We start from the raw sequence: 134,089 nt of genomic DNA on the forward strand, positions 1-134,089 counted from the left end.
GTGGATTCAGATTTCTGAAAAAAGGCACTTGGAACATTTTACTGGAAACATTTATGTGTAAGCTGGATGCAGATAAATATCATTGAAGAATGAAAATGAGATATCAGAGGAATTAGAACCACACCACGTGGTCTCTGTGTTGTTCCCCAGCTGTGGTTTTGCAAGGAGGACCCGAGGCTGAAGCTGGTGGTCAGAAGCCCAGGGCTGATCAGTCCCCTCCCTCAGCCTCTCTCCTTTGGGGGTAGAAACTGAATAATACCAAAAAGAGAAACAGAAACATGCCAATGTTAGGATATGGAATAAAAAGCACACATAACTGTAAAAATAAATATATCATAATAACAATATTGGTAACCATTCACTGAGTATTACTTGTGTGCCATGCTTCGTTTGCTAAGTGCAATTTTATTTAAACCTCACAATAAGCCTATGAGGTATAGAGTCAGTGAGGACTCTCTGAGGCACCAAGTGACAGAAAATTCACTTCAAGCTGACTCATAATATAAAAGAATTTTTTACTGGGTATGTCCATTAAAAATCCAGATTTAGTTCTGGCTTCATGTGAGACTTGATCCAGCAACTGTAAAAGATATCCCCAATGACTCAGATTTTCTCCTTCTCCTCCCTGCTTTTTTATTGGCTTTCTCTTTGGGATTCATGCAGTCAACCTAGAAGTTCCAGGATTTCCCATGATGGCAAAATGAGAGATCAAAAATACAGTAACAGAAATGAAGAATCCCTCTGATGGGATCATTTAGTAGACTGGACATGACTGAGGAAAGACTCTTTGAGCTGGAGGATATGTCAACAGAAACTTCTAAAACTGAAAATTAGAGAGAAAAAAGACCAGGGAAAAAAAAGGAACAGAATAACCAGAACTGTGGGACAACTACAAAATGTGTAGTATACATATAATGGAAGCACCAAAAGAAGGAAAGACGGAGAGAAAGGAACAGAAGAAAAATTTAAAGTAATAATGACTGAGAAATTGCCCCAAGTTAATGTCAGACACTCAACCACAGATCCAGGAAGCTCAGAGAACACCAAGAAGGAAAAATGCCAAAAGAAAGAAAGAGAGGAAGGAAGCGAGGGAGGGAGGGAGGGAGGGAGGGAGGGAGGGAGGGAGGAAGGAAGGAAGGAAGGAAGGAAGGAAGGAAGGAAGGAAGGAAGGAAGTGAAAGAGAGAATGAGTCCCCCGGGAGCAGGCTATGGTGTGGAGACATCCAGGGCTTACCTGTACACTGACTTGATCAGTTCAATAAAGTGTACACCTTAAGGAAAAGAAAAAAGAAAAAAAGATAAAAGAAACCATACATCTAGGCATATTGTATTCAAACTGCAGAAAATCAAAGATAAAGAAGTAGATGAATCCAGTATCAGAGTTGGAGACTTCAACACTCCTCCATTAGAAATGGACGGGTCCAGCAGGCTACATCCAGCAGGATGTAGCTGAACTCCACAGCACCAAGAAGCCATTTCCAAAAGCTAACAATAGGAGACACAGACAATAGCAGGCAGAATGTTCCATGAGTGGGCCCCAGGTCTGCCCCCTGAAAGGGGCTCCCCAAACATTGTTTTTTGGGATCTTGGCCCCATGCTCTGGGGGATGCTTCCTTCCCCGTTGTCCTCCTTGGCCATATCTAGGTTGGCCATTGCTGGCTCTGCCTTCCCTGGGGCTGCACTAGGACACAAACCCTGTGCCACCTCCCAGATTCTCTTGATGGTGTCCTTCCCCCATGGTTCCAGGAATCCACCCTGAAAACATCCTTCCAAAGCACAAAACAACATATACACAAGGCCATTCATTGCAGCCCTATTTGTAATAGCAACTCAACTGGAAACAACTCAAATGTTTGTCAGTAGGGGTCTGGTTGAATAAATTACATCCATGCAATGAAATTCTGATGCAGCTGTAAAAAGAATGAGGAAGTTCTCTGTGCAATGGAGTGATCTCTACAATATATTGTTAAGTGAAAAAAGCAAGAGGTGGAACAATGCATATAGTATGCCAATTCTGGTGTAAGAAAAAGGGGAAAATAAATACATGTGCTTATTTTTGCCAGAAGGAACACTGAAAAACGGGGTAAAGACTGTCGGGAGGGAAATGAGATTTCTCTAAGGATACCTTTTAATACTGTCTTGACTTGGAACTGCACAAATGTTTAACATATTCAAAAATAGTTACATCAGAAAGGAAAAAATGCAAACCCCCAAACTGAAGGCAGAGCTCTGAGGATTCAGTGATCATTAGGAGTTGGTGAGCAAGGGAAAAAGGAAAGCCTTCAACTGATAGGGGGTGACGTGGCAGGAGCAGATCTAGGGGGATCAAGATTCAGTCTGGGACACGCTAAAGTCGAGGTGCAATTAGACATCTAAATGGAAATGTTGAATGGGCAGGTCGGTGAGTCTGGGGACCAGAAAGGAGATATAAAATGAGCATCGTTGGCACGTAGTGGGCGTTTAAAGCCATGAGACAGTATGAGATCGCCGAGGGGATGCAGATAAGAGAGAGGAAAGGCCTGGAGCCTGAATCCCAGGGCCCTAGGTTGTCAGCAGTCAGGGAAGCGAGGATGCCCCAGCCAGCGAGGCAGAAGTGGATTCCAAGTGAGGGGAGGGGGTTCCTGAAAGACAAAGGGGCCACATGTGCGAATCAGGTGAGACCCAGCGAGACCACCTGCCTTAGCAATGGACCTGGCCAAGAGCAGTTTCCAAGGAGGGGTTAAAGGGGAATGGAAGCAAACATGTCAGGGACAGTGAGTATAGTTATCTTTTTTTTTTTTTTTTTTTTTTTTTTTGGCTGCATTGGGTCTTCGTTGCTGCCCAAGGACTTTCTCTAGTTGTGGCAAGCGGGGGCTACTCTTCATTGCAGTGTGTGTGCTTCTCATTGCGGTGGCTTCTCTTGTTGCAGAGCATGGGCTCTAGGCGTGCGGGCTTCAGTAGTTGTGGCGCACAGGCTTAGCTGCTCTGCGGCATGTGGGATCTTCCCGGACCAGGGATCAAACCCGTGTCCCCTGCATTGGCAGGCGGATTCTTAACCACTGTGCCACCAGGGAAGTCCCAGTTATCTCTTTTTTAAAGTGTTCTCTAAAGAGGAATAGAGAAACGGGGGGAAGATGCGGAATCCGAGAGCTTCATGTTTTGACGCAGGAGCAGTATCAGCACCCAGATGGTGATGGTCCAGCAGTGAGGGGAAAACAAGATTGCCAGAGAGAAGGTGTAATTATATAACCTCTACAAGGAGGGAAATGACGCTTCAGGAGGCAGTCAGCAAGGGCTGGGATGGTGACTTGCCAAGGTCGCTGGGCAGAACGTGACCCCCACCACGAACTCCGTCGTGTTACGCAGTGAGGACCAGCCTCTGCTCTGCCCATAAATGGCCACAGACCTGGAGCAGCTCTTGCCTCCCAGGGACAATCAAAGCAAAACCACCTCCAACAATCAGCACCCAGATTAGATATGAACGGCTGAGGCCTTGCCAACCAGCTCCAGGTCTGACAGCTGCCTGGGAAGATCGGGAGACTCTTACGCCCCAGCACGCCTCTGAGAGCTTCCACCAAGCCTCTGTGAGAGCAGCCACGTTGCTCACACACAGCCGTCCAAGGTCAGAGGACAGGGGACCCCATGGAACCCACCACAACTGGCAGGCAGAGCATCACAGCCAGGACCTATACAAAACTCAGAGATGGGATGGCCCAGGGATAAAAGTTCTCCCTCTCTCCTTACAGCTGCAGGATCTGCATGCTGGCCTATGGTGATACTGCACTTAAAAAAAAAAAGGGGGGAGCACAGTTACCCATACCCCCTTGCAATATGACTTTGCAACACTTCTCATTAAAGTGGAGCCTGTGTTCCCAGCCCATCAATCAGGCTGGCCCGGTGACTTGCTTTGACCAACAGAATGTAGTGGAAGCGATGGCGTGCAGGGTGGGAGCCTGGGCCTCAAGGTCTGCGGGCTCTTACCTGCTCCCAGCTCCCTGCTATGCTGCCCGTGAACAAGCACACGCTCCCTGCTAGACTCGGGCTGACGACGCAGCAGAGACCAGGCACCCTGGCCCCTGCACCAGCCAGTCTCAGCGGACACAGAGTTGACTCTGGGTGCATGAGTGAGCCCAGCTGAGATGGGAAGAATGCCCAGCGGATCCAGCCCAAAGGGCTACCCTGCAGAGTTATGAGCTTGATAAGTGGGGCTGCTTTAAGCAGCAAACATTAACTGATACATCCAACCGATGTCCACAGGTGACCAGGAAGAATTCAGTCACCACTGGTTGACAACACATCTTTGGTGAAGGATTATTCAATAAGACTTTAAACCTCAATTCTTGGCACAAGAGAGTGTGGGCTGAGGTCAAGCGTGGGAATGGAAGGCAAAGCCCCGAGGGAAGGACCAGCAAGGGTGGGGTGGGCCCAGAGGTGCACATGCAGGACGGCACGCCTGGGCAGCCCTCCGAACCACACCCCGTATCAGGCCTGCGACCCCACGCCTCTGCCCACCAGCCCGACACACACAGGCAGTTGCTCCCTGGAGCTCACATCACCAGTGCAACCTCAGATGACCGCTTCTCAAGAAGTCACAGGCCCCCTGTTCACCAGAGTCTGGACGCCATGGTCCTGCAGTCTGGAAGCTACGATGAGGAACAAGGTGGACCTTCAGGCCAGTCATCCAAGGGGCATGGGGAAAAACACCCCCTCCCCCACCTCCCACTGCCGACACAAGCTGGAGAAAGCTGCAGGGGAATCAGAGTCACAAGACAAGAGTAAGGGTTTCACTTAAATCAAGAAAGCAAAAGGAGACTTCAGAGCAGAGATGGAGGATATCGGTGACTTTGCTAACGATTTAGCGTAAATTTGAGAGGGCCCAGTGGAAGGTCTGGAATCATTAAGTTCAGGGTTCAAATCCTGCCTCCTGGATTACTGGCCTACAGCTTCTTGACGTCCATGGTGACCCAGTTTCCTCACCTCTGCCTGTTCACGAAAGTTGAAGAAAATAAGGCATGCACAGTGCAGAGTGTAAAGTGAGTCAGCCAGGGCCAATTTGTTTCCATCCTACTGTTCTGACATCTGAAGTTTCAACCACCGCTTCGGATGATCAAAAATGTTTCAGGGCTTCCCTGGTAGCGCAGTGGTTGAGAGTCTGCCTGATGATGCAGAGGACGCGGGTTTGTGCCCCGGTCTGGGAAGATCCCACATGCCGCGGAGCGGCTGGGCCCGTAAGCCATGGCCGCTGAGCCTGCACGTCCGGAGCCTGTGCTCCGCAACAGGAGAGGCCACAACACTGAGAGGCCCACGTACCGCAAAAAAAAAAAAAAAAGTTTCAACGACCATCTTATCTGCTCTTTCTGTCTCCTGAGTGCACTCTCTCTCCCCTCCCTCCCCACCCCATCTCTGGTTATGCAGTGCTAGCAGATTCCATTACTCCCAAGGAAAGAACCCAACTGTATATCATCCACCACAAGACCATGGGGCTCCTGACATTTTCTGATTCTTGCACATTTTCTTGCTCAAGCTTCTATCCTTGTCACGGCTCAATAAAGCCCAGTTTCACCTTTTAAAACAACTAAAGGTAAAACCCTAATGAGTCAAATGGGACAGCAACACCTACACCCCTGGGAGGGCTTGAACGAGTCAGTGGGTCCTGAGTCCCTCATGCTGTGAGAAGATGTTCCATAAATGCTCACTTCCTCTTTCTCCGTCCTCCCTCTTTAAAGGGGAGTAGTGAGCTCTGTGGGTGCCCTGAAGTGAATCTAACATTAGCTATCAGCGTGTGTAAAAGAGGAGAAGGCAAATAGTCTTGTAAGAGCAGAAGGAGGGAGAGAAGGAGGGAGAACGAAACAGAGAGGCAATCAAAGGGAAAGACATCAGCCCTGCCCACTTCCATGGGATGCAGAGGTGGCCCTTTCACTCAGGGACACACCTGTCAGGCAAACAGATCTAGACAAATGCAAAGGGAAACTCATTCCAGCCATGAGGGCAACCTACCTTGTCCTTTGATGGTCAACCAAGGACTGCCAGCCACCAGGAACCCCACCAACAGAAAGAAAAACATTCACAAACAGTACAACTAGACCCAAAGAAAATAGAGCTGTAGGATAAAGAAGGAAAAAAAAAATTTTTTTAATTCTAATTAGTATTTTCAGAGAGATTTAAGAGTAAGTTTCATTAGAAGACTACTTCAGTTAAAAAAATTAATACTGAATTTATTAACATCACAAATGTAGAACCTTATTTAAGTTCAGCTTATTAATCTCATTATTGTAATTATAAATCTACCAAATTTCAAGCAATTATTTTCAGAACGTTTTTATAACTTCATTAAATTCTCTTTATATTTGAAATTGCTACATTAATACATTTATCATACTTTATCTTATTTATAAGCATTTCATGCATTCACCTGACTCCAAAAACCTTCCAAGTACTTAAGTATTTCCTTATTTAACCAAGGTTGATAAATCTAACTGATAAAACTTAAAATAATATGTATCTTCTATGTTAAATATTCTAATGTGGTTTATAAACTTAATAAGGTTTCAGCTTAAAATCACAAATCTAAATCAATTCTTCAATTATAACTTTTAAAATGAATCCAAGGCTAATTTATTAGCTAATTCAGTATGCCAAGTTACCTTAAAAATTCAAATAACCTGGGACTTCCCTGGTGGCACAGTGGTTAAGAATCCGCCTGTTAATGCAGGGGACACAGGTTCGATCCCTGGTCTGGGAAGATCCCACATGCCCTGGAGCAGCTAAGCCCGTGTGCCACAACTACTGAGCCTGTGCTTTAGAGCCCACGAGCCCACTGAAGCCTGCGCGCCTAGAGCCCGTGCTCTGCAGCAAGAGAAGCCACCACAATGGAAAGCCCGTGCACCACAACGAAGAGTAGCTCCTGCTCACCGCAACTAGAGAAAGCCCGCGTGCGGCAATGAAGACCCAATGCAGCCAAAATTAAATAAATCTATTTACTTATTTAAAAAAAAATACAAATAACCCCAAAATATTAGGACCATCAACTTGCTTCACTTCGACATTTACATTCAATTCTAAATTCAGAATCATCCTAGAGAATGATCATGTCCTTCTAAACAATTTTTGGCCAAGCCTGAGTGTTGAATTAACCTGTGCGAGATTTGGTTTCTCCTAAATTTGTGGGTGTCCGATAGGGTGAAAATCTCAGCGTAGAGATTGTGCGAGCAGGTGTTCAGATGCTGCAGGGGACTTGGCGGGCTGTGGCTCTTTCTCGGCCGGAGTCCTGCTTCCCTGAGAGCCCAGGGTGTTTTTGGCATCTGACCCTCAGGCCCAGCCCCCAGCTCCAGAATAGACCTCCCCCAGGGCTGCTCGCTGGGAAAGACACCTGACTTCTCAAACCTGAAGACATGGAGGGTCCTGGTGCCTCTACCCCTTCTCTGCTGAGGATCTACCCCCTATCCAGGCTGGGCCCCTAGACTGGCCAGAGGCCTCTCAGTGCCTTCACTGGTCCTGGGAGCAGCCTCCCACACACTGCCAGTTTGGACCTAGGAGTAACTGACTTAACTGTATGAAAGAACAATTGGGGCCAGAGGAAACATATATTAGAATCAGAAGACAAGTCCAGGGCAAAGAAAGAGAACAGAAATAATCAAGCCACCAGGGGCAGCCCAGCTGCTCAGATTCTCTGCAGTTGAAGCCTTGGAATCTGTATTTTAAAAGCTCCTTGGGCCATTCTAGTTTTAAGAGTTATGAAACGTGGGACCTAAATTTGGCAGCAAGCTTCCACGTGGCCAAAGCAAAAAGGGAAACGTTACATGATACATAAAATAGTTCTTGTTGCCCAAAAGAGAAAATATACTGAAACTTTCCCCGGCACTTGTCTGTAAAATAGATTTCTTACATATTGGTGACTCGTAAAATAGGTGTAAAGAACATATAATCATTGATTCCCTGAAGTTCTTTCTTATGGTGGCCTTTGGGTAAAGCCTAAGGCACAGTCTGAAACACAGATGAGCAAAAGCAGTTCTGCAGGGACCAAGGAAACATGGGCTAAGCATGCTCTTCCTATTGGTCTGAATACATCCAAAGAAACTTTTTAAAAGCCTTTTGACGGCAGAATCTTTTTCAAACAAAACCTAATGTAAAACCTCAATATATAAAACAAATAAAAGTCAAGCAGCTCTAAGTGGAAAGGAGGCCCAAAACCCTGCGTTTTTGTCCCGCCCCTGCTCCTACTGGGTTCCCTGATGCACCTCCGTCAGGGAAACTTACAGTTGTGATGGCAAACAGGTCTGATACGCTGTATGAACTCAACTGATTGGTAGTGGCCGTACTGAGTTGATAAGTATTTTGATAAATTGTTCGCATTAAGGGCCCCAAATCTTCACACCCTCACTGCAGTCACACCCTTATAAAGTGACTTTTTGAATCCTCCTTTCAAGAGATGGTGTGATTTTCCCCATCCCTTAATGCTGAGTTTGGCTTAAGTTGTGATATAAGCAGAAGCTTCCCAAAGGGCCTGCAGGTTGCCATTTCTGCTCTTGCATCTGTACCTTTGTTACCAACCAGGGTCCTTGGACTCATTTAATCAGTAGAAATTGATGAGGCCAGATGAGAATTTCAGGCAAGGCTCTATTGGGACTCGTTTTGCAGCATAAGGGAGCGAAAGCAAGTAATAAGTTGCCCTTGCTCACAAGGGGGGCTGGCCCCTTAAATAGGGTGAGGGTAGGGGCAGACTGGCGGGCTGGGCCGGAGGGGTGGCTTAGGTGATCTGCTCATCCTCTCGGTGGCACTGTGCGCAGGGGGCAGGTGCAAGTACCCTGCTTTTGCTCCCGGCACTTCAGAAGGGGCAGTTGGGTTTTGGTCTTTCTGTATCACATTGTTCATAGTTTGTCCCAGCTGCTCATGCACACAGTTTTTTTTAGTCCCTTATAGTTTCTTGTATTCTGTTGCTCCAGGAGCGTTTGTCCAGGTACAAGAACTGCAGCACAGGGTCCCAGGTCCCAGCCCATCTCAGATCCCTGGCATGGTGAGTAAATGGCCAAGCCAGGACTCGAAGCCTGGCAGGCTGGCCCCAGAGCCTGTACTCATAGCCAGCATGCAATGTCACCTCCCCAAGAGATTAGGGGAAATTAAGCTCTTTGGACAGATTCTTTCTCTGGGCCTAAACTAATCTTCAAATCCAACATGGCTCAATCCCAAAAGAAAACACAGTAGGAGTGAAAACAGGGAAGGTCGGGGACTTCCCTGGTGGTCCAGTGGTTAACACTCCCTGCTTCCAATGCAGGGGACGTGGGTTTGATCCCTGGTCAGGGAACTAGATCCTGCATGCTGCACAGTAGGGCCCCCGCCCCTCAAAAAAAAGAAAGAAAAAGAAAACAGGGAAGCGATTCTTTCCAGTTGTACTCATTTCTGCTGGTGTATCCTGATCAGTTGTGATGTGTTACAAGTAACTGGTTCCTTAAAATATTAATATTTGTAACTAACTGACTTATAAAGCAAATTAAACAAAGTCCAGGTTCTGCCCATAATTCGGTTCCTCTTGTTCCCTTGTGTTCCCACATGCCTCCTCAAGAGAGAAAGAAGTCTTTAAAAATTTTCCCACTCTTAAAAAATTTTTTTGTTTTTAATTACAAAGAAGGTACTGGTACATTTTCTCTTCTTTCTTAATTCACTTGTCCATCCATTCATTCATTTATATTCGATACATGCTTATTGTGTGCTTACTACATATGCTAGGTCGTAAGGACACAACCATGGACAAGACATAATTTGCCTGGCCTCTTGGAGCTTTCATTCTAGTACAAAGAAAACAACAATTTTTACTGAGGGTAGGCAATACTTGATGCCATAAAAAAAACTAAAGGAGGATGTGGAAGAGATTGGGCGGAGGTGACCAGGGAAGACCATTATGACCACTATTGTGAATTAACTGTATATGCTTCTAGTTTATATTTATTAAAAATATGTGTATCTGGGCTTCCCTGGTGGTACAGTGGATCCGCCTGCCAATGCAGGGGACATGGGTTTGAGCCCTGGTCCAGGAAGATCCCACATACCATGGAGCAACTAAGCCCGAGCGCCATGGCTGCTGAGCCTGGGCTCTGGAGCCTGCGAGCCACAGCACCTGAGCCCACGTGCCACAACTACTGAGCCTGCACTCTAGAGCCCGCGAGCCACGACTACTGAAGTCCACATGCCTAAAGTGCGTGCTCCGCAACGAGAAGCCACCGCAATGAGAAGCCCGCGCACCACAACCAAGAGTAGCCCCCGCTCGCCTCAACTAGAGAAGGCCCACGCCCAGCAACAAAGATCTAAATCAGCCAAAAATAAATAACTAAATTAATTAATTAAAAAAGTGTGTATCTGGAACAATATGCAATAAATATATACTAAATATAATCACATTGCATAGGAGACCTGCTTCTGGGAGGCTGGGGTAGACATACTTCTCCCTAGTCCTCCCAAGTACAACTGAAAACCCTGGACACTGTATATAAAACAAACCTAAGAAGACTCTGAAAGGTGGAGAGGAGGAGGCAGACTGGCCAGGACGCTTGGGACCTGAGGAGTGACATGCCATGAGTTCCCGAGGCTTTCTCTGCCTCATATACAGCAGACTTGGACCTGAAGAAACTGGCTACCTGGAAACCGGTAGCAAAGAACCAGGAAAGGGGCAGCCTAGCAAGACACAAAGCTTTTAGACAACCATGGCTCCACTCCAGCCATACACCAAAAGAAACCTCCAGCAAAAAACAATGTGACCCCCCCTCCCAACCCTGTCAGCAAAGGCCCAGTGGGGAGCCTAGACCTCTAACAACTGCCAAGCTATAAGGAAGGACCCAAAACTCATGCAGGGTGATGTCAGAGAAGGTTGAGCAGGAAGCAGGGACTTTCATCCCTGGTGGGTAGCAATGAGACCTCCCAATCCCACCCATCCCCATGATGTCAGTGGAGACCATATGGGAAGCCTGGACTTCCACCCCCACCAGCAGCAACTAGGTCCCCTCCCCTTTCCTGCTGGGGTAGAGGGAGAGGAGGCCCAGGGGAGAGTGGACTTTCACTACCACCCAAAGGTAAAGAGGTCTCCCTCCCTACCACCCCTCCCATGGTTCAGTGGAGGTCTAGTGGGCAACTGTTAACTCTACATCCCCACCCAGCAGTGATGAGGAGACCCTCTCCACCTTGGGTGTCAATGAAGGCCTAGTAGAGAATCTGGATTTCTATCCCATCCTTTATTGGACAAAGACTTTAAAGCAGCCAGCATACATATTCTTCAATGAGCATTACAAACATGCTTGAAATAAAAGAAAACAAGGTCTCACCAAAGAAGCAGAATATCTCTGCAAAGAAATGGAAGATATAAAGACCCAAGTGGGAATTTTAGAACTGAAAAATACAATGACTGAAATTAAAGACTCAATGGACAGGTTCAACAGCAGAATGGAGGGGACAGAGAAAAGAGTCAGTGAACTTGAAAACAGAACAAGAGAAATTACTCAATCTGAACAACAGAGAGAAATTAGACTGGAGGAAAAAAAACGAACAGAGCCTCAGGGACTTGTGGGACTATAACAAAGGATCTAACATGTCATTGGAGTCCCAGAAGGAGAGCAGGGAGAGGAGAAAGAGGGTAGAGCTAAAAAAAATACTCAAAGAAATAATGACTGGGACTTCCCTGGTGGTCCAGTGGTTAAGAATCCGTCCTCCAATGCAGGTGACGTGGGTTCAATCCCTGGTCGGGGAACTAAGATCCCACATGCTGCGGAGCAACTAAGTCCGCATGCCACAACTACTGAGCCCATGTGCCACAACTACGGAGCCCACACACCACAACTAAAGAGAAGCCTGCACATCACAACTAGAGAGAAGCCAGCATGCCGTGACGAAGAGCCCACATACTGCAACTAAGACCCGACACAGCCATAAATAAATAAATAAATACTTTTAAAAAACCAAAAAAAAAAAAAAAGGAAAGAAATAATGGCTGAAAAGTTCCCAAATTTGGCAAAAGACATAAACCTGTAGACTCAAGGGCAAACCCTAAGATAAACCTAAAGAAATCCACACCAAGACACTACATAGTCAAACTTCTAAAAACTAAAGACATCACTTTATCCTGCAAAAATATTTTCTTTTGCATGTGTCAGTTTTCACTAAGTTATGCTACAGTAACAAACGATCCCCAAATCTCAGTGGCTTATAATAATAATAATTTCTCACTCTGTTACACGTCTGGTCAATGTGTCACTATCCCAGGGTCCAAGCTAAGGGAGAACCCATTAACTCAGTCTCATGGCAGTGATAAAGCAGCAATAGCTGAACTAAGCAAGGGCTCTTAAAACTGCTGCTCAGATGTGGCAAAGTCATGTCCACTCAAAACTCATTGACTAAAGTCACACAGCCAATCTCAGTGTTGGTGGAGAAATGTATTTCCACCCACTACAACAGTAGGTACTTCAAAGTCAGATAACGAAGTATGTGGATGCATAACCCAAATATAGGGAGGGAGAGAAGAATTGGAAACAACAATCCAATCTACCACAATCTGCTCACTGGGTCATAAGGATTCATTTCCTTCCTGGTTGCCCGTAAATTACATTAATTAATGCTCTCAAAGACTTCCCAAAAGTCTCACCCAATCATAGCATCAGACATAATGTCCAGGATCTCATGAGCCACACTGGATCCTGAGTTAACTTTTCTCGGAAACCTGGAATGAAAAAGACAAATGATATGTTCTACTCACTCCCAACACACAGTAGTGGAAAGAGAAATGACAGACATGGAAACACACTACACACTCCCCATTTAAAAGGGGAGGGCAGCCCAATCTGGGTGTGAGGTAAGCAAGAAGCAGCCTTCCTGCAGCAGGGGAATAAGCAATTGGAAAATTATAAGAGATGTACCCATAGCTGCATTTTAACTGCATTTAATCGTCAGAGTAAAATTTTAAACGGCCATATTGTTTACTAAGTGTCATATGTTCACACATGTTTGGCATTTGGACACTTCTGAAGAACGTAACAAACAACAAAGCCTGACTAAAGAGGATCCCAAAGGAAGGCACCAGGAAATTGTTATTATTACAATGGCCAGAGGATGGAAAGAATGTCGCGGCCTTGCCTGCACCCTCACCCGCCCCCGCACTGCCGCCACGGAGAGTATGCTTCAGGCATAGCTATTTCAATGCAGCTTTAACACTTTAACCAAATATGGGTGAAGCCCAGCTTTGAAACGTAGTGTTCTAAGAGTGTACTGACTCTGAATGCTCACCCGTGCGTCACATCTTTGGAATGTTTGGGGAAAGGGTGCCAGACAAACCTGGCACACAGTCTTCTGAAGTGTGTCCGTGTTTGGCAACCAAAGGCTGTTGAGAAAAAGACAGGTTGGTCCTGGATTGTTTTTTCCAGTGTGCTTACAATATGAATAGCAAGACCGTCATGGAGTACTGAATGAAAGTGACTAATTACACACAACCTAAATGTTCAACAGTAGAGAACATGGCGTTAAATGATGGAATATTGAGGGTAAAATATTAGGCAATTAAAAATGTTTTCACAAGGGGCTTCCCTGGTGGCGCAGTGGTTGAGAGTCCGCCTGCTGATGCAGGGGACACGGGTTCATGCCCCGGTCCGGGAAGATCCCACATGCCACGGAGCGGCTGGGCCCATAAGCCATGGCTGCTGAGCCTGCGCTCCGCAATGGGAGAGGCCACAACAGTGAGAGGCCCACGTACTGCAAAAAAAAAAAAAAAAAAAAAAAGTTTTCACAGAAATTTTAATGGGCCTTAATATAAACAGAATTATAAATGTAGTCATGTGTACACACACACACACACACACACACACACACACACACGGCCTATCCTTCTGTACATCCATTCACACATTAGAAAAATACTCAATAATTAAATGCATAAAAAAAAATATTGGGCTTCCCTGGTGGCACAGTGGTTGAGAGTCTGCCTGCCGATGTAGGGGACATGGGTTTGTGCCTCGGTCCGGGAAGATCCCACATGCCGCGGAGCGGCTGGGCCCGTGAGCCGTGGCCGCTGAGCCTGCGCGTCCGGAGCCTGTGCTCCGCAACAGGAGAGGCCACAACAGTGAGAGGCCCGCGTACCGCAAAAAAAAAAAAAAAAAAATCCAAATGCTTAGCTATTCAGCTCTCTTGACAAATAGTTCCTCATTATATTCACCCAGATACAACATAAATTCTTAACTAGTTTGAAATAGATTTCAATTTAGGAAAAAACACAATAAGCACATTTTATACAGTAAATAAACTTTATTTATCTGTTCTTCTGAGATGACATTGCCAACAGTCACAGATTTGCATACGATACAGTTATGTATTGACTATTTACAATTTACAGTAGTATTTTTTCCTCTGAAAAATATAAGTACAAAAGCTAAGTAAACAATGAGGTACTGCCATTTGGATTTATCATATGTCATAGCTTAAAGAACTAGTCTTTAGCAAATATTCAACAAATCAATCTGGATAAAATAGTCAATTAAATGCTCTAATATATCAGGAAAAAGTCCACTAAGTTCCACCTCAAAATGTATTGCACAAGTCTTTTAAAAAAATCACCCTAAAAATAAATAGGAAAGGCAAGCAGTTCTTTAAAAAGAGGGACAAAAAGAATGGAAGAAAGGAACATTAAATGAGCCCATAAATCAGGTTAAGTTATTCAAAGTATCTTTTAAACAACACAAAACTCTTCCCAACAGAAAAACTGAAGAATCCCCCCCAAAAAAACTATCACCGTTTCTCCACTGATATAATCTATTTTAAAGGCAGCCTGCAATCTTTCTGTGGCCAATGTCAGATTTTTCTTGGTCTTCTGGCTACATGAGGGGCCCTGAATAACAGCTTTGTTCTCTAAGAACAGCAAACGTGCACAGTTTTCCAGGCCTGCCCAGCATCACTCTCCCCACTTCTTCAAGATGAAGGCCGGAGCCATGACTGGAAAAGAAAAAGGGTTAGGATAAAGAAAGAAAGAAAATGACATATGTATACTACTATGTATAAAATAGATACCTAACAAGAACGTACTGTATACCACAGGGAGCTCTACTCAATGCTCTGTAGTGACCTAAATGGGAAGGAAATCTGAAAAAGAGGGGATATATGTATCTGTGTAACTGATTCACTTTGCTGTATACCTGAAACTAACACAACATTGTAAAGCAACTATACTCCAATAAAAATTTAAAAAGAAAGGAAGGAAGGAGGGAGGGAGGGAGGGAGAAAGGGAGGGAGAAAGAAAAACCTTTTAAAGCTAACTTTCGTGAGATTTATTTTTTCAAGTTAAAGTAAAATTATATCAAGATTATATTCTATGGTCTGAGGACTGAAGCAGAAATATTCTAAGTATTAAATCCTAAAGGAATCTTCTAAAAATTACTGTTCTTGGAATGACCTTTTAGTCAGCAGTCCTGGAAAGCAGTATTTTTAAGTGAAATCTGGAACTGCAACCTTTCAGCACATATTGAAGGCTACCAGGTCATGACTGCAGAAAGCCAGGAGTAAACGTGCTGACATGGCAGAATCTCACAAGAACGCAGACTGGATTTAAGAGGACAAAAGGTTCTTCCTTTTTCCCTAATGTAATGATTTTTCTACATATTGCAGTTCTCCCAGGATGCCAGGCATGGTGGCGGAGGATAACAGCATTTTGGTGTGAAAAAGCTATGTATGCCTCGTGAAATTAACAAACTTAATTTTAAAACCGTAATCTGCTATGAAACATGATGCTAAACCTTCCTAAAAAGGTTTCTCTAATTAAGATGCTAAAAGCCAGTGGTCAAATCAAGTATGAGGTTAAAAATGCATAAAAATAAAATACCAAAAAAGATTAAGTAATAGAGACAAACTTTTCAAATATATTTTAGTTCTAGAGAGAGTATCAAGGTCTTCTCAACTTGTAAATGAACAATATAATCCACCACTCGTGATCTATCTCCAAGAGTTTACTATTTATAAAACTTGTTCAACATTCATGTTAGTCCTAGAAACGTAGAGAAGATAAGAAAAAGATCTCCTATGACATTTAAAACCCTTTGTCAGTTATTACTTTCAAACGTTAGCTTGCACTGTTGCAGGAAAAGAAGTTCATGCATGATTCAATAATGCTGCACAATGTCAATGTCATGAGAGACCCAAAAAAGGCTGGGAGAACTTTTCTAGTTCAAAAGAAACCTGAAGAACATGACGACAAAATGCGATGTGCAATCTTTCAATGGATCCTGGAATTTTAAAAATTATGAGACATTATTTGGAAAAATGTGGATATTTACTATATATTAGATAAGAGCATTGTGTTAATATTAAATTTCCTGAGAGTCGTAACTGTATTGTATGTAGGAAAAGGCCCTTGTTCTTAAAGATACTTGGTAAAGTATTTAGTTTATGTTTGCAAGTAACTGTCAAATGCTTGCAAGCACCATGTTTGCAAGCAACTGTCAAACGTCACAGAGGGAAAAATATATATGGAGAGAAAGCAAGAGTGAGAGCAAGTGAGAAAATTTGGCAAAATGTTGATAACTGGTAAATGTAGGTGGAGGGTATATGGATGTTCATTGTACTATTTTTACAAATCTTGTTTGAAATTTTTCAAACTAAAAGCTGAGGAGACAATCAATCAACGGAAATGCTACAGAGTATACCTCTCAAGTGATAAATGATACTATTTAAATGCAATAACAAGCATGATACAGTATTTATAATATTATAAACAAAGGTAAATGTTAAGACTTATTGAATTAGATTTGGGATTTACAAGACTAATGACAGTTTTAGAAAATCACTAAGGCAACTGACATTAAAAATAAAAATGAGATTCAAATGTAGGCAGAAAGGATATTTAAAGCAAAAACGTTAAAAAATGCTATATATTAACATTTTAAAACTTGATACTGTTAGTTGAACACTAGCTTAATAATCAGAGAACCTTTAATTTAATTATAATTAAGTTCTATAGATTGTGATACAGCTTATTTGTCACTTGTGAAAATTCTTGCAAAGTTTGAGGTAAAGACGTACCCTAAATTTTTAGGGGTGCTAAATCACACTAACAGCATGGATAATATGTGGAGGTGATGGGAGGGGTGTTTAAATGTGAGGACAGCCAACTGTGTCCAAACTTTTTAGATGCCTCCCCCTCATTGTAATAATATGTTAATTAAAAACAGCCACATTCAATTAGAGCAGGCTGCCTAAGGGTCTCCTCCTCAGGACAAATGTGCTACTTCGTTATACTGCATGATCCCAGGAAGTAATAAAACTGCCATTTATTTTAAAATCAATTTTACTAGTGCTCATTATTTCAGATTAGCCTTGACTCTAAGAAGGCTTTACAATATTTTACATTCTGGATTCGCGAAATACAGCACCTTTATCTAGAAAATGATTTTTCATTTTTCTCTCATAATCTTTATTAACTTCAAAGACCATTCTTGAGAAATAAAAAACAAAAAGGAATATAAAATACATAAAGATTTTTTTGGATTCTTTAGCAAAATTTCAAAGACCAATTCTGAAACTTTCAACTACTGTTGAAAGAACTAAAATTTCCTAGAATTATGTAACATTTACTGGTGGTGATTATTAATCTATATATTATTAATCTATAAAGCAAAATTAACAGAAAATCCCTATATTAACCCATAGCAAAATCATATTTTCATTAAACAAAAGAGCAAAAGAACTCCAGCATAATGGTTAGTATCATGCAATACATTTAATTTTTGCAGAAAAGACAAAAGACATATTATTCTTCACTCACCACATGCTAACTAAGCACAGACTGACGGTTTACTCAGAAGATACCACTGCGAGGTGAAGTATACTACAAAGCCAGGAAGAAAAAAAGCTTATTGGATTAGTTTTAAGACAACATAACACAGAGATTATATGTGTATATGAACTTCAAAGGATTAAACAGAATGTACTTAAATTTTTCTCACACCTCCCCAAATCAAGGGAGGATAGGCTTAGGAATCTGTAATAGCTCCCTTCCATCCTAAGTAAATATAACACTACGTAGTGGAGATTTTACTTGGAACTTTAATTTAAAAGTTTAAACAACACAATTAAAGATGTACTTTACACCTTAAGTACATATTTATATGCTAGACATAATTAAGTCATGATTATTTGATTTATAAAAGGATTTCTTTCATAATTCCATTAAAGCACACATTACAATTTGATTTACATAATTTCAGTTTACCACCAAAAATCTGGGGGGAAATGTTGATGAATGTGAATACAGTGTGTCTATATGTTGAATCATCATTCCTAAAATATGTCAATTTTATCAATGAATAACTCTTGTATATCAACAGTATATACAACAGTATATACAACAGGAATGGTTTCAGGAATGATAACCCAAACCAAAGTTTCTATTCAAGGGGACCCAATCTCTGCAAACACACTTTTACTATAGCAACCTCCTTAAATAAATTCTATGTCCTATTTAACATGGTCATAAACCAAGATTATTAATTAGCTTCCTGATTTGCTTTAAAACAGCATCAGCAAAAACAGCTGTTTATAAAATCTGAGTCTATTCTTAGTGTAACCAACCTCAGAAGCATCATTTTATTTATCTTTTATATTTAATGTACAGTTAGTAAGGAACAGCAAGATCAAAAGACAAAGTAGAAAATATCTGCAACACACAACACAATAAGGCTAACATCCTATTGGAAAACTGGCAAAAGCATGTGAAATATATGTATGCTCCCTGTGTCTATGCTTGTTAAGTACTGAAAAACTGAAATAATCTAAGTGTCCATGGATAGGAAATTGATGAACTCAGCTGTAGGTCATCCATATAATCAACCAATCAAAGAATACGGTAAATCAGTTTGTAATGAGGTGGAATTATATAAAAATAAGTGAAAAAAGCAAGCCGTTGCATACTCTCATTTTTATAAAATAAAATACTTAAATGATAAAGGAATAATTACAAATACATAATTATAAAGCTGGGGGATGTTCACCACACCATTAGCAAACATGACCTTGGCAAGGTGGAGACAGCTGGGAGGCTGAAAATCATGAAGATCTCCCCTTCTATGTAATGTTTCTGAACTGTTTGCAATGTTTTTTCGCAATGATCACATATCATGTAATTCTAACAATATCAAGAGGTAAAACCACTTTTAAGATAACAAATATATGTTTTACACGTGCAGTGTTTTTCACTGTGCATCATTTTTATGTGCATTTGTTTCTTGAATCCACCTCGCATGCATCTACTGAGACCACGCAAACGGAAAGGTAAACCTCAACTAGAATGGAGAACTTTTATACCTAACGATGCTGAAAAGTTCTGACGATTTTATTAATCTGGAAGAGATTTTTAAAATTTCAGCCAAAAGGAGAGAAGTCAGAAACATTAACTTAAGTACAAGACTGGTCTAGGGTAAGGACTGGTCAAGAACTTGACACAACACAAAGGATCAGCATGAAAGCAAAGCAATAACAAAGTCAACAGAAGATCAATCTTTAAAAATGACTAGAGTGGATGAGAAATGAAAACATGCCTAATCTTTCTCATCAGAATAGAACAATTTTCTTTTAATGGAGTCATCAAGAAAATAGCCATCCAGTTTAAACGTGTCATTAAGTTTGCTAACACTCTAAAGAGAAAAGTATATTCCTAGAAACACATTTTAAAAGAGATTTCTATATAACAAAAGAACCTCTCAGTTCCAAGAGATGATTTAGCACCTGATTAAAATAAACTTTCTTACTGTAATTATCCTAAATAAATAACACTCTCTTTAAAAAAAAAAAGTTTGATGGTGTACTTCCAGGGCAGTCTTATTCAATTAGACAAGCTAAAGACTTCCGTATTGCGACTTCCCTGGTGGCGCGGTGGTTAAGAATCTGCCTGCCAATGCAGGAAACACGGGTTCGAGCCCTGTTCCAGGAAGATCCCACATGCCCCGGAGCAACTAAGCTCGTGCGCCACGACTACTGAGCCTGCGTTCTAGAGCCCGAGTGCCACAACTGCTGAGCCCACATGCCGCAACTACTGAAGCCTGTGTGCCTAGAGCTCGTGCTCCACAACAAAAGAAGCCACCGCAATGAGAAGCCCACGCACCGCAACGAAGAGTAGCCCCCTCCCCGCTCGCCAAAACCAGAGAAAGCCCGCGTGCAGCAACAAAGACCCCATATAGCCAAAAATAAATAAAATTAATTAATTAAAAAAAAAAGACTTCCGTATTCACTCTTGCTCCCACCCTGAAACTCAAACATCCAGCCTACTCTTGCCATTTACACTACCTAAACCATCACAAACCAGGCACAATAAGCTAAAAACTGAGAGGAGGGAAGAGGCTGCTCTAGGGAACACAAAGGTATGTGCATTTGGTATGTGCACTTTCTGTAACTTCTGCCTGCTGCATGTAAGACAATTTTTTCCCACTTGAATGAAATCTAAAACTTTAAAATTTACAACTAACTTAATACTTTAGAGGAAAAAAAACCTTAGAGATAGAATAATCCAACATACTTGTTTTAGCAATAAGGGCCAGAAAGATGCAAAAGGTTTGCTCAAAGTTACACAGGGGCTGAGCTGTTGAAGGCTAGCTCTCACCAAGCAAAGCTGCATGTGGTGGCACTCAGAGGTGCTGAAACTGGAGATGGGACATGTTTTGAGCTGGTTTCATTCCTATAAAGTGACCTGACTGTTGTAGTGAGGTCTTTCATGGTTTATCTTACACACATTATTGGTTTACCTTTCCAAGTCTCACCTTCTAGGAAAGACTCGTTCTACTCATCACTACATGTGGCTCAGGAACCACCACCACCAGCCCCACAGAGATCACAAAACCCCAATGCGGGCACTATACGTACTTTGGTTCTCCAACAATCCTAACAAGATAACGTTAGTTTTGTGAAGAAACAGAGGCTCTGAGACTTGTGTGTGCACTTTCTTTAACTTCCACCTGCTGCATAGAAGATAATTTTTTCCCAGTTGCAAGAAATCTAAAACTTTAAAATTTATAACTAATTTAATACTTTAGAGGAAAAGGAACCTTAGAGATAGAATAATCCAACATACGTTTGTGAAGAAACAGGCTCTGAGACTTGTCAAATGAAGGACTAGTATTCCTTCTCTACACATGTGACTCTCAAATAAACCAGACTTTACTTATGCTCTATAATTTACTCTTACTTGACAGATAATGGTTTCTCATCTATGAAATACATTCTTCAAATTAGGTTAAACTCTGAAACCACTTGTTAAATAATAACTGTTGTATTCTGTAGTGGGGTTTTTCAAATAAACAGTATAAAAGTCACTAAGGAGAGGGGAGATACGGTAAAGAGGGGACATACTGAAAAATATCTTACCAGCAGTCATGGACAGTTTTCGATCAATGCCACAAAGCAAACATATAATCATTAGGGTCATAAAGCAAAGTTTTTAGAAAGTATCCCTCCTCTCATACCTGTTAAATAACGTAAATGCTGACGTGGCTGCACACTCTCAGCAAAAAGTGCAATCCACACTCTCTCAAGCATCCCAAATACTAACGGACAGGGGAGGGAGCTCTGCAATATGACGGGGTTTGTTTGGTTTACTTATACCAGCTTTGTAGCCCCCAAACCTACAATAACAAAATAGTCAATACTGTTGATTTTTAATAGAGGGGAAACCGTAGCTGCGGTTACAACAAATTACAGAAATGGTCCATCTGGAACATATTTTTAAAACTAATGTGACTAAATAGCTTTTAAACAATTATTTAATAAAACCCTAAAAAGCTCTGCTTTCTACACATATAGGTATCTTTCTATTGGATACTTCCATAGAAAAAGAGAAGTCACTATTCTTAGCAGTGTTTTGCTCTAATCAGCTACAGTTCATTGGGGTATGAAACAAGTTATAATTTCTTTAGGAGGCTTGTTCAAAGACAATGATTCTTACCACTTATTTTATGAATGACAGCAATCTTAAGGCAAATGTGACTTATGTTTCAACTTTCTCAATCAACAGTAATCTTAATTTTCCATCAAATAAGGAAACAATCATGAGTCACTCTATCTTGTACCAAAAATCTCTTTATGCTGACAAAAGGTGACTCAAATTGATAAGTCATCTTTGGGATCTCCCTCACTTCATGCTCACCATAACTTAGTTCATCTTTCCTAAGCATCTATTTTTATTATTTGAATTACATTACTTAAGCATATCTTTTATTCATGTATGAATGAAGATGCTACCCCTTCCCCCTAAAATTAAAGGTTCCACAAGGGCAACAATCGTATCGTCCATGTCTTCAATTTTCCTACATTTGCCATAACAAGTAAGATGTTACAGAAAAAAACCAAACTTTTTGGCCAACCCAACAGAAGAGAAGTAGGTGACTGTCAACTGAACTCATTCATTAAGCAAAAGATAATGATGGATGAGACTCTGCTTAAAATAGTAGTAGAAAAAAAAAAAAAGTAGTGGAAAGAGTGGGACTTTCTTTCTGGGCAGGTCAGCCTCTGGGATAAGGAAGGATTATTTCAGGAAGTCAGTCACCACTTCATCCCTATCTAGAATGAATACCATTTTATTCACAAAAGAATAGTGTAAAGCTTTTCAAAGATTTCTTTTTAATTAAACTTAAGAGGGCTTCCCTGGTGGCGCAGTGGTTGAAAGTCCGCCTGCCGATGCAGGGGACATGGGTTTGTACCCGGGTCCGGGAAGATCCCGCATGCCGCGGAGCGGCTGGGCCCGTGAGCCATGGCCGCTGAGCCTGCGTGTCTGGAGCCTGTGCTCCGCAACGGGAGAGGCCACAACAGTGAGAGGCCCGCGTACCGCAAAAAAAAAAAACCTTAAGAAAGAAACTTTTCCATCCACCTTAAAAGGTTTTTAGATGGTTCACTATTTACATGTAATCAATTCGATTAGTTTCCTTCAAGACAAACCAATCTAAGGCTGTATGTGTGTGTGTGGGGTGAGGGGGAATGTTTCCTACCACATTTGCCAAAGCAGTGACTTAGGATGAGTCTATACTATATTCTAAATCCTGACAAAATGTAGCCCAACAGTAAGATGAGAGGTTGGTTATATCCCAACATCAAGATAAAAAAGAGGCTACAGGAGAATGAATAAAGATAATAAAAGCTTTCTATTTACATCCATCATTTTAAAATATTTTCTTAAACTGGACTATAATGAAAGAATTGTGTCAATGGGCTCAAACTGCATTGGAGATTTTTATTTTCACAAAGACACAGTTGTTTACTCAGTGAAGAGGAAAACCACTCTGAGTGGACTATAGATTATAGAATTGGATGTTTTGCTATAATTTAAAACATCATTCTCTCTACTGATGAAGGGCATACATTATAGTTACATACTTCTTTATCAAAAATATCTATAACCAGAAATAACTACAGAGGTATGACAATATTTTTCAGACCACTAGATACCATGGAGAAATGCTTCACCAAAAGAAACAAAGGCTAACCAAAATAACTGCAACTGTCCCAGAAAATATACAATAGGTAAATAATACAGTATACAATGGAGTATTGGGACAAAAGTCAGGGATGCTGGGATGACTTTAGAGGAAGCCAGAAAGAGGTCAGAACATGCAATGGGTCAAAGGAGAGGAACTTCATAGATGGCTGATAAGTGCTGGGGTTATTTAGCCTGGAAGGTAAAAGCCCTCCATCCAGGCCATCTGTGGGTTCTTGGTTGAGTTCCATGGGTTAGAACCAGAACAGATTGGTGACCACAACAGAAAGGGAGACTTGGGATCAAGATAAGCCAGAATTTTTGTAAGAAACACACAGTCTGTAGAGATAAGATAGGATTTTTTTTTTTTTTTTGCAGTACGCGGGCCTCTCACCGCTGTGGCCTCTCCCGTTGCGGAGCACAGGCTCCGGACGCACAGGCTCAGCGGCCACGGCTCACGGGCCCAGCCGCTCCACGGCATGTGGGATCCTCCCGGACCAGGGCACGAACCCATGTCCCCTGCATCGACAGGTGGACTTTCAACCACTGCGCTACCAGGGAAGCCCAAGATAGGATTCTTAAGAGTAATTACTTACTGACTTAGTCTTTCTTACTGGAGATACTCAGACATGGGCTAACCCATCACTAAGGAGTAGACCTTTGTTTGATTTAAATAGGAGAGTGAAAAAAACAGCAGTACTGGGATCATGAAATAGGTAAAGAAATTGGGGGAAAGATGTGGAAGAGCTACAGGCTATTAGCAAGACAAGAAAAGGAAGCAGAAAGAGACAGCTAAGGGCCAGACAGGAAAACAGCACAAATTTCATACTATGCTTAGAATGGATCTTCTTACTGTATTATTGGTTCAGCACAAAAAGAAGTTAGGCAAAGGGAATTTTGCATAATTTATGAAGTGTGTGTTTGTTTCATTTCAGTCACAGCTGACTTGACACAAAAGTTTCTAAGAATTCAGTTATCTACATTTCCCTTGCAGGGTATATGTCAAAAGCTCAAAAAATGCTTAAACTCTTATATCAGAATTATTGTATTTAGAAATCAAGTGAAATAGAATAAGGAATTGTAATCTACAAAACACCTAACACCATGATATCATTCGGTTTAAAAAATTATTACTGGATATACCAGAACAAATGCCTTTTCCATCCTTCCCATAAAGAGCCCAAGTTCCAGAAATCTCATATAGCACATACTGGTGTCAACCTCATATATACTATTAAATAAGACTGTTCTTTCCTTGAGAGCATCCATTCAGATCTGCCCTCAGTTTAATTTTCTTAATGTAGTTTCACTCTCATTTTTCAGGCTATAGTACAATAAAGATGAAAACTTTTAAATTTCTCTTACCAACTCAAAGTCTCTGTAAATGAGACAGAATGTAAACGGATGAGATAAAGTTGTCTTCTATCTGTAGCCTATTCTTTAAGCTTACCATGAGCCGAGCATCTTCTCTTTCCAAAATTTTCTGAGTCTGATCATCAGGGAACTTCAGTACAGTGGTTATAACCTTTGCCATGGTCTACAAAAAAGACAAGAGACGATCACTAGACAGTGGAGCAGATGGGTCTCACCCCATTCTGACATGTTCTGCTGGTGGAATTCTTTAGTGCTCTCAATGGAAGCCACGACCAAAGAAGTATGATGTGAAGGTACTGGTCAAGGAAATAACAGCCAATGCTAGAATATCAATTTGAAAGGATCCCTCACAAGGTCTGGGTTGATATTATTTTAAGAAGATGTATTTACAATAGCATGAAGCTATATACAGTTCTAATGCTCTTGGCCCTCTGTCTTATTAAAATGAAATGTTATTACTCATTCATTTTATAAGGCTTTTTATTTGTAGAAATCTACCTAGTAAGTGATGTATTGCCAAAACATATGCTCTAAACAATCAGATTTAGAGACTCCCAAGTTCAGCTTGAACTAAATCACATCATATATCTCATAAACACGGGCTACTGCATGAACATGAACATGCTTATAGGTATTTTTTAATACATGCAGCACATCAGCCTAATAGAAATACAAATTACATTTTAAATAAACACAAGATGTTTTGTTTGGTAGAAAACAGGATGAATCAAAACATTACACATGGTGGCTTGCAAACAAGATCATAAACTGTGCAGATCTCAATAAATATACCGTAAGTCAGACTGTCACCCATAAGCTCGTGGAAAATTCTCCTCAAAGGCTGAAATTCCCTATTTTGTATCAAGATGAGATGGTTTGAGGGAGACAGAGAGGAAAGAAGATACCACTTATGAAATAAGTAGGATAACAAGTTCAGTGCTTACATACAAATTCAGGTACTAGTGCTCTCCTGAGGATTAGTAGTAGTACTACTTACTGTAGTGCTACAGAGGATGGAAGGCTCACCAGAAAGCTGACTCTAACATTCTTTGTTCATAGTTACAAGACTGTGTGTGTGTATGGCAGGGCGGGGAAGAGTGTGTGACTACAGAAGGTCACTGAGCAAAAGATGACATAATAGAGTTAACTAAAATTTTAGGAACACACATCATTAGAAAAAAAGTATAATTATTTCCAGGAAGGAAAAGAACTAACATTTAAAAAAATTCTTATTATGTGCTAAGCCTAGGCAAGGCACTTTACATATTTCTAGTATTTATTTCAACTAGCAGATCAACTAATACTATTCCTCAACCACAAACCCCACAAAGAGCAAGATTTTAGTTTCAGCCCTCCTTCCTTCCTCATCCTTTAAATTGTATTGCCTAGATAGAACAGAATCTTCTGTGCTAAACTGAAGTCTAGAAACCAAGCATATATGTGGCATGAAATGGGAAGAGAAATATGAAGTAGCAACTATTTCAATATTCTTTTTATTAGCACTCTGGAAATTTTAAATGGTTTCTGGTATACTATCTATGAAGACTGTTTTTAGGAAGTACCAGAAATCTAAAATTCAGGGATTCACAATTATAGGGAACATTTCTTTAATTTCAATAGCTTAACAAGTTCAGAAACCCAAAATCCCATTTATATTCACTATGAAACTGCATAGTGCACATCAAGGCACAAACATGTCTGTCAAAACAAAAACAAAAACAAAAAAAACAAAAAATAAATCCAAATGTGGCTAGTTGCCTCTTCACACTTCTAGACAATGTTAAATGGGAAACCCACCTCTAAATTTATCACTGACGCAGCATTTGCAGTTGATTACCTAGTAAAGACTTAAAAGCTCTTCCCTGGCTTGTCAGAAAACACTTTAATGGAAAGCCCAGGCTCTCTGCTGAACCTTGGGAAAGAAATCAGACTGTCTACTCTACGTACAATATCCTTAGGTCCTGGGAAGTAAGGAAAAGTTCAAATGAGCCACCTGGTTTAGAAGTGGCCTCTCCTGCCATGTTTTCTTTAGGGAGAGTCAGTAAAGGGTAGAATGAGAAACACTTTCTATTGAAAAGGAGAACAGGCTGAATTTAAGCATCAAAAATAGCATGGAGGCTCAAAACCCAAGAAAAAGAAAGTGCAAGGACAGAAGAAAGAAGGGGAATTTACTTAACTTCGTACTATAAGGATGTGTATCACATATGTGGTCTTAAAAAAAAATCATCTGCCTCATCAAATAGGGAACACTGTGTGCAAAAGCAGATGAAGAAAGACAGGTGGGATGACATACAGATCCTACTGGACAAGAAACAACGGCAGATGGTGATCAAATCACAAAGGCCACAATATACTCTGGCTTGTTCTAAAACCACAACCTGGTCTCCATTTCAAATTCTTTGTGAATGTATGGAAATTAGGCAAATCAACAAATGTCTAAAAATAGCTCTGATTCTGTCAACCCCTGCTCAAAAAATTTCAGGGCTGCCCCCCAACAACCTACAGGTAAAACTCTGAGAACACTCCAGGCCCTCCACACCCTGCAGCCCTAAGCAGAGTCACTTCCACCTCATAGAGCTGGTATTTTAGTTGGAGCGGACTACGTGTCATTCCAAAGCCCACACTCAATTTCCTGTCTTGGACTTTGTCTGGGCTTTCCTCCTCTCTGAGCTCATCTATCAAAATCTCTGCCCCCTTGTAAAGGCCTGTATATACATCTCCTTCTCCATGATGTCCTTGACCTTCCCACAAGTAAACATGAGGACACTGTGCTATGGTCTGCATCATACTGTGCTTAGTAAACAGCTCCACTTTTTCACTATATGGTAAACACCTTAAAGTTAGGGATGGTGTAAATTTTCATCTCCTTATCCATCATGGTGATAAACAAAGGACCACATACAGTAAGTGCTCAATAAATATGAAGTAAATTAAACTGAATATCTACTGCCAATTTTCAATATTGACTTATAAAATGTGATGGCAGAATAAAAGACTACTCAGTCTTGGTAACCAGAAAAGCACACTGAATGCTGAAGATAAAGAGAGCCGCCTCAACACAGATTCCCAGCCATGTGTTAGCTGGGGCTGCCCATGCCTCAAGAGCGTCCCTTCTAGCTGTCTCCCAAGTCACAGCCTAGGAGGAAATGCAGAGCCCTGAGACCTGGCTGAACTGGTACCACTCCAGAATGTATCTCATGCTGGGCTGGGCCTTTCTCCAGGACTCAAACTCTGTAGGGATCTCACCCCACACAGGCTCACAACATCCAGAAGATACAGGCTGAGGCAGTCACACTCTCTTCATTTTGCAAATCGAGAAAAGACTAAATAATTTATTTAGCAACAACTCTGGGATGATAGCTTTAGATTCAACGAATAAACCAGAGTAGCTGAAGTTCCTGAAAGGCTACTGTTCATAAAGAAATGCTTTTCCCCCTTCCCTGCAATAACAAGGTAACTTTAAACTATCTACCCCACCTCAAATACAGGCTGCTATCCAATCAGGACATAGTAAGAGAAAGTTACATTTCATTGGCTTTGTTTTTTAAAGATAAGGAGAAAATGAGTTTTAGCTAGCCTCTGAATTAAAAAAAAAAAAAAAGTCCTTAAGAATAAAGGTACTGAATTACTGTGAATTAATATATCCCGCCTATGATTCATGTTCAGGATCACACTAGATATTACTTTAATTTGAACTATCTGATACAGTGAAATTAGACTTCTATAGTGTCAAGGATTCAAACGACTTCTAGCCCTATAGCTCCTGGTGTTTAGCTGAATCTACGATTCATAACAACCTCTTTTGTTTTTTAAATAAATTTATTTTATTTATTTATTTGGCTGTGTTGGGTCTATGTTGCTGCATGCGGGCTTCTCTCTAGTTGCGGCAAGTGGGGGCTACTCTTTGTTGTGGTGCGCGGGCTTCTCACTGTGGTGGCTTCTCTTGCTGCGGAGCATGGGCTCTAGGCGCGTGGGCTTCGGTAGTTGGGGCACATGGGCTCAGCAGTTGTGGCTCGTGGGCTCTAGAGCACAGGCTCAGTAGTTGTGGCGCATGGGCTTAGTTGCTCCGCGGCATGTGGGATCTTCCCGGACCAGGGCTCGAACCCATGTCCCTTGCATTGGCAGGTGGATTCTTAACCACTGCGCCACCAGGGAAGTCCCCATAACATTCTTAAGAGATTTTATGTCCTAATTTTTAGGTCTTAAATATATTTACCAAATCAATTCCTGAACTGGTTTAGCACTCAGTAACCCCCACAGACCCATAAATTAAAACACTGATAATTTCTTAGAAAACTCATTATCCCATTCTCAGCCAACATATAAGGACAATGTAAAAGTTCATGAAGGTAAAAAGTTGAAACAATATCAGAAACAGAAATTGCTTCAAATGAAAAACTTTGAGAAAAGGCTCATGAATTTCCCTAAATGCAGTCAATTCAATTAAAGATATATTTACAAAATGTCTGATATAAGGCTCTTTTAAAAACACTGCTGGGGATACAAATAACAGTAAGACAAGACTCTATACTCAAGGACCTTATAATAAATTTAACGTTCTAGAAAACAAATTAACCAAGCATTATTACTTACAGTGTGGTTATTTTTAAACGGTTAATATTCCATATGTGCAAGAGTAACTTTCTTACAGTGACTAAAGTAAAATATTTCTAAATATCCCTACATAGTCATTCTTAATTAGGACCATTTCCAATACTAGCCACGCTATCCTCACGTCTCCATGAAATAGTCTCCATCTATTCTCCTACCTTTAAGATTTGAAGTCAAAAGAACAGTCACATGCTTCACAAAGTATTAAGTTAATGAAATTTTTGTTTTTATTTTTTAGCATCATCCACCAGTATTTTCTAAATTAATATTTTATAAATGTAACAAATATAAGCAAGATCTGCCAATTCACTTTTGCAAACAAAGAGCAATAACACAATTACCTATTGCTTACTATCAGCATGTATGGTCTGCTAATAGTAAACATACAACATCAATATGTGTATTAAAAATGGGACATATTTCCTTTTAAATTAAACCACATGCCAAATCACCAGACATGATTTATACCTTAGTCTCACGACCCATCATATACTCAAAAAGCACTTTTCGCAAATACTCAAACTCAGTAGGTTCTCCAAAGAGCGAGACATCAGTATGGTACAAACTGCGACCTGTCAAATAAAAAAAAAAAACAGATCAAACTGTAAAGACAAAACCAGATAAGCGGGCTTCCCTGGTGGCGCAGTGGTTGAGAGTCCGCCTGCCGATGCAGGGGACGCGGGTTCGTGCCCCAGTCCGGGAGGATCCCACGTGCGGCGGAGCGGCTGGGCCCGTGAGCCATGGCCGCTGAGCCTGAACATCCGGGGCCTGTGCTCCGCAACGGGAGAGGCCGCAGCAGTGAGAGGCCCGCATACCGCAAAAAAAAAAAAAAAACCCAGATAAGCTACTTATTACTTAGAAAAAGACAAACTAAAAGACAATCAAAGGAACAAAGAGAGAGGCATCACTCTTGTATTAACTGTGTTACATTGTAAATATTGTACTGCATTACATTACATATACACTAAGCATTCCAGTTGGTATTTTTCCCTTGGAAGAGAAAACAAGAATTATTATAGCAATTTTATTTCTCACATTCCCCCATCCTCAAACTTCTTCTTCATCTTTCTGGCATGGCAATTTAAAAAGACTAGACCTATGGGCTTCCCTGGTGGCACAGTGGTTGAGAGTCCGCCTGCCGATGCAGGGGACACGGGTCCGTCCCCTGGTCCAGGAAGATCCCACATGCCGCAGAGCGGCTGGGCCCGTGAGCCATGGCCGCTGAGCCTGCGCTCCTCAACGGGAGAGGCCACAACAGTGAGAGGCCCGCATACCACCAAAAAAAAAAAATACTAGACCTAGGGAATACAAAGATTCCTCAGAACTGGTATTTCTTTCCTAAATATTATGTGGTTGGCTTCAGATATCCTACAATGACTAAAATGATCATTTTTATTTTGTTTAAGAGTTTAGTAACTCAGAATAGTATTCTAGATTTTCTAGTATTCCAAACCTGAAAGCAATGAAGTTTAAATCAAGTTTTCTAAACAGTTCTGAAACACAATGTAGATAAAATAACTTGAAAATGCATGAAATAATAATGCCAATATAGTGGTTTTCAGATACTTTGATTCAACATCTTAAAAAGACTGTCTCATAATTTACAGTTCATCTATTAATCAAGCTCCATTTCAATCTAAAACTAAAGAATAAATACAGTTCAGGTATATGAAGTCACACTGTGACAAACTTTAATTTGAATAAATTCAAAATTATGCATTATGTGAAGTCTATACTTGCATCCACTTCCAGAAGTATGGCACACTAGGTAATCTGAAAAGCCTTCTGCACCAAGAAACATCTAAAAGCATAGCAAGGAGATTAATGTGCCAATTCAAACAGACTGCTTGGATTGTTGACAGGATTAGATGAGTTGATAGACAAAATGTGTTTTATAACAGTGCCTGATACTTAGTATTATATATGTGTCAGTTATTTTAAAAACTGTACATATGTGTTCATTTTACAATTTAAAACTGAGAAAAAAGGAAAATTAAGTATGAAATTCTTAAGTTGAAACTAAAAAAAAAAAAAAAAAGAATCAATACTATTCCCTATGCATGGCTGGGCACTGATTTAGCAGTTCTATGCTAAGAATCACATATGTTGACTTAGCTATGGCAAACAGTCTTTGTAGCAGGAATTTTCTCTGCAATGAGCCATAGGAAACTCCCAAGTTGGTTTTCTCTTCTTTTTGAAGTGTGTTTTGGAAAGAATCTAAAGAAAGTCCTTGTTTAATTAAAAACTGTATAATGTCTTATGTTATTTCACAACAGTAAGAGCTTTCAAAAACACAAAAGAATGTGAAATGGTTTAGATTCATGCCCCAGTGCCTTCCATGAAAAAGCAGAAAGGTTTACAAAACATTTAGCAAAATAAAACTATTCTTAATGCAGTGAGGCAGTGAAACTGAGAATGGGAAATTGTTAGATTATTCAGAGATTATTTGAAGTCATGACTATTTCAAGGGAACAACTACATAAAGACTCAAGCTCATCTTTAGAATCCTTTGTAAGTGGCATACATAACTGAAGTCAACAGAGTAATACTTCCAAATCATCCTTCCCCACCTTGAAATAAATACTTTTATGAATTATTTTCTCCTTAAATCCTGGTTTAAAAATAGCAATTACAGCATTATTGTAATAGTAGAAAACAGAAGCATCTAAAATATGTAACTCTGAGTTTGTATGGGTATATATAGTGGATTACATAAACGTCTGGATACACACAGAAGAGTCTGGAAAAATATATGTAAATTGTAAACTAGGTTCAGCTGGAGAGTGGAGAATGAAGTGGAAACTTGCAGTTTCACTTAAAATGGCAGCATTTTTTTTTTACAACAAATATGCATTAATTTTTAGATTACTACCATTCTTTCCATAAAACTAGTTGTTACTGGTGAATTACAAAGGTAAAATACATTCCTTGTAAAGAATGAGATTAGCAAAGACAAAAATGAAAATCATCCAGAAGTCCACCAATACAAGATAATCATAGATAACATGATGAGAGATCATTCCTACCTTTGTAAGGTGTCCCCACAGTTGTTGCATATACATTCTTTTCATATTCCTTCAAACGATCTTCTAAATTGTGAATCTAAAAATAACAAATATTCCAATCATATCATAAGATTCATATGGAAATCATATGTAAAAAAAAAACTGCTGTAGCCACTAGATTTTCTTAATGCTGAATACAGGATATAGGCCAAAAAAAATTAATACATATGGTTTCTTAGATATGACACCAAAAGCAGAGACAACGAAAGAAAAAACATATAAAATGTTTGTGCCTCAAAGGACATTATCAAGAAAGTGAAAAGACAACCCACAGAATGGGAGAAAATATTTGCAAATCATATATCTAATGAGGGACTTATATCCAGAATATATAAAGTACATTTACAATTCAACAACAACAAAAAACAAATGACCCAACTTAAAAATGAGCAAAGGATATTGCTCCAAAGAAGATATACAAATAATAAGATGCTGAACATCATTAGTCACTAGGGAAGTACAAATTACAACCATAATGAGATATCACTTCATAGCAACTAGGATAGTTATAATCAAAACACTTGCTGGGGAAGATGTGGAGAAGTTGAAATTCTTATACTTTGTGGTCAGAATGTAAAATGGTGTCCACAATGTAAAACCGTTTGATGGGTCTTCAAAGAGCTAAACATATAGTTACCATATGATCTAGCAATTCCACTCCTGAGTACATAACCCAAAGAACGAAACAGGTATTCAAACAAAAACTTGTAAACAATGTTCCTAGCAGCACTATTCACAATAGGCAGAAGGTAGAAACAACTCAAACATACATCAACTGATGAATGAGTTAACAAAATGTGGTATACCTATACAATGAAATATTACTCTGCCATAAAAAGGAGAGGTACTGATATATGCTGCAACATGAATGAACCTTAAAAACATCATGCTAGGGCTTCCCTGGTGGCGCAGTGGTTGAGAGTCTGCCTGCCGATGCAGGCAACATGGGTTCTTGCCCCGGTCCGGGAAGATCCCACATGCCGCTGAGTGGCTAGGCCCGTGAGCCATGGCCGCTGAGCCTGCGTGCGTCCAGAGCCTGTGCTCCGCAACGGGAGAGGCCACAACAGTGAGAGGCCCGTGTACCGCAAAAAAAAAAAAAAATCATGCTAAGTGAAAGAAGTCAGATTAAAAAGTTCATGTATTGGGCTTCCCTGGTGGCGCAGTGGTTGAGAGTCCGCCTGCCGATGCAGGGGACAGGGGTTCGTGCCCTGGTCTGGGAAGATCCCACATGCCGCAGAGTGGCTAGGCCCGTGAGCCATGGCCGCTGAGCCTGTGCGTCTGGAGCCTGTGCTCCGCAACGGGAGATGCCACAACAGTGAGAGGCCCGCGTACCGCAAAAAAATAAATAAATAAATAAATAAAAAATAAAAAGCTCATGTATTAATATGATTCTAGTTATATAAAATACTCAGAATAGGTAAATCCACAGACACAAAAAGCAGATTTGTGGTTGTGAAAGGCTGGGGGGAGGAGGTAATAGGGAGTGACAGCTTAATGGGTATGGGGCTTCCTTTTGTGGGTGATGGAATGTTCTGGAACTAGATAATATGAATGCAAATGTTCTTGTTTAAATATATGTGATCACAAATTTATAAAGATATGCTCTAGCACCCTCAGGTTTGAGAATAAAATTTCCTGTGTAAGACAAGATTGCAAAGTCAATTAATAAATGAGTATTAAATCCGTTCTTTTTTAAAAACTAGCTAAATGAGTTCCAAGAACATACTAATAGAAATTAAGGAAGTCATCTCAAAATAAAAGGCACCAATTAGACCTGTACCTGTTCTCTGAACTCTTGCTCTTTCAACTTTGAATCACTGATTAGAGTAGTCTTCTGTGCTAGTTGTGTCTGAAAGAACAAGAAGTCAGATCTGAGATGCATATGGGTTTCATCATTGCCTGGACACATTTGTATACTGCTTGGTAAATTTCTCCTGAGAACAAGTCTCTTTATGTTTTAACCTAAAGTACAGAATGCTCCTGAAAATGGACTACCTTCACTCAAATTCAATGAAAAACTAGTCTTACCTGTAGCTCCATAATTGTTACCTAAAAATGGAAAAGAAAAAAAAATATTAGTGCATATAATAAAATCTACAAGAAATAATAAAATGGAGCAATATGAAATTACAAGGAAACAAAAATTTAGTGTTACAGTCTTAAGAGAGTGGTTAGATTTGAGATGAGACAACTTTAAATATTTGCTTTTAAACCTGGTCTATGCTGCTATACAAACTATTAAAATGTAAATATACATAAAGATAGGTAAACACACAAAAAAAATGACTGGAAAGTCACCTACCAAACTCCTAACAATGATTACCACTTGGGAAAAGGAGGTACCCACCAGGAAGGGTTTATCTATATACTTCTGTATTATCTGACTTTTTTTTTTAACAAGCATGTATTCATCTATTATTTGTGCAATTTCAAAAAATTAAACATATTAACATCTATTTATAGCATATGGGCCCTTTAAGGAAAATTCTGAAGGACCATTTCTGGGAATCCACTCTACACAATAATCACAAATTATTTTCCATTGAACTCAACACTGACATGTAGTTCAAGATATCCCAGAAGCACCAAAAGATGCTCAAAAAGGAAAAGAATAAAAATTCATAAAGAATAAAATAGAAAAATATTTTTTAGAGTAGAAATAAAAGTTAAGGATAGTTTCTCCTTTCTTATGCTACAAGGTAAAGGATTCAAAAGACCTCCTGAATATTAATTTCATAATGTTTCAATACTCTATGGCATCTTGACACAGGCCTCAGTGCCACTTTATGCAACATTAATACTTAATTTGATACTAAGGAAAAGAACATGTTACAGAGTAGAATACACTTATTTGGCTCATAGGAGGCAACATTTAATAGCACCAAGTATATTCATATTGTGACCAAATGGCAAAAAAAACCCACCTAAAATAATAGAACTAACTTAGTAGCTAGTAAAGAAAGAGAGAAAGAGTCAACTCAGCTTTGGTCGTTGCTAATAATCAAGATATATGTACCAAGCAGCACAGCATAGCAAAGCCTTTTATAAAGTCCTCTTCTCTCCATTTTGGAAAAGTGATCCATGTAATTGGTTGTCTATAAAATTGCTTTCTGGTCACTGACTTCTGTAATGAATCCTCTATAACTAAAGGATGAAGCCATGAATGTGTCCACCTTTCCCAAGACCCTTATGACAGAGCTATGAAGACCATACTGGAATGAGTGAGAACATTTTAGATGTACAACGGTACACTGCCCGGATTCTTGAATGGGGGCCCACAAGCCCTGTGGGTGTGCACTTGTTGGGGTGCCCAGCAGGACAGGAAGCCACAAGGTAAACATGGCCTTTCACAGCATCAGTTTTACTTAAAGATTGGGATTATTAAAAAAAGAAAAAAAAAAAAAAAAAAAAGCCTGGATATGGAGTGCCAGATCTCTTTGAATTCAGTGCAATTTTCCAAAATAATCGCATTGCATCTACAACTGGTCTGTTAACAAAGGAGAAAAGGAGACATTGTTTTTCTCAAAGGTATACAACTAAAAACATTTTTATGTAACTACAAATAAAGATATATTATAGAGCAGGGGTCCCCAACCCCCAGGCCGTGGAGCGGTCCACAGCCTCTTAGGAACCAGGCCGCATAGCAGGAGATGAGTGGTGGGCAAGCAAGCAAAGCTTCATCTGCCGCTCCCCATCGCTCACATTACCGCCTGAACCATCCTCCCCCCACCCCACCCCCTGGTCCGTGGAAAAATTGTCTTCCACAAAACCAGTCCCTGGTGCCAAAAAGGTTGGGGACTGCTGTTATAGAGAATGTAAAATTTATATGAATTCTTAGCACAAAATATAAAAATCTAAAATTATCATACTTTCTATGGACCATTTTTGGCTCTGCCCCAGGGCTATGAGGTTAACTCTCCTCTGCTGTTCTTTCCACAGGCAAGACTGAGAAGCACAGGCATCACAGAAACACCCTAGGCTCTGAAGTCTGGAAGATTGGTTTTATATTCTCAATAGAATATTTATTGTGTGAGCTTCAACATTTTATTTAACCTCTTTGAACCTCAGTTTCACTGTCTATAAAAGAGAGGCAGGAATCTCCCTCTTGAAAGTCTTTTGTTAGGATTAGATGAGGTAGGTAGGTATGTTAGTAGGCGAGCCAGTGAAAACGACAATGTTTTCAAGGAATGTATGGAGCCAAGTCCAGTTCCCCTCACTTTATCATTGCCAGGGTTCTCCTCCTGCTCTAGCCTTTGCTGGTATTTCTTCTGCAGCTCCTCAAGTTGAGTCTGTAGATCTATTACTTTTGCAGTCATTTCTTCTTCACGAGCCTTTAGAATAAAAAAAAATATTAACAAACATATCAAAAAGAATGCAGTAAAGAGGCAACATGATCTAGAGAAAACTACCTTTGTAGGAGAAACCAACACCTACACATTTTTGGAAACACAAACCACTGTTTTTACTGTAATTCATTACTGTGCTCTAAACACCTTCCTTCACGCCCCACTTTTAACTCCAAGCCCTTTTAAAAGCTGCTCACTCTTCCTAGGATGACTTTTCCCACCCTCAGTCCTCCTGCCCCCACCCCATAAAGCTCAGCAAGCTGTTTCTTTCCCCTTAAACTAGGGTTCCAAGGTTTAAGCAACACTTAGGTGTATAACAGCGTTGTGATAGAACTGTAAAACAGAATCTCTGTTTTAAGACTTTGGCCTTTTCTACACTAGGATTTGCTTTCTAGAAAATATCCAATATAAACTAGTTTTATGCACAGCACTGCTCAACCAGCTGGCAACTTACTGATCACAAGAAGTTGTGGAGGTTTTTTCTCAGCCCCTTGGGAAGGGCTGCACAAATCAAGATGGTTCTTTGCCCTAGTTACCAAACCTGTACGTTCCCTTCACATCTGCCTGCAAACCATACCAGCAGTTCTTTGGAGTAAAATGTTCAACTAAAATCTATTTTTGAAAAAAAATTACTGTCCAATGTATTGGTAACTAACGTAATGTATCCATTTGCCCTGAACTTTGCAGAAAACAGACAAGGCTGCAAAAGTAATACATGATTTACTGGTTCAAAAATGCTTTTTATAAAATTTGGCATACAAATCATTCTCTCTTCTGTTCTGACTGCCCTGGTAAAAGGCTGTTGCCCACCCTTAAATTTTTTCATTTGTCTTGATAATTGCCATCGTTTGCTGTACAAAGCAGTCCAGACCTCTCCTTGCTCTTATAAATCTTGCAATAACCTTTTAGCACAACCTCTGTGCTAAAAGAATATTTGACATTGGAATATTGATCAGATTTGAGTAATGAAGACAGGACAAGTGCTTGCTGACTAAAGAGACTAAACAGGAAAACAGCCACAAGCAGCTATCTGATTTAAGAACCAAGAAACATCATTCTCAAAAACAAAAACAGGCCCCAAGGCACAAAATAAAGCAACAAACCACAAGACACCTCGAAAATCTAACTTTAAATACCACTTGTCATGAAACTTAGACCAACTAAAAAAGAACGAACCCCTTCTCTCAACATAAGCAAAGCAGGGGTATCTTGTAAATAGCCTCCTTCAACATCTGCCCAAGGCACTCTAACCCAGCCTCCACCCCTAAAACACCACTGATCAGAAACTACTGTAAACCTGTAACTGCCTGCAATCCTGGTTTACTTACTGTTTTCATTCTACCATCACATATCCTGTGTGGATGTCTGTGTCAGTGTGGTCTAGTCTTGTTTGAAAGGATCACCTCTTACAGCTACTTATTCAGTTAGGTCCAGATTCTGATATGACAATCAGCTATGCCTGACATTGCCTTTGGCAGCTGGGAGATACCAATAGAAAGCAAGCCCTCTAAGAATTGGAAAAGAATCCTTGACGTGTTGTTTCTAATTTAAGAAACAGTTCTATAATTTCCTTTGTAAAAGCTTTCTGTCTTCTTGAAGGGGGAAAGAAAGCAATACTGCTTGCTCTGAAGTAAAAACAGTAAGAAAAACTAAACTGAATATTTATGCACATACATGGAAATTATGTTTTAAAGACTATTATGCCAAAACCAAATCACTAAAATACAATAAATGTCAAAAAGAAACCAGTTTTATATCTAATGTAGCTGTAAGAGCTACTCCCTCCCAGTGAGACTGCTCTGAGGTTGGGACGAAGGCAGTCAGCTCCCTTACTTGTGAGACTCAACTCCTTTCAGATGTCACCAGCCAATCTCCCCGAATGAATGCTCCCTTTGCCCTACCAGGTGTCACTTCCTTCAAATTTACCAAGTGTCGGGCTTCCCTGGTGGTGCAGTAGTTGAGAGTCCACCTGCCGATGCAGGAAACACGGGTTCGTGCCCCGGTCTGGGAGGATCCCACATGCCGCGGAGCGGCTGGGCACATGAGCCATGGCCACTGAGCCTGTGTGTCCGGAGCCTGTGCTCCGCAACGGGAGAGGCCACAACAGTGAGAGGCCCGCGTACCGCAAAAAAAAAAAAAAAAAAAATTTTACCAAGTGTCTAGTTAGTGTGTGCCAAGCATTTGGCTAGGTCCTCAAGACTAGAGATGAACAGCAAGATCCCTGCCTACAAGATGCTAATAGTCTAGAGGAGAGGACAGACACATTAATACATTCTTACACACATATGTATGTATGACAAAAGTAACATGTCGTAAGTGAAGTAATAAAGTACCAAAGGAAGACAGGTGCAATTAATTCTATTTTAAGGGGTTTCAAAAAAACTAAGTGAAAACAATATGATGCAGAAAAGCATATTCAAAAAGCTAACTCTGGGGTAGGACAGGGAAAAAACAAGAATATATTTCATTTTTTTTCTGTTTGCATAAGGAAACACAGGAATATTATTACATAAGAAACTAATGGTTACCTGTGGAGGGAGAAGGGGAACGGGGTGTAGAATACAGAGAAAAGTTTGGATGCAATTCTCATGATAGACCATTCTCCAAGTTTACCTTTTTTAAATATTATTTTGATCTTTAAACCATGGAATACATTTGATTCAAATGTTTTTTTTCTGAATACAAGATAAATTTAAAACTTTTAAAGAAAACTGCCGAAAGAGATGACAACAGCTGCACTAACTCATGAAGTGTGAGAATGTACTCTTGAAGCACCAGGAAAAGCGTGAGCAGAGGTGAAATACAGCGAAGAAGGAGCTAAAGCTGAGCTCAGCTAGACCACACACTGACCCGGAGGATGGGGTCACCAGGACAAGGGAAGCCACTGCAGGTGTTCAGGGGAAGGGATATGATCCCCTTTTGTTTCCAGACAGACAATAACTCTGACAGGAAGAGACGAATACTTTACGGGGAAAAAAAACAAGAGCAAGGAGACCAAGCAGGAAATTAATACAGTAGGCCAGACCAAATGGAATACGGCAGCCTAGACCATGGCAGAAGCAGTGGAGTTAAGAGGAGAGGAACAGGCAATGGGAGTCAATGAAACACTACAGTTGAGAGTCTGTTACATGTTGGAGAATGTGCTGGAGATCCACAATTAAAGGGAGAAAGGTGACTTCCCTACCTAGGAAATCAGGGAAGATAAGCAGATTTCATGTCCTAAAAAATGTGTGGATGTGGATGTGTGAGGGGCTGAGGAAGATGGGAGGCGTGAATCTAGGATGACAAAGTTCTCAGTTTCCTCCAAGCAATGGTAAGAATGTGAGCTAAGACAGTGAAAGCAAGAAAATGAAAATGTCTCTGTGCTCCACTGTGCTATTAACAAATCATGGAATTATTTTAATGGATGAGAAAAATATAGCATTCTACAATGTCATCATTAAGACAAATCATCAATCTGATAACAGCTTTTTCAGAGGGAAAAAAAAGTACTACATAATACATACAAATCCATATAAAACTCCAATTCTGGAAAACTTTAAATTGGAGAATGGTAAGAGAATATGTCTCAGAATCAAAGCAATATGGTGTTTACCTAGAATTGGTAATATCGCTTTTAGCAATATATGCTGTTTTAAAAAAAACTCTTCAAGACAGAGTATGTATTTGGATGGGGACTGCTGATTTAATCACTGGCCACCCTGTACTCTGGCTATAAGCACTTGAAATGTGACTAATCCAAACTGAGACAGGCTGCCAACGTGGAAGCACACTGAATCTCAGAGAATTAATACATATATCATTTTTATATTGACTACATCTTGCAATGATAATGTCTTGGATATAACGGGTCAGCTAACATTATTACCAAAATTAAAGTCAGCTGATTCTTTCTTTTGTATTTTTTAATGTGAATACCAGAAAATTTTTAATCCCGTTTGTGGCTTGCATTGTATTTCTAATGGGCAGTGCTGGTCTAAGGCGCAGGAAGGGGCCTGGGGAAGAGTCCACCTGAGTCCTCTGGCCCACCCTCCACTTCCTGCCCACTTGCTCTACTTACTCCAAGCCTGAAGCTGGGAGGACCATTTATTTTCTAATAAACAGCAGATCTTCCAGGAGGAACGATACCAGAGATTAACTGCTACCTGTCTCCCTGTTCACTCACCCCTCCACCTACAGAGGCTTGTTGTGACCTTGGAAAGTGTACTGTGTGCTACCTCCACACCCCCATACACACACATTCAGAGACAGAAGTAGTTCACAAAAGGGAACACTACAGCCGTGACACAGTTTATCCCCTGCGAATGAAGCTCCCTGACTTAACTATCCAAGTTCTTTCCTTAGGGAGAAGGCTTTATAAAATATATGAAGCTAATGAAGAATCAGTGCTCTACCACTCGCCATGTGTAGTTTTAGGGAAATCATTTGACTATGCTGAACTCACTCTCCTGCTTCTGCCACACAAAAAAAACACAAAAATAGAAGATGAACCTAAACTAGCTGTAATGTATCTTCCAATCCCAACATTCTCTAAGCATTCAAGAAACAACAGTAATTTTTAAAGCTTCACATAATATACCCTAGGTAAGTATAGGAAAATGTGAAATCATTCAAATTTTCTTTCACAGTGAGGTCTAAAGCTCAAAAATTACACGAAGGTAACATTTATATTCATGTATCAGGTAATTTCAGCTTTTTCAAATACATTTACAATAATTGGGACTCCCCTGGTGTTGCAGTGGTTAAGAATCCGCCTGCCAATGCAGGGGACATGGGTTCAGGCCCTGGTCCAGGAAGATCCCACATGCCACGGAGCAACTAAATCCATGTGCCACAACTACCGAGCCTGTGCTCTAGAGCCTGCACGCCACAACTACTGAAGCCCCCGCACCTAGAACCTGTGCTCTGCCACAAGAGAAGCCACCACAATGAGAAGCCCATGCACTGCAATGAAGAATAGCCCACGCACCCAATGAAGAGTAGCCCACGCACCGCAACGAAGAGTAGCCCCTGCTCACCGTAACTAGAGGAAGCCTGCACACAGCAACGAAGACCCAGTGCAGCCAAAAATAAATAAAACTTTAAAAATTAAAATAAAATAATTACTACTAGAATCTGTTCCTGGCTCAGAGTTCTACTGCTGCCATAGTCAGCTGAGGCATGATTCTCTAATTTATGCATTCCTAATCATCAAATGGTTTTTAGCACATAGTGAAATAAGGCTTGCAGTAACTAAGGAATCTGCTGGGCTTCCCTGGTGGTGCAGTGGTTAAGAATCCGCCTGCCAATGCAGGCGACATGGGTTCGAGCCCTGGTCCGGGAGGATCCCACATGCCGCGGAGCAACTAAGCCCATGCGCCACAACTACTGAGCCTGAGCTCTAGAGCCCACGAGCCACAACTACTGAAGTCCACATGCCACAACTACTGAAGTCCGAGCGCCTAGAGCCCGTGCTCTGCAACAAGAGAAGCCACCGCAATGAGAAGCCTGCACACTGCAATGAAGAGTAGCCCCTGCTCGTCGCAACTAGAGAAAGCCTGCGCACAGCAACGAAGACCCAACTCAGCCAAAAATAAATAAATAAATATATTTTTTTTAAAAAAGAATCTGCAATCCAGCAAAGAATAATTTACACTGCTTTACATTCAAAAATGTTCTGCAGTCCAAATACTCACTAGCATTCATGGCTTATCTTCATACACAAAAATGACAATATTAATCCACCACTAGAAGAATAAGTACACTGAATTTAGCCTCCAAACTACATATAAAAGATTTGGCTGATGTATTCTTTTTTTTTTTTTCTATCTTTTTTTTCTCCCTTGAGAGCAACAAAACCTATGCAAATTGGGTAGGGATTAAATACAGTTAACTGGCCCTCCTGGAAAGTTCCCAGCTAAAGCTCATACATACACTACCTGTCCCAAGCACAAGCTCTCAATTCTTAGTCTGGTGCTCTCACAATTTGGTCTGAATTTGGGAGAAAGACATAGAAGAGAATCCATTCTTCCCCTTACTAACTCACTGTTGCTTCAAGTGGCCTATATGCCTGGTTAGCAGCAACTGATCAGAAAATTACAATCCTAGCAGAAATCAATTAGACTCCTTATAAATCTGCAAACAGTAGAGAAATACTAATTTGAATAATATTGACTCCCCCCCCCCAAAAAAAACCTTCTACACTATAAAAAACAGGAAATCTGACAGCCTATCTTCTTTAGCACTACCATGAAATCTATTACAGTTAATTTTCAAGAGAGAAAATAAGGTACATCAAGGATTTCTTCATATCTTTTGGCTGTTCTTTTTAGATCATCTTCTTTCTCTACAATTTTTTTATATAACTGATTTGTCTCCTCTTGATGGCTTTCCAAAAGTTCAGCCTCCACTTCCTGGGCTTTATCTAATAAATAAAAAATGGACACATACAAGAAAACATATTAGGTAAGAATTAGTATCTGTACCCCAATTTATGTAAGAACCCTTGTTCCAAATTAAATTTGATTAAAATCAATTGATCAAATTGACCAAATGTACCCTTCTCACGGAGCAGAAGTGTCTTCGTTAGGTAATTAATCAGGTAATGCTTTCAGGTTCTTCCACCTGCTCCTCCCCTCTGACAGGCAAGCCACTTTCAGGCAGCACAGTTTCCCATCAGAGAACTTTCTTGGGCAAGAATCATTTTTTTCTCCAGTTTATAATTACTTTAAGCACTTAGCACAGTGTGAAAAGAATAAACTTAAATTATAAATAGTCTCTGCTGATTCTGATTTGTTTTTTAATTAAATTTAAAAGTTTACTTACCAATGGTCTCTTTTATGGTCAGTTCCAGCTCCTGTTCCTTTTGTGCCAGCTGTGTATGAAACTCCCTCACCAGCTGTTTTAGTGTGGAATTGTGCTTCAACTCAAGATCTTCCTGCTCCTGTCTGAGTACCAAAAATATGAAGAGCTAACTGCTGTCATACAACAAACAAGCTGTAAAGAGTTACCTGATCTTCACGACAGTGTATATAGTATGACCTCAGCAATATCAACCATTTTTAAGGGAGTGTGCATCCACACGCATGTGCGTGTGCGTGTGCGTGTGCGTCTCCAGGCACAGAAAACTTCTGGAAGGGTAAGTAAACTATGATTAACTCTAGGGAATGGTCCTGATGATTTGAGAATTTTTACTTTCGACTTAAAATTCTTCACCATACACATCTATATAATAAAAATATAAAAATGATTTTAAAAATAATTACTGGGATATGTACCTAATAACCATGATCTCATAGGCAAGAAAAGGGTTTTTTCCCCTTAAACTGACATGGAATAACACTGCCTCTTGCCTTAAATTGTTTTTAGTTCTCTTCGGTATTTAACTTATTATATTTATGTTCGATACTAACAAATTTAGGTTGTGAAACTTAACTGTATTAGACACAAAAAAGAGATTTCATTAAAGAGGATTGCCTTAAAAATATTCATACTGAAAAAAACTTACTTGATTTTCTCTTCCATTTCTTGTTCATACTCTTTCTTTATGATATCCAGTTCTTGCTGATGTTCCTTCCGCAACATTCGAAGATCTTTCTGCAGTTTAACCACCTCCTGGCTCAGCTTCTGCTTCTCCTGCTCCGTCCCTGCCAATTTAAACTCCAGGTCATTGTGCTCAGCCTCCGTGTTACTAAGCAAGCTGGGTTGGACCACATGAGATTTGGACTTTTCTTCAGCACTTTCTTCCAAAACTTCCATGGGTTTACTTTTTCCATCCATCTGTTGTTGTAGAGCCTGTAATCTTTCAAGTTTTGAGGTCAATGCTTCAATTTCAACTCTATGTCCTTCCCTCTCTCTCAATAAGCAGGAATCCAGCTCTTTTATCTTTTGCTCCAAGATCTGACAGGTCAAATCCTTCTCCTGGAGGGCTTTCTGGACACCATCAACCACATTCTCCAAGTTCTGCTTTGCCCCTATGTTATTTTTACCTCCCTCTTCTTCCACACGATGGGATACTAACAAGGAGTATTTGGTTTTTTCTTCAAGTTCTTCTTGAAGATGCTTTATCATCACTTGATCCTCGTGTTGCTTTGCTTCAGCCTGTTCTATCTTTATTAAGAGCTCCTGGTATTTGCACTGCATTTCAGAATGAGAAGAAATTGTGCCTTCTTTTTCCTGCTCTAGCCTCTGCAATAGCTTTTCCTTTTCAATTAAATTTCTTTGTAAAACACGGATTTTTTCTTCACATGCCTTCTGCACACAGTCTTGGGATTCTGCTTCTTCTTGCTCAGTACATGTTGCCTCATTTTCTGCCGATCTGGGTGCAACTGATGTTTCTGATTGTGGTGAACTTCCCACCGACTTAAGTTTTTCTTCCAAGACATGAATTTCTTTCTCTCTTTCCTGCAATTTTGTATTTAGTTCACTCAGATGGCTTTCTCTGTCTCTTCTATACTGCTGTTCTTTCTCTTCCATTTGAGATAACAACTGCTTCTTGATGGCAGCAATTTTTTGTTCAGCTTTTTTCTTCAGTTCCCCTAATTTTGCAGCACTTTCTAACTCAAGTCTATCTTCCAATGCCTTTAACTCCTCTTCTTTGCTTTTCACAATTGAATTCACACGTTCCAATTCTTTCTTCGTAGATTCAAGTTCAGATTTCATGGAAGATGCTTGCTTTTCAAGGCTTAAGACTTTTTCTTCAGCCTCTTTAACCCTGTTGTCCTTTTCTTCTCCTAACTCTTGAATGTGTTGAAGTTTCTGAATCATTTCTTTACGTTCGATATCCTTTTGTTGATTGTAATTTTTAAGAACTTCATTTAAGGACTCAATTTCAATTGTTTTCTGAGTAACGTGCTCCTCTAATTCCACAATTCTTGCTGTTTGAGTTTTTAACTCAGTCTGTAAATTACGTTCCTTTTTCTCCATCTTGCTCTTCTTATCTTCCACTTCTCCCTTTAAATATTCAAATCTCTTCTTTTGCTGATCAAGGTCCTCCTTCAATAAAGTTATCTGCTCATCCTTTTCACTGGTTTCCTTTGTTTTTAACTCAAGCTGCATCTGCAATTCTTTACTAGTATTTTGATATTGTGTAAATCTTGACTGTGCTTTCTTCTTCCATTCTGAGAATTTGTTGGCCTGTTCAAGAGCAGAAGTTTTCTCCTTACTCAGTGTTTCAACTTTCAAAGATAAATCTCGCACCTGATCCAGCAATTCCTGTTGCGCTTCATCATGTTGCTTACTTAGTGATGAAATGGCTGCTTCGTTTTCAGTTAGGCTGATGCTGTTCTGAAGTTGAGCACTCATATCAGTTAGCTGTTTACTAAGACTACTGATCTCAGCTTTTTTTTCTTTAAGCTCTTCTTTCATCGAAGTGACAGCGTTGATGTTTTCTGATAACTCCTTCTTCAACTGAGTGATGCAAGACTCCTTTTCTGAGGCAGCCTGTTGCTGATTTCCTCCTTCCTTCTGTAAGGCTTCTTTTTCTGTCACAAGACCTTCAATATCGGCCTTCATGCTCTTAATCTGACTTTCTTTTTCTTCCAACTGATGTGCAGCATGTTGTAAAGAACTATTTAGTGTGTACTGCTCTGCTGTTAGCTGTCTCAGTTGTGCTTCTAATTCAGAAACTTTGCAAGTTTTACTTAGTAGTGCCTCCTTAACTTTAGTTGTGTGGTGTTGACAATGGGAGACCCTAGAGAGAACGGCATTAATTTTACTGCTACTAATGTTGATGAGCTCACTTGTTTTAGCTTGTAATAAGGCTTCTGCTTTCTTGGAGTAAATGTCCAGCTGAACTGCTAGCTCCTCGGACAGTTTTTTGAATTCTAAGCTTTTGTCTTCTAGGCTTTTCTTATTTCTGTCATGTGAAGATTTCAAACTCTGGAATTCTTCATCTGTGGTTTTCAGCTTCTCCGTCAACTCAGAGACCTTAAGCTTATCTTTTTCTGCCAGCATCTTCAGTTCAACTACATGCTCTTGAAGAAAAGTATTTTCCTTCTGAGAGTGATTCAGGTCAACCTCCAGCTTTTCAAGTTCAGCTTTCAGTTTAGCTTCATTCTGTGAGGCAGAAACCATGTGAGCAGCCTTCTGGTTTAACTGTTCCTGTAATTCCTTCAACACTGTATCCTGCTTAGCACCCTCTTCCTTCAGCCATGCCATTTCCTTGTTCATCTCTTCTTTTTCACACCCAAGTATGAGGATCTTTTGCTTCAGTTCTGCTACCTCTTGTTCTTTTTCCTGTAACTGGATTTCATGTTTTTCCTGAAGTTCTTCAGCTCGCTGGTTAAGTTTCTGCTCCCAGACTGCTATGACATCATTGAGTTCTCTCCTGTGCACCTCAGTAAGACTTTCTATTTGCTCCTTTTGGTTTGTCTCCAATCTTGACACTGCATCATTGATTCCAGCTGAGTTAGCCTGTGCCATTTCCAAAATTTTGGCATTGAACTGTTTTTCTTTCTGACTGAGCTCCAGAGCAGTATTTTCGAGCTCTTTCTTAAGTTTGGCTTCCTGATCCAACAGTTTCTTCTTTAACGTTTCTTGCATCTCCTTTGCTTTCTGCTTAATTTTTTCTATCTTTTTCTCTTGACTTTTAAATTTGGTTTCATACTCCTCTTGCAAAACATGAATACTGTCCTCCTTGGCTGATAATTTCTGTTTGAGTATTTCAATTTCTTTGCTCTGTCCTTCTTTCATTTGTAAAATTACATTTTCCTTTTCCATTAAGAGTTGCTTTGTCTGTTCCTGCTCTATATTATCTTTAAGTTGGGACTCATAGTGTTGGGTTAAAGATTTTACTTTTTCTTCCATTTCACTATTCTGTTTTTCAAGTTGCTGCATTATGTCCTGTACCTTGATTTTGTGAGCATCTAACTCAGCACAAACATCTTTCTTTTGAGTGACAACTTCAGCTACCTGTTTGGTAAGAAGAATTCTTTCTGTTTCCGAATCCAACAACTTCTGCTGCAACTGGGCCAACTGCTCCTCATATGTTTCTACCTGCTCATGCAAGGTGCTCTGCAGTGACTGAAAGAGCTCCAGCTTAGCAGACGCCTGCTGGAGTTCCCCTTCAGACCTTTTAACATCTGCCTCTAAATTCTCCACATGAGCCTGATGCTCTTTTAAATGCTTGTCCTTTTCTTTCAGAAGAAGCCCAAGTTGGTTAATTTCATCTTTTAATGCCTTCTCAGTTCTCTGGATAGACATCTCTTGTTCTTTAATGATGCTGTCAACCTGTTGCTGGTGATGACTTTTCTGTTCATCCAGCTTGGCCTCTAATTCCTGCTTCACTCTATCTGCTTGATCCTTTAGTACAGAAAGTTCTTCTTCTAGCTTGTCACGGGCTTTTAATACTTCTGACAGTTCAGACGATAGTGATTCCAATTCTGTTTGCTTCACATCAAGCTTTTCTAAAGTCTTTTCATTCATCTCTTCTATGTGGGCCTGAAAGAGAACCTCTCTGTCATTCAACAGTGTTACTTTTTCTTGTTCATACTTTTCTCTAAGTTTTTCCATTTCAGTCTGATGCTGTTGCTTTAAGACTTGGAGTTTTTCAGTCCAAAGGTTATCCTGCTGATGCTGCAGACTTTCCAATTCTGTCTTGTGTTTTTCAACCGTGACTGTAATTTCTTTATTGTGCTTATTTTTTTCAGCTTCCAAATGAACAGTTAAATCTTCTGACTGATTTTTATTCTCTTGCAAGCGTTTTTCCAAACAACTTTCTAATTCAAGAATTCTCTGTTAATGAAAACAGATGTCTTTTTATTAAAGTACATTTGTTAGCAATGATATATATGACATGATGTCTACACCTACTTAAAGATTAAAATTTAGATAAACAACTTTACATATCTTACCAAACTCTAGAAAGGACAAAGAATCTGTGCTCAATTCCTAAACGAATCATATAACAAAGAAAAGATTCTATTTTTTACACAACTCAAAATTCCAGATTCTTTCTACCTATTTGGGTAACTATTTCAACTACCTGTTTTTTCAAGAAAATTCTGAATGGATAGTGAAAAAGAAATAAATCATAACGTAGATAATAGTAACTGCTGGTAGAAAGATGAGTATTTTTTTCTGTTTTGTTAAAAGGCCTATAATAGTATTCTATTACTTTCATAACTTAATTCTGGAAGAAAAATAACATATCTGGCTCTTACCCCAAAAATTATTACTTAGAAGATATTTTTCAAAAAGAAGGAACTTACATAAATTTTACCAAAGTAATTTACAAAAAGTAATAGTAAAATGATTATCTCATGAAAATATCAACCTTGACTGAAAGGAAAAGAGCTAAGGAATGTCAAGGCATTGTAAGGAATGTAAGGCAGAGCCAAGGGATGTCAAAGCTGGAAAGGTCTTAAGAAATTACCAAATATCAATCTCTTCAGGTGACAGGTAAGGAAATTAAGGTATAATTAATTCACAAAGCTAGTAAGTGAAAGATCTAGGCCTCCTGAGTACCCATTCCTCTCTACCATGCCACCTTACAGAAATGTTGGAAGTGGGAAAATAAAATACAGTTTAGAAATAGGGGTAAGAGGGCTTCCCTGGTGGCGCAGTGGTTGAGAGTCCACCTTCCGATGCAGGGGACACGGGTTCGTGCCCCGGTCCGGGAAGATCCCACATGCCGCGGAGCGGCTGGGCCTGTGAGCCATGGCCGCTGAGCCTGCGCGTCCGGAGCCTGTGCTCCACAGCGGGAGAGGCCGCAGCGGTGAAAGGTCCATGTACCACAAAAAAAAAAAAACAAAAAAACAAATCCCTTATAGAAATTGGGGTAAGAAGTGTGACTGTGTCACTGTCTAAATCAGAGCAAAAAGGCTAAAAAGTCTAAATAACATCAGTTTATTCAAAATAGGTCGAACATTTCATATACTGTTCAGGGGAAGGACAGAGGGATTTTAAAATGTGCACACGGAGATATATATACTAACATGCTCACCATAGGACTATTTATAATATGGGAAAATTGGGGAAGAGTGAAATGTCAAAGGAGAGCAATGGGGTAACTAAACTGTGATATAAACAGAGAATGAATTATGTCCAGGGCGTGGCACGAGATGAAGCTGAACAGGCAGGAAGGTGTCAGGGCAAGTGCTGCGTACAAAATGAGGCCACTTCCTAAAGATGAAAGGTGAGTAAGCAGTGGAGCTAAGATGCTGCACAGCCTGAGGGCAAAGAATCAGAACGAGTGGCTGACAGAAATACAGCCAGCTAAAGGCAGGTCAGGAGCACCATGTAGCAGACATCAAAACCACTCCCATGAACAGCTCTTACTACCTAATAATGAATGGAGTGCATGTATATGTAAATCTAAAACAAAAGCTTCTCTACAACCTTATATTGACTGCAGAGATAACAACAGTTTTCCTATACAAGCAGTTCCACAGCTGTGGAACCTGAAGAGTATTTAAACTTACAGTTCTGTAAGTCTCTGCTTCTTGCTGAAGGTCCCAAAGTTTGTTTTCGCTCTCTGTGAGGATTGCCTTCTTCTGCAGCTCTAACTCTTCCAAGGCCAAAGATTCTTGCTCTTCTTTTTCTTGAGTGATCTTCAAATATTCAGACTGACTTTTTTCCTGTGCCAAAAACAGTAACACCACCTTAGACCCACGTAGATCTTCAGCATTCCCAAAGCACTGCCACAGGAATCATTCATTTCATTTGATCCTCACACCAGCCCTGCGAGGCAGGCAGTATCATTACCTCTCTTCCCACACCCTGGTCTGCAGAAATAAGGCACTGCGGCTTTTTCCGTGTGATCTGGCCAATCTTTGTCACAATCACTATTGATATGAAAAATTTTCTTCCAGTAACCCCTACTACGTCTGCTATTTTTTCACTACTTAAAATGTTTTGCAAAATATCACTGAATGTGCAGGGTCACACAATTGTTACTACCTCTTCTCTGCATGCCAGTTTGGTATTTCAACTCTAGGCTGAGAAATTTATATGATTTATGAGAAATACCTCACTATAATAGGGAACCCCACACAGAAAAGCAAATCAAAATTAGAAGATTACATGTGAATATATGGATTAGATCAAGGAAATACTTATAAAAGCCTATATATCTCTTCAGATGGTCTGGCCCTGACAAGCTTCTTCTTTGACTGTCCTTAGTATACATCAGCATTCATATTAATACTGTTTACTGTTCTGAAAAGAGAAGCTCCAGAGAGCACTTTTGACATTTAGTGACTTTGGACTCCAATTAAGTATACTTCTCTATACCTATTGCTTAGGGTTCATGTGGCCAACAGTAATATTTTCAGTCCATTTCACTCTGGTGAAGCATATTGCCTTAAGTAAAGATTTTGTACCATATTATAAGTAGATTGATAAGAAAATATTAGTTTCTATAACATCAATTTAAAAACATCACTTAAAAATGTTATATTGTTTAATGTAAACTATATGTTAAATGCATCTCTATCTATGTCCATAAATATAAAAGAAGAAATTTTAATAGTCTGAAGAATTTTGATTCTCAACTCCAAGCTAACTCCTCTGAGAAACTAGGTAGGAAGGGGAGTGGAAAGGGGTGAGAGCATGTGCACATACGTGTTTTACGTGTGTCTGTGTCCTGTGCTCGCCAGTGGGAATATGTCTGAATATATCAGTTCCCGAACACAGTATTAACAAGGCCAATGTTCAAGGCTCAGTGCCCCCAATTACTCCAGCATGAAAACCCACAGCAGGTCTTTATGACTTGAATTTTTAGCATCATTCCCAGCTTCATTTAGGTCCTTAATGTCTCGCTTTGTTCCTTTATTTCCTTGTCCCTATTTTAAATGTATGCTATCGTGTTATAGTTTTTAAGTACTCTTGTAAACAACTTTAAATCCTTTTTGGACCAACAAAGAATACAAATATGTACCTGTACAGGTGTACATTTCACAACCACGGACTAAACCACTAACCTCAGCCAACAGCACTGTCAAACCATGTGCCTGTTGGCCCCACAGAGATTAGAGAACTCCCTGACTCAGTTCAAGGATCACAGCTGCTGGAAATCCTCAGAGCCCCAGTTCCAGCTGAGAGTGAAAAAAAAAATGTGTAAAAGAAAGGAGATTAAAGGGACTTCCCTGGTGGGCCAGTAGTAAAGAATCTGCTTTCCAATGCAGGGGACTCAGGTTCGATCCCTGGTAGGGGAATTAAGATCCCACATGCTGGGGGCAACTAAGCCCGCATGCCACAACTACTGAGCCCGCGCGCTACAACGAGAGAGCTCGTGTGCCGCCAACTACACAGCCCACAAGCGTTGGAGCCCACGCGCCAAAACCAGAGAGAGAAAACCCGCACGGCACAACTAGAGAGAAGGCCGCATGTCTCAACAAAGATCCTGTGTGCCACAACTAAGACATGATGCAGCCAAAAAAAAAAAAAAAAAGGAGATTAAAATTATAAAAACTATTTCTCATCCTTTCATACTAAAAGTATTTTTTAATTATACATATTATCTCATGGATAATAGCATCATATAAAAACAGTAAACTACATTTTCAGCATAATACTTCACAGTTCAAGAGAAAAAATTTTTTGCTCTAAACTCCAAATTATACTACTCCAACAAATCTTTCTATCTTTGCTTTTCTGGTTATTGTTTTAGTTAGTTCAGTCAGTTTTCTCATTTTACTTTATCTTTTTAAACATCATATGGATTGAAAATTACTGAAATTATTCTACTTAAAATGAAAACTACTTGGTCATTTTCATTTTGTCTTCTTTAAAATGCATTCAGGCAAACTCTCTGAACCTTAAGCTCTGATACATTCAGTCTGGTGAGTTTTTAGACATTCTTCCTAAGTTACGCAGTCGCTGCTTCAGTTACCCTATGTTCCCCTTTACTTCTCCCTAATCACAGCCTACAGCCAGGGTGAGAGGAAGGATAAACAAACTGATTAATGAAAGCTTGTTAGATGAGAAAATTTAATTTTCAGATAATACTAAATTAACAAGCTCTGACAGCCTCATTCCTGCCTACGGCCAACCCTCTCTGCATACTCAAATGTTAAGGCTGCCAGTAGCGTGACCTCAAGCTGGGAGGCAGGGGTGAGGGGCTGACAACTTTATAATGTGGCCAAAACAAAATAGGTACTTACAAGAGCTACTTTCATTTGCTCCTGAAATTCCCTTTCTTGGGTCTGAAACTTCTTAGTCAGTTCCTGCTCTTTGCTGGCCAGCTCCTCTTCATGAAGCTTCTGTAATTTTGCAATTTCTTCTGAGGATTTCTGAAACACAACCAAATAGTTAAAGTGAGACACCCAGAATAAAATATGTTAACTCTACAACTAAATAATTCTTCATTATAATCAAGTTAATAGCTTCTTAAGAGGAAAAATTGGAACATATTTCACCCATAAATCAAGAGTCACCGAACTCTTGAGAGTTAAAAAGAAAAACCAATAAAGTGTTGCTCCTCATTTAAGACAAAGAGAGCTGCAGCTGCAATGGTCAGTTCCTATGGGGTTGAAGCTCCAATTCCACATCATACAAAGATGTTCCCCACCAATCAGGATAGGGAAGCACAGTAGGAGGAATAAGGATGCTCTCAGAGAGGGCACGCCACCATGGTCAAGGTGTTCTGGCTACACCCATCTATTTATGCCTAGCTTTCCAGGCATGTACTACTACTTATTCAAAAGTATTGGGCTTCCCTGGTGGCGCAGTGGTTGAGAATCTGCCTGCTAATGCAGGGGACACGGGTTTGAGCCCTGGTCTGGGAAGATCCCACATGCCGCAGAGCAACTAGGCCCGTGAGCCACAACTACTGAGCCTGCGCGTCTGGAGCCTGTGCTCCACAACAAGAGAGGCCGCGATAGTGAGAGGCCTGCGTACCGCGACGAAGAGTGGCCCCCGCTTGCCACAACTAGAGAAAGCCCTTGCACAGAAACAAAGACCCAACACAGCCATAAACAAATAAATTTATTTATTAAAAAAAAAAGTATTGACCTTGTTCTTTCTTGAATAGGAGGACTCAATCTTATAAAAATGTCAAATCACCCTAAATAAATTCAAAAATTTAATATAATCAAATAAAACAAAATGAGGGAAGGCCCACTGGACAAAATAAACATGCAAGAATAGCTGATCTCTTCTGAAAAATAAGAATAACAAGGAGAGGCTACCATATAGTAGAACATTATAAAACTAAAACATATTATAAAACTGGTATTAGTGTAATACCAGCACATAGTCAGACAAAGCAGTGGATCAGCACAGAGAATCCAGAAGGCCCATACGTAGCACTACAATAATTTAGTATGTAATAAAGGTAGTACGGCATGTCAGAAGGGAAAACATGGGCTATTAAAGAAATGATTTGAAGGCTACTAGGTAGTCATTTGGAAAAAATTTAAGTTGGAGCCCTACCTCACTCCTCACACTAAATAAATTTCAGTTGGATCAAAGATTTAACCATAAAAAATGAAAACATAAAAGTGTTAGATGAGAGGGCTCCCCTGGTGGCACAGTGGTTAAGAATCCGCCTGCCAATGCAGGGGACACGGGTTCGAGCCCTGGTCTGGGAAGATCCCACATGCCGCAGAGCAACTAAGCCCGTGTACCACAACTACTGACCCTGGGCTCTAGAGCCCGTGAGCCACAAGTACAGAAGCCTGCACACCTAGAGCCCATGCTCTGCAACAAGAAAAGCCACCATAGTGAGAGGTCTGCGCACCACAACAAAGAGTAGCCCCCGCTCACCTCAACTGGAGAAAAGCCCGTGCACAGCAATGAAGACCCAACACAGCCAAACACAAATAAAATAAAATAAATTAATTAAAAGAAAAAAAAACCTTGGTGTGATGGAAGGCAAAGTTATCAGGTCTGGGGATGGAGAAATGGGAAGATGTTGGTCAAAGGATACAAAAGAAAACAAAAGTGTTAGATGAGAAAAATAAAAAAAAATTTTTCATCTCAACTGAGAATGTGTTTTTAAAGCAGAACAAAATCCAGATAGCATTTAAGGAAAAGAAAACTTTCTGCATAGCCAAAAAAAACCCCAAAACAAAAGCAAATCATAAACAAAGACAACAAATAACAAACTGAGAAAATTACTTGGATAAACGCACCTTATATCCAATGGCTAATTCTTACTATAGGTAAAAAGCTTCTACAAATCAGAAAAAGACCAACAGCCCAAGAGGAAAATGAATCAAGGATCTGATCGTGCGACTCAAAAAGGAAAACTATAAATTCCTGTAAACATACAAAAACATGTTTGTCATACTGGTAAGAGACAGGCATATTAAAACTACAGGACTTCCCTGGTGGTGCAGTGGTTAAGAATCCGCCTTCCAATGCAGGGGACATGGGTTCGAGCCCTGGTCCGGGAAGATTCCACACGCCACGGAGCAACTAAGCCCATGCGCCACAACTGTTGAGCCTGCACTCTAGAGCCCGTGAGCCACAACTACTGAGCCCACGTGCTACAAGTGCTGAAGCCCACGTGCCTAGAGCCCATGCTCCACAACAAGAGAAGCCACTGCAGTGAGAAGCCCACGCGCACCGCAATGAAGAGTAGCCCCTGCTCAACACAACTTGAGAAAAGCCCGCGCGCAGCAATGAAGACCCAATGCAGCCAAAAATAAATAAATAAATAATTTATTAAAAAAAAAAAACTGCAATGATGTCATTATTTTAACTTAGCTTGGAAAGACAAAAACATTCAGGTAATACCATCTTTGTGAGGGGGGGAACATATTCTAATACATTGCTCATGAGTATAAACTGTCCTCCATTGAGCTTGTAGCAACTATCCAATAATTATAAATACAGGTAATTTTTTCCTAGATTCCACTTCTAGGAATCTATTCTAAAGGAATACAGATGTGAGCAAATACGATAAGGATATTCACAATTTCCAACAGTAAAAACTGAAAGCCTAAATATCCATCAGCAGAAGACTGATTAAATTATGAGCTATTCATACAATGAAGTCCTGAGCAGTCTTTAAAACAAATGGGGCATCATTATCAACTCAATAATAAAGAACAACCTCCAAGACAGATTATTAAGTGGAAAAGCAAAATACAGATCAGTAAAAATAACATGCCATCTTTTGTGTTTAAAAAATAAATAAATAAAGAGACTCCCGCGGTGGTCCAGTGGTTAAGAATCCACCTTCCAATGCAGGGGATGTGGGTTTGATCCCTGGACAGGGAACTAAGATCCCATATGCTGCGGGGCAACTAAGCTCACGTGCCGCGACTACTGAGCCTGCGCGCTCGCGCACCACAACTAGAGAAAAGTCTGCGCCACGACAGAAGATCCCACACGCCACAATGAAGATCCCATGTGCTGCAAGTAAGACCCAATGTAGCCAAATAAATAACTTAGTTAATTAATTAAAGAGAGGATTAGAAAACATAAGAGAGAAATTATATGCAGAGACTATCTCTGGGAAGTATAGCCAAAAAGGTACACATTCATTTCTCTATCAAAGTGCTTTTTTCCTATAATCTAAACATCACGAAATGATCAAGGTCTCAAACAAAATACAAATTAACTCTTCTTTACTATCAAAGATGTAGGAAGAGCCTAAGACTTAAGTTTCAACACTGCTGTAGCCCATTTCAATCCAGAATTATTCTTACTTTCATTACATGAACAACTTCCTGTTTCACGTGGCCTAATTCTTGTTGAAGTCTGTTACGCTCCTCCTCACTTGTTTTTTCAATGGCTTTTATTTGCTCCTCCATTTCTGCTTTCATTTTTCTCCGTGCTTCTTCTGTTTTTTGAGCTGTACTCAAGGCTTTTTCAAGTTCCTCAAAAGCTATAATGAAAACAGCAGAAAACAAGTATCTCAAGAAATACTATCATTGAGCTAAAGTGTTTTACATTCAATTTATGGGAACTAAGAGCAGCAGTAGCAGAAGAGGTTAAAAAACTCATCACTGTTTTAAGCCAAGAGATATTTGAGTAGTTAAAAGCCACAGAAATGTCCAGTCACTGAAAGCAATTTGTCATTGAGTTCTGGATTCAGATCTTAAGATTGCTTATATGAACTTAAGCTCAGAAGTTAGAAAAAATATTAGAAAAAAAATTAAATTACTAAAGATTGCCCACTCTCCCCACAAGTGTCCTTATGGATAGCAAATTCAAAGAAATGAAGACTTGTACCTACTTCTGTAGTATATAATTCCAATTGCTTTTTTGTTTGTGATGCAGTTCTTATCTAATTATCTAATTATTATCAATTATCTAATAATTATCTAATTATTATCAATAATTAGGTAATACTATTATATACTCACTAGGACATTTTTAAGAATGAAAAAATTATTCTTTGACTAATCTTATTTTTAAAAACCTCTTAACCATATGATAACAGCAGGGTTTTTTTTTAATATTTACTGTCTGAATCACATATTTAAACAATGTATTTTGATATGAAACCTACTACTGTGTAAGTTTCGAATTAGTGTAGTTAACTAGAAAGAAATCTTTACCTGATTCAACATGTATAAAAAGGCACTACCAGCAGGGAGTTCTTGGGTGAAATAAGTAAGAATTCAGGCCCTTAATAAACAATCATCTAGGCTAGAGTAGTAAGATCTTTAAGGACAGCTCATCTAGTATCAAACAAAGTCATGTATGATGGGTGCAAGAGCTGGGTAACTTTACACCAAAATATGTATGTGTGTGTGTTTATATATATTTGTGTGTATATGCATGTGTGTGTATATATGTTTGTGTGCACTGTATATGTGTGCAAACATACACTTTCCCTCTCTCTCCCCTTCTTTCTCTCTCTACTGACAGAACAGTAGCCTGTGAAAATCCTACGGCTATTATCATCCTAGACTATTTCCTTTAGTCCTCACAGACTAGAAGACACCAGACTTCCCTTTACCAAAGAGATGAACTATAAATAAAACATCAGTTTTCAAGATGGGTTTTAATCCTTTTAAGAAACATATATCCAGAGGTGACAGTTCATTGACATGTGTAGTATTTTCACTCCCAGTGGTATAAGAAATGTGGAACTTCAACCTATGATATCTCATTTAAAAGCCCCTTTATTAACCACAATTTGACTTAACAGACAGTGGTTTGGGCAAAGGAATTGCATACCTGAAGCAAACACGTATTCTAAAGCATTTTCTTAATGATGAACTGTAGTAGGTACAGAAAAAGGCAAGAGAAAGGCTGAATTCTGGTAACAACCAAGAAACACAACTTGCTCACTACGTTAAAAAACAAAACAAAAACACTTCTCTGGCAACCATGTTTTTGATATTAAAAAAATCTACCCAATTTATTCATTTTATATGCACAAAGTATAAAACTATAGTTCAAATAAGGTCTAAATTTCAAAGGCATATTAATTAGCTGAAATTATTTTTAAAGATTCCTACTCCAACTTTATTGATATTTGCCTGCAAACACCAAGATGATAATCCTTAGACATAAATATGTTGGTAACTGAAGTATTTAAAGGGAAATGCTCTTTGTTTTAGTTAGATATTCTTTTCCTATAAATTCTGGTGTCGAGCATTAAGAAGCTCCTCTTGGTAGGAATAAGAAATTAGTTTCCTAATGGAGTAAACTGATCAATTACGGGAAAGAAATTCTGTAGCAGAGTGCTTACTGCTTAGTTTGAGCTGAACGTTTAAATCTGGGAAAGAAAAACATGGAAAAATGGAATGACGATATTTTAAAATGCTTATTAGATGTCATCACAATCTTTTCCTTACTGCTAGTATTTGGCATGTAAGATTGCACTTACATTAGCACTTCTAAGCATTTCACAGAAATATCTTAAATCAGGCTCTAGAGAACCTGAAAATAGTTTTGATATTCTTGCAGCAAGACAGTTTTAAATGAAAAACTTTTGTCAATTAAGCAAAATAAAACAAAACTGTACACAGTCAATACCAAGTGAATTTTCATTGTTTTCTTTAAATTCCAGAATCCGATATAGTATAAAAATAGATGTAGTGCTCTCACTTTCTCAAGTAACAAAAAAATCTATGCCACAAAGTTCCTATTTGGATATAATTTTCCAATAGTTAACTTTTCTAACCATACTCAGTAAATTTTAGTATATTCTCCTATATTATATTCTAATTTTAGTGTTTAATCCTCCAAAATAGCTTTCTTAAGTCACTTGATTATCCATCATATAATGATTAAGGTAGGACAGATCTGGTTCCAAAGTTCTTTTCATCTAAATTTAATCCTTTCTTCCTACCTTCTGCCACCTTGTCAGAGAACCATATAATTTTATACCTAAAAAGACACCTTTGAGATGTCCTCATTCAAATGTAACAACTGAGTCATCCAACTTTGCCTTCAGATGATAAATCAACTTAAATAGGATTTAAGGAACAATCCTTACCTTGCATTATTTTTTAAAACCAAGAATGCTGACATTGATCAAGCTCAGCTGAGCAATAATATACCTTACTAAACCAGAATTTCTGAACCAATCAATTACTGATGGCTTCTAACTCTCAACAAAATGCAGCATGTTATTATACCTCTGACAGACATACAAAAACTCACTGCTTTCCACCTCCATCTTGCTTTATGAAAATGTTAAGTCCCCCCAAAATAAAATAAAATTTTAAAGAGGCAATAAAACACATTCCTATATCCACATACAGAAAACTTATTTCAAACCCACTCTACACTCTACCACAAATGAAGCCACTTCCTTATAGGAAGTCTGCATCCAACGAGTTCCATTTCAATGTTGAAGGAGGATATACTGAGAGCTTACTTACTAACCAGAAACATCTCACCTTCTGATCTTGCAACCACTAGACATAGTAAAGTGGTGTCCTTAGCCTATAATATTCTCAAGTGAATTCCCCACTCTTTCCAAAATGAAACTATGCTAGGATTTTAATGTTGAGTACTAAAGAAGTATGTTCTGAATGTCTACATAATTTGTCTTCCAATTACCAACACAGGATAAGTGAGTGGGGAGAAAGAAAGCGTGCATCAGCCCCAGCTGACAAGTCTTCTGCCAACATGCAAGAGTGCACAGAGAAACCATGGTCACAGCACACACCAACAGGAAGGCTAAGCACGAACTGCCGCCAAATGTTGCAAGAACACGTTGTGTTCTTCCAAAGCAAAATTCAATGTATCTCAGGCAATTTTTGCTTTAAAAAAAAAAAAAACTTTGAAAATATTTCTAGAAAAAATTGAATGTACCTTAAGAATGGTCCTCTATCAGTTAAGAAAAAACACAGGGCAGACCTTTTATTGCTGGCTCATCACTTTCCCCTTCAGATGAGGTTTACTCACATCCATGGGAATTATGAAAATGGACAAATGCTCACTATATGAGTTACATGAGAAAGGTTGGCAATCTACAGCTCAATAATCCAACCATTCATTCATCATATATTTATTAGATGTTTGACATCTGCCAAGCATATGTTAGGCATTGGGTGATATAAAGAAAATATTTCACAAAAAGACAGTTGAAGTAATAAGGCAGGCGGGGGGGGGGGGGTGAGGTGTATAAAAGAACTAATCCTCGGGCTAAGCTAGGAAGAATTTGCTTTTGCCACTTCACTGTCTTTCCCCCTCCTCATCCTCGATGTCCTAACCAATCATAATAAATAACAAATGCCGGAATTCTGAGATTCTAGGCAGCATTACTGTTTTGTTGCACTGTCCCAGGGGACACTTTACTGTAAAAATAACAAGACCCACTCTACTCCCCCTGCAGGGAAGAAGCAAAGAGGCAGAAATGTGGAAAGGCTGCCACCTCTAGATTAACTAAGAAGCTGATTAATAACATCAAGAATGAATAAGTAAGCCAGTGCTTATTTCTTTATCCCAGCAAAAAAGCTGCTAAAATGCATGTGATATAAAACCAAAAAAACACAGCTAGTACTATGAAATGAATGAAATGCAAATTAACAGAAAAAAACAACACAAAGATTTATCAGAATTCCCATCCAATCATCAAGTGTCTTTTGTGAATAAAAGCAAAAGTCTAGAGCAGCAGTTTTCAAAGTGTGGTCCACAAATCCTAGGGTCATGAGACCCTTTCTGTGACCCTATCACAACAGATTGAATGTAGAAACAGGCATGAAAATACAGCTATCTTCTATTAAGCCAAACAATAAGATAAGCAAAAATGTAAAGCAATGCCATTCTTCACACTAAATTGTGTTTTGGGAAATATGGGTAATTTTCATAAAAGTATTCAATACTTACATGTAATAGGTTTATAATTGTTATTTTAAAATGAACTTTTAAAAAATTTCTTAGTTTTAATTTCTAACATAATAAATATCAATCCATATAACCCACACAAACAAATACTCTTTGGAAACCTCAGTAAGCTTTAAGAGTGTAAGGAGATCCCTGTGATTAAAAAGTTTGAAAACCACTGGTCTAGAGTTTACATAAATGAAAATAAAATAATGCTACCACCTAGTGGCATAAACCAGATATTGCAATACTTGGGGCCTTCAGAAATTTAATAGTTGGGGCCTTCAGAAATTAAATATCACATGTGCAATGGAAATCTACTTTTCAAGCCACTTCCCAAAATACATAACAGGATTCACTCTAAGGATTAACTATGCTTTGACCTTTAAAATTTTTACAGATCTATCCAAATTTCATGCACTCCTTACATTAACCATGCAAATTTACTATCAAATACTTTGAAAACATCAGGATGATCTTGAAAAATATTAGGCTAAAGCTAAGTAAATTTAATTAAATGGAAAATATGATTCTGTAGCAAAGAAATGTGTTCCTCTAGTTGCTGGTGCTTTCCAGTAACAGTGACATTGCCAGGGACATAAATAAGTGCAGGCTGATAATGACTTTCTAAAGGTATGTATGTACAGCTACTATTGTAGAAATGTATCAAGCACCTACAAATATATGACTATGAAATAAAAAACTTATATTAAATTAAAATCTAATTCCATTTAAAATAATAAAATTTTCCATCAGGTGTTCATTCAGTGCCAAAATGTGTACATACTACTCACCTAACATGGCATACTTAAATTCAACTTTAATTCATACTCTTTTGCCTGAGAAACATGGAATTTTCTTTGTAAAGCTTATTCAAAGTACCCATGATAAGAAAAAACAGCCCTTACCCCAGTCCTGTTCATACAAGGCTTGGGAAAGGCACCATGATTCACTTATTGGCATGTGTGGATGCACAAAAATAAGATGTTTTGTGAGACTTAAGACTCCAAGAAAACTCTGTTACATAAATTACCAACAACTAACAAAGCACTTAAATACACATGTGATTTTTGTGTTATACAAATATGCATAAATCTTATACATTATTTAAAAATAAACTCTATCTTAAAGGGTCCTTCAAATAAATGTTCCACTGAATGTCTTTGGTATATCAGGTTTATACTATACAAATGAAAAAGAAACTTATTTCCTGCACAAACACAACATGACAATAAAAAAGCAAAGAATGTTGTGAGTTACTCTACATTTTAAAATGCAGACAATCATAAAACACAGAACTTCAGCAAAGACAGGGTACATGAAACGGAAACAGGTTTTACAAAAGTCAGTGCGCTCTGGAAACTTTCCTAATCTGAGCAGAATATTTTATTCATTTTGCACAGTTGTAGGCAAGAACATTTTAAGGACGGGGTGTTAATACTATGATACGGGTTCTTTTTTGTAATGGCTATATTTAAATCTCTTAAAGGTAATTAACAAAAAAGACTAAAAGTCTATGGGGAAGACTTTATCCAAGAAAAAATTCAAGGATGGAATAAGCTGTATTACAAAGTTGTTACAGTATTATTCAGAATAGTGAAAGTAGAAAATAATCTAGGTGCTGATCAACAGGGAGATGGTTAATGATGTACATGCATTCTGACAAAGCCATTAAAATGTTAGTACTTTAGCAACATGTAAAACTACTCCTAATATAATGCTAAATAAAGAAAAAGGAGCATACAAAATTATATGGACAATTATGATTACAATCGTATAAAATAAGGATTGAGAAAAAACTGGAAGTGTATTGAAACAACAGCAACGTGCTTTCATTTTCTCTATTTTCCAATTTTTGGGTAATACACTACATTAATGATTAGCCAGCTACTCTACCTCCTATCCTAGGTAAAACATACACACACATGCACACAAAGAATACCCAAGATCTAGCGTGAACTTTAGCAGCATTAACATTCTGCACCGGTGCTGCATTGAAGAGGTAATATTCTAGACAATTAGTAATAGTACCTAGTACCTAAAAAAGTACCATCACATACTTAAGCTGAATCACCAGAATTCTCCAAATTTAAAATCTGGTTACTTGAAGATATGACCATCTGTTTTTAAGTAACACCTAGAAAGGAATACTATCAACAGTTGTAGTAAAATGGTTGTAACAAATATATTTATTTTTGGTTTTCTTTATTCACTGAAATAATTTTAACAAAAGTGCTATAGTATTGTACTTCAGAAAACATGCCTACCAGTTCCACTGTAGAGCAGAATAAGTACTACAAGCTGATACAGCATCAAGTAGGCAGGTTACCATATTCCCATAGTCTTGGTATTTTATGACAGTATTATTCTTTTTAAAATCAGAGACACTCAGATTTCCTTTGTCCTCCAACATATGAGAATCATCACAGTTTGTCTAGAAAAACTATGAGAAGCAGTGCAATAGACTGTTTTCTAAGAAAAGTAGTGAGGAATGTATTTGAGCCACATTTTGATCTCCAGAATAAGTGAGCCCCCAAAAGTAGCCATTTGTCTACTAATATCCACATGTCAAGAACTGCTAAATATATGAGTTAAATTTTTTACAATCAAAAATGCATTAGGAGAGTTCAGATCCTTTGATAATTATTTTATGTAGACACATTTACTTCTAAAAACCTTAACAACCACAAACTTTAATGTCAGTGTTTCCTTCACATGGCCAGCTCTTAGGTGTTTTTTAGCCTTTGAATTTTAAATCTAAGAAAGAGAAAGAAACATTTAACAGAGCAATTGAATTCTCCAAGAGCCAAATGATGTTTATAAAAATTTATGAAAACTCTATTTCCTTTACAAAGACCTTTTCTCACTTTTGTACCAAATTGGGACTTTTCTGTCAATTGGCAAATGCATTTTATATTTGAACTAAGAATCACATTATATTAGAACAATTCTGTTCAGACTCAACTAAAGCCATTAGATGAAATTCAGTTGATGCACAAAACTAACTTTCATTATAGATTTAAAGGGCAACATCTTCAATATGGAATCAGTCTGTTACAACTTTCTGTCATAAACCTCAATAATTATGACTACAAATATAATTTTGAAAATATCTATAAAAGCACTCATAACTGTGTTATCCAAAGACTTTCCAAAATAAATATATCTATTAAATAACTGTAAATCTTAATTCTCTCTTTAAGTATTTATTAACTTTAAATATTTTGACAGTATTATTAACAGATAAGTTTCTCAACTTATAGGCTATGAAATATTACAAAAATATAGTTTTATGAAAATCACATTTAAAGACAAAATACATAAGAGGTACAATCTACCACGCATAAAATAAATACGGTACAAAGATATATTGTACAGCACAAAAAATACAGCCAATGTTTTGTAATAACTATAAATGGAGTATAACCTTTAAAAATTGTGAATCACTATGTTGTACACCTGAAACTTATGTAATATTGTACATCAACTATACCTCAATTGTAGAAATAAATAAATAAAGACAAAATACATCTGTGCTTGGAGAAGCAAGAGAAGGAAGGCTGTATTACAAAAGAGTTGACTGGAACAGCAGCCTGGGAACTTTTATCCTACATATGAATTAACTGTATATTTTGTCTGCCTTTTCATCATGTGCCCCTTTTTACTTGTTATCCATGGGTTTCTACCTTCTCACAAGATGCATCTCAGTTTTAAAAGGAAATGTAATCCCTGACCGGCATTATTTTCTCTCAGCTGGCTACAAGAGTCAACAAAAGCAGTCCTAAAAATGAAAAGGCTTGACATGAGAAGCTGAGACTCTGCATTAGGTTTTCTGCTCACGGAAAGCAAACCTGTTTAACAGCGTCTCAAGAGTCTCCAGCTGCTTCAGCAAAGTCTTTAGAGATTATAATCTGAGAGATTCTACCCATTAATGCTCTCTGAAGGGAAATCTTAGGTTTTTCTAAATTTCCCAGCCACCTGTCAATAAAACAACTATAAGGAGATGAGGAGATATTTATGAGCACAACCAACTGCCTCTCTCATCCAGACCCATTCCTTTCCTTAAACCTTACAATCTGGTTTCTAAAATCATTTCTGAAACTGCATCCTGGGAATCAAATCCTCATGCAAATTAAAAGACATTTAAAAAAATCTTCATCCTACCTCCCCCACTTTTGGAAATGCCTCCTATATTCCCCCAGAAGCATAAGTAACCGCAATTCCTATGACTTCTCAGGTTACTTTTTTTGTTTTCATTTATGTCTCTTTGCCAAACTCAATATCTCTGTGTTAAGAGCATAGGCTCTGGATTCAAAATGCCCGGATTCAAATCCTGACTATACATTTACTCTCTGTGGGTGAATGTAAGCAAGTTACTTAGCTTCTATGTTCCTAGGTTTTCTTGTCTCCTTTCTTATTTGTGAAATGAGGATAATAGTAATACCCAAGTCATAGAAATTTTGAGGATTAAATACAAATACATACACAAGTGTATACGAGCAAAGCATTGATGACAGAGCCTTGCATAAAGTAAGTCTGGCTATTAGCAGCAGCAGCCGCTAAGGCTACCACCGCTTCTACTACCAGTAAAACAATCTTTCAGAGAAATCAGCCTCTTCTACAGATCGAACCATAGGCTTCAACCTTAGGCTAACGACTCCTAAAAGATGCTCCGATTTTTAATTTCCAAATTCCTACAGGTCAATTCCATCTGGAAACCTCATGATAGGCCCAAATTCAAAGAATCTAAGCAAATTCACCATTTCGTTCTATTCCTCAGTGTCCCCATTTAGACTTCCTATTCTGACTTCACCTGATTCATTCGGCCTCCTAATCTTAAAACTCTGGCGTCATCTTGGACTCCTACTTTTCTTCTGCCCCTCCAAGTTAACTGGATACCAAATTCTGCAAATTTGACTCTTCCTCTCCTTCCCAGACCCACCATCCTAGTCAAGGTGGCCAAAGCTCTCAGTTCCCAAAGCCTGGACTTCTACCCTTGCTTTTAAGTTTGACTTTCCACTTCATTTCTTTTCCACCTACAACACTGGTTTCCATCACATTATGCTTTCCTATTACTGGTTTCCTTGTTTACCAAAGTCTAAACTCAGCTACTCACTTTTACAGACTTTAACAGTCAGTTCCTTCACAATCCAACTTCATTTCCCACTTCAGCAAGAATGGTTTCCAGTTGACACACACCCCCCCTATGGTCACTGGGCCCGTTTATGATCTTAAATGTGAAATATGTGCTGCCCCCATCTCTCTGTTTAGGCCCATTCTATTCATTATCTGAGGCCCAAGTCAACTCACATCCTCACTAACCTGAAGGCACCAGTTCACCCTGCTCTCTCCTCTTTCTAGCATCTCTACTTTCTTTCCGAGCATTATTCAGTATCATACCTTGCTGAATACTGGTCTCTACACTTTACAGTCTAGCATTTATTGGGTCAAAACATAATGCAGTTACGTATAACACTGAATTATTCCATCAGTCTCTTAAAAAGCAGACTACATCTTATACTTTTTATTTACCCTAGAGCATCCAAAAGGTAGCAGTTATTTAATATGTACCATGCTGTGCCTACTTGGGGAGTTTCAAAGTTGTAAACCTGAATTTTGATAGTCTAAGGCAGTGGTCAGCAAACATTTTCTATAAGAGGCCAAATAATAAATACTTCAGGCTTTGCAGGGCTATACATAAACAGGCCAGGCATGGGCTGCATTTTACCCATAGGCCATAATTTACCAACCCCTGCCTCTTCCGAGGAACAGTCCACAGTGTCTTTAAAGAGTCTCTACAGTTAAACATTTTTATCCATATTTAACTAATTTTTCTAAATGTTGGCTGGTCAAGCACTTTACATGATTTTTGATTTCTAACATAAAACAAATAACCCCTGAGTTCTTACCAGCTCTTTCAGATTTTTCTTTCTGTTCCCGTAATTCCTCTCCCTGGCTAGTCATCTGCTTGATGTGACTACGAAGTTGGGCAATTTCTTCTTCTTTGATTTCCAGGGTTTCATGCATCTGACGTTTTGTCTCTGCTATTACCATCCCCTAAACAGAAGTGCAGACTCTAAAGTGTTTGCGTAACAAAACTGCATTATCAATAGCACATATCAAACTTACTTTAAAGGGCAGAAAACATAATGTCTCTTACTAAGTACAGCATACGAATTATTTTAGTATTTAGTTTATTTAGTATTTAGTCTGTGTCCTGTGTATATACTACACTATATACTACAATAACTTCAGTTACCTGGCATATCAGGGTATTCTTAATATAAAAAATTATTTTAATAATAACTTTAATATTTTAATTATTAACAACACATTTTAGTTAAAAGATTTATTTTATAATCTTTCTATAAATGTTTACTATAATTTTCCCTATCTTAGTAAACAGTTTATATTCAACAAAATATGACCTTTAGTACTTGGCTCAGAACCAATCATGAACTACTATTATTGAACTGCGCTGTAACATGGGGAAAGTCCCAGAGGCTGCTGAGAGTATAAGGTTACTGCTGCCACACTGGATGGACCAAGACTGCAGTACAGAGCTACCTGGTTTTTCTCTTTCCTCTTGTGACAGTCTCTGGTCCCAACACCACTCCTTATTACTGTCAGTGAGGCATTCCTCCAATTTGCTAATTGCTACTGTCTTCCCACTCTCTGGATAATCTACACAAGAAATGAAGGTCGCTAGGGGGAAAATATAATCAAATAGTATATATTAAATCAGTCACTTGCAACTAACAAAAAATGGGTGGTTCAACTTGTCTCTTGAAACGTAAGACTCTGTGACAGCTATTTTATATTAAGCAGAGCATTACCTTACTTCCAGGGTTTGTCAACCCTTGCTTTAGGGTATGACTCTTCCAGATGGCTAATATTAATGAACAGATTAAAAACCAGGTAAGTGGGGCATTATTATACAAAATTCCAAAAGAAAATTGTGGGCCTTCAGTTTCTTCAAAAACCAAAGCACAATGGAAAAGAGAGAGAGAGAGAGAGAGAGAGAGAGAGAGAGGTGGAATCTATAGATTAAAAGAAGTCTTAAGAGTCACATCAACCGACTGTAATGAAAGAACCTCATTTGGATCCTGATTCATAAAAATGGAAAAGAAATGTATGGGACAAAAGGGAAAATCTGAAACTGTCTAGGTAGTTGACTGTACTAAGGAATTGCTATTAAATTTTTAGATGTGATCATGATAATGTGGTTATATTTTCATTAAAAAAAGACCTTTATTTTAAATATCCATTAAAATACTTATAGAAGAAATAAGATTTCTTAGATTTGCTCTAAAACAATCCTGGGATGAGGGTACTGGGGGCTGGGAATGTACAGATGAAACAAAATTAGCCAGGAGATGTTAACTGCTGAAGTTGGGTGATGGGTTCACAGGAATTCCTTTTATTAATCTTTATACTTTTGTAAATGTTTTAAGTTTTTCATAATAAAAAGTTTTTTTGTTTTTTTTTTTTAAAGAGGGCCTTCATGAAGTTTATGGAATAGAATCCAGCAAAATGAATAGGATGAAAAAACTGCCAATACATTTCAATAGCAGAACAGCTCTAACATGTTCTTAATTACATGGCCACTTAAAATACTGCAGCTATAAAGTACCATATTAAAGAACACGGTGGATGATGTGGAACTAACTGGAAGCTACTTTTAAAAAAAGGACCCAAGAACCCGGTGCTGAAAGGCTTTGGTCAAAACTGTTTTGCCCATGAATTTTTTAGCTGTCTTTGCTGCCGTAGCTAAAGTTGCTGTTCCAACTCTAAACTGCCAATCTCACCTATACATTCTAAAGTTTATTTGAAGAAATTTCTGTTTATGCTAACATATACATTACCATTTCTTTACTTTTTAGGCAATTTATCTGTGAGATTAATCTGTTTCCATCATATCTGAAAGACAATACTTATATCATTCACATTTAGTAATGCCTTAACTGTAAATAATTTAACTTTTCTCTAAAAAGTAGTTATGTTCTGTAAACAAATTTCTTTTGCAACAGTATTCTAATCTATAAATCAAAATGCTGACTGGGATCAAGAAATCACAGATTCAGCTTCACATGATACAAAACTAATGCTAATGGTTATATAAATCTAGAAGTTAAAACAAAAAGATTTTTCATGGAAGCAGCTGTAATAATTTTGGAAAGCAGAAGTCTGCATGCTTCCAATTGCTTCCAAAAATGAACTGGGGTGCCCCTTGACAAATTTTAGTATCATAAGTTTTGTTGTTTTACCTTATCTTGTTCAAGCTGTTCAATTAAGTTCTTTGCATCACGCAACTGAGTGATAAGTTTAGTCTTCTCAGCCATATGAAGCTCCTAAAAAAATTTTAAAAATTCATTTCCATCTCTAATAAAGCTTCTCCTCATATGAGAACTCTAAACATTTTCTCTAATTTGAATACTCCTACAAGTCTAATAGGAGAAGAGAACACAGGATGTGTCAAAAGGATGGTAAATGCTATGAAGCCCAGGGCACTCAGGGGCCCTTTCCATGCTGTCTACGGAGGAACGGGGAAGGCTTTCCAGAGGAAGTGCAGGCCACGCTGGGGCCTGTGGATCTAGCATCACAGGGCTGCGTTAAACCACAATCATTTTCTCTTTTACCTTCATCTTTTCTAGTTCTTGAAGTCTTTCATCTAGTTGTTCTTGCAGGGCTTCTTTTTCACTGGTTAACAGCATACATTGTTCCTTATGCGACCGAATGGTTTCCTTACAGCGCTGCAGTAGATTCTCTTGACGCTTAACCCTTTGCTGAAGTATTTCCAGTGTTTTAGCAGAAGCTCCATCTCCCACTATTAATAAAGCAGCATAAGCAGGGGCAGTCAGTGAGGAATCTAAGGGCTCCCTGGGAACAGCTACTCTGTTAGTGCACAGGACTGTATTCTCATTCCAACACTCTGTTATACTCTGAGCCAGACTGAGAAGAGAGGGGTGCCCTTCCAAACCTCTACTCTGCCACTATTTGTGTGATCTGCAGCTGAAGAAGCTACGTAGTACATTCACCTCTTCTTCTGTGGTTCAACCCCAACCCAAATGGCACACAGCACTCAAGAGTTAACTAATGTTAACTGAATCCACCCTCCTTCAAAGACAGTTTGATGACCTCTTTTGCTCTTTACAAGTGCCTCCCATTTCTTAGCGCCAATCCCCAAAGGATCACTAACGTATTCCTTCCAAAGCATTCTAATCTCATCCAGAGAGGAGTTCTGGCAAGTACAGCTTTCTCCATCTCCTTACATTTATGACATAGCCCAGGGGTGTTTCAGGAGCCCTTACAGGTTGGTTGCTCAGATAAATGGCTGCTCAGCACCTTACTCCAGCACTGGCTGGACCAAAAGTTTATCACAAATCTCTTTGTGATAAAGCTAGTAAATAAAAAATGGGAAGTTTACTAAATAGGTACCATAAAGCCTCAAAGGGGGCTACAATTGGATTTTAAAACATAATTTAATTATTCCTTCTTTTACAATTACAAAGCAAATAACAGGGCAAATATTGGCATCTTTGATTGTAGAAATACGTAAGCAATAATACTTAAAAACTAAAAGAGACAAATAATGACAAAGAGTATAGTCCTTAATCTTGAACAGACTTAACATTTTTCTATGAAATCTAGCTACTGCTATCAGTAAAACAGTATAATATAATGAATTTCAATTACAATGAAAATGTGGTGCTACTCACAAACTTTCAAGTGTCAAAACAATTACTCACTTTCTCCTGGAAAACAATAAACAAAGAGCCCAAAAAAACATCAAAACTCTTGCATCTGCTAAAAACAGGTCCAAAATGGAGGCTTAAGCTAAGCCTCCCATCACCAAACGGAGACTTAATTACAGTTTCAGCCTCTCCCAGAAATGGAATCTGAAACCAGTGCATCAGAAATCACCTGGTCAACACTAGGGAGGTCACATGCCTGACAGACCCCTGCATCCCCTAAAGGAAAGGGACCTTGTCACAACCAATCTACTTTTTGCTACTATAACTTCCTTGTCCCACTCCCTTCTGTTTATGAAAGTCTTTCATTTTGTACAGCTCCCAGGAGCTCTTTTCTATCTGCTAGAAGGGGTACTGCCTGATTCATGAATGGTCTAATTAAGTCAATAAGATCTTTAAAATTGACTCAGTTGAATCTTTCTGGAAATATTAGGGTCAGGGACATTTTAGTTCTACCTCAGTCCATGTCTACTACTTCCTGCCCTAGAATCTCTCACCATCCTCCTCTAGTTTTTTTTTTTTTTTGCGGTATGCGGGCCTCTCACTGCCGTGGCCTCTCCCGTTGCGGAGCACAGGCTCCAGACGCGCAGGCTCAGCGGCCATGGCTCACGGGCCCAGCCGCTCCGCGGCATGTGGGATCTTCCCGGACCGGGGCACGAACCCGCATCCCCTGCCTCGGCAGGCGGACTCTCAACCACTGCGCCACCAGGGAAAACCCCCTCCTCTAGTTTTTAACCTACCTTCTGACAAGCTGAAGCTTACCTACTGGCTCTACATCACCATCTGTATTCTCTTTAGTGACACCTTCAGCCTCTGGTTCCATCTGCGAGAGTGGTTTTGGTAAATCAGCATTCATCGGGCCATTTCGTAACCGCTGTTTCAGCAAAGAAACCTAAAAAAAAAAATGTCCTTCATCAGAAAAAAACCAAGGGAAACTTTGGCAGTAGTGCTTTCCTTGAAACAGAGAAGGAATAGAGTAAAAGATACCCTTTTTGCTATAATGGAGGAGGGGGGGAAATCAAAATAAAAAATTTACTCCCAATGCTGCTGATTTTGATATTTGCTATTTTCAATGATACCTTAGCCAGAAAATACAATAAATCAAAAATTATCCTTAAAATTAATTGAGGAAAAGCAAAGAGTTTTAAAAATCAGCCATTTTGTGACTTCCCTGGTGGTCCAGTGGTTAAGAATCTGCCTTCTAATGCAGGGGATGCGGGTTCGATCCCTGGTAAGGGAACTAAGATCCCACGTGCCGCAGGGCAACTAAGCCCACAAGCTCTGGAGCCAACGAGCGCAACTAGAGAGAAGCTCGCACGTCACAACGAAAGATCCTGCGTGCTGCAATGAAGATCCTGCACGCCGCAACTAAGACTCGATGCAGCCAAATAAATTTTTTAAAAGTCCATTTTTTAAACATCTGGAACCTATCAGATATCCCATCAAAACCCTTTTATTTTTCTTTATCCAAAAATTCCACACTTCTTTTTTTACCTGAGTCTGAAGGACACTGATATACTGATCTTTTTCCTCTAAAGATGCATCGAACTCCTCTTGGAGATGTTTTTTTGCTTGCTGGTCCATTTGGAGCTCCTAAAATGTAAAGGACTCATAAGCAGTTTTCAGTATATAACAAAAAATACAAACCTGAAATTTTCAAAGTTTAAAAACTGATCAATCCAGATTTGCATTACTATTAAGGTAAGTTATCAGCAACAATAATTAAAGAATAATCAGCATTTAAAACATTAGTACTTACCCCAACAAATAATTCTGTTCCTTAAAGAATATGAAAATCCAAGAAGCAAAAGTATACTTATAGATCTGTAATCACTGCTGAATTGATAATTATGTAAAGAGGATTAAAAAAATTAGTTACTTAAGATGAAGGTAAAATTTTATCCTACTTTAAGACATCTTACTGTTTGTGCTATCTTATATTCACTTGATCTAAAACTGAATTGTTATATACTAAATAGATAATCAATAGAACCTTCCTCCTCCCAATACATGAAAGTGATCAATAGTCAAAATCAGAGGCCTCCTCAAATGAAAAGGCTGACCTAGTTGATCACCAAACAGTGAAATTTCAACTTCCTTACATGCTGCTTTCCTTAAGTCATTAATGAGCCTCCCTAACTAAATCCAATGGTCTTTACCTCTCCACTATACCAGTCACTAATAATCACCTCCTCAACTGAGGTACCTGCTTTCTGCGGCTTCAGGGCGCCTACCTATATTCCTGTCTCTCAGAGTTTCCACTGTGCCCTTCACTGATTCTCTTGGCAATTATCCCTCTGGGCTCAGTTCTGTGTCCTCAGGGCTTCTCCCTTACACTTGCTCCATTAGAATGTTGCAGAATAACACCTGGAACATAGTGGATATCCCATCAAAACCCCACAATTTTTCTGGGATTCCTACTTTTCTAATTCTCTAAGCTCAAAATATTCAAAGTCACATTTTACTTATCTTTTGTTGACCTCTGCATATAACCAAATTCTTTCATTACTTTCTCTACAATGTTTAGGTCCTTTTTCCACATCCAAAACCATAATCCCAATCTCTAATAATTTTGATGATTAATTTCCTTTAGTAGCCTTCTAGAGAGAATTCTTACCTCAAGTCTACCTCTGATTTAATCCATCCCTCACACAGTTGCTAGAAATCTTTCCTCAAACACTACTTTCAAGGACTTATAAGCAATGCCTTCTTGAATTGTTTCAAACTTACTAATTCTCAAAACACTGAGGTACTAACTGTCCTCTACTCTTCCCCACACCCACATGGCCCCAAGATCTCAGCACATTTACTATTCCTCTCACTACAGACTCCTGGCTTGACCTCCCCCAGCAGTAGGAGTCTCCAAATGCTGGCCTTCAGATCAAGACATGTTTTTCTTAGATCCAAATTTCTTTCATCTGAACAACTGTACTTTATTCTGAGACTGTGTCCTTCCTAACTTTTTTTTATTATTAAAAAAAAAACTTTCTTGTATGAAATAATGACAATAAAAGAATCTGGTTCTTTTTCTCAATGTCCTCACTTGAAAAAAATAAAAGTAGCCTTATGACAAGTCTCCTTTCCCCCATTTCTGGAAGGAACTGGAAGGTAATTAATTTCTCAGTCCCTGAAATCCAAAAGTCTGGAAAGCACTGTTCCCCCACCCATGACTCTGCACAGGCCAATTCTTTAGTAAGGACCAGTTGCACATCTCCTTAATAGCAATGCAGTCCTTTACTTTCTTTACAATTCATTTCTTCCAAATAATTTTCTACATTCTACCATACTAGACTCTGTTACATGGCATCCCTACCAGCCCACAAAAACTTCTCAATTTATATTATGATTTTCAGGTTTTGAACGTTTTCATCTCCTCATCTTAGGGTAAGAAGTCCTTGGATACAACAAAAGCATCTTTTATTTTTGGCCTTGCCTCATGACTTGCAGGACCTCAGTTCCCCAACCAGGAATTCAACCCAGGCCATGGCAGTGAGAGCACTGAATCCTAACCACTAGACCACCAGGGAATTCCCCAGAAACATCTTTTAATCATGTCCCCTTATCCCTCCTCCTGCTACATTAGACTATTCAACCAATAAGTACTCCATAAACAATAAAGACCACAGTTATAAAGGAACTTAAGAACTGTCAACTTATATCCTGACTACAGCCCACAGGCTGGCTAGCCAGCTGTCCAACACCACCATGATAGAGATCTCACTAGCTCCAGAACTAGACCCTAGTATCTGGGGTTACCTTCCACTTTCAGGAAGTTCTGATTAGACCCTTGGGGTCACTAAGAACAAATCTAGGGTGTGAAGAAAAGGGAACCCTCTTGCACTGCTGGTGGGAATGTAAATTGCTACAGCCACTATGGAAGACAGTATGGAGGGTCCTTAAAAAACTAAAAACAGAACTACCATATGACCCAGCAATCCCACTACTGGGCATATACCCTTAGAAAACCATAGTTCAAAAAGAATCATGTACCACAATGTTCACTGCAGCACTATTTACAATAGCCAGGACATGGAAGCAACCTAAGTGTCCATCAACAGATGAATGGATAAAGAAGATGTGGCATACACATATATACAATGGAATACTACTCAGCCATAAAAAGAAACGAAATTGAGTTATTTGTAGTGAGGTGGATGGACCTAGAGTCTGTCATACAGAGTGAAGTAAGTCAGAAAGAGAAAAACAAATACCGTATGCTAACATACATATGGAATCTAAAAAAAAAAAATGATTCTGATGAACCTAGGGGCAGGACAGGAATAAAGACACAGACATAGAGAATGGACTTGAGGACACGAGGAGGGGGAAGGGTAAGCTGGGATGAAGTAAGAGAGTAACATAGACATATATACACTATGTGTAAATGTAAAATAGATAGCTAGTGGGAAGCAGTTGCATGGCACAGGGAGATCAGCTCAGTGCTTTGCGACCACCTAGAGGGGTAGGATAGGGAGGGTGGGAGGGAGACGCAAGAGGGAGGAGATATGGGGATGTACGTATGCATATAGCTGATTCACTTTGTTATACAGCAGAAACTAACACAACACTGTAAAGCAATTATACACCAATAAAGATGTTAAAAAAAAACAACAACTAGGTCTGCCTGTAATTCCACCAACAGATGTCAGGAAAACCACACAAATAAAAACTATAAGAATTGATCCCTGTTCTTGTAGCTTGGACTGGTTAATTTTCGCTGTAACTAATGTAGTAGATATGAAACTACCCAAATACATACAATAGTTCTGATAAATATGAGAGATTTAGTTACTCTTCTCAAAGTACTAGTCACAACTTACCTCTCTTAACTCTCCAATCCTCCGAAGTGCTTTATCCTGACTCTGACTTAATATACCCTTTAATTTAAAAGGAAAAAGAAGCTGGTTCAAACAACCACATGACATAGTAGTGAAAAGCAAGTTCAAAAGATCACAAATCATTGAATTTTATTTCCAACACCCTTTACTTTTGCAACTATGCAACCCAAACTCTCTACTGCCACCTAGTGGTAGAATTATGTAATCTCGAAATAAAAATCCATAAGACAATTCATAGAAACACAAGCAAGGTACTCACAGAATTTAGGAATAAAATGACCTTTTGAGAATGAATTTATGGAATATTAATAGTACAATGGATTAAATGAGAACTACCCCCAATTTCTATAGACCACATGTCTAAGAAAATATTAAACTAAAAACTTTATTTGTAATAATCTAATTTTCACACTTGTTATGGACAATTAGAACACTGAATCAGCAATAAGTAACTGGTGTTATCATTCTCAGTTGATTATATTCCAGACCAAAGCCAGAAAATTTAATGTCATACTCAAAGGAGACTAATATTTATGGCAGATTCGGTATTTTAAAATAATGTACACGGGGAAATTAATTTTACCAAATCTCACTTTACAAATAACTTCCTGGTTCTATAATTAGTGCCTTCAGTCACCAGAAGAGCTATAATACCTTCTTATCTCCACACACTTAACCAAGGGCTTTACAAGCAGCAGCCTCAGGAAATAGAGAGGATGCTTATTTTTGGACCCTGATATAATAAGAAACAGAGATCTCTGCAGGTATTTAAAAAGTAGAAGGGAAAGCTTCGAAGTTGTACGTCTCTTTACCACTAAAACAAAGATGCACCCTGCACAGTGGCACACCAGGAATGATGCTTTGAAAGAGGCAAACATGCCTTAAATCCAAACCTCTTACACACTGCAGGGATCCAGAACTCAAGGAAGCCCATCCCTACCAGAGGTTAAATATCTGAGATTTCTCAATCATTCTCTTTATCAAAATCCCCAATGGTAAAACAGCTGAAATACTTTGGTCATATGAAGAATTATTAAAAGTGAGTGTTAGAACTGTCTTATTAAAAGATCCTTTCTATTTTTAAAATTATATATGAATCAATGTAACAGCCAACAAATCACTTACTTGTAGCTTTTTCTTCTCTCTCTGAAGAGTCTGATAAGCTGTAACAAGCTAAAATAAAGAAAAAGTCACTAATAACATCAGTCATTCCTACATAAATGCAATTAATTATTCTAAACTCTGCTAAAACATCTCATTATGAAAGTCAGAAAATAAATCAAAGCAATCCTTTTATAGACAATTCAAACTAATTAGATGTATATGCAGTTGAAACTAAATAACACAGGAAATGTATTTCTAAAATATAAACTGTAATGACTCTATAAAGAAAGATATTAAATCTCCATTTGATTTCACCTTACACACACACACACACACACACACACACACACACACACACACACCCCTCTTTAAATTTCAGTACCTAATTTATAGGTGGGGATTAGAGACAACTTGCTTAAAGGTTACTCAAACTGTGGTCACAGATCAATACCATTAGCAAAAGCATCACCTGGGAGCCTGCTAGAAACAGAAATTCTTGGGCCCCACCCCAAACTAACTGAATGAGCAGCAGAGGGAGGGCGGAGGCAACAATGTGTGTTTTGACTAGCTCCTCAGGTGATTTTTTGCTTTGGGCCATAATAGACCATGTAACTGATCTCTAAAAGTTTCTCTGGTGTAGGACCTGTGACTGTGGCTCTATGAAAATCTGAGGGAAGCAACTCACAACCAACAGAGGAAAACTGCTATGTCAGGTCCTAAAGAGATATTTAACCATTTAACCTAAAAATGATATTTAAACATTCTAGCAAAACTTGATGAAATTACAGAGTAATAAACTTTTACACCTATAAATTATATAGCATTTCTCATCGGAAGGCTAAGCACATGGCTCCACCGCATTATTTGGACCCACTTTAGAGGTGCTAGTGGGCTCTGAAGAGACAGGTTGCAGCTTCAGGAGAAAGCACTCCCGATTCTGGCCTTGCCATTTTCCTTGGAAGGCTGCTGTGTGCCCTTGAATGTGTCTACTGATGTCTTGAGTCAAGAGGCAGGCAGCAATGGAAGGCGAGTCCAGTGATAGGGATAAGGATGTAAAAAACCAAAATTCGGCCTTAAACCAGGATCTCCCCTTCTTATTACTTAAGACCAGTTAGGAAACCGGTACTCAAGGTGGGGGTGAGGGGTGGGGGGAGGAGTGGGAGTGGAAGAGTAACACAACAATCAGATGGCACTTACAGCACTACCATCCTAGGTACCTACACCCTTTAGCAAGGAAGGAGCAAGGAAAGGTGGAGACAAAGACGATGGGCTCTTTCCATCCCTAAAATGCCGCACAGCTTTACCTGAGGTAGTACAGAATAGCGGAAACAACCAGAAAGACCTAGAATCAATGCAGAGTCTGTCAACTGCTACCTGTGTGACTATAAGCAAGTTACTTAATCTCTATGAGTAACTCTCTATGAGTCCTTAATCTCTACTCTGCAAAACAGAGCTAATAAATAGCTACTTCACAGAGATGGTGCAAAATTTAATGGCACCATAAACATAAAATGCATAGTGTCTTGTACATTTAAATACTAACTATACAGCTGCCCAAGCTTCAAACTTAAAAGCCATGGGTTAGTGAGAATAACATAAATCTAAACAAACAAATTCAGGACCATTATTAACTTAGACAGAAATAAAAGATAAATTTTTTTTAAAAAATTTAAAGAAAAAAGTTGCCTGATTCCACATGTGCCTTATGAGATACATGGCCTTAATGCCCTGTGTACATCTCTGGGTTCCAGCTAGCCAACAGATTTTAACCTAATAATTCTTTCCTATTTTGTCAGCACTTTGTACTTTTTTTTTCTTATTAATACAGTATTCATTTGTCTTCCCTCTGTCAAACACTGAGCCAAAAAAAAATGGGGAGGTACAGGAAAAGGAACATACAGGGCAGACGAGACACGAGAGAAAGAACTATGGGAGGTGGAGACGGCTCCTTCACATGGCGAAGAGGATGAGAAAGGCCAACATCAGGCAAAAGAGCCCCATGGCTACCGAGAGTGCAGAAGCCCAGAATGGCGCAGAAGAAGAGCTGTTGCTTCAGAGAAGGGTTCCTGGCATAACCAATGATGAGGCTACCAAACACAGTCCCAATTCCAGCCCCAGAGCCAGCCACCTCTACTGTGGCAGCCCCAGCTCCAATAAATTTGGTTTCCGTGTCAATGTCCCTTGAAACGGCACTGGTTTGGAAGGTGTGGCTAGGAATAAGTGAGGTGGTCAGGGGACTCGGGGCTGCCAAGCTGCTGTGGCTCTCATCTGTCAGTGTCTCCTATTTCAACATCACTGTAGACAGTGATCAGCTCAGTAGTGCAGAGGTTCTCTTGATCAAGGAGGAGGTGGAGACGAACTTGGCACAAGCGTACGTTTTCAGATGAGAGGCCACGGCAGGAGAGCTGGACCCAGTGCAGAGAAGACAAAGAGGGAAGCACTTTGTACTTTTAAAAAGATATTTTATATATTTCATCTAGGAGTTTTTTTGGTTGTTTTTGGCTGCAGGGTAAAACTACCCATATTACAGCCAAATTGGAAATAGAAGTAATAGCTAACTTTATACTCTAACCTTGAACTTTATTATTCATTAATTAAAATTAACTACAATGCTGATTTATCAGCATTAAGACAATAAAACATTACGGGTTTTTTTTTTTAATTTTATTTATTTCTGGCTGTTGGGTCTTCGTTGCTGTGCTCGGGCTTTCTCTAGTTGCAGCAAGTGGGGGCTACTCTTCGTTGCGGTGCGCGGGCTTCTCATTGCGGTGGCTTCTCTTGTTGTGGAGCACGGGCTCTAGGCATGCGGGCTTCAGTAGTTGTAGCACGCGAGCTCAGTAGTTGTGGCTCGCAGGCTCTAGAGCACAGGCTCAGTAGCTGTGGTGCACGGGCCCAGCTGCTCCGCAGCACGTGGGATCTTCCCGGACCAGGGCTCAAACAACCATCCCCTGCACTGGCAGGAGGATTGTTAACCACTGCGCCACCAGAGAAGCCCACGGGGTTTTTTTGGTTTTTGTTTTTTTAAAAAAGGAAGCCACAGGCAACTTTGTCCAGAAAGGCTTTCCGGAGAAAGAACATTTTAACTGCACAGGACAGCGAGGGCAACTAATACAATCAGCCCAAAGGGAAGGCGCCATGTTTCTAAAGGAACGAAAGGAGCGAAGGAGCAGCACCACTTCCTTCCTCTTAGACCAAATATTGTCAAGGGGTCCAGCAGTTAAAAGATTCACTTGAGACAAATTGTAAATGTAGGTCCGATGAGAATGCACCAAATGTTCTCATATCTGGGGTCAGAAATAATGGAATCTGGTTGGCAGAAGAGGTCATTTTGGAGCCACAACACTTAAAAGATGAACAAGGGAAGGGATGTGAGGAGGCAAGACAATGAACTCTGGGTGTCCAAGCAACCCTGGAGAGAGGGGCACAGAATGTGAGAATCAAAAGGCTACGGGCAACAATCTGCTCCAAAATTTTACTAACAGTATTGTCAAAGGGCCTCAGTACCACTGAAGGTCTTTAATTAGATATTTCCACAAACTATCCCCCATCAGTATCCAGTGTAGCCAGGGAATTGACAGTTCAGCCAATGACAGGCATAAAGGCCAGAGAGTAATATGAATTAGAGAATACGGGGAGGAACTTTTCATACCAACAAAAAAGTCATGCTCCTACCTCAGAGCATTTTCCTTTGTAGCCATTCAACCTTCGTTCCATTCTTCGCAACCACTGGATCAAATGTTCTTTGCTGAGACTGTCTAAATTCCCTAGTGAATCTTCGGTCTCACTCTCCATATCAGAGGGTGGATCAAAGGTGGCAGCAGAAGAGTCCAGGTCAAGTCGATTCAGGGACTCTCTAGAAGACGTTCGTACCAAAGACTCTTTAGAGGAAGATCGGAATAGTGATTCCTTCATTGGACTCCGAAACAAAGACTCAACAGAAGGCACCCGGAGTTGGAGCTTCTGTGCAAAAGACTGCATGTCACCTGACTGCAACCAAAACGCATCAGAACATGTGGGTTAAAATACATATTTAGACTTCTATAATTCCCTAATCACCAGCAATAATCTATAGAAAGCTAACACATTTAATTTATATTCCTGACATTTTACACAATACACTGTTTTCTGAAAAACAAGAGACACCTGTTTATTTGTAAAAGGCGCTGGACCTAGAGTCAGAGGACTGGGGTGTAGGTCCCAGGTCTGTCACCGAGCAGTGGAATGACCTTCACTAAGTCACTTCCCTTCAGTTTGCACATCTGTAAAAAGAAGGAAGCCATACTTTCCCAGCCAACCTCACAGGTGTGCTGTGAGATCTCTCCACTAAACTGTAGGACCCTTGGAGGCAGTGGTCATCTATACCACCAGTATATACCCAGTGCCTAAAATGTGGGTATGTACTGTGAAGTGTGAAGTGTGTGGCTGCATCTGGAGTCTGCATGAAGGCCTGCGTAGATTCCTCATTACTCTTTTTGGGCAGAGGGTAATGTTTAGTGAACCCATTTTGCTCAATAACAGAATGCCAGGCAGAGCTGACTAGGGATATCTAACTCTGCTCTAATTACCACTGTCTACCGGCAATAAAAATAAGCATAAAAAAATCATGGAGGACCATTAAAAAGTCTGAGCTAGAGTCCCTCTACACGGATCAGTAAGTCTGATGTTAGAAACAGTGATAAGCAAGAGCTGTTCTCTTACTTAGAATATTAATATTAATAATGATGCATTATTTTGAACAATAGCAATGGAAAATAATATAATTCAATAACCTGCATTATTGTAAGCTGCATTTTTTTGTTCACATGACAGCAGTCAGTATTTCAGGTGTTTCCTAGAAACTCATTCTCATTAGTGCAACAGGGTCACTGCAAGATCTCAAAGATGCCAGGAATGAAATGCTCAGGGGAGACTGAGGTCATGTATAGGCAAAGATTACAGGAAAACAAAAAGATTCTCTTTAATATACAAGAAAAAAAAATCAGACCAGGAATACTTTACTCATAGATTTTAGAGATTTAATAATAGTATTTGGCAAGGTGGGAGTAAGAGGGGCCCACCCCCTGCATATGCACAGATTTATCACAGGACGTTCATGACAGTAAAAAGTGGTAACAACCCAAATGTTCACCACTAGAGGATACATTATATAAACACAATGTATGTAACAAGGTTCAAGACTTACTATTAATGGGAAAACTCAGGTTATAAAATAACACATACACTGTGAACTCATTTTGATTTAACATAGTTACATATACTTATGAATTTGCATGCATGTTTACATAAACACCCTTAGAATCAGGTTGTTAAAGGACAAACACCAAAAGTTAACAGTGAGTGAGTGGGTCTGGGTGGTAAGATTTTAGATGATTTTTATGTTCATTTTTCTATTTTCCTGTACTTCCCAATTTTTTTTTCAAAATGTGCAACTTTTACCTTTATACTGGGGTGGGGTAGAGAAAGTCTTAAGGGAGAGGAGGGACCCTCATGCTCAAAAACTTGAAGAACCATTTTACCGCTATTCCATTACCATCCGCTTCTGACCCATGCAAAAAGTGCTTTTCAGCTCTTATAGACAATTGCCTTAGGACAAACAAGTGAGTTAAGTTTGAATAACACTAGAAACAGTTGTTATTTTAGGGTGAGCCAGGAGGTAATGAACAATTTCAAAGACATGTATTTGCAGAAGCTCATAAACTGAGTAACTGTCACATCTACTCTGCTTGGGAGGTTTTTGGGGGTTTTTTTGCGGTAAGCGGGCCTATCACTGTTGTGGTCTCTCCCGTTGTGGAGCACAGGTTCCGGACGCGCAGGCCCAGCAGCCATGGCTCACGGGCCCAGTCGCTCCGCGGCATGTGGGATCTTCCCAGACCAGGGCACAAACCTGTGTCCCTTGCATCGGCAGGCAGACTCTCAACCACTGCGCCACCAGGGAAGCCCTGCTTGGGAGTTTGAGTGTTGTGATTCAGTCTGTGGGCTGCTGAGTAAGGCTGCCTAAGTTTAAATCCCAGCTCCACCACGATGTTCATGACACCGACCAAGTTACTTAACCTCACTAGTCTTGTTTCCCCCTCTCTAAAATGGGGGTGATAAAAATAATAATGATGGTAATAATAACACCACCCACCTCATATGGATGCCACAAGGACTGAATGAGTTAATATGTACATGCAAATTGCTTACAATGCAGCAACTACTCAATAAACATTAACAATTATCATTATTATTAAAGAAAGAAGACTAAAACAAAACAAAAGACAAACTTACAAATGAGAATGTTATACGCAAGCTTATGTGGCAGACTCTTCTGGTTATAAGATGCAGTAGCTAAGAGCACAGGCTCTGCAGCCAGGCTTCTTGGGCTCAAGTCTCCGGCAATATGACCTTGGGCAAGTTACACAGCCCCTCTGTGCCTCTGTTTCTTCATAAGTTAATTGGGGAAAACAACAGCACTCACCTCGTAGGGCCCTTGTGAGGAGTACTACATTAATACATGTGAAGCACTTAGCATCATGACTGGCTTGAGCTAAACAATCAATAGTATCTATCACCTGATACCCAATCCTCCCTTCTTCCTTTCCACCAGATGCCAGTTTCATGCAGGGTGACAATACAGCCAGGTTAAAACAGTCACCTTCTCAAATACAAATAAAAACCATAATGAGATACTACTACATATCCACCAGGATAGCTAAAATTAAAACTGTGGAAAATTCCAAGTATTGGTGAGGATGTGGAACACTCCATTTCAGAAAACTACCAGTATTTACTAAAACTAAACACACACGTACTCTCCAGACCAGCAATTTCACTACTAAGTATATACACAATAGAAATGTATACATATGTTCAACAAAAGATATACGCTAGAAAGTTTATAGCAGCACTGTTTAAAATAGCGCCAAACCTGAAACCACTGCTGATGCCTATCAATAACAGATGGGGTAAGTCAACTGTCATCTGCTCACTAAAAGAATACTAGACAGCAATGAGAATTAAAGATTTATAGCCACAAGCAAGAATACAGATGAATCTCACTAACATTAACAGAGTTATTAAGCAAAAGAAGCCAGACACAAAAGAATAACCACTAGTGATTCCATTTACATAAAGTCAGAAACAGGCAAAATTAATCTATAGAGTTAGAAGTCAGGATAGTGGTTACCCCTGGTAGGGGGAGGTGAGAGCAGAGAGCAGAAGGGAGCACAAGGGCTTCTGGGGTGCTGGTAATTTCTGTTTCTTGATTTTGGGTGCTGGTTACAAAGTTGTGTTTGGTTTGTGAAAATTCAGTAAATTGTACAAGGAATACATGATACTTTTCTGTATACATTATTACATTGTGATATTACATTTCAATTAAAGGATTTTTTTAAGTTAGCTTTTCCCAGACTCTGTTTCAGCCAGGAGGGGGCCCTGTGCCTAAGTTCAGCCAATAATGTAAACTGTAAGTGGGAATCTAAAGGATGGAACCTTCGGGAGTTCCCTGGTGGTCCAGGGGTTAGGACTCCGTGCTTTTCAGTGCTGGGGCCCGGGTTCAATCCCTGGTCGGGGAACTAAGATCCCACAAGCTGCGCGGTGTGGCCAAAAAAAAAATGGATGGAACCTTCTAGGAGAGATATTATTTTCCTGATAAAAAGGAATATATATGCCTTTTGTCCTGTCAACAATGGAGATGCAATTCCTGGAGGCCAAACTTGTAACTGTGAGGGTGAAAGGCAGTGGGAAGGATGAGAAGGTAAAGGAGGGGGGGACAAGAAGCCAAACAGAGAAGGGTCCTTAATGACTGACTGTCTCTAGCCCTTCTGCTATGTGAAAAACTAAACTCCCATTGGCTCCAACTATTGTCAGGTTTCTGGTACCAAAGACATTCACTGCTTTATAACTCATTTTTTAAAAAGCTGATGGGGGTTAGAGAAGGAGAAATGTATAAATGAAAATAAATGAACACAGAGTTACTTTTAGCTCCTTTCTGTCTCCCCCACTTTACATTGTTTGCATTCCTCCTTTTTATTTCCCCAACAGTGTCAGACTTTTATCCTCTACCAGCTGGATATCTGTAGCAGCCTTCTGTTCTCTTGCCTCAAATCTCTTACCTACCAATCTGCCCCTGCCACATGGTCACCAGGATTGTCTTTCTAAAACATAATTCAGATCATTTCATTCCAATTCCTAAACTGAACTCCCACTAAATCTAAAGTTCAAAATCCTTAGCTGATACTCAAGGTTCCCACTTCCCAAGACCCATTTCTCTGTAAAACCACCCCTTCATGTAACAAAAACTTGAGTTCCAACAGGTAACTTCCTGTTCCCTGAATAAATGCATCCTTGTGTGCCTCTGTACTATCACCCAAACTTTCTCTGCGCATGGAAACTCAGACATCCTTCAAAAGTGAGCTCAAGTTTCTGCTCTTCCAGGAAACCTCAGATTTCACCCATCAGAAACAACCCTTCTCAATGGCCTAAGCACTTTACCAGGACCACTACTGGAGCACATACTGCATTCCGACTCACCATTAGTTACTTACTTGCTGATATAACAACTAACTGAATTGTTTATGCCTTAGAACAACTACAGAGACAATACAGCACCGGGGTTAAGACTCAGACTCTGACCAAAACTCCATGATTTGAATCCCAGTTTTACCATTTATTAGCTTTAGGACCTCTTTGTTTCAATTTCCTCATCTATAAATCAACACTACTCTAGTAGGTTGCTATGAGGATTAAATGAGTAAAAGCATTTAAAATAGTGCCTCATATGCAGGAAGCACTAAATACATTTTCTTATCATTATATCTGCCAACACACCCTCATCCCAGACTTTATGCTCTTTTAGAACAGAATTCATATTCTCTATCTCTGTAGTCTTGCCTCAGTGCTTTCCACGAAGTAGGTAGTTATTACACATTTGTTCAGCTGAACCTTAACCTGGCAATATGCTAATGATGATCTAATGGGAGATCTTTAAATACTCAATGCTTGATCAAAATGATATGTATCACTTTTTACATATAGTATATCTTATTCTAGAATCATCAAAAAGCATTAATACATAATCAATAACACTCAAGAAGAAAAAAATGAAAACATACATCCACAGGATTTCTACAATAACATTCATGATAGTTTTATTCGTAATAGCAGAAAACTGGAAACAGCCCAGGTGTCCATCAATAGGTAAATAACTGCAGAATATTCATTCAAACGAATCCTACACAGCAATAGAAAGGAACAAACTACTGATAACCACAACATGGATGAAATTTCACAAACATAATGCTGAGTGAAAGAAGTCTTCCATAAAAGAGCACATACTTATAAGGTCACTTATATAAAGTTCTAAAATAAGCAAAACTAACGTGTTGTATGGTGGAAAAAAATTACAACACGTTGCCTCTGAGAGGGAAGACCATAAGGGAACTTTCTGGTGTGTTGATAATCTTCTATAACCTGTGCATGGGTTTGGCACATATATTTGTCAAATGTATGTGTCGATGTACAAATCAGTCAATGTACATTTGAGGTTTGTATATTTCATTTTATATAAAATTCACTTCAAAACAGAAATTACAAACACTGAACTCTAGATAATGATATACATACTAAAACATTAGTACTGTGGCCTGCGACTTACTCTGAAAGGCATCAGAAAAATAAAATGGATTGAGGGACGAATAGAGGAATGAATATATGGACAGATTTGTGATTAAAAAAAAAAAAAGTACAGGACTTCCCTGGTGGTCCCTAGTGGTTAAGACTCTGAGCTTCCACTGCAGGGGGCATGGGTTCAATCCCTGGTCAGGGAAGTTCCATGTGCCGTGTAGTGCAGCCAAAAAAAAAAAAGAAAAAAGAAAAGAAAAGTAAAATATCAATGATAGAATCTAGGTGGTAGGTATACACATGTTCACTTTATAAAGTTCTTTCAACTTTTCTGTATGATTGAAATTTATCATAACTGTTGAAAATAAAATTAAAAGCAGTATTCAAAAAATGGCAACAGAAATTTCAAAATTTAATTACACTACTATAATTTCTCTTTTTTAAAAAATTCATAGGGAGTTCCCTGGTGGTCTAGTGGTAAAGAATCCGCCTCCCAATGCAGGAGATGCAGGTTTGATCCCTGGTCGGGGAAGTAAGATCCTACATGCCGCGGGGCAACTAAGCTCGCGTGCCACAACTACTGAGCTCGTGTGCCTCAAGGAGACAGCCCATGTGCCGCAAACTACAGAGCCCACGTGCTCTGGAGCCCACGTGCCACAACTAGAGAGAGAAAAAACCCACACACCACAACTAGAGAGAAGTCTGCGTGCCACAACTAAGACCCGAAGCAGCCAAAAATTAAAATAAATAAATACATTTTAAAAATTGACAGAGGTTGACTTGCTTTTAAAAAAAAATCATAAATGATTTTCAAAACCAGACTTTTTCCTATAGTTAAAAAAAAATAATAGCATATGAGAATGGTCATTTAAATCCCTATGATTTGCTCTATTCAATTTAACAAAATTCTGTTGTTACTTTTTATTGTTTTTACTGAAGTATAGTTGACTTACAATGTTATGTTCATTTCAGGCATAAAACATAGTAATTCGATATTTTTATAGATTACACACCAAAGTTATTATAATATTACTATGTTCCCTGTGCTGTACATTACATCCCTGTAACTTATTTATTTTATAGCTGGAAGTCTGTACCTCTCAATCCCCTTCACCTATATCGCCATCCTCCCCACCCTCCTCAGCTCCGGCAACCACTAGTTTATTCCCATTTTGTTTTAACAGCATATAAACTTAAATGAGGCAATACATGGCAAAAAATTATAGTGGGGTAGACTAATGTTTTTGTCTATCTATGATAATCCCACTATCAATAACTAGCCACTGGTCTTTGGGCAAATAATTTAAAGTTTCATGCCTGATAGCTCATCTATACAATAAGAGGGTAATACTAGATCCTAGATTCATCCTAAACTGCTAAAACACTAAAACTATGATCCAATAAAACTATTTCACAGCTTCTCAGATAAGGATGAATGCTCATACATACCTGTTTTGCAAAATATAGTTTTCTCTATTACATGGTGGTATACACTAATTATTTTCAAATATCTGAGTTTTGTAAGTCTGTTTGAGGTAAAATGTCAACTACCTGCATTCCTTTGGAAATGAATGAATAATCATTTTGATTAGCTGAATTTTCTGTACTGCATTAAACAATTTAAGAGTTAACTATTTAACAGAAATTTTTCTGAGATAGGTATACTGCACTTTTCTGCCTTCTTAAATAAGGACAGTGAGTAACCCTTTTTAATGACATCCCCACCACAATCATTACATTGTGTGCCAAACTCTATTGGTTTACAGAGGATGTTCTACCCAGTAGTAAGGGGGTCACAGGCAGCTACACTTTATAAACTCTTGGGCTTGCTTTTCACCATCTCTTCAACCTTGGTGTCAACTCTGATTTCCTGCTGCCCAACCACAGTAAGCATTCTACCCACTTTGGGGATACCCCCTGTTCCTAATTTGCTAACAACAACCAACAACCAACTTGTCAGAAATTTGTATAAAAGTAAAAAACAGTCTCTGAGTGAAGGTGTCTCCTTGTTATGAGAATTAAATGAGATCATATACATAAAATGCTTAACACTGCCTGACACACAGTAAACTCAATAAACACAATTAACTTCCTGAATATCACCCATGTTTCATTCTTCACCTTAATTAAACTTAAATCTCTCCTGAATTTGATCATAAAGCTGGTTATCTAATTAATTCTAATTAACATTCCTTCAAGATCACTAGATCTGTCCAGTACCATTTAAATTGGTGCCTCCCAATATTTTACCCCTACCTCAAGGCACTAATAGAAAATGATTTATCTGTAGAGGACTTAGGGGATGCTGCTCAAAGCCCAGGGACGTGGACTATGCCCAGAGCCTGACCGGCCTCCCTGAAAAGAATGAGACTCTCAGCTCACAGGTAACCTTTTCATGGAGTTTGGAAAGTTAGACAATACTTTAGAATGTTTAATCTACATGATTTAGTTCAGAAATTGCCCATGTTCCTGCTCCAGGTTCACAGAATCAGAAATGTTATTGCTCTACACAGAGACTGTTGAGAACAGCCAGGTTAATGATAATAATAATCACTAAAGCCAAAGAAAATAAATGTTCATCTCAGACAATGCTATCATTAAGATTTTTTTTAATGAATTTCTTTCTTTCTTTCTTTTTTGGAAGGAGTCAAAAGGAAGTTACATGAGCCCCACTCTCCAAATAACTTTTTAAAATCAAAGATAAACTAAATTCTCTAGTAGTAAGATATTCTGCATTAGAACAAACTTTAAAAGAAATCCCATTTTCTTCACATCTCCCTTCTAGAATATGTAACTCAACATGTCTTTCAAAATGACTTACTCCATAATTTTTACTATAAAATCAGTCTTTTTTCCTGAAGTTTTCTCTTCAGTGCCATTAGTTTTTTAAATGAGTAATAATGGAATCTTACATGACTGGTATATATATACATGTATTGCTTTCATTTTAAACTTTTTCCAAGAAACCATCAACAAACCTGGATTTACCATAGACATTGTATCAATGTTCAGACATCACTGTTTCAATGTAAAGTCAAATGCTAATAATACTGATTGACTGACATCCTGAAATGACTTGCTATTTCTTTTAAGTAACATTAATAACAGACCTGAGGAGTTGTGGGTTCACTTCCATTAACACTGTCGGGAGATTTCATGGCTTGGATAGATGCATTCTAAGAAAAAGAAAGAAACATTGTAAAGAAAGGATCAGAAAACTAAAATTTTAAAACTGTTAAGAACAAAGAAAGGCCAAGTACCAAAACCTATTAGATACATTTATCTGTTAAACAAAATTAGTAATTGTTCACTTATTAGAATTTTTCATGCAAGGCAAAACTAGTATGGTAAGTATTTTAGAAAATTCATTTTGCTATTAATATCTGTAACCAAATAGCAAAGATTAGTATGCAGCCAAATTTATTTCAAGCTAATCACATACCTCTCCCCATTACAATCTCCCCAGCTTTTTCCCTCAATATGAAGTTAACATCAGGGATTCAATTAGCAAAACTCATTCAAGTAGAAAACTATCCAGAAAAAGTAACGTCAATTGTTCCTTACAGTAAAATAATATTTAAAGTTATTTGGGCTAAGCTCTGAAAAATATCTTGGCAGCAAGAAATGGAAATGCCTCATTCATTTGAAGCCAGCAGTCTAAATGAAATTGTTATGACAATTTTCAGAAAAACTTATAATTAAAAATAATTTCTTCTACATATGAAAGCTTTTTGTTTTCTTTTGTTGGTATGACAAACGCTCCAAGTTACACAACATTCTACTTGACTATACTATACCGGCATGAGTTCCATAATGGATGATATTCTTCAAGATTCAAAATTCTACATTGCATTCATAATATACTAAGTGTCTAACTAAAATTAAAGCTATAGAAGCAGCTCATGATAAAATAACTTCCATGTTTTAAACAAAAGCATTCAACGAAATACTAGCCACTATGTTTCAGTAACTTGAAAGTACATTTCCCCTGCAACTCTAGGGCTAACCAAGAAAGGGTCAAATATATGACTCTTCTTATTCTTAAATACAAGTGGAGAAGGCACTCAGCTTTGCAAAAGTGTTCTCAAATTTTTGAACTCTCATTAGGTATCTGATACTAAGAAATAATTTTAGGTGTGATAAATGTATTGTGGTTATATATTTTTAGCCTTTATCTTTTAGAAATATATACCAAAATACTTAGATAAGATATCTGAAATTTGCTTCAAATAATCCCACAGGAATGGGCAGAGGGTATCTGCATGTGTGGGGAGGGTGGGAGTGGTGTGGTTAGAGAGGTATGGGGGGATGGTAATAAGATGGCCATGACTTATTAATTGTTGACACTGGATAATGGATACTGGGGAAGGGGGAAGAAATCTTATGTGACTCATTACTATTTTCACTCTTGCAATACATTTGAATTTTTTCCTCATAAAAGTTTAAATACCTTCTCCCTCTGACATAAAAAGTTATCAAATTTTATCAGTCCAAAACACTTCCTTAAAGTTAAATAGGGGAGAACGGTTGGGGAAACATAGGAATTAACTTTTATCTTCCTGCTCTCTGCCATTTCAAAGAATTAGAAGTCGTATATATGGCATATTATTTGTGTAGCATCATAATTAATGCTTTCCAGCCCTAAAAATATCCTACACTACACACTATAAAATAAAAAAACATACTTCAGAGAAATCAGCAAGTCTCTCCGCCACGCAGTATACCGAAAAGTAAGTTACTGTTAAATTATGGAGAAAGCAAATGAAAGGGCTCCATAAAATATTTAGGTTAGGAAGAAGAGTGGCAAGAAAGTCCATATTCTATTTTAAGTAAATTACTTGACACATGATTGTGGTCCATACAAAAAAAGCTATTCTACAATTGTCTGCAATATCACCCTACCAAACAAACAGCATAACATCTTAAAACTTTTCATCTCTGCATCTATATTTCAATTTACTTGTTATACCATATACCTAAATAAATGCAAGCTAAGGAAAGTATTGGCCTCTGTTACCATGTAAATCTAAGTTAAGAATCTCTAGAAACAAAATTATAGATTTTATCACTACCTGTAATGCCTTCTCCATTTCTGCCCAGCAAATTCTTATTTGTCTTTCAACTTTCAAATGCCCCTTATTTTGTGAAGCTTCATATGGCTGGCCTGAGGGGCTAACACATTTCCTATGCCTGTATTTTCTTCTATGAAGACTTAATTCCTTTGCATTGTTAAGTGTATTCTGACATCTTTGTCTCCATACTAAACTATAAACGCTCGGAGGGCAGGAACCCTACATTTTGCCTGACTGTAGTAGAGGCTCAGTAATTGCTTGTTAAATCTTTATACAGTTACTTCCTTCAGTGTAAGGAGACTTCTGAAGGCCTTCCCCAAGAAAGAAGCCTAAAGAACTAGCTCAACACATGTCACTACTCAGTCACCAACACTTTCTCCTGGAGGCAATTCTTAGATAACAGGAAAACGTTTCTAAAGTGCATTTAACTTAAAAGCACACACAGGTTCCCTGCCAGATTTGTCTTCAATTATGGTGTTTTGTGTATGTGTGGGTTTATTTTTTTGTTTTTTGTTTGTTTGTTTTTAATTTTCGGCCACACTGCGTGGCTCACATGATCTTAGTTCCCCGACCAGGGACGGAACCCCGTGCCCACAGCAGTGAAAGCGCTGAGTCCTAACCACTGGACCGCCAGGGAATTCCCTTCAATTACGTTTTGTTCAGTCTTTCAACAACTACTTTTGACTACCGAGCACTAAGGATACAGCAACTTTTAGAATTTGGGGTAAAGAGAGGCATTTTTCCAAAAACTGAATTAAGGAAAAGTCAGCAATTGGTGAAATAAAATAATGAATTAGACGCTCACTAAATTTTTATTCTACTATAGGTTACGCTATGGTTTTATGTGAGGAGAAATAAGTTTTTATCTGAACAAAATTTAAATAAGATTAATGTAGACTTTCAGCCTACTTAAATTATTTTAAATAGTTCTAAAGCCTCCATTCTAAAATTCTTAGCATTTGTCACAGTAGGATAGGCACTCAATACAAATCATTTTATGTTCTAACGGAAGTGGGCCTGAGAGAAGCTCTTTTTTGTTGTGGTTTTTTAAGGCTCTATTACTACTACATGAAGTGTAATATCCTTTTATGTTTTTAAAATAAGTTGGTAAGTTATCTCTAACTGGGACTCCTGTCTCCCTCTCAAACCAGTATTGAAAACAGTGAGGTGTTAGAGACCACTATACCTGAGAGCCAAGCTAAGGCATTATGAGAACTCTGAGCTGCTTCCTTTTCTAAAACCAAGTTTAGAATGTAATATAAGACTGATACTGGCCATATGCAGAACAAGTCTTTACTGGCTGCATGGATAAATACAGAAGTGTTCTAACTTCATTACTAGCCACTTAATAAATTAAACCAATTCTCACTGTTTAAAAAAACCCCAATCCCATTTCAGTCGGTGTCCATTCTAACAACAAAAGCATCCTTACTAGGCAATCAAACATCTCTAAGTTTTAATTTGCTAAATTAAGAACTCAGATACTTTATGAAGTAAGTCTACCTTCCCCAAGTGAAATTATCAATATATACAAGATTCAAAATTGTATGAATTCACTCAGTTGAAAAACAAACAGGTAACTATTTCCTTTCAAATGTTTAATACACAGAAAACTGGTACTCTCCCAAAATAAGATGCAATTACTTGTTACAGTAGACTCCACCTGCCTACTCAATGTTGTTTAATTATGGATTTACATAAAATGCATTTTTCTTTCCTAAAAATGTGAGTCAAGTCTCAAAATATTCTTGGCCTCCTACCAACAGAGATTCCTAGCAATGCATACCTCTTTTAGTTAATGAGCAAACATTCCCTAGGGAGAAAACTTAAGCGTTTAGACCAAGTGAAAGTATTCTTCACTACATTAAGGAAAACAGTGTTATTTTGTTGCTGTTAAAAAGCTAGCAAAAAACACACCAGCCATCAGAATTCAGCAATTTACTCTCTGATTTTTTTAGAGGGAGGTTAGCAACAGGGCACTGAAGATGCTTTGAGAGATGGTAAGTGACAAGCAATGTGAGATGTGCTTCTAGAATTACCAAATTACTTTGCTTCCCCACAAAGGGAATGCAGAAAGCGGTGGAAGGACTCACCACACCGTCAGTCTGGGTTTTAGGCTGCTTGGAGGAATCCAAAGCAAAGATAGTATACTCAGAGAGAAAAGCAGGCTCTGCTATCATCCCGGCTAGGAGCTGTCTCATTCAGTGTAATGAGCAGAGGTATAAAAATAAAACAAAGGATGAAAGACAAATCATAAGGGAATGTTGCAAAGTGTTCTCACCGCACAGCACACACAACGCTATAATGGCCTTGTGCTACCACCACTGCTGCCACCCATCACTCCACCCATAGAAACAGTAAGTTGCTGGGAAAGGTCAGGAAGGGAGATGAGGTGAGCTGTTTTGGATCTCAAAACTCAACTTTAAACAACTTGCTTATTGGCATACAAATGATATATGCAACAGGCACCACAGCACACAGCACATCTGGCAATTCAGTATGACAACCTATACCAGTAAGAACAATACATGGTAAAGAACACAAAGCCTTAGTATAACAAATATTGAGCCACTCATTTTTATATATTCAAAAAGACAGCATGGAAATTTATGGGGAGTATAAACACATAAAACTTTAAATAATCATTTATTTCTACTTATATACAAATACAGTTTTCTCCAATACACACAGAAGAAACTTTTGAAACAAATTTATAATAAGTTTTAAGGATAAATTCTATTATACTAGGTCTTTTGATATATATTCTCTTCTGAGCTTCAATTTTCTTTCAGAAACTGTATACTATACACCAAAATACTAGCTATCATGAATTAGATGTATAAGAAATTATAATTAAAATGAACTTTTTCATGGTGGGGGTTACACAAACATACATATGTAATAAAACTGCATAAAACTACACACACACACACACACACACACATATAAAACAGGTGAAATTTGAATAAGCTCTGTGGATGTCACAGAGGTTACCAATGTCAATTTCCTTGTTTTTTTTTTTTTTTTTTGTGGTACGCGGGCCTCTCACTGTTGTGGCCTCTCCCGTTGCGGAGCACAGGCTCCGGACGCACAGGCTCAGCGGCCATGGCTCACGGGCCCAGCCGCTCCGCGGCATGTGGGATCTTCCCGGACCGGGGCACGAACCCGTGTCCCCTGCATCGGCAGGCGGACTCTCAACCACTGCGCCACCAGGGAAGCCCCAATTTCCTTGTTTTGATAGGGTACTATAGTCATATAAGATGTTACCTTTGGGAGAAACTGGATAAAGGGTACACAGAGCCTCCCTAAAAAGAAATTTTTTAACCTCCCATGAATCTGATTATTTCAAAATAAAAACTTTAAAAAACAGAAGTTTTGAAACATTAACTTAGCAGTTAATGTATGTTATTATATAATATATAACGAAGAATTATGTCATAAAATAAATGTCTGCAAAAGTTTAAAAACTTACACTTTTCATCTCAGTGCTCTAGAGTTATGGATGACTAGAGCCGTCACTAACTCTTCATCTGGTCCTACATTAGAGGCCACCTTACAGATGAGACAAAATTTTTTTTAAAGTCTTTTTTGGTTATGTTAATAACTGGTACTCTTTGGGTAGGATTCAAGAATTGATCTTACACTAAACCCTAAAATTTAGTGTCAGTAGTATACTAAAATACACTAGATGCCTGTTTGGCTCTAGGGTATCATATAAAGTTTCCACTCCTGCTGAAAATCTTACTCTCCCAGAAACTCAGAAAGGTCATCTTTTGAGTGGATGTTATCTTAAGTTAAATGCTATACAAATTCACTCTTCTTAGGTTTCCAAAGTTAATTTTTGAAATGAAGTCACTCTTCATATCACATAAGAAAATAATTTAAAATTTCACAGTTAAGAGTAGATTTGGGGCTTCCCTCATGGCGCAGTGGTTAAGAATCTGCCTGTCAATGCAGGGGACACGGGTTCGAGCCCTGGTCCGGGAAGATCCCATATGCCACGGAGCAACTAAGCCTGTGTGCCACAATTACTGAGCCTGCGCTCTAGAGCTTGCGAGTCAAAACTACTGAGCCCAAGTGCCACACTACTGAAGCCCGCATGCCTAGAGCCCATGCTCCACAACAAGAGAAGCCACCACAATGAGGAGCCCGCACACTGCAACGAAGAGTAGCCCCCACTCACCGCAACTAGAGAAAGCCTGCGCGCAGCAACAAAGACCCAACACAGACAAAAATAAAAATAAATAAAATAAATAAATCTATTTTTTTTAAAAAAAGTAGATTTGGAATTTTAAGAGAAAAACACAAAAGCTGTATAGAAACCAGTATAGAAACACATGCTGACCAAACATTTCAAAAGAAAGTGCTACCAAACAACGATTTACATTCCATGCCATAGCCCAAGTAAAAAAGCAAAGTATGTCCAAATTAGTTTCCGTTGACAGCTATTTCAAAGCCTAAGGAGGCTTCCTCCCCACTTGTGGTCCTTGTCATTTGCTTCTTATGCCTATCAAAGTCTCCCAAGATTCAGTTCTCAAATATCCTCAATAAGTCTGTCTCAACTCTTTCAAACTGTTGAAATTCTAATTCAAATCTGCTAAGAATTTAATTCGCCTCTTCTGTGTGGTCCCATCAGTTGAACTAACACTGACTAAAGTTTTATGTATCTCAACATTCATGACGACTACCTAAAACTCCGATCAGATATGTGTTGAAAGCTTTCAATCTATCCTCCATGTCTCTTACTCTTAGATAATTATCTACCTCTATCTCTGTGTTTTTGGTGGGATTACTCAGTATTCTTTTCAAACTCCCTAATTTTCCCTTGAACTGGGACCAGTCTGAGTTTTATTCTGATTTACATTCTTATATCATTTTTTTTTATTTCCAGGATTTCTAATAGGTTCTTTTTCATATCTACCTAGTCTATTTTTTGGCCTGTTTTTTCCCCACAATTCTCTGTTCTTTTTAAGAAAACTATTACTTCATTTATCCTACTGAAAATACTTGTTTCAAAGTCTTATCCAGACTGCCCTTTTAATTATTCTAATTTCACCTGGAATAAATTGATATCCCAATTCCTATTTTTATTGGCTGTCTTCTTAGCATTTATTTTAGCATTTTCATTTACAGGCTTATTTTGAGGAAGGTATTTTCCTTCTCCTTCCTGCTGTGCTCATCCCTCCTTACCCAGTCAATCTGATTCCCTGGGCCCCAGTTTGGGTTTCCTGCCCTATCACAACACAGAGGTTATCACAGATTCAGTCACTAAGCTGATGCGAGGTTTGGTTCAGTTGTTGGTCATGAAGCCTCCCTAGAGACAGCAGCTTCTCACAATGGGCCACAGAGAGCTCTATGCATCAGCTGGGAAACGCTTTTTCCAACCTCCTTTCACCAGTGCCATGAGCCCCACTTTAGCCTCTGGCTTGCAGCACTCAATCAAACTCTGGCAGCACAGAACCCTCCCAGTCCTTCTCAACCAGAGTTCAAAGAGAAAATTAAGTCTAAAGCCAGCAGAAAGGCATCTGCTACCTAGCATCCACTGTATGTAATGAATTAATATGTCTCCTATGTACTAATGTACCTCCTATTAGGAGAGGGACCCTAAAAAGTTTAGTATCTTTTAGTATCTCTGCCTTGAAGAGAAGAGGTCCTGTTTCTATCTTCACAGACACTGTTATATATAGCTATTAGTAGCAACACCTACTTTTTTGAGTCAAATTCACTTCCTTATTATTTGCAATAATGTATACCTTAAGAAGTACACAATATACTCAGTAGAAGATACAAGAAAAAAACTGCCTATAGTAGCAGCAGGTGAGAAAATATGCAGTACAGACTGTGGTTAAATCATTTTGACCAAATCGAAGGTCATGAATTAAGGCCCTATTTTGTCTATATGGATATTTCCACTATACATAAAGTTAAAGACATACAAAGCCATTAAACAAAAAAGATAGCAAAAAAGGACTGATGAGCACTGAAAAGACCAAGGCTATATAAAGATGGCAAAAAACAGATATCAGGCCAGAAAACCAGGAAAGTAACAAAACAGATTCAAGTAATTTCTGCTAAGTCCCAGGGCATCTGGGACTTGAGAAAAATAAGTCATCAAAGATCAGCATGCCACTCCAATCCTGAGAATGCGCGCTACACTCATCAAGAAAGTGGAATCAAACACTGGTTCATATTTTGTTTGACAGAGTAAAATAAAAAGAGAGAAGATTCATATTATATTACTAATATCAGGAATAAAAGAGGAAAAATTACTACTGCATTCACAGAAATAAAAAGGATTATAAGGCAATGCTACAAACAACTGTATGCCAACAAACTGGACAACATGGATGACACAGACAAATTCCTAGACAGACACATATTACCAAAACTGATGCAGGGAGGAACAGAAAATATCAACAGAACTATAAAAAATGAAGAGATTGATGAGGGTATTGAGGCTGTGCCTAGGATCCCCAGGAAAGAGTACCAGGTCAACTGGACAGATCAGCCATCTGTGCAGGATGAAAGAGCGCCACAGAGCCGCAGACCTCAGGGTCAGTGCACATCACCCTACTCTCCTTTGCCTTTAACGTCTACAATCATATAGATGATTTTTTACAGCCCTATAAGGAAGCCTGAGACACTGCAATCAAAGACAGACTTATTTAGATTTACATATAATATTTACTAATATGGGAAAATAGACATTAGGATTTTCAGCAATAGCTGAAAAAAGGTAAAACATTTAATTGATGGAAATATCAACTTAATGAAACCACTCTACTTCCCAAGCATTCTAGATTACATAGACTTTACTGTACCTACTGGAGAGATGGGACAAATATTTATAATTTGAATTAAACTTCCACATTTTGTTAAAAATAAACTTAAAACTAAAAGTGAGGATCCCATCACTGACAGAGTATCTTCCATCTTAGAGGTTTAACAAGATGAAAAACCTGGGGCTGGGGGTGGGGGGGGGTGCGGCATGGTGACTAACAATTTTTTTCTATTTTTTGCAACAGGAAAAAGAAATTATATTTTCATTGACTTGTTTTGTAAATCTGGATTTTTACATTAGGTTAAGATGATACATCTGTATTTACCATTTACCTTAAGGTGGATTATGGTACAAGATGGATCTGTCTTAGACTTTATCCATCAAGCTTTTAAATTTTTTTTAACATCTTTATTGGAGTATAATTGCTTTACAATGGTGTGTCAGTTTCTGCTGTATAACTAGGTGAATCAGCTATACATATACATATATCCCCATATCTCCTCCCTCTTGCATCTCCCTCCCACCCTCCCTATCCTACCCCTCTTGGTGGTGCACACAAAGCACCGAGCTGATCTCCCTGTGCTATGCGGCTGCTTCCCACTAGCTATCTATTTTACGTTTGGTAGTGTATATAAGTCCATGCCACTCTCACTTTGTCCCAGCTTACCCTTCCCCCTCCTCATGTCCTCAGGTCCATTCTCTATAACAAGATAATTTTATGTAATGTCCTTTATAAGTTAATCATGAAATTTCAAAGTCCTTTATTTATTGTAAAATAAGTTGAACTAAAGTTTACATTTCACTTTGTGGTCAAAAACATCTTTTAGAGTTGTTAGAAAATGCTTAACAAGCAAGGAGACGGGGCTTCCCTGGTGGCGCAGTGGTTGAGAATCTGCCTGCCAATGCAGGGGACACGGGTTCGAGCCCTGGTCTGGGAGGGTCCCATGTGCCGCAGAGCAACTGAGCCCGTGAGCCACAACTACTGAGCCTGCACGTCTGGAGCCTGTGCTCCGCAGCAAGAGAGGCCGCGATAGTGAGAGGCCCCCGCTTGCCGCAGCTGGGGAAAGCCCTCGCACAGAAACGAAGACCCAACCCAGCCATAAATTAATTAATTAATTTAAAAAAAAAAAAAAAGCAAGGAGACGAAGTGATGATACTGCTTTGGCTTTCAATCCAAAACCATTCCTTAAACTATACCTATAAGCAGAGGACCTTTAGTATTGAAATTTGGGAAGAAATAAAAACTAACCTTTAGCTTACTTAGCCTGCTGTAAAAGAATGCACAAACCACCCCTTTCAGAAAGGATTATTTTGTAAAGATATATTCAATTTTAATGTTTTAAAGCATCCTAGATAAATCTTTTTTAAAAAGCAATAGTAGCAATCAACAAGTTGTTTTCAAGGTTTCTACTATATTACATGTAAACCAATATACCATAATATCAACCAATATAGTAAGTGTAGGAATGATGCCATTAACACTGACTGCAAAAAGTGTTTTCACTACTCAGTACTGCAGCTTTCATTCCAACTGGTTACACATATAAACTAAGTTCAACAACATTAAACTTGAAATCATAAAGTTAAAGAATTGCAATACTGCAAATAATGCATAAGAAAATAAGATCTCAAAGAAAGTATGCATATACTTTATACTCTTATGTACTTTGTCAGATCATTTAAATACATAAACCAAGGACACAGTATATATGCCATTAACTTTGAATGCAAAAACTATGAAGTTTTTAAGTTTATTTTGCTATCAACATCTATTAAATAAAGGTTTTTTAAAATTATGTTTTAAAATAACATCAAGGCAGTTTGGAAAAATCTTTCAAATTTTTTAATTTGCATACACCCTACGACCCAGCAATCCCACTCTTAGAAATCTATCCTAAAGAATAACAGCATTGAAGACCAAAAGACAACCCTCAGAATGGGAGAAAATATTTGCAAATGAAGCAACTAACAAAGGATTAATTTCCAAAATTTACAAGCAGCTCATGCAGCTCAATAACCAAAAAACAAACAACCCAATCCAAAAATGGGCAGAAGACCTAAATAGACATTTCTCCAAAGAAGATATACAGACTGCCAACAAACACATGAAAGAATGCTCAACATCATTAATCATTAGAGAAATGCAAATCAAAACTACAATGAGATATCATCTCACACCGGTCAGAATGGCCATCATCAAAAAATCTAGAAACAATAAATGCTGGAGAGGGTGTGGAGAAAAGGGACTCTTGCACTGCTGGTGGGAATGTGAATTGGTTCAGCCACTATGGAGAACAGAATGGAGGTTCCTTAAAAAATTACCAATAGAACTACCATATGACCCAGCAATCCCACTACTGGGCATATACCCTGAGAAAACCAAAATTCAAAAAGAGTCATGTACCAAAATGTTCATTGCAGCTCTATTTACAATAGCCCGGAGATGGAAACAACCTAAGTGCCCATCATCGGATGAATGGATAGAGAAGATGTGGCACATATATACATTGGAATATTACTCAGCCTTAAAAAGAAACGAAATTGAGCTATTTGTAATGAGGTAGATAGACCTAGAGTTTGTCATACAGAGTGAAGTAAGTCAGAAAGAGAAAGACAAATACCGTATGCTAACACATATATATGGAATTTAAGGGAAAAAAACTGTCATGAAGAACCTAGGAGTAAGACAGGAATAAAGACACAGACCTACTGGAGAACGGACTTGACGATATGGGGAGGGGGAAGGGTGAGCTGTGATAGGGCGAGAGAGAGGCATGGACATATATACACTAACAAACGTAAAGTAGATAGCTAGTGGGAAGCAGCCACATGGCACAGGGGTATCGGCTCGGTGCTTTGTGACCGCCTGGAGGGGTGGGATAGGGAGGGTGGGAGGGAGGGAGACGCAAGAGGGAAGAGATACGGGAACATATGTATATGTATAACTGATTCACTTTGTTATAAAGCAGAAACTAACACACCATTGTAAAGCAATTATACCCCAATAAAGATGTTAAAAAAAAAAGAATAAAATTACAAAAAGTGACATTAGCAACCATTCTAGAAGAAGCACACAGCCTCTATAGATATACAAGTAAATTCGCTCTTTTTCCTTAAAGGAGCATTCAAGTGCATTTTGTTCATTTTTACAGTAATGAAAGAGAGTAATGAAAGAGAGTTCATTTTACAGTAATGAAAGGACCTGGTACAAATTATTATATTTTCTCCCTTTAAATGTCAAGGGCAAAAAGTGGAGGGCTCCCCCACCACCCAGAGCCAAGCGCCTGGGCCAGCAGTGGGAGCTGAAGGATCCCCTGTGCTCAGAACACAGGGGCGCCCCGCGAGGCCCCGGGTCCGCGAGGCCCCAGGTGGGTCCGCGAGGCCCCGAGTGAGTCCTTGAGGCCCCGGCCTGGCGCGCGCAGGACCTCGTGCCCAGAGGTTCTGACGCCCCACGAACCGTCCCACATCCCGATGCCAACGGTCGCCTCAGCGCCGTAAGCTTCGCGTCTACAGACTTCGGGGCCGCCCAGAAGCCAAAGCCCGTCGAAGGTCCGACCCCGCTGACCCGCGAGCATGGGCAGCTACCTGAGCATGTACCTGGGCACGGCCAAGGCCGTGCAGCCAGCCCACGCCCAGAAGCGCTGGTCCCCATGGTTCCCATGGACCGGGCCTGCCCGCGGCACTTGCCTCCCGATGGGACGGGACAGGCACCCAATCCTGTGCTACCGCCGCCGCCGCCAGGATCACGGAGCTCTGGTTCGGCAGCAGGCGGCCGCTCCCCGCCGCCCTGCTCAGCTGGAAGTACTACCCGGTCCGTGGGTCCTCGGTGCCCCAGGGCTGGAGGCGCCTTCCCAGTGGGCCGCCCCTCCGCACCTCCTCGGGGCTGGGGTTTTCCGGCCATGGCAACGGTTTCACGATGAGGTCCCAGTGGAACGCCCACCTCTCCTGCCACACGCAGAGCCTGGTGGACATCCGTACCGCCCCCGCTGAAAGCCTAAGCAGCTTGTCCACCTGTCCGTCCAGCCAGGAGTCCCTGGACCCCTGTGCCAAGGAGACTGCGCTGAGGGCCCTCAGCCGATGCGAGGAAGGACAAAGGCGGCTCGACGGGCCTCTCAGGTCTGAGAGCCCCGAGCCCAGGCTGTCGGCCTTCCGGCCCGTTTTGAGGAATGGAGTGGTCCCTGTCTTTGTGCCCAGGCCGGGGCCTCTGAGAAGAAGCATCTGCTCCGGGTGCAAGCGCCTCCGAGAAGAGGACACTGAGCCCCGGCCTGACCAGCAGCCCTGTCTGAGCCTTCCCTGTCTGCCGCCCACCCTGCTGTGAGGCCCCCCCACCCCCCACCCGCCCAGGGCACAGTCACAGAGCCTCGCTGGAGAGATGGGGGCGGATCAGCACTCCCAGGCCTGGGCCAGCCTGACGTCCCCCTTGAGTCCTGAGAGCCAAGGCCACCTCCTCCTGACACTCAAACCCACATTTCTTTTACCCAGCTGACCCCTGCCCGACCCCTGCCCGAGTCACTGGCACGGACCGCCAGGCCAGTTCCCTCCACTCCAGCCAGGAGCTGCCAAGCCCCAGAGCCACCTCTCCTACCTGCAGAGCCCGCCCTGAGGAAGCACCGCTGACATCCAGGCCTGCACTCCCTCCTGCCCACCCACCGTTGCTGCCTTTGCCCCTGAGAAGACCCTTCTCAGAGGACCCTTCTGAGGAAGGCGTGCTTCTCCCCTATTGCCCACTTCATACAGTTTAAAGGTTGTTCTTATTTTAAATAATACTAAAATAGCTTCATTATCCTAAAAAAAAAAATGTTTCTCAGAATACTACTTCCATCCAAATCACTGTTCAAGAATACATGTTTTTTAATACTTAAAAAAAAAAAGAATAACAGCATTGTAACTTATGCATTATGTAAAATGCTCAGTCCAGTACTACTCTTAATATTGAAAAGATTATAAAATTTGACTCATAATATTGAGACTTTTCCCTAACTAATCTATAGAGTCAATGCAATCCCAATAAAAATCTCTACAAGTTTGTTTCTTTGTTGTCAGTGCTATATTTTATTTTGTTTTGAGTTTGTTTTGTAAGACTTGAAAATCTGATTCTAAAATTTATGTGGAATTATATGGAAAGGTACAAGAATTACTAAGACATTCAAGAAGAACAAGGTAGGAGTGCTATGGACTGCATATGTCCCCCAAAATTCATATATTGAAGCCCTAACCCCCAAGGATATTTAGTGATGGTATTTGGAGGCAGAGCCTTTGGGAGGTAATTAGAGTTAGATGAGGTAATGAGGGCAGGGCCCTCATGATGGGATTACTGTCCTTATAAAAGAAAAAGATACAAGAGAGCTGCCTCCCCACTCTTCCATCTCTCCCTAAGTGCATGCAACAAAGAAAGGCCATGCTAGGACATCATGAGATGACAGCTGTGTGCAAATCAAGAAGAGGGACCTCACCAGATACTGAATCTGTTGGCATCTTGATCCTGGACTGCCCAGCCTCCAGAACTCTTGAGAAATAAATGTCTGTTGCTTAAGCCACCTAGTCTATGGAATTCTGGTTTTAAAACTAAGACAGGGAAGACCTGCTCTAATAAGGGCAAGATTTAACATAAAACTATAGTTATGAAGACAGTGTGGGATCAGATCAAAGACAAAGCAAATGACAGAACAGAAACAAGAGTCCAGAAATCCACTCAATGGACACTTAGTTTCTGAAAAAAAGGTAGCACAGTACAGCAGTATGGAAAGAATGGAACAACTGGATAGCTATGTGGGGAGGGGGGCGGTGGTGAAACTTGATCCCTACCTCACACCATATTGAAAAAAATCTTTTCCAAATGGAGTATAGATCCAAATGTGAAAGGTAAAACAGGATAATAATGGGAAATACTCTGAAGGGCAAGAAAAGAATACTAAAAAATGAAAAACACTAGCCATAAAATAAAATATTGATAAACTGGAATGCATTAAAACTAAGAACTTCTGTTCAAAAGACACCATTAAGAGAGTAAAAGGCAAGCCACAGAGTGGAAGCAGATATTCGCAAGGCATGTATCCAATAAAAAACTCCTATCCACACTATATAAAAAAGAACTCCTACAAATCAATAAGACAAAGATAAACCAATAGAAAAATGAGCAAGAGACATAAGCACTTCGCAAAAGAAGTTATCAGTACACAGATGAAAAATGATCAATCTTATTAGTCATCAGCGAAACGCAAATTAAAACTACAATAAGAGAACATTACACACCCACCAGAATGGCTGAAATTAAAGACTAGCAAGGATATAGAGCAACAAGAACTTGGGAAGGTAAAATTGGGAAGGTGGGAAGGTAAAATTCTACAACTATTCTGAAAAACAATGGGCATTACCTTCAATGGTAAAACTATGTATACCCTTTAACCCAGTGATTCTACTCCTAAGTACATAGCAAAAGAAATGCTGGTACATGTGTAGCAAAAGAAATATACAAGAATGTTCACAGCAGCATAATTCATAATAGCCAAAAATTAGACAGCCCAAAGGTTTAACTATAAGGTTTACAACAGAAAGCATACTTAAGTGGTACTATAAAAATTTAAAAAGTTAAAAAAAAGAAGGAAGCAAATATCAAGAAGTCAGGATGAGGGTGCTCTTCTGTGGGGAAGGGAAGTAGCACTCTAATGCTGGCAGTGTTCCTTTTCTTGACCTGGGTGGTGGTCACATAGGGATTCACTTCATAATAATTCACTGATTTATGCATGTATTTTTTATCCTTTTTTCTCTTACCCTCTTTTTACCCTTATTTGTGTACTTATGTTTTACTTGCATGACTCTTATAATCCTTCACAGAAAGAAAAAAAGTTGGAAAAAAAATCTAATCTGAGTTATAGTGCCAGCTCCAAGTCACAAGGAATTAGGAGTTACTTCATAGTTTCCAACCACTAGCTTGAAAATATAGGACTTCTCCCCACATAATGCTATGCTGAACAAATTGTTATCAAATCATTCTGAAAATTTCAAATATTAAAGGCAAAGTATATTATCCTCTCAAATTAAGATATTCAAAGAAAACACTTTACAAAAGCAACAGTACTATTTGAAAAAAAAATTGTACTAAAAAAAAATACCTAGGAATTAAGTAATTTCCCATTTTGTTATCAACAGTAGCATTACATTTTAAATTAATAAGCTTCTTGTAAAAGATTTATTGAAGAAGAAATTCCAAACTTACCTCTCTATTGGGTGTACCTTCATCAAGCTGCTCTGTAAATGAAGACGTCCTGCTCCTGATTCTCGTTGGCGTTGAAGAATTGGAGGAAGCCTAGATTTAAAAATTATTGCACAAATTAGAAAGACTACATTGATGAGCGCACTATGTACTAAGTAGTCCTTCTCATAGTCCATGCCCAAAGAACCCAGTGAAAGGAAGGAAAAGAGCAAATACATGAAAAACAGAAAAGGATAACTGAAACATAATCAACTAGCAGACCCAGGCTATCTACTGGGTCCTTGGTCTGATTCTGCCACCAACTAGAACTATGATCTTAGCTAAATTAACATTTTGAGGGCTAAAATTAACCTCAAAAATAAGGTCGTGATGATAACATAAGATGATAACATTAGGACTTCCCTGGTGGCGCAGTGGTTAAGAATCCTCCTGCCAATGCAGGGGACACGGGTTCAATCCCTGGTCCAGGAAGATCCCACATGCCGGGGAGCAACTAAGCCTGTACGCCACAACTACTGAGCCTGCACTCTAGAGCCCACGAGCCACAACTACTGAGCCTGCGTGCCACAACTACTGAAGTCCGCACACCCAGAGCCCATGCTCCGCAACAAGAGAAGCCACCGCAATGAGAAGCCCGCATACCGCAAAGAAGAGTAGCCCCCGCTCACTGCAACTAGAGAAAGCCCACGTGCAGCAACAAGGACCCAACGTAGCCAAAACTAAATAAAATTTTATTTAAAAGAAGATAACAAAAAAAAAAAAAAAGAAGATAACATTAGGGGAAACTGAAACCAGGTGAGAAGTATATGAAAACTCTCTGTACTATCTTTGCAACTTTCCTATAAATCAAAATTATTCCAAAGTTAAAAGTTCATTAAAAAATAAAGTTGTCGGGGCTTCCCTGGTGGCGCAGTGGTTGAGAATCTGGCTGCCGATGCAGGGGACACGGGTTCATGCCCCAGTCCGGGAAGATCCCACATGCTGCGGAGCGGCTAGGCCCATGAGACATGGCCGCTGGGCCTGCGCGTCCGGAGCCTGTGCTCCGCAACAGGAGAGGCCACAACAGTGAGAGGCCCGCGTACCGCAAAAAAATAAAAAAATAAAAATAAAATCAAATAAAGTTGTCAATTCAATCTTTAAAGTGCCATCCAGCTCTAATATTCAATATAATGAACTGCACAGGTAAACATCTCTCTAATCAAGGAACTTGCTTTGAGAACACCATGCATACCATAGCCCAATACTGAGATGCCAGTCCATTTGTTCTGTAAAGGAACACATGACTCCTATACAGAAACCCACAGGAGAAAGGGCCCCAAATTTAAACTAGGAGTCTGAGGTGTACTCCAAGGTAAGCTAAAAACAGTCCAAAAAGTATAAAACCAAAACTTCAAGACCCCCCATCACCCATAACAAGACCAATCTTAACTCAACTCCACAAAGAAATGTCTCAATGTCTTATCCTTTTGTAGTCTGTACAGCACTACCTAAAAAGGCATTTAATAAATATTTGTTAAATAAATGATTGAATGAACAAATGCAACCCTAATCTGTCAAGTCAGTACCTACTGCTGTGGCTATGCTAGAACAGAGAGGTCACGAGGAATGTTGCACACACATACACACACTCTACACACACATATACATATTCAGTTTACAATAAGTCTAACATTTCTAATCAAGACAGATGTTCAATAAATGGTGCTGGGACAAATGGCCATCCATATGGGGGAGCAATATCAATAAGATCCTCACTTCATACTTAAGCTATATTAAAGATTTAAATGATTTTTAATTGAAATATAAGAGAAAATATGAGAGCCTATTTCTATAATCTCTGAATGGGAAAGAGACTTTTATGTCAGAAGCAGAAATCAAAAGGAATAGATTAATGGGGAGGAGGGGAAAACATCAACAAAACATGACAAAGTTTAATAACCTTTTTTTCTAAACAGCTCTTGTAAGTGCTTGTAAGTCAGAACTCAGAAAACTCACCACCCCAGTCTTCTTTTCACCTAGGGCAGGTGACCTGAACTCCACCAATGAACATACCCACACGAGAGTCTGAGTCATAAGTGGGTAATATGAGAAAACAGACGTGCAAAATTAATACAGTTCATCAGCTGGTGAACATGGAGACACGGAGCTTCACGCAGTCGTTCACAAAAGCTGTCCAGTGCAAGATGCGATGCTGCCAAACTGAGGCAGCTGCAACATTCTTATTAGTGCAGCCCCCCAAGTGTGGCTGAGCAGAGCGATCAGCCCAGACTTTCAGGCCCTCCTGAAAATTCTGTAAGTCACCAACTATTGATTAATAGACCCCTTTTCTGCTTAACTAGCTAGACTGAGTTCTGTTGCTTACAGCGTAGAATTCCAGCACACACATACCTTCTACAAGATGAACCAGAAAAATCAACATGTGACAGAAGGAATTAGCTATGTGCAGCAGTTACCTTAGGGGATAAGATATCCCTTCTCAATCAAGATAAAACAGAAACAGGAAGGCCTTAAAATTTTAAGCAACAAAATGGTTGAATGTGAAATAAAGCTGAAGCTTATCAATGTTTAAATGTCTAGAAAATGTATGAAGCCAACATTGCGCTTAGAAAATGGGAAGGGAAAGCAGGGACAGTGTTTACCCAGGACTGAAACAAGAATCACAAGTATTCAGAGCACTTCAGAAACAGTTCTCACTGAAGTTGAGGGAAGTGCAATAACCCTTCCCACACCTAGAGCCATAAATTTCAAACCATGCCAGCTTCAAAGGCTGTAGATGTTTCAAACGCTACCACTATGACCAGGAGAAACTCCATTTGTATCTACTTTTAAATGGTTGTATGTAATATCTCCTTTAATAAAAGAGAGCCACCAGGACTGCCCTCCATTGCAGGCGACATGGGTTCAGTCCCTGGTTGGGGACCTAAGATCCCACATGCCACAGGGCAACTAAGCCCGCGTGCCCCAACTACAGAGCCCACATGCTCTGGAGCCCCTGTGCCACAACTAGAGAGAAACCCGCATGCTGCAACTAAGACCCGATGCAGCAAAAAATAAATAAATAAATATTTTTAAAAACAGACCAAAAAATAAATAAATAAAACAAAAGGGTCACTGAGAGGGCAAAAAGTTAGGAAAGTAATTAGAGAAGTAACACTAGGCTAAAGGATATAGCTCTTAGCTAACCCTCTCTGTTGTGATGTCATAATATCCAAAAAATTTGGGGGTTAATAATTCAGCTTTCCAAATGCCCAGATGCCAGGACAGGGCTACTTCAGACAGGGACCTTGAAATCACTTGAAAAGTACACCTCCATTGTGAATTTTTTTAAGTGGCACTATGTCTTTTTACTTTGGCCTCATGTGAGCCTAATCATAATTGGAGCCTCATCAGCTCTGGATAAGCCGGCAAAATCAAATGTTGGGGTTTATAAAGTTAAAGAATAGGTTCTAACACACACTGTCCTCCGAAAAGTAGTACCACGTGGCAAGGTTTGGCCTGATGGCTTGTAGGTCTTCCTCTGGAGTTGCAAAAGTAAGGATCACATGAGGGAATGGATATGACTGTAAAGTATAAAACATGCATAAAAAACTAACTGTACTTGAGTGTTTATCCCAAAGTCCTGGATCTTTAACAGGCTATCCTCTCACTTCAAAATATATAAGGATTTAGATTCCTTCAAACTAAATTTGGTCTAATTAATTCTTATAGCTTAGAAATCTGTCTTCAGATTTCTCATGGCTATTTACCAAAAAACCTGATGGCTATAACCAGGCTCAGAATTTATATTTTTATTGCCAACTAACTGATTTTAATTGACCATAGCCCTCAACTTCAGTATAAAAAACCCATTTTAGTCACTGTGGTATGCAGAATTTGAAGATGACCCCAAATGACCCTCACCTTGTGAATATGAGATATCACTGCCCTGATTATCTTACCTTACATAGCAAAAAGGTTTCTGCAGGTATATTTAAGGTTACTAACCAGTTGACTGTGAGTTAATTGAAAGGAAATTGTCTGGGTGGGTCCAACCTAATCACACAAGCCCTTCAAATGGGTCCAGAGTGCAGAGGCAGCAGCAGAAAGCAGAGAGATGTACTCCTGCTACCCTGAAAGAAAAGGCATGTGGGGGCCAAGTGGCAAGGAACTGTGGGCAGCCCTAGGAGCTGAGAGCGGTCCCGTTCAACAGCCAGCAAGAAATAAGGACCTCTGTCCTACAACCACAAAGGACTAAATTCTACCACGACCACATGAGCATGGAAGAGGACCCTCACCTCCAGATGAGAACACAGTTTGGACAATAATTGATCTTAGTCTTATGAGACCCTGAGCAGAGAAGCCAGTCATGTCATGCCAGACTTCTGACATACAGATTGTGAAACAATAACTGGGTTTTTAGGCAGCAAGGTTGTGGTAATGTGTTATGCAACATTAGGAAGCTAGTACAGTCACCTTTAGGAATAATAAGCCTTGAACACCATGACTTTTCATTACCCATCAAGACTCTATCAGATGTCACCCTGATCCTCTCACACTCTCACCACACCAGGAGTAACTGTCTCTCAACCCTATGGTACAGAGACTACATCTACCCTTCAAGACAAATGCAACACCAGCACAGCACCTTAGCAGGCTCTGTTAAATAAAGAAGCGTTCTGTAATTACAAATGTTTTCAAATACTTTCTCTTTTGATTCTCACAACCAATCTGAAAGGTAAGCAGGACAGTTATCATCCCCAATTTCCTGACAAGAAAGTAAGAAGCTCACAGTGCTTATGTGGCTTGATCAGGTTGCATACTGCAAGATCTGGGTTAGCAAACAGGTCTTCTGAGCCCCTCATCCACTTCCCCAGTATTCTTTGGATCACTATTTCTCAAATTTTTTTCACTGGGACCCACAGTAAAACAACAACATCCTTTTCACACAGACACTTCTAAAACAAAAGTTTTATGAAACCTTAACCTTTACAACATAAGATGCCACATTTTGACCTAATCTAGTCTTTCATTTAAAAAAAAAAAAAGCTGATCCCAATCCACAGATTCCACAACCCACCTGAACTGCTTTCATCATACCATGTTGTCTGTATAAGAACAATGTTGATAAACATGGCCACTATTAAATCTAGAATACATCAAATATATCTAATATATTTTAAATATACCACAAAATAGAAATTAAAAAGCATTAATTCTACGTTGAACAACAAAATCTAAAGATAACAAAAACACAAATTTTGGACATTCACATTACTGGGAAGTTCTACATTAAAGTCAAAACTATGTTAATCATAGTTTATTCCATAAGGGGCTCTATTATCTGGGAGTTTTCATAGAAAGAATTACTCAAAATAGCTGAATTGTTAGATAGATATCTATCTAAAGTTATAGATTCAAGATGGTTAAACCTCACTAATACCTGAAGGGGTTTGGAGATAACAATGAGGTTTAACCATTTTGAATCTACACTTTTCTGAAATCAGGTTTTACCTTTCCGAAAATAACTAATTCTAGTTTCCAAAGATAAAAGGAAATTGAATATAATTTAACATTTTCTAGGTCAGTTGTCATTCCTGTCAATATGCTACTTGTAGTTTATCTTCTCTGTCCATTTTAGCCTGCTACTAGTTTAGAAACTAGATAACTACATTTACTGGAACTGTAGACAAAATAAGCATAAGGAAGCTCTAAGCGAGGGATTTTTTAAAGTATTCTTATGAACAACATACATTAACTATGGAATGTGAAGTTAGTGACATTAAAATTTGGGCTGCTTAGAGGCCTTTTGACACTACTCAGTTCTCAAGTTATGCCCCCAATAGATGATATGTTATTCTTACACAAGCATAACAAACACCTGGCTTCACTTCTCCCTCCCACACCCATGGTAATCAATAACGGCAAGGACAAAGCCGTAGACTCCTTCTCACCACGGCACTCCTGAAAGTCTCTGCCAAATCCATCTGACATCCCAGCTATAAAGGAATGGCCAAAGTAACTGGGAGTTGATGCTTCACATAAACCTCTGTATACTAGTTACCAAAATTATTAGAGCTTTCCATTATGTCTGTAATAAAGTACCTTCCACATCCTGACATCTAAATAGTAGTGCCAGAAATGAAATATTGCTGTTCATGTTATAAATGCTTACCTCGCAAAAACAGCCCTTCAATATGGCAAAATCCACTCATTCAAAAGTAATTTAAGGAGACTTCTAGTTAAACATAGTAGATTGGCTGCATATGTTCCTATTTTCTCTCCCTCCCAAAGAGTTAAATTTCAACCAATTTTCAGAATACTGGATGTGAGTGAAAGAATACTAAAGTAACAGTACTGCTGGACAGCCACTACAACCCCATGGAGAAGGGAATAGTGATGAGAAGAAGCCTATTTTCATCCCCAGAACCCTAAAAAGACTTAGGACTTAAAGCTAAAGTTATAAAGCAAGATGAGACAGGATCAAAACCAGGAAGATTGGTTGAAAGAGTCCCCAGGTCCCCTGTCCCACCTTACATAGCCTCTGAAGAAACAGAGGTTTATTTTCTGGAGCCAATGAGGCTTCAAACTGGGTGAAACCAAGCACAGTAAGACAGGAGAGAAGGGTAAAGTGCGTGACTAAACAGAGCAGGATTAGGCGATGTTCTGCACAGTGAACAGTGGAACCTCCAGCAGTCCTTCTCAGACCTGCTTCCAGAAACTTGGCAGCTAGGTCTCTGATTACCAACATGTAGATATTTCTCCCAACAATAAAACCAGTTTACAGCATGTCACCCACCAGTGAGCCCCAGTGTCAATCACATGCTACTTCCAAATAGCACCAGATTGTTAGTACCTAGCCCTTAAATATGAATAGATAGCCCAGAGCACTCAATAAAGAAAATTTCCAATGTAAGAGGGAGCCAAAAACAAGAAGAAGAAAAAAACCCAAAACCAAAAAACAAACATGGGACTTCCCTGGTGGTCCAGTGGTTAAGACTCCACGCTCCCAATGCAGGGGTCCCGGTTCAATCCCTGGTCAGGGAACTAGATCCTGCTCACCACAACTACGACCCAGCGCAGCCAAGTAAATAAATAAATAAACAAATTTTTTTTAAAAACCCTAACACAATAAAGATTAAAAGAAAACAAAAGAAAAAAATCCCCATTATTCTCAGAGAGAGAAAAGATATATCACTATGTCAAGAGCAATGCTATGAAAAAGCAAAAGACAATAAGAAACAGCCTTTGGAAATTTAAAAATAGTGTAGCCAAAATTTAAAATTCAATTGAAGAAAACTAACACATTGTAAATCAACTATACTTCAATAAATAAATATATAAAACAAAAAATTCAACTGAAGAGTTAAATTGAAGCACATTCTCAAAAACAGAATAAAAAAATAAAAATAGACCATAAAGGGTAAAAAATAATAAATGGGAATCTATCCTGAAGGCACAAAAGCTAACTAACTGGACTTTCAGGACAGAAGAGAAAAAACAAAGGGGAGGGGATTATTAAAGAAATAATACCTAAAAGTTTCCAAGAATTTAAGCACAGGAGTCACCACACTTAAACCGTCCACTGGGTGTCCAACACAATGCAAAAATAAACAGTGTTTACTTCTCTTCCTCCCCAAAACCCAAAACCCACTGAAATAAAGGTTAAAAAAAATTAGAAAAGCAGACAGATTAACACTCTAGAACAAGAGAGAGAACACCACAGGCAAAAAGAAAATAAATTTTTGAAGACTCAAAGGCAAAAGGATTCAAATTGGTGGAAAAATCAGGGCAAAGGTAGCCATAACCCTGAACACGCACAGAAGCTCTGCGGGAGAGGCAGCAGCAACTTTCTGCAACAGGAAAAAAAAAAAATCACAGTTTTAGACACTATAAAGGGAGATTACTGCTCTCAGCAATGTGTTAAGTGTCTGCAAGACGAAGAGGTACCTGGCGTCAGCCTCCCCCAAACCAAATAGATCTCCAGACAACAGTAACAGCCAAATATAAAGAGCAACACCTTGGAGGAGTTAGCGCTCCAATAGCAGGGGCTGGTACCACAAAGCAGCAGGGTAACAATACGCCCCAGACCGACCAAGGCAATCCCAGTCCCACCCAGTTCATGCCAGTTTATGTTCCAAGATAACTGCCACTAGCGTCCCCATTCATTCATAAGAACGTCTGGATACTAAATCTTATGGTCACCTTTCAAAGCAGGACTCTCTGTGTTTTGGCTGGCCCTCGACACAGGAGAGTAGCAGGTAAGAGCAGAGAAAACCCATGTTAGCTACTGAAATAAACCACCCTCCAGGTCTTCATAAATATAAACAAACAACCAATAATAACAAGACATTTTTCTCAAAAAAAAAGAAAAAAGATAAACGATGACAAGTATGAAGAAATACAGGTTTAACAAGTAACCCAGAGCAATCAGATAAATCAAGGAAGAGAACTTAAATATATATGTACGTATAATATATAACACTTATCCTGCAAGAGTTTTGAGAAGCTCTAGTTTCTGTTAAAACACAAGCTGCTACTAAAAACTGAAACAAAGCAACAAGCATAGTGCTCTGGTTAAGAGAATGGGCTTTAGAGCAAGACTGTCTGGGTTCATATCTCGGCTTTACCGCTTAGCTGTGTGGTACTAGCTGTCTACCACAGGCAAGTTATTTAACCTCCCTAGGCCTCAATTTCTTATCTGTAAAATGGGGATAATACAAATCCACACCTTTTATTATTTCATGTATTAATTTAGTTAATACATGCAATGCAGCAAGAAAGCACGTGGCTAAAAATAACTATCCAGTGTTGACTAGTGTTATTATTTGTGGAAATTAAATATATGATTAGGGTTTCCCTGGTGGTACAGTGGTTAAGAATCCGCCTGCCAATGCAGGGGACATGGGTTTGAGCCCTGGTTCAGGAAGATCCCTCATGCCGCGGAGCAACTAAGCCCGTGCGCCACAACTACTGAGCCTATGCTCTAGAGCCTGCGAGCCACAACTACTGAAGCCCGCACACCTAGAGCCCGTGTTCCGCAACAAGAGAAGCCACTGTGATGAGAAGCCCGTGCACCGCAACAAAGAGTAGACCCCGCTCGCAGCGACTAGAGAAAGCCCGCGTGCAGCAACGAAGACCCAACGCAGCCAGTAAATAAATAAATCAATAAATATTTTTTTTAAAAAGGAGGGGGCAACGGGAGAGGCCACAACAGAGAAAGGCCCGCATACTGCAAAGAAAAAAAAAAAAAAAAAGAGGGGGACTGGGCTTCCCTGGTGGCGCAGTGGTTGAGAGTCCGCCTGCGGATGCAGGGAACATGGGCTCGTGCCCCGGTCCGGGAAGATCCCACATGCCGCAGAGCGGCTGGGCCCGTGAGCCATGGCCGCTGAGCCTGCGCTCCGCAATGGGAGAGGCCACAGCAGTGAGAGGCCCGCATACCGCAAAAAAAAAAGGAGGGAGACTTAAGAAAAAAAAGAAGAAAACTGGAAATTTTCTAGCATCAAGGAAAAAAGAAAAGATTCAAAGATCAAGTTAACTACCAATAAAGAAAGAACAAGTTTGGAATTAGACTTTTCATCAGCACACATGATGCTAGAAGGAAGAAAAACAGTCAATGGTCTGAGGGAAACTTTTCAACCTGGAATTTAATAGCTAGTCAAATAAATGTTTAAGTGAGAACGTCTTCCTAATATTTTGTGGTTTAGAAGGTGAAGAAACCAAATGCTGTTAGCCAAAATCCTATACTTTTAAGAGCCCTGACCTTTATCAACACATTAACTGAATTTCTACATCAAAGTTTCCAGCCCTGCTTTCTCACCTGGGCCCAGGAGGATGCACTTTTGAATCTGCCTACAGCTTCCGTGGGATGTAAAGTTAAGGTATGTATAATTTGCATCTATGTCTTGGGGTCTTTGAACATCACAGTTTAACAAATTGGGTTAATTCATCCTGAAAGCTACAGAGACAAAGACTCTCTAGAATTTTTTCCTCCAGCTCTTCCTATCAAACTAAGAAGCAGATGAGAGAACTTTGTATGGCCCGTACCCTATTCAAGTTTCACACAGATTTTTTAAATCACATGAACAAGGACTGTTTAAATTATTTAAAACATGAGAACTTAATGTATATTCTATATAAAGTAATACAAATAGCCACTATATGCTCCCTGGTCAAAATACAGATTTATAAACATTCAAGACATTCTGATTTTTCTGATCTAAATATTCTCTCTGGGAGTTACGCTTTTTAGATTGAGGCTAATTATTTTGCCAAGTGGCGTTTACAAAAAGCCTATGTTCCTTCAGAAAGTGACTCTTTCCTCTGCTGTCTGTGGAATTTTAAAAAAATTTCTATTACATAAACTATTATTTTGAGGCCCCACTCTAAAAAAGCTATAATTCTGCAGGTTTGGGGTAGCCCCACATTTTGCAATTTTTTTAATTTAATTTTTTTTATTGTGGTAAAGTATACATAACATAAAAGTTACCATTTTAAACATTTGTAGGTGTACAGTTCAGTGGTATTAATTATATTTACACTGTTGTGCAACCATCACCACTATCCATCTCCAGAACTTTTTCATCCTCCCAAGCTGAAAATCTGTTCTTATTAAACAGTAATTCCCCACTCCCCTCTCCCCTCTCCAGCCCCTGGCAACCACCATTCTATTTTTTGTCTCTATGAAACTGACTAATCTAGGTACCCCATACAAGTGGAATCATACAACTGTCCATTTGCGCCTGTGCTTTTTATAATTTTTAAGTTTCAGTAATATTTGAAAAAGGCTGAAAATGTTAAAAAATATTTTTATTCATGGCACTACATATATGTTAAGAAGTTAGAAAGTATTCTATATTACTTTTTAATAATTTTTATCAAATTCATTCTGTAAGGAATTTAAAAATCCAAGTAGATATTTGTTGTTAAAAAAATATTAAATGGAGGGACTTCCCTGGCGGTCCAGTGGTAAAGAATCCACCTTACAATACAGGGGATGCGGGTTCGCTCCCTGGTCAGAGAACTAAGATCCAGCATGTCACGGGGCAACTAAGCCGTGTGCTGCAAACTACAGAGCCCACGCGCCCTGGAGCCTGCGCGCCACAACTAGAGAAAAGAAAACCTGCACACCACAACTAAAGAGAAGCCGGCGCACCGCAACTTGAGAGAAGCTGTGGGCAGCAACAAAAGATCCCACATGCCTCAACGAAGATCCCGCGTGCTGCAACTAAGACCCGACGCAGCCAAAAATAAATAAAATAAATAAATAATAAATAAATCTTAAAATATATATATATTAGGGCTTCCCTGGTGGTGCAGTGGTTGAGAGTCCGCCTGCCGATGCAGGGGACGTGGGTTCGTGCCCCGGTCTGGGAGGATCCCACATGCCGCAGAGCGGCTGGGCCTGTGAGCCATGGCCGCTGAGCCTGCGCGTCCGGAGCCTGTGCTCTGCAACGGGAGAGGCCACAACGGTGAGAGGCCCGTGTACCGCAAAAAAAAAAAAAAAAAAGAAGGGTTCAAATAAACTTAGCACCAACCAAAGAGAAGTGACTGGGGACTACAGAAGGCTGTCTTTTATTGAATGCTTTCAAAAACTTAAGGGACCCTTATAGTGTTACTAACACTATTAGTATTACTGAAAGTTTTGCAAATATTATGATGCAAATCGTTCATTTATCCCGGAATTATCAAGACCTGACAACTCACTCTACTTGAAACATCCCTATCAGGCAATCTCCCCTCTGGAAAGCAAGCTAAGAACCAGGAAGTATGCACACACAGGCCCCCAAAATCTCAAAACAAAGGTCTCAAACTTTATGTTAATAACACTAAAATACACTAAAGAATCTCTTAGGTACTTGTCCTTATTTTACACAAAATTTTAGAAGTTTAGTGTCTTGTCTTGATTTAAAGCCCAAACAATTCAGAAGTTGGAAGAACAACACTGGGAAGATAGCAAGGGAGGCTACAAAGTAATTACAAAAAGTAGACCAAAAACAAATCCTCCTGAGTGGGTAAAAGGGAATTGTCTTTCACACACCATTAAATTCCTGAGGGCATGGTGCCTTCAACACAAAATAATTCATACTCAAAACTGAAGACATGGGCTTCCCTGGTGGCGCAGGGGTTGGGAGTCTGCCTGCCGATGCAGGGGACATGGGTTCGTGCCCCGGTGCGGGAGGATCCCACATGCCACGGAGCGGCTGGGCCCGTGAGCCATGGCTGCTGGGCCTGCGTGTCCGGAGCCTATGCTCCGCAACGGGAGAGGCCACAGCAGTGAGAGGCCCGCGTACAGGGAAAAAAAAAAAAAAAAAAAAGAAGAAATTGATATTATACAAATTCAGGATCCTTTGCACGAGAAAACAAGGATATGTGTAATCTGTTATAAAAGGACTGTCCCATCAAAAAATATTTGTTTAATTCATGCTTGAAAGAAATCCTTAACTCTGAAAACAATAATCCAGAACTTCGGGACTTCCCTGATGGTGCAGTGGTTAAGAATCTGCCTGCCAACACAGGGGACACGGATTCGATCCCTGGTCTGGGAAGGTCCCACATCCTGCAGAGCAACTAAGCCCGTGAGCCACAACTACTGAGTCCGGGTGCCACAACTACCGAAGCCCACATGCCTAGAGCCCGTGCTCCGCAACAAGAGAAGCCACCGCAATGAGAAGCCTGCACACTGCAACGAAGAGTAGCCCCCGCTCGCCACAACTAGAGACAGCCCGCGCGCAGCAACGCGCAAAACAAACAAGCAAACAAAAAAAAACAACACTGAAGTGAATATCCATGTGGCTAACTGCTTAATACATCCTAAATTTTCTTAGAATAAATTTCTACAGGTGGAATCCTGGATCAGTGATATGTATAGAGTCCCTTACATTCACTACCACGCCTGTTTCCCCACATTCCTCATCTGTACCTCATATTTTAGTTTTTCCTTTGTTTCTTAAATAATGGTGTTTTGTAAAATTTAAAAGCTTGTGGTAAATGGTATGAAAAGTAAAATTTTAGTACTGAAATCTTAATCACTATTTACGGTTCACTTGGGAGAATGAACAAGCAAGCTTTCAGTACCATGTACCTATGTATCTCAACCACTGTTTCCCTCTAGGGGAGCTTTACATTTTTAGAGAACAACTTCAATTTACAGCTTCAGAATAAATTCAATAGTTGTTTGATTTAGTAGTTGTTAATTAGTTAGCTATATTTAAAAGTTGTATACGATAAATGTTATGTTAAAGATGTTTAGAATGCCTCCAAATTAGTCAAAACAGCCTTTCTTGTAGAAACTCTAAAGTTAAGAGAGAGATTTGCTCCATCTGTTGAGACTCTGAAAGGCTGGGAAGGAATTTAGCAGTCGCCCTCCCCTTTGCTGAAGGGACCACGTGCTGCCAGCACCCAAACACACAATCACAGCTGCTTAGGAAACTGCTTCTGCTTCTTTAAATTAACACTACTAACACGCCCCGTTTTTCCTGAAAACTGTCATTTCCTGAAGCAACAGCGTTCGTGAAAAACAAATATTAACGAGACTTGAAGAAGCAGAGCCGAGCTGCGGACAGGCGCAAGCCCTGCTGGGCCGCGCAGTGTCAGCCCCTCCGCCCGTCCCGGATCAACCAAGTTATGCGAAGTGACTAACTCGTGACAGCCTCGGGCGCTGGACACCGGCCACACCGCCACCTCTTTCAGGTCCCAGTGCTCCTGCAAGGAGCCTGGGCAGGAATGGCTCGACCCCTGGCCCTCACCCCTGGACCAGGGTTTGGAATTAGACTTCGTCAAGGGCCAGGGGCCCCTCCGTACTCAATCTCGGGTCGGGGATCAGAGAGGGGACTTCAGTCGAGAGATCAGATGTTACAAGGGACCCTGGTTTTCCCATTCCGCCCTCATTCTTGAGTTGGGGTCTCGGATGGTTGGTGGAACCTTCGATATGGCTCAAAAATCATGAAAGATCGGAGCCCTTCTCACTTATTCTCAGACCGGGTTGGGCATTGGGGGAAATTACCAGAGGTCAGGTATCACGAATCCAGCCTCCCCCAACCAGAACGGAGTTTTAGGATAGGGGACCCGGGTCAGGAATCACGGAGGACCTGGACCGCCCTAAGCTCTTTCCCAGTCCGGGGTCTGGGGGAAGCCTCAGGTTAGAGGTCAAAGGTCAGGGAACTAGGGGAGCGCGGCGGCCATAGTACCAGAGTAGAGGCCAGCGCCTGCTGGAACTGCTGCTGCTCCTCGCTGATCTTTTGCTTCAGTTTCTTGAACATGGCGCAACGCGGGTTCCTGAATGTGAATGAGACCTGAGGGCGAGTGCTCTGAGAGACCCGGCCGCGGCGGCGACGGAGGGTTCTCTACACCAGGGACCGCGGGGGCCGGGCCTCGCCTCTCCTCCTTGGCCTCGCGGGCGGGTCGGCACACTCGTCCTGCGGGTGTCGGCGTCGCCGCCGCCGCGTCTCTCTCTTCTGGGTGCCACCGGTTGGCCTCGGCCCCCCATCCAGCTCCTGCGGCAGCGGCGGCGGCGGCGACAACGGCACCAGGTGAGCGTGTGCCCAAGGCGCCTGCGCGGCCTACGTGGAGCTCGCCGAGGGAGTGCTACGGAGTGCCGGAGGGGACAAGCTGGAGTCGGGCCCGCACATGCGCGCTCCAGGGTCGCTCCCGGAAGATGCAGGGGTTTGCGCTGCTTATGCTCACTGCGTGCATAGATGCCCTCAGATCCCGAGCTACGCTGACGCACACCGGGGCTTCGGCGCTGCGAAGTCTGGTGGGGAGGGTGCTGCTTCTGTTGAGGACCGCAAGGCTGACAATTCTGCCGCAAAGAACCGCATGTGTGGGTGTCCGGGGTGCGAGAAGAGGCGACCCAGGGAACCTGCCGAGGGCTCTGAAGGATAGTGTACTTTTGTTCAGTATTTGTGGTTAGGATTCTCTGCCTTCAGTGTCTCGTACTCCTACTGCTTCCCAGAGGGGCCCTCTTCCCTTTGCTGGACTCTTCCAGGGTTCAAGAAGTGCCTGACACGGGGCTCCCAGGGTCCAGATGTTTCTGACCGATATTGTAAGATTTCAGTCTTTGGACATCGCCTTTATTTATTTTTTATTTCACAGAAATCGTATATTTTCATATATTTCTTCAAAAATCTTTAATTCTAAGTGCCAGGTCCTTGGGGGTCTCTCTGTCTTTAATAGAACAAGTAGACAAAAAAATTAGTAAGGATATAGAGAAGTTGGATCAGCTAACTTTGCCTAATTGATCTTTTTCGAAAAGACCCAACAACTGCAGAATACACGGGGTTTTTTGGGAATATTTATAGAACATTCCCCAAGATAGACCATGTGCTAATTCATAATACAGGTCTCAATTAATTTCAAAAGCTTAATATCACGTAGTGTGTTCTCCGACCACAAAGTAATTAAGTTAGAAATCAATAGCAGAGATATCTAGAAAGTCCCCAAATATTTGGAAATTATGCTGCACAGTTCCAAATAGTTGATGGGCCAAAAAGCAAAGCACAAGGGAAACTAGAAAATATTTTAAAAGAATGACAATGAGAACAGAGCATAGCAAAATTTGTGAGGTTCAGCTAAAGCAGTGCTTGCATGGAAAATAATAGTATTATGTGTTTGTATTGCAAAGGAAATAAAGATTGAAAAATCGATCATCTAAGCTTCCACCTTAAGAAGTTTGAAAAAGAAGAAAAAACTAAAATCGAAGTAAGTAGAAGGAATGAAATAAAAGATACTGAGCAAAACATCAATGAAATAGAAAACAGACAATAGAGAAAAACCAACAAGACTAAAATTTGGTTCTTAGAAAAGATTAATAAAATTGGTAAGCCCCTAGTAAGACTCATAGAAAGAAAAACAGTAAGTATCAATATCAGGAGTTAAAAAGGGCTTACTGCCATAGATTCTACAGATATTATAAGGGAATATCTGACACAAATTATCAAAACCCAGATGCCCTTAGGTCAATGAATGGATAAACAAACTGTGGTACTTCCATACCATGGAATGCTACTCTGAAGTATAAAGGACAGAGTGTTGATACTCATAACAACCTAAATGGATCTCCTTAAGTTTTGTTGAGTGACCCAAAAGAAGCCATACATATATATCTTGCTCTCTGTATAGTCCCTGCGTCACCTACACCCTACTCACTTGACTGACCTCCCCTCTTAATCATAGACCTTCATCAGTAAATGCCTGCATACTTGCCCCCAGCCCCAACTAGTGATTGTTCTCATCTTTAGATCAGAATCTTGCCACTATGATAGTTTACCAAAGGGGAGGTGAGGGGCACGCTCCTCTGCTGGTTTCCTTGGTAACCAATGAGCCAACCGGAAGTCAATTTTCCCTATAACTGGTAACCTCCCCTCTGCCTGGAAGCAAAGACTAGTGCCGTGTCCTGATGCACACAGTGGGGTGTCGCTCCAGGACCTTGTTTCAGACATGTAAGATCCCCCATCCATTAAACCACTGATGTCTCTGTCACTGACTCTGGACTCTCTTTGGTCTTGAAGCTGGGCAAGTACAAGGTGGGCAAGTACAAGGCCTGTGGGATGCAGCCCAACAGATTCCAATTATATGACATTATGAAAAGGCAAAGCTATAGGGAGGAAGAATGGACCAGTGGTTGCTAGGAGTTGAGTAGGCCAGGACTGGGTTGGGGTAGAAGTGGTGTTAACTGCAAAAGGGCAGGATGAGGGAGTCTTTGGGATGATCAAACAGTTCATATCATAACTATAGTGGTAGATATACAACTTTGTGTGCATTTGTCAAAACCCGGAAAACTATATACCACAAACACTAAACTTCACTGTATGAAAACTTTGAAATGGAAATTAAAAACCCGAGGCTCAGAGAGGTTAAGAATTTCACCCAAAGTAACACAGCTTGGACATGGTGTAGGCAGCATTTGAACCCAGAGCTTTCATGGCTCTAAAGCCCATGCCCACACCACCCACCCACACTGCCTCTGGATCCCTTACCATGGTGGCATAGACTACCATTGACATTGATTTCGCTATGTTCTCCAATACTTTGCTCCAAAATGATTTACTGATTGATATCCAGTGTCCTCACCAGCATATATTCTTTCCTGGTTGCAAAGAAAGAAAAAAAAAGGAAAGAAAAGAAAAAATATTTTGTACATTGAGAGCACTTATCCACAAATGTGAAAGTGCTACAGCTGTGTTGTTCTTCACATACCAGATTTGCCAACATTTGTAAGGTTGGGGGGGATATATATGTATATAATATATATGCATACATATTTTGGCTATAGCAAGTAACAGATCTGGAGCGGACTGAAATACTTGTATTCCTATCCTGTTTTAATGTACTTCACCAGAACACTTTGAAACATAGTATGTTTTTAATATTTACTTTGCAAAAGAACATCTTATGGCTACGTAAATTAAAATTATATGGGGGGCTTCCCTTCCCTGGTGGCGCAGTGGTTGAGAGTCCGCCTGCCGACGCAGGGGACACGGGTTCGTGCCCCGGTCCGGGAGGATCCCACATGCCGCGGAGCGGCTGGGCCTGTGAGCCATGGCCGCTGAGCCTGCGCGTCTGGAGCTTGTGCTCCGCAACGGGAGAGGCCACAACAGTGAGAGGCCTGCGTATAGGGAAAAAAAAAAAAATTATATGGGGACTTCCCTGGCAGTCCAGTGGTTAAGACTCCACAGGGAACTAAGATCCTGCATGCCACGTAGCACGGCCAAAAACTTATTTAAAAAATTAAAGTTATAAAACAGTTGGAAGACCTCCTATGGAAGAAAGGTCTGCACATCAGTGTCTAAACTTTGACTGTGACTCTCCCAGGAATTTAGCTTACTTTTCAGCCTGGGGCCTTTTCTTTAAAGAATTTTTGGGTTTTTTTGGTATCTTTGTTTTTAATTTAATTCCCATTGTAGGCAGAAATAAGGAAACTAAGGAAAAGTGAAGGGCTACATTATTATTGCTATTGCAAAATGAAGAGCCAAAAAGTGACCTTCCCAGAGTCATATGATCTCAGTGACCGAAGTGGAAACTGACCTCAGGCTTCTTGCCCTTTATCCTGGTCTCCAACTGTAGTATGTTTCACATTTCCTTCTCTTCTCTGAGACACACCCTGCTCAATTTTTTAAGTTTTGTAATCGTTTACATATGTCCTAGGGCTCTTTACCCAGCTGATGACTCAACAATCTAATGAGAAGAGTCCTTGGAAGGGAAAACCCAACACTGGGCTGAGAAAAAAAAAATCTTATTTCAAGAATGAGGCCTCTGGTAACAAAGAGAAGGGCTGAGGGAATGGAGGTGAAGTGTCAAATTCTCTGCTCCTACTGAATAACTATGTGATAATCAGACTCCTAAGTAAACAAATTCACTCTTGCAAATGTTTGGATCCTTGCCTCATGCACAAGATACTGTGTGGGTGGAAAGGCTGGGTAGTATAATGAATAAGCACAAAGGCATTAAACTCAACTGACTGGGTCCAAGTCCCATGTTTGCCATTTATTAGTTCTGTGATGGGGGAAAATGACTGAACTTTTTGTATGTGTCAGTTTCTTCATCTGTAAAATGAACATGTGTCATTGTATCCATCATAAATTTCCCATGAAGATTAAATGAGTATTTGGATAATGAGTATCTTGAAAAAAAGAAAAAGTTGGATTCATTCCTCACACCTGAAAAAATGAAATTATTAAATCACTAGAAGAAAACATTGGAAGATTTATTTTTATACCCTGGAGTGCTAAAAGCCTTCCTAAGTATAGCACAAAATCCAGAAACCATTACAAAAAAACAGTTTATATGAAAGGTTTTTTTTTTTTATTCTGCATGCCAAAAAAATGCTGTAGGGCTTCCCTGGTGGCACAGTGGTTGGGAGTCCGCCTGCCAATGCAGGGGACATGGGTTCGTGCCCCGGTCCGGGAAGATCCCACATGCCATGGAGTGGCTGGGCCCGTGAGCCATGGCCGCTGAGCCTGCGCGTCCGGAGCCTGTGCTCCGCAGCGGGAGAGGCCACAACAGTGAGAGGCCCACGTACCTCAAAAAAAAAAAAAAAAAAAAAAGAAATGCTGTAAAATAATGAAATGTGTAATTCATTGTTCTATAGTAATCACATAATAACATGGATGAACCTTACATAATGTTGAGCCAAAGAAGGCAAACAAAAGAATGTATACTCCTTTACTTCACGTAGGCAAAACTAACCTACGGTGTTAGAAGTCAAGAGAAATATTGTCTTGGGGTGTAGGAAAGGCATAACAATCGGGAGGGAAGTTTGAGGTGCCTGCCAGTAGTATTCTTTGTCATTGGTGGTGATGACATAGATATGTTTGAAATATTTCTGTTTCCTGATTGTAGTGGTGGGTACACAGATGTTAGAATACAAAGAACTGTACATCAAAATTAAAATTCAATTTTACTATACGTAAATTTAAAAATAATAACAGTTTGCCATGAAAACAAATAAATAGGCACAAAATTAAAAAAGAATGAGGCAGCTCTATGCAAACAGTTATGGGGAGATCTCAAGATGTTTCATTAAGTCAGAAACCAAAGCGCACTACAGTGTATACAGCACACTATCATTAGTGCGATTAAAAATTATATTCAGGGCTTCCCTGGTGGCGCAGTGGTTGAGAGTCCGCCTGCCGATGCAGGGGACGCGGGTTCGTGCCCCGGTCTGGGAAGATCCCACATGCCGCGGAGCGGCTGGGCCCGTGAGCCATGGCCGCTGAGCCTGTGCGTCCGGAGCCTGTACTCCGCAACGGGAAAGGCCACAACAGTGAGAGGCCCGCGTACCGCAAAAAAAAAAAAATATATATATATATATATTCATATATATGTGTGTTAGGTTAAATTGCGTGAAGTTGCTGATTTTTAACTTCAAAAATGGCAATTTCATATGGTTCAACATATGTGTATGTATATTTGTAAACACATAGATATTACAGAATATATCTGGAAATACACATTAGAAACCAGTGACAGGAAACAAGGCAGCTGGAAGTATTAGTAGTATCCTTTTTTATCTTTCAAATTCATCCCCCAAGCATGTATTTACTGTTCAAAAATTAATTTTAACATGCAAAAAAAAAAGTAGTCAATGGAGCAATACCTTTGAAATTTTGAAGAGAAATTGTTTTCAATCTCATTTTTTTAACATCTTAATTAGAGTATAATTGCTTTACAATGCTGTGTTAGTTTCTGCTTTATAACAAAGTGAATCAGTTATACATATACACATATCCCCATATCTCTTCCCTCTTGCATCTCCCTCCCTCCCACCCTCCCTATCCCAGCCCTCTAGGTGGTCACAAAGCACCGAGCTGATCTCCCTGTGCTATGCGGCTGCTTCCCACCAGCTATCTATTTTACATTTGGTAGTGTATATATGTCCATGCCACTCTCTCACTTTGGCCCAGCTTACCATTCCTCCTTCCCATATCCTCAAGTCCATTCTCTAGTAAGTCTGCGTCTTTATTCCCGTCTTGCCCCTAGGTTCTTCATGACCTTTTTTTTTTTTTTAGATTCCATATATATGTGTTAGCATACGGTATTTGTTTTTCTCTTTCTGACTTACTTCACTCTGTATGACAGACTCCAGGTCCATCCACCTCACTACAAATAACTCAATTTCATTTCCTTTTATGGCTGAGTAATATTCCACTGTATATATGTGCCACATCTTCTTTATTCATTCATCTGTCGATGGACACTTAGGTTGCTTCCATGTCCTGGCTATTGTACATAGAGCTGCAATGAACATTGTGGTACGTGACTCTTTATGAATTATGGTTTTCTCAGGGTATATGCCCAGTAGTGGGATTGCTGGGTTGTATGGTAGTTCTATGTTTTAGTTTTTTAAGGAACCTCCATACTGTTCTCCATAGTGGCTGTATCAATTTACATTCCCACCAACAGTGCAAGAGGGTTCCCTTTTCTCCATCAATCTCATTTTTTTTTGAGCCAAATTATTAATCAATCACGTACATGTCCATAAATGCTTAGGAAAACTATTGAAGGATACACATCAAACTATTAGCTTTGGATAGGTGAACTCTGAACACTGGGATTAATTAAAACAGGGGAAGTGCAATATCGCTTTTTGCTTTGTGTGTTTCTTCATGCTTTGAATATTTAAGATGTAAAATATATACAACACCCAGCACCAAAGATGTGGATATTTTACTCCAGAATCTAGAATTTCTAGTCTAGATTTTCTAGGGGGAACAAAAGTCATGGTTTACATTGTCTAGTGCACAGTATTTCATTCCAAATAATCTTATTAAGCATCTCTTTTCTCCTCAAACCACCCTACCCGCTGCTCAGTGGTTAGTGTCTTAATCTCCCCTTGCGGACCTCAGCCTTGTTTGACCCCACCCTCCTCCACCAGCTCCAAGGTCTCTGGCAATCTGTCTCTCCTTTCCTGAAGCAGCGCTTCCCCTGACCCACACCCCCAGTCTTCCATCCCCACATCTATCACTTAAGTCTGTCCTGGACAGGAGAGGCAATTGTTACAAGAAGTTGATTTTGCACTTAGCCAATAAAAGTGGTTACTAGGCACTGCCTCCTTTGGAGAAAGAGAGGACATTCTAAACACTAAGTCTTTTTCTGTCATCGATAATCCTGAAAGGATCATACTTTTTTTTTTTTTTAATTTATTTTTGGCTGTGTTGGGTCTTCGTTGCTGCGTAGTTGCAGCGAGCGGGGTAGTGCTACTCTTCGTTGCAGTGCACGGGCTTCTCATTGCAGTGGCTTCTGCAGTGCAGAAGCGGGCTTCTCTTTTTTGCAGAGCACAGGCTCTAGGCGCACGGACTTCAGTAGTTGTGGCATGCTGGCTCAGTAGTTGTGGTTTGCAGGCTCTAGAGCGCACTCAGGCTCATTTGTGGCGCAAGGCTTAGTTGCTCTGCGGCATGTGGGATCTTCCTGGACCAGGGCTCGAACCTGTGTCCCCTGCATTGGCAGGCAGATTCTTAACCACTGTGCCACCAGGGAAGTCCAAGGATCATAATTCTAATTTAAGAAAATTAGAGCTAAAAAAGAAAGACTTTTTACTGACATTTTCTTAACCATGGAGATTTGTTTTCAACATGTAAGCTAAGGATCTTTAGTTTAACCAGGGGTTCCAGGCACTAGGCTCCTTTAGAAATAGATGAAGAAAATGAAAGTGAATGAGGCATAATTCAAAGAAACAGGCTTGGCTTTTCAACCCAGAGAAAAAAGGAAAGGTGGAACACATTTGTGAGGGTTCGGGATGCTCGCGGCTGCACCTTTTAGACCTTCAGAAGAGAAAGAGCATGTGTGACCACCTTCTATCAGGGGTCATTACCTGCCAGCTACCCTCCACAGTTCCAACGGCAGCCAGGAGGTGCTGGGTCAACCTCCCCTCACACTGGGCAGACACCAGGGGCCTCTAGACTCAGTCAAAACCTCCACCCACTGCACCTCCAGGCCAAGCTGCATCTTCACTTGTAAAAGGCTGAAAGGCAGAGAAGCATTCCTTCCCCGGGGAGAGCTCTCACCTCAGACCACCCCTGGCACACCAGTTCCACAGGTGCCCAAAGGGACACCCAGGTGTGGAATCCCCACCTGCCTTGCATTCTCAGCCTCAGCATTGTCTGCACTTCCAGACACAGTATAATTCTCATCCCCTGTCTTGATCATAGGACACTTGAAGGGTGACGGGTTTCAACATACATATACAAACACTCATGAGATATTCTGAATAAATACATTTTCTTTCTCTCAGACTTTGAGGCTTACGTTTCATTACACAATCATCTCGCAAAAATCATACTCAGTAAACTGCCCTCTCTAAATGTCCCAGAAGTGTGTGATTCTAGAATCCAATTCTTTCTCCCTTTGAAAGGGCATTATTTAGGGGGCAATGGCCCGCTACTCGAACAGTCTTTGAGAGAAAGACAGTCTCTCTCTTGTATCTTTTCCCGTTATATATGAAAGAATTGCCTGTCCTCCTAGGGCCAAGGGACAGATGCCGGGGTGAGATGCAGCTCAGCTGTGTGGGATGATTGTGAAAATATTGACATTCACTGTCACCAATTGTGACAACTCAGCAGCTGGCCTAACCAAGACTGATCATGGAGGTGACCAAAAAAATTTGTCCCCAACCTGTTCCCAGATGAAGAGGTTTCTGTTGGGGACAACTCCTCTGACCCCCATCCAGCAGCTGCCCGATAACACTGACTAATTGGTGACTTAACTGACAACCACCAGAGAGAATCACTCATGTGCAGAGAGAAGGATTGTCCTCTGGAACTGGCCTTTTTCTCTATTCCTAAAACTTGCTCACAATCCCTAGGGTGGAGGACATTGGACTGCAAAGGAAAACACTGTTAGAGTGATGGTTGGTGAGGGCTCATGACACCAGTGGGCTGCCATTGCCTCCTGGTTTCCAGTATGTTCCCTGATGTGCCTTGTGCAAATCAAGTAGAGTTCACCTATCTGAGACTGGTGTGCCACCCCTGCATGGTGCTCTGCCTACATCCAGCCCCTCTCCCTGTATATATATCCCTGTACACAGCCTGAGGTTTGGCAACAGAGGGCAGCCCCTGGCCCTGCCACACCTAGCTAGTCACTACCCTTAATAAATGTTGCTTGGAATAGAAAAGCAAACATACAAAAGTTCTCAAACGTTCTTCCTGCCCCTAACCCCATTTTCTGATACCTCCATGTATCAGTCAGGGTCCGCTCAGGAAAACACATCCATGCCAGGTATGGGGAACGGGTTATATAGGTATTGGAAAAACCAAAAAGCCAAACAAGGAAGGCAACCTGGAGATTAGCAAGAGCAGGGAACCGCTACCATCTTTGGGGTTGGAGGAACCAGGGCAGGAGGCAGTGTTAGCATATTCCAGGAGCAGGATTGAAACCAAGAAGGTGGTACCACCTCGCTGGAAACACTCCCCTCCTCCCTGGAAACACTCTCCTCCTCCCACTCTCAATCTGCTGCCAGTGCTTTCCCACTGGCAGCCCCCAGTTGGCAAGGGAGCCTGGGAAACATAGTTGTAGGGTCAGCCACTTGCAATACGAAGAGTGGAGTGTGGAGCTGAGAACAAACTGGAAAATCACTGGCACATTCTGAAAAGGTCACTTCTGCAACAATTAAGAGCTCAGAATCCTCTACAAGCGGACTCTACACTCTGGTCAGACTGCCTCGCCCAGGGCAAAATTCACAGAGAAAGGGAGTCAGGCGCTGTCTCCAAGGTGGGACCAATGACTCTGCCCATTTGCCCAGTGTTTGCCAAAGAGGGTCCTTGGAAAATGAGTTTGAGGAAATGTTAGCAGTTGCAGAAGCTAGGGAGGGAGGGAAAGTATCTGGGAAAACAGGGTTTTTTAGGGGAGATTAGATAAGAACTGATTTGCATTTTTAGAAGAGAAGCCTGGTTGAGGTTTAGAGCAGGGCTACTCAAGCTTTACTGTGCATGCATGTTAACATGGGGATCATGTTAAACTGCAGGTAATTTAGCAGACTGGGGTGGAGCCTGAGATTCTGCATTTCTAGCAGGCTCCTAGGTGATGCCGATGATGCTGGTCCACTGAACACATTGAAAGCAAAGATTTAGGGAGACTCTTGAGTTTGTGTAAATACTGATTGGAGAGATCCATGAGAGAGAAAGTTTTGATCCAGAAAGAGATGAAGATAGAAGAGGCAGTGTGCCTGCACGTCCCGAGGATCTGTCTCTTGTTTCAAGTGCTTGGACAGAACAGACCAGAGATGCCCCTCCTTCCAGCCTCTGACCACCCATCAACTTCTTTTCCATTCTCAACCTCTGGGACTATCTTCTCAGCTGTGCTCTGCCTCAGGGACTAGCCAACACCATTTTTTGTGCTTAGGTTCTTATTGACCAACCATAAGCTCAGATTCGTTAGAATTATTCCACCCAGGTGGAGGTCACCATCAACCACCTACTCAACCTACACCTGCAGGCCTCCTTCATCTACCTCTCCCTGGGCTTCTATTTTAGCCACAGCGATGTGGTTCTGGGGGGTGTGGACCACTTCTTTCTCAAGTTGGCTGAGGAGAAGTGTGAGGGCACCCAACATCCCTGAAGATGCAAAACCAGTGCAGCGGCCGCGTCCTCTTCCAGGACATGCAGAAGCCATCCCAAGATGAGTTGGGTGAGACCATGGAAGCTGCCATGGTCCTGGAGAGGAACCTTCCAGGCAGGAAGTCTTTTAAGGCTAATGTCTGCAAAATCTGAGAAAAGAGAATAAGCAATGGCATTTTCCTCTCTGTGGCTTGACAAAGCACAGTGTTGCCCCTTTACAAGCAAGGATAGAATTGAGCTAGTCTTCTAAATATTTGGTGGCAGAATCCATCAGTACCAGCCTATTTCCTTGGTTGTTGTTTCCCTTCTGTCCACAGCTGCAGCCCAGCCTCCTGCTCCCAGGTCCAGTCAGAGCCTGATAAAGGGGGCAGCTGACTAGTTCCAGACTGACCAGAATGCATGATGTTCCTCCATTCTGGATGCAAGGACCCAGTTCTGATCACTGAGCTCTAGTCTCATCAAAAGTATCACATCCCAGCATCCCCAGGTGTTCTCATTATTTGGCTTTTGCCTTGTCTGTTTCTGAATTCTTATTCCGGAATGCTGCCTAGGACCTCCTTCTGCCTCTGCCTCTGTGGACCATAGATCTACTCCATCTCTCAGGCCAGTGGCCAGCATCTAACCACCCTCTGACCCAGCTCCTTGGATTTTGCTCATCTAGAATTCCTATCTTTTTGCCATGCTTATTGTAACAGTTTCAGGAGGCTGAGTTAGTAACCTCTTACTCTCCTTTCAAGTTCTGAGCCAACTGAGAGATAAACACAAAAGTAAGACAGATGGAGAGCAAAGTATCAGCTTCATAACTGATAGGAACGATATGAAGTAAGTGACCTGTTACATGACTCATACACTTGCCAATAACCTTCACTCCAGAATTAAACTAATCATTCAGCAGAGATGGAGGCTCAAGCATGCTGCCCCAGCCTCTGAACCCTGATGACCATCCTAGGGCTTGGGCTGGGCAGCAGGCTGCCAGCATCATGTCCACATCACCCAGTCCCCGGTGACCATTGCCCCTGGTCAACTTCACCCAGCATCTCCATTGGGGTCCCCTAGAAGCAGAAGCTGAGACAATGACGCAAGTGCAAGTAGTTCATTTGGAAGCTAAAGAAACACCAGTAGGAAGGGAAGTGAGACCGTATGGGAAAGGCAACCAAATAAAGGGGACTTGGACATTATCAAGCCAGTTACCATGGAGACAAATGGAACACAGTCATGATGGGGAACTCTGGGAGCCAGTGTAGACTTACACTCAGGTATTTCCTCCCAGAGGGATGAGGAGCTTTGGTATTTATACTAACTTCCATTCATTGTTAGTAGGGGATTTCCTGACAGTCCAGTTGTTGACTTCACCTTCCAATGCAGGGGGTGCAGGTTTGATCCCTGGTTAGGGAGCTAAGATCCCACATGCCTCATGGCCAAAAAACCAAAACAAATTCAGTAAAGACTTTAAAAATGGTCTACATCAAAAAAAAAATCGTAAAAAAAGATTGTTGGTGGAAGGCTAGTGGGGAGAGGGGGGAGGGGGAGGGGAGGGACAATAATTCCTGGACACCTGCAGCCTGTCACACAGGTGAGCAGAGTGGGCTTCAGTGGCCAGAGAACAGCCTCAGAGAGAGCTGCTGGTACCAAAAGTTGGACGATGGGCTGATGTACACTGAGGCGATACGAACGGAACACCACCAGTGTCGTTCAGTTTCTGAGTTCTATCTTTGACCCCAAGGAGAAGAATCTGAATAAGAAGCTCCTTCGCTTCCTGCTCAGGGGCAATTATGACTCAGCTCCACACCACCTCCTCCTGCACTAACACCCATCACCACCACCCTGCCCCTGGGGACCAAGCCACTGGTGGATCAGGGCAGTGAGGACCTGGCCTCAGCTGGACTTGCTGCTTTGGCAGCAGCTGTTGGGAGACCAGGGAGAGTGCGATCACAGGGCTGTGTTATCTGAGGACTTCCCCCCAGATAGGAAATAACCCCAGATCAAGATATAGAGGCAGAAGGTAAAGATGGGTCATTTCCCCATAACTAGTTGTGAAGCAAAAAGAAATGTTTCTAAAGTAGCAATTAAGGGCTTCCCTGGTGGTGCAGTGGTTAAGAATCTGCCTGCCAATGCAGGGGACATAGGTTCAAGCCCTGGTCCAGTAAGATCCCACACGCCGTGGAGCAACTAAGCCTGTGCGCCACAACTACTGAGCCTGAGTGCTCTCTAGAGCCCGTGAGCCACAACTACTGAGCCCGTGTGCCACAACTACTGAAGCTGGCACGCCTAGAGCCCGTGCTCTGCAACAAAGAGAAGCCACTGCAATGAGAAGCATATGCACCGCAACGAAGAGTAGCCCCCGCTTGCCGCAACTAGAGAAAGCCTGCGCACAGCAATGAAGACCCAACACAGCCATAAATAAATTAAAAATAAACAAAGTAGCAATTAAGAAAAGAAGTTGTTGGGACTTCCCTGACGGTCTAGTGGTTAAGACTCCATGTTTCCAGTGCAGGGGGTGTGGGTTCAATCCCTGATTGGGGAACTAAGATCCTGCATGCCATTCGGGGTGTGGCAAATAAATAAATGTTTTTAAAAAGTTGTTCAACCATGCAAAGAGGAAAGACTGAATTATCTTATTCTCTTTATGGAAGATGGCATTACAAAACTGGTGTCATATGAAGAGGTAACCAAAGAGAAGACACACACACAACACAGGAAAGTGCATATGAGCACTTAACTTATACCTTCTTTTTTGTTTTTTTAATAATTTTATTTATTTATTTATGGCCATGATGGGTCTTCATTGTGGTGTGTGGGCTTCCCATTGTGGTGGCTTCCCTTGCTTCGGAGCACGGCACCAGGTGTGTGGGCTTCAGTAGTTGTGGCACACAGGCTTAGTTGTTCCACAACATGTGGGATCTTCCTGGACCAGGGCTTGAACCCGTGTCCCCTGCATTGGCAGGCGGATTCTTAACCACAGCGCCTCCAGGGAAGTCCCTTATACCTTCTTCTTTCTAGCAGGACACAGAGCCTGGATGAGACACTTCTGGCAGCAGCTCCACGTTCTGCCCAGAGTCACCATCCTTCTGTGACATTCAAGCACTTTTTCTAGGTCTTACTCACTGGGCTGTGTCCCTTTATCCCTTAGAGTCTGCTCTCTGAGCCTCCTCTGTCCCCCCTGAAATCTGAGCATCACTAGAGTGACCCATCCATCAGATATGCTTATACAGTTGGTACATGTCTGAACACTTGGGGTGGATAGGGATCAAAGATGCTCCCTAGGAGGAATTCAAGGAGATTCTGAATTCCCAATGTGCATCAGTGGGGAAAGGGTGCTGCCTAATCACTGTGCCCAAAGCACCACATCCCAGCTCATGCCCACTTGACACCATGGTGTAGTCGCTGTTGGCACAACTCCACCCAGATTCCTTTACCTAATGATGAATTTGGAGCTGATTGGAGCCACCTCCTTAGAACCACCTTCCTGGATCTCCTGGGAGGTTGTGCCACCACTCCTCACAGGGGGAGTTAACCACTGCCCAACAGTGGCATACTAAAGCATCAGGGTAGGGCAACTCTGTGTAATGATTGACACTCCAAGGTGCTGTCCAGTAAAATTTTCTGTGATGATGGAAATAATTATGTCTGCTCTGTCCAATATGGTAGCCATTTAGCCACATGTGGCTACTGAACACCTGACGTGAAACTAAAGAACTGAA

General features: G+C 40.1%; 1 protein-coding gene and 1 pseudogene across 5 annotated transcripts; both read right to left on the minus strand.

Moving 5' to 3' along the window:
- Positions 1-13,967: 13,967 nt before the first annotated feature.
- On the minus strand, positions 13,968-119,884 carry GOLGA4 (golgin A4). Of its 4 annotated transcripts, XM_082848449.1 has the most exons (26): positions 119,529-119,884; positions 105,367-105,456; positions 93,463-93,561; positions 89,408-89,473; positions 80,370-80,684; positions 76,719-76,766; positions 75,576-75,632; positions 72,250-72,348; positions 71,518-71,647; positions 69,643-69,830; positions 69,271-69,354; positions 66,913-67,060; positions 56,419-56,597; positions 52,924-53,052; positions 50,242-50,397; positions 44,328-48,553; positions 43,646-43,767; positions 43,114-43,244; positions 36,713-36,826; positions 34,524-34,544; positions 34,276-34,344; positions 32,457-32,532; positions 29,899-30,002; positions 24,896-24,982; positions 17,755-17,817; positions 13,968-14,933 (listed from the first exon to the last, which is right to left on the minus strand). In XM_082848449.1, exons 1-25 carry the CDS (start codon positions 119,598-119,600, stop codon positions 17,788-17,790), a joined length of 6,840 nt encoding a protein of 2,279 aa, XP_082704575.1. In that variant the 5' UTR covers positions 119,601-119,884; the 3' UTR covers positions 13,968-14,933; positions 17,755-17,787. The 4 variants fall into 4 exon arrangements, with proteins under 4 accessions (XP_082704575.1, XP_082704578.1, XP_082704577.1 ...); XM_082848452.1 differs by lacking the exon at positions 93,463-93,561; XM_082848451.1 differs by lacking the exon at positions 69,271-69,354.
- LOC309966976 (ATP synthase F(0) complex subunit C2, mitochondrial-like) lies at positions 78,482-79,173 on the minus strand (annotated as a pseudogene). The gene has a single exon. The product of its transcript is annotated as an ATP synthase F(0) complex subunit C2, mitochondrial-like (transcript).
- Positions 119,885-134,089: the final 14,205 nt, after the last annotated feature.

Source organism: Leucopleurus acutus, assembly GCF_964270905.1.
Source record: "Leucopleurus acutus genome assembly, chromosome: 10".
In the NCBI taxonomy this organism is placed as follows: domain Eukaryota; kingdom Metazoa; phylum Chordata; class Mammalia; order Artiodactyla; family Delphinidae; genus Leucopleurus; species Leucopleurus acutus.

What these genes read in the sequence shown, in the direction of transcription:
- GOLGA4 (XM_082848449.1), bottom strand. Translation starts at nt 119,600, where the DNA reads ATGTTCAAGAAACTGAAGCAAAAGATCAGCGAGGAGCAGCAGCAGTTC. An exon ending in GGATTGGAGAGTTAAGAGAG is followed by an intron (nt 72,349 to 75,575) that starts GTAAGTTGTGAC and finishes TTTACATTTTAG; the next exon opens with GAGCTCCAAATGGACCAGCA. An exon ending in AAGAACTAGAAAAGATGAAG is followed by an intron (nt 69,355 to 69,642) that starts GTAAAAGAGAAA and finishes AAATTTTTTTAG; the next exon opens with GAGCTTCATATGGCTGAGAA.